This window comes from Paramisgurnus dabryanus, chromosome 22, assembly GCF_030506205.2.
Source record: "Paramisgurnus dabryanus chromosome 22, PD_genome_1.1, whole genome shotgun sequence".
Taxonomy (NCBI): domain Eukaryota; kingdom Metazoa; phylum Chordata; class Actinopteri; order Cypriniformes; family Cobitidae; genus Paramisgurnus; species Paramisgurnus dabryanus.
Window position 1 is genome coordinate 11979831 of NC_133358.1, and position 144179 is coordinate 12124009.

Here is a 144179-nt window from a genome sequence, read left to right on the forward strand (position 1 = left end):
AATAGCTATATGTTGCCATATGATTGTGTTATTATTATTATACCATTTGGTAACACTTTACTTGAAGGGGTGTTCATAAGACTGACATGACACCTTCATAATCATGAAATGACACGTGTCATGAACATGCAGGAGATTTTATGCACGTTTATGAAAACTGTCCTTAAGTATCATTTGTTGAATTATGTAATTTTTAATGCAAAGATGACATTGTTTGAGATGTTTTTGTTATGACAACTTGACATTAACCAATACATTATAACTTGTCATGAGAACTTGACAATACCAAGACAACATAACTGACCACTTTTGCCAGTGATAGAAATATAATTTGTCATTTAAATGTTATTAAGTGTTAATACTCTGTCAAATAGTTTTATAAAAGCATCATGAATATTTTTCTTGACCTCAGCTACAGTGGTACAAATATAATTTGTCATTAAAATGTCATTACGTGTTAAAACTCTGTCAAATAGTTTTATAACAACATGATGAATATACTTCAGTTTATAATGTTTTTAAGTTTCCGTCCTGTTGTAGAGAAATAAAATCAATCATCCAATAATAATAATACTAATTAAAATTTATAAAATGGTTTTAAAATTGATAGGGGTTAAGCCATGCAGCGTTGAGTCCATATCGCTGCAAAAACAGTTAGTTAAATTAATTAAACATTTTGTTAGTTTTTTCTTTTATGTCAGAAAATGTCAGAACCCTCTGTGTGAGTCTTATGCACACCCCTTCGAGTAAAGTGTTACCGATAATTTTCTTACCCCTTTGTCAAACATTTTTATTTGTTTGTTTTATGTATAAACTTCACAAAATGATTTTGGATTTTTTTTGGAAATCAAGTCAAATGAGTTTGCTTCTTAAGTAAATATATATATTATTTTAAAGATGGATATATATTGTTTTAAAAAAGATTTTGCAATGCTCCCTTTAATTTTAGGCCACTCATCACACTACACTGTCTGACTTACAGACACGCTTCCATGAAACCCATGATTCAATCAAGTTATCTTTTCAATCTTGTGCAAATTATGCCATACTGAAACCGTGGACTTGTCATATGAGTCCAACAGGAAGAGATCAAACATTAGCCTAATACTTTTGACCTTAACATCTCTACTATAACACACACACGCTTTCAAGTGTAACAGTTTGTAGCCAGCTCCCCTTTACTCACTTGCAATGGTAGGGTGCTGTGGTCTCATATTTCAGGGTCTAACCTTTCCCCATATCTCGTAATCTTTACTATCTTAGCTGTGCCTCTGTTGTAGGGGCTTTCCTGTTCTTGATGCCGGAGACTGCAGTCTTTGTGTTGGCTATAAGCTTGGTATCTGGCAACCCCCCTGCGCAGTCCCTCTACCTTCCTGTAAGATGTGGTTGGGGAGGGGAGAACGTAGCATTACCACCTGTTGGGATAATTATTGACCAAAAGACAAAAGATAAATTGAAACAATGGAAGCCATGTGTGCTTTCCCTTGTCACATCTGATCTTTGGTCTGGCTGTCTGAGGAAAGTCTTGAGACTTCTCAAGATAAACAAGGTAAATACGATCACGGTCTCATTACTCATTGTCTTGGTTTGGGTCTTAGCATGTTGGATGACCTACTGCGTTTCTCAGAACATAAGCTAAGAGTAATCTTTAACTCAACCACAATTTGCAGCAGTTTCTCTTTAAAACAGATAATTCCATGTTTTCAACAATAACATCGGCCAATTCTGCAATTACTCTTTTAATTTATTAAAATTAATCACCTGGTACCGAACCACCAAGCCTTGAGTCTTGGGGTTAAGTCTTCATCTGTATAAGGGACTTTAGGGGCGTAGTGTCGGTCTAGGCTTTCGGGAGTCTTGTTTTGTACTAGGTCTGGTCCTCCGGGAGTCTGGTATTGCTCTGGGTCTTGTCTCAGACTCTGATCTGAAGCCAAGCAGACTTCCTTTACTTCATTTTAGTTGGGGATGTCTGTCTCGGAACATCACCCTTCTCATAACTCATAATTTCATTTTCCGTAACACTTGAAAAAAGATCAAAAGGAGATCCGTCTCATTTGCAGCCTGGCTCTGTCTCCGCCATGAGGGAAACGTTCAAAGGCTGATGCTCAGAAAGCGATGCTTCATCCTCGGAGTCAGACGGATTCGCAACAAAATCCCAACCATCCCTTCAGTCTGAGCAGATAGCGCTTCATCTCAGTACAGATCCACCTACATAACGTTTCTCTCACAGTGCTCTGTCAGGTGCAGCTCTCATATTCTGATATGTATGAAGTTCTTTTGGGTTTTCGCTCTTGAATATTGATGGGTAACTGGAATATTTCATCCCGTCTGTCTGTTTTCATATGCAGAAGATGTCGAGGAGAATGCTGAAATGTGTTGCAATGAAAGCAGTCTCCGTTTCATGTAGGATTTTCGACTTGGTGGGCCTGAGATCCAATTAGGTGAAATCCAAAGCCGGTGCAATGTGATACTTGGATGGTTCCTTTGAGGCCTGATCATTCCATAGCAGAGTCATTTGATTAGCCAATAAAGATTCCATGATGATGACGATGACAAAATTTGGGCCAAGTGAGCTGGTATTGGGATAACATTACTGCTGAGAAACCCACAATTTGCATCATTAGTTTACGTGTACAGGGTATATCCAGGCTGCAAAACTCCAAAACAAAGCTTATTCTAGACATTACATATTAACTGCTTTTCTCTCAAGATGCCCTGATTTTGCAAGTACCGCTCTTTGTCTTGATCTGGTGGGGTCCCAATGGATCAATAGAGAGTAGAAGTTTTTTTCTCCTTTTTCTAATCAAATGAATCTCTGTAGATTTTGCATCTGCACTAAAAGCTAAAACCTAAAGGACGAAAGGAAACACCAGCCACTGTGGTAAAAATAGCTCTTGGAAGTTTATAAAATGAAATGACTGTATGCGTTTCACCATTCCATGTCTAATATTTACATCAAACAAATATTTATTTTCTTTATATCTAGAGAGTAAAAATTTTTTTTTTACATTTTCTCTATCTATGCAAAAGTTGCAGCCATGATGCCCCAGCAAGCAATGTTGCTTTAACCCTCTGGGATCCGACCATTTTGGGACACTGTTAGAGGTTTTGACATGTTCTTACATTTGGTCTTTTTTCAGTTGCTTTAAACATATTAATAGCTAATATCCCATTACACTGTATTCAGCACAAACTGTGCTAAAATAATATGTGAGTAACATGTATGTACATGTTTGTATTTTTTTGTAAATGATGTTTATGCCTGGTTGGTTAACATTTGTTCACAAACAAAAAAAGAAATTTAAAATTTAAAATCATTTTACCCACTCATTCACATGAAACAATATGAAGAGTTTCGTTGCAAAACGAGATAAGTCCGTTGTTTTAATTTGTCAGAAATCTCATTTTTTGGTTGTGCATTCCAATTAATATCAATTCAACTGCAGTTGGTTTGTTTTGATTTAAACCTTCATTACTTAAAAAATACAGCTAATAAGCACCATAAAACAAAATAATGACATGATAACATAATAATAAACATGTTTTGACAAAAATGTAAAAAAAAAACGGATTTATCTCGTTTTGCAACGAAACTCTTCATATATTGATTTAATTTTTTTAATGTCTAATGGCTGTACAAAAACAGCCCAGACGTTTAGGCTAAAACAAGACAAAATGTTGGGCTGTCATTAAAATTTAAGACTGTAAACCCGTTGAAAGTTGAATTTACTTTAAAAAATGTGGAAAGTTGTTGCCCTAAAAAATAAGTAATATAAACTAAAAAAGGAGTACATTTAACTTAAAATGTCTAGTAATTGCATCTTAATTCAGCAAGTTCCGTAAAATAAATATTAAGTTAAATTAACTTGAATTAATTAGTAAAATCAATTGCTCTGTCCAACTTCTCCATTTATTACTTTTAATGTCATAAATGGCATTATAACACAAAATTCATGACTGACATTAAGTCAGTCATTGAATAAATTTGATTCTCTGCGTAAGCACACACAAAACTGTATTTTTGACATGAATTGTCAGTACTGCGGACAAAACAACATTAAAAAATATAAGAGCTTAAACCTCTATGACATTTTTATCAACAAATATTAAAGTAGTTAAAGTTCTTATAAGTCCTTATTCTCTAAAAAAGCTTAAATAATCAAAATATTCAGGAACACAGGATTGTGGGTATTCCTTATAACATGTACTGTTAATTTTAAGTTCATTTCACTTGAATGTATTAGTTTAATGGATTTTATACGCTTAAAGGTTAAATGAACTAAGATTTTTTAAAGGCGGGGTGCATGATCCTTGAAAGCCAATGTTGACATTTGATATCACCTAAACAAACAATAGAACCCCAATAGAATCTGGACCTTCTTTTGATAGACCCGCCCCACACATAAGCAACACAGGCAATGATGTCGTTTAGTAGACAAAAGTGTGTTTTGGTAGTCGGCCCGACTCCATTTTCCAAAACGTTTTTCAGAAATCGTGCACTCCGCCTTTAAGTATGTGCAAAATACAAAATATTAAGTGATGTTTACTTCATTGTTTAAGTAAAGACAATATCTGGGTTAACAGTATAGCCCAAAAATGTATTAAATGAGAAATAAATTGACTTTGCTTATATGATAGCATCTTGCAAGTTATTTTGCGACATTTATTTAGGCTAGAAGTGAGTTATTCATAGCCAAACTTTATCGGGTCTATAGTTAACCTAGATGGTGAAATGACGATTAATTGTTTTCTGGGTCTAGAAGGTTAATGGTGTCTGCTAGAGTGCTGCTATAGGGTTGCTGAGGTTTGTTCATATCTCTAATTCTAAATATGAGCAATAATAACAGTGATGCACACTTAAGCTAACCCCATTAATAAAGTGTGACTTTTAAATAGAGATTTTATGTTGGTTTGTGTGAGGGTGGGAATGCTTGAGCATGTGTTTGTGAGCGTAAAGTGTTTCAGGCGAATAATTGCCTACAGCTGGCAAAGGTGTGAACTAATGTTGCTAAATTTTGACTGGTATTCTTGATGCATAATAACTTTAACACATTAATAAGAAACAACATGTGCAGACAGAAAAAAAAGCCTTTGGTACAAAAGTCATTAAGTCAAACATAATAGAGTTTAAACAAAGGTTCAGTAGGTGCATGTTTATTTAATCTAATCAATCACAATGCAGTAAAAATAGCCTACATGTAGTATTTGTTGCCAGAGCTATACACTGTTTTTAGGCATTTCATTATTTTCTTCCTTATATCTTCTACTCTTTTATAAAAAACACTGATATATTTTATGCATGATTAAAATAAGCTTGCTTAAAACTTTAAAATGTACGAATACAAAGGTCAGTCAGCAAGCATACCATATGCAGTTCATGCCAGTGTTCTCTTCCAGTCACTTATATGAGCTTTTATGGTGCTGTTTTATCCCAGATGTAACTTAACATTAGAGACTTAATGCGGTAAATGCTATTTTATTATCATCAGTGCTCCAAAACCTCAAAAATAAACAAACCAAATCTTTCATGTGGCTTTAACATTGGCAGAAGAGATATGAGGAATCAACACACCCTCTCATTTAATAGCAAGGCTAAAATTATTGTGACTATTAAGAGGTTGAAATCAGAAAAATGACAAAGTTTCAAAATGGGCGGTCGTTTTATTGCGATGCCAACTTTTCCCAAAACATATTATTGCACACTTGATTATACATAATGTCATTAGGTTCATACTTGTCAAATGAACATCAATTTTTGCCTTTTGAGTGGTTACTTTTCAAATGAAAGAAAAGGCGCATTGACAGAATCCAAATGCACTCAAGAGCGCAACGAAATGTGCACTTTTGTTCGTTGCTAATTATTCCTCAGGAATGTATAAGAAAGATAACTCAGGACAGAGAGGAACAAATTTGTTAAATGGACTCTCCATTGTTCCCACAGAACCAGCACCATTTTAGATATGGCAGCAGAAGACTCTCTGAAATTACTCAATCTCATTGTTACAGAGCCTTATTACCCCCTAGAGAATGGAGTCTAGTCAAATACAATTTGATAGAAAGGCTCCTGCTGTCTCCGTCCTTCTGTACTATCTGCAGAGTGATGGGAATTACTAATAGTGATTGGTAATAAACCGATGAGGTGAATAAGAAAAACATATAAGGCGTGAACATGCACTGCTTAAATTGAAGTGCTCTTCCAAATATCATAAATTGGGTATTTACTGGATTTTCAATAAATATAGTGTTTTTTACTATTTACATACAGCTTCACAAAACCGTCAATAAGACCCTGACGTAATCACAATGGAGGTTGATTTGTTTATAACATCTGAGTTTCCTTCAGTGGTACCTGATTAGCATATGCTGAGCAATGCATTTACACTTCCCTTCTTTAAAAGCAAAACAATAGGTCAGGGAACTGAACGAATGTGGCCACATGTGATCTTTGTAATGCGTAACCTGAGGTCAGCTCCTGCCAAACATCGACCAAGAATAAAATTGTTTAGGTAAGAAAAAAACAAGATAAGATAGGCACTTTTCTGTTCTGTTCATACAATAGCCTTCATTTACATCTGATCAATAAACCCGCTCATGGTACCTTAAGTGCACCTTGCGCTCCTTTTGTTCTATTTTAAAATTTAAAATATGTCCTGGTATTCATTTGTGATAGCCTCTATTATATCTGAACTATACATAATTAAGAAGGACAGTTTAGTATTTGATTAGCGTATTATCCTGGTACTCATGCAGTGCATATAGTGTCCTTCTGCACACATATGTATATGCACAGGAATATTTAGTGAATATTGTATCCCATCCAATATGATTAGCTTAACCCTTGTATTGTTTTCGTTTTTTGTGACGATTTTTATGGAGCGGGTCAAATTGACCCGCATTGGATTTAATGCAATTCCTTAAATATCACATTATGAAAAAACAGAAAGAATTATATGAACAGGACCATTTTAGTATCAGTCTTTGTCACACATTACAAACACTTAAAATTAAAAAGTATGATTAAAAAAAATGCATTTAACCACAATTTTTAACATGTTTGTTTTAACAAATGTTGCACAAAAACTGTTGCAACATTTAACATTTAAAATTTTAATTTAACACGTTTTTTTTTAACATAAACATCCTAAATGAACAATTTAATATTGCTGTGAAATGAATTGAACCTTTTCTTTTTCTAAACAGGCTCATCTTTTGTTCTTGATGCTCATTGTACAAATTCAAGAAATCACTGTTTACATGATGTGCACACATCAAGCATGTGTTTTCTGACGACTTGCATTTTACACAAATGGTGTTTATTTTGGTGTCATGTTTTGTAGGGCACAACTGGCATCACCTGTATTCACCTCTGGATTTTCTGTGTGTCTGAATTAATCTGCTATACATAATATTTCATATACATTTAAAAATAGAAATGATAGTTCACATTTACTATTCTGTGTCTGAGGAAGTCTTTATCAGTACAAAAAAAGTGGGAAAAGCTCACTTTTCCCTTTCCAGGGTAGTAAAACACCAACATATACGCAATAAATGTATTTAATTTGTGTCTATAGAGTTGCCTTGAAGCAAACAAATATGGGTCAAATTGACCCGCGAACATCAAAATCGTAACAAAAATCATTATTTGTGCTAAAAAAAACACTTCAAAACACATCAGTGTACCCTAACTTTGTATGCATGTTCATGGCCCTAAATGAGAAAAAGTGACAAAATGTATGGAAGAAAACGGTAACTTAAGTAGTATTTCATATACATTGTTAATAGAAATTATAGCGCACTTTTACCATCTGTGTCTTTAAAAGTCTTTTTCAGTACTCAAAAAAGTGAGGAGAAGCATTTTTACCCCCATTTCAGGATAGTAAAACACCAATATAGCAACAAAAACTAAAAAAATATATTTAATTTAGGTCTATACAGTTGCTTTGGAATAAAACAAAATGTCGGTCAAAATTGACCCGTGAACCTCAAAATCGTTACAAAATTATTTTGGTACACTTCAAAACATATCAACATGTCCAAACTTTGCATGCATGTTCATGGCCATAAATGAGAAAAAGTCACAAAATGTCAAGAATAAAATCACAGGTTAACTGGTTTATCTTGAAAATCAAAACGGGTCAAATTAACCATAATATGATTATGTCATTAGCCATAATACACAAAATCCAGCAATATACAATAAATTTTGATTTAAAACACATTCTTTCTTAAAGTTAAAATGTAAGTAAGGAGGTGCCTATATTGTTCCAATGCTTACACACTGTAAGAAAATGCAGCATTTTTATCAAATCAAAATATAATTTTATGTTACTTTAATTGTAACCGTCTGCCAAATGCATAAATATCATATAAATTTAAGAAATTAAACAGTTGTACCTTTTTAAAGGTTATGTCAAATTACCCCAGTCCAAACTTTAAATAGAGTAAGTTGAATTGACTTGCAAAACTTTTAAATGTATTTTTTGCACAATTTGTATGTTTTTTGGGTAGTATGCTGTATGTACAATACATAGGTACTGCTAGATCACAAACAAAATTTATTAAATTAAATTATACTTAAATTAAACTTAATTTAACTTTTTCGGACCACATGGCCAGATTTTTTTCTCCTTGTACTATATTAAGCATAAACTCACCTAATTTTGAGCATTTGTTTCAAAAGACAAGGGATGGTTTCCCAGACAGGATTTACACTAGTCACAGATTCAAATGCATGTTTGTGCTGCCTTCATTTAAAAACACCTTGCATTGACATAACAAATATTAACGCCAATGTTTCGTCTCATGCACCAGCATTGATTTATGAAAGTTTGTTTGTATAATAATATAAAGGCCTAGTCCTGGATTAATCTAAACCCTGTCTGGGAAACTACCTCAAGGTTTAATATCTTAGATAATTTTGCTTCATAGGTAAATTTATCTTGATTTAAGATTTTTGTATAGGTCTATACTGGAAAATAAGGCAAAATGCTAAGTAAAATGTCTGCTGTGTACTACCACAGTATTCAATTGCAAACATTCAGACCGTGTGGTAAAGGTCTTGCTTCATTAATATTAAGTAGGTTCCGTGATTGGATGCCTCGAGCGGTTACCAAGCAACGTCAGCGTAGCCTAATTAATATCCATAAGCTAAGCCCCTTCCTGTAGTAGCTAGTTCAGTTCATAATTTCGCCTCAGGACGGACGGACGGAGCGTCGCTTGTGTCGCGCCTATGGCTGATAGTCAGCGCGTCGCGGAGACGAGCACATAGTTGAGCCGCTGTCCAGCAACGTGGTTACCCTCGGCGAGTATTACATTCAGTGAAGCCCGCATAAATGTTATAGTGTGTCGGTTGGGCGCTGTTAAGCAAGCATATGTCTTAAAAACGTCTCCAATGTAACAACAGTGAACCCTGGAGCGCGAGGAAAAGAAAGCGCCACATATTTCGAGATTCAGTTCCATTAAACAACACTGGATATATTTTCAAAGTATGCAGTTTAATCGTCTCTGCAAACATACGTTTAAATTGACCTGTCTGTCACAGAAAGTTTTCAGCAAATATCAGGTCGACATTGGCAAAGACTGGAGCTGCCCAATCCCAAGTTGCTCTCTCTCTCTCTCTCTCTCTCTCTCTCTCTCTCTCTCTCTCTCTGATTTACAGTAATGCGTGAGAACACTGCTGAATAGAGTGAGCTGACATATTTCATTCTCTATTGTTGCCACTGTAGGAATAACTTACTGCACTTTCACTAAAATAAAAATAGGCCCATAGCAAAACAATTTGCTATGCAAGATACATGTATTAGTACATATTTAATAGATCAACTGGCAGCGTTAGCAGCAAAGGTTGTGGGAACACATATTCTAATAAAAAATGTATACAGTGCACTGTTGTGGATAAAAGCGCATGCCAAATCCAACAAAATATATCTAGATTTTTGGGGAATGAGTTTACTTATGAACACACTTAAATGACTCGCACCAAAATCAGCATTGTGTGGTTTATAAATATATACGCATTTACAAGAAACATTGATAAAGTATGCGTAGCCTATAGTGTACATTATATGAAAGTGTAGTGAGCTTTCCAGGGCAGTCTCGCGGAACAGGGGCGGGAGATATTCTGGACGGACTCCGCGTAGCCGCGCAGTGGAGCGCAAAACTTCTCTCCGATTCGCACAGAATTAAACGGCGACCGTTCATTCTTTCTGTTTCCGTATTATTGTTTCGACTTCTGCGAGTAATTTGCGAACCCGCGTTTAGTGGAAGCCTTCAGTAAGACCGGCTGTACAAGGACAGCACACTGGCTTTCCGCGCTCCAAGTCGGCGGTGGCTGGTTGGTGTTGCGCCGAGCAGAGCCAGAAATGCGGGATACAGGAGGAGTTGAGAAAGACTGAGTGTTCTTGGAGAGGGAGAGGTGATCAGCACTGAGCCTGATCTTACAAATTTGGAGGGGGGACTGTCTGTATCGCTTGGAGGGGCGGCAGAAAATAACGGGCTTGGCAACCGCGCGGTCACCGGATCGTACTGAACTGGATACTATAAGCAAACTGGTTAGATAGCTTGTAGGCAAGTGTTGATTGTTTCTCTCAACTAACAGACTGGGATTTTGGCAAAATGAGGACACCATTGCGTACGTAATAGCTACATCGATACGTTTTTAGATTCATTTATCAGTATTTTCCACATACTGCTGCGTAGTTTGGTATATAATATCATCTTTGTTAATAAATCTTATGGCCAAAACCTTTATTCATTACCATGATGAACAGGTTCAAACCATATTGGTTGCAGTTCTGCACTGAAATATAATATGTATATGTACTTTATATACATTGTTGTATGTCATTTTTGCGTAACGTCCTGACAATTCGAATTTGCTGAATATGATCTTGAAAGAAAGCACAAGTCAGTCAACGCAATAGTGAGTTCTAGCTATTGTTATCATTGTTAAGCTAGTAAAAGCTAATTATTTATTCTCGTAAGCAAATAACATTTAACTTCATATAAGGACGCGGAACAGTGCGACCAGTGCGACCTGTATGCAGAGCGCGCAGGTTGAAGTGAGGGTTGGACAGTGTCTCAAAGCGAGCTCAGGGTCCCTGGTCTCTTTTATAGAAGAGGTTGGGCTCCATATAGGTCGGGCTTTGCATATGTGTAATCAAACCAATGAGAATCCCCTGCGCGTCTGGCACACGCAGTGAGGCAGCGCAACAAACTCTGGGAGGAAGAGAAGCGATTGTAATTTAGGGGGTGTATCCCTTGTTTAAGACGCTGTTATGGCAAAGCCAATCGCCAGATGTTTGTGTTTCTTACTCAGATTTTGAGACTAAGCAGAACGCCGGTTACTACGCGGAGGCTCATTCGCTTATCCAAGCCACTTGTATAGTTTAAGTACACAAACGATCTGCGCTCCAGCTCTCTCACTCACATACGCACGGGATTACGCCAGTTTGGTCGTCTATTTTGAGGAGCAGCAACGTTTATTCTGTCATTCTTTAACAGGCTGAAGGAAATGGCAAAGGAGAGAGGACCACGTCTGGCAGAGAGCAGAGAAAACCAGAGCTGAATGGCAGGATGCAAGCGACCTGAAGACGCGCAAAACCTCACATTTCTACAGCAAGCCTTTTTACGCGTTCTGCTGGTTTCCTTCATTTCAAACGAAAGACCCGCGAGTGGATTTATCTCTATACCACCAATTAAGGATTTTCCTTTTTCTTAATTTTTCATTTTTTATTATTTTTCACACCCTGAACTCTAGGAGTCGAGGATGCATTGTGGATTAGTGTTGATCCTTTTTACGGGAATCTTTCTCATCGCCAATGCTATCAAAAATGGTAAGTGTCAACTGCACGATTATCTGTGTGGTACATTGAAAGTAATATTTATTGGTGTTATCTCTGAGGCTTTGGGACTTTTAGATTTTTCACCTGCTTTCACCTGCCGCTTGTTTCTGACGCTATAGCTTGTCAGTCAAACCTTACCAACGCTGATAATAATTCAATGCAGTACAGAGGTAATATAGTGTACATTCCACAGAAGGCTAAGTCTGATATTGTTCACACTTATAAAACAATATATATTATTATTATTATTTCTTAATACAACATTAAAACGCCTTACCATATAACAATAAATAATGTATCCGTATACTGTGCTTCAAATAGTTCCGAAAACGCAATTAACCAAGAAACTCATATCTTCCAACGTTTAAATCTGAACACAGTTTATTTATTAATCAGTAGCCTAATGCATTATATAGGCTAATAGTTGAATGAGTTACTTATTAAAGTTAATATAAAGTGTTACAAAAAAGTTTATGGTCGCCAACGTCGTGCGTTGTCTCTAATCTCGGCAAAAAATATTAATTGTAATACTTTAATCTGCAAGACGAAGACTTGCTATTTTAATTTAATGATGCAAAGTTCTGTTAAACTTAAATGTATCCTTATATCACCAAAAACAATTTAAAAAGTTAATAATCTAGTTTAAAATGCCTTTTATAAAAATAGTTTGTTTCATATGTTATGTGTCATATGTTAACAAACTGTAAGACTTTTGTGTTATTTATTATTTATACTGTTTTTATTATTTTTAATTTTTAATTGTTCGACCTACAGTATAAACTGCGCCTGTTCACAACTGTATACAAAATATGTCGTCTTTCAGTCAAAAGTAATATCGTAAATGAATACTGGATTCACATGGAGTCACTTGCATGAAGATTTGAATACCAAGTTGGTCTCCAAGTCACCTAAGAGCACATGGGCATAAATAATCTAACTGCTCCCTATGCATTCATAAATTATAATACTGATTCAAATAGCATGTCACCAAGTCTGAGATTTGGAAAATATAACATTAATGTTGTGATTCTTCTCACTGACCAGCTAAGCATTTCACTAATATTAACATCACCACAAAAGTCTTTAAAATATATTTAGTAATTGAAAGGTGACTTATACTTTCTTAAACATAAATATATTTTTATGGATTGAATTGCACTGATCCAAATTAATTTCTGTGGAGTTACTGTTAACTGTCAGTAGAAAAACACTAAAATATCTTGAGCTTTTGTATAAAATTATATAGATACCGTAGCCTATGCATCATTGCATGTAGGCTATTGTATTTGTCGCGCATTGATGGCTATTTGTATTTATGTCAGATTGTACAATCATTTACACAATAAAGCACTGATTCTGGTTCAGATGTAAACATCTACTGTTACTTCTCAAGCATGCGTGTTGTTGATAAATGTCATAGTAGGCTATTAAACCATCGGCTGTAGAGTATATATATAAATAACCGAGCATATAAATAAAACTATTAAGAAGAGAAAGGTCATGCTTTCCGCCAGGATGAAGTTAAATGTAGGTGAACTTATCAACCCTCTATTTAAAGCTAGCGTTTTTTCTGTTTTAGCAATTATTTAGATATACAGTATAATGCCAAATTACAGTCATTGTATCGAGTCTTATGTTTAAAATTAAACTTAAATACATTCATCTAATTTTAGTGAAAGGTAAAAAGTGTTTAAAAACATTTTTATATAATTCACTAATTTTATTAATTTGCTGTCCATTATGACTTGACATGGATCAGTCTATTAAGGTTTAATAGTCAACAGCTTATTTTGTTAATTTTCTCCTCTTTCTTTCAGACAAATGTGGGGATAATATAAGAATATCTAGCGCAAATTACCTCACCTCACCCGGTTACCCGGCGTCTTACTTCCCGTCTCAAAAATGCACGTGGGTGATTACAGCTCCCGGTCCGAACCAGAGGATTCTGATCAACTTCAACCCGCACTTTGACCTGGAAGACCGGGAATGCAAGTGAGTGTTCACTGTTGACTATTTGGTGTGGAGGTGCGACACCTGCTGGTCGTGCTTGAGTATGTTCAACTTATACACAGGCTTCAAATAGGCTGTATGTCATTTAGAATATAAATGATATCCATGCTATGTTGCTAAAGGTTATTTGAATAAAACATATCCATGTGCTGGGGTTTGTGATGTACTGTGTTGGCAATTCAGTCAGCTCCCCAAAAGCTGACTTACAGTATTACATCATAATTCAACAGTTGACCTGTGGTTTGGTCGGTGTAGGCTGTTTCCAGTATGTGCCCTCTTTCCGTCTGTTTCCTTTGTTTGTGCTGGAAGTCTGAGGAACGTTATTGTACTGTCAGAGTGCGACCGGCTCTGTTACTGTATCCCCTCCACCCAGATAGTCTTCCGCCTGGAGCTCTTTGTGTTTGCCGAACGTCTCGTATTAATGGCTCCGTTTATCAGGATCTTTACCTTTTTATGGCCCTGTAAACCAACAGAGATTTATGGCCCCAGATGACCCTGCACTGTCTGCTTGTAGGGGGTCCGTCTCTTTTGAGAGTTCAGGTTTCGCTGCCCAGAAGCGACCAGACCCCCGTCCTATTAGAAACACACACACAGACACACACACACAGACACACACATACACGCACTAGGGGATGCTGAGAGTGAATGGAGTGTAGATAGACACATGGTGAGGACGTAATGAGCCTCCTAATGAAATTATCCAGCAATGCTTTTCCTGCGTCCGAACAAGCCAAGTTAAAGAATTGCACGTTTAGCTCCCAAGGCAGTTAGTGGATGCAGATGACATTATCAGAGTTGAAAAATAAGTTGCGCTAGATATTTGTGTTTGTTGTATATGGCAAAAACTAGAAATGTCTTTGTGATCTTAATTTAAAAAAACGACTCCTCTTCGTCACCAACTCCTCCTATTTTTCAAACCTTCCCCTTCTTCATCTTCTTCATTCACCTGGCTCCATTTGGATATATAAAACTCACATTTATGCTCCAATCATTATGACCAGGCATGTGGTCACGGTTCATAAAAGAGCAGAACAAGTTATGCTAAGCGCTAACTTGGAGACACGCTCATTGCTGCGCTTTCTCCGGTATAGACGTCTGCTTTGGGACAATCGTAAAACGTGCTGCGGTTGTGTCTGCTCCTCGAGGCAACGAAGCATTTCACTGGGTTTCAGTTCCACTCTGTAATCTCTCCACTTTAAGCTATCATTTCGAGTCATTGTGGGGAAAAGTCATTCAAACAAATTCAAAGTTAATTTTCTTTTCTATCGTGATTGGCCAAAAGTTGTGAGCAACAGAGATGGACATTCTCCCTCCACGCGCAATCCCTAATTCAATTTGGAGACCAGATAGACATCTGTTTGGTGGATCTGGTTTCTGCAGATTAGGGGTGTTTTTTTGACTCCCAGATTCAGCTGGACTCACATTAAGGTCTTCTTTCATAATGGAAACTGTTGATGGTCGAAATGGCTTCTTTATCAGATGGACTGTCGAGGGAGGGAAGCTACAACACACGCTTCAGTGCACCGCTTGCAATCTAATTAGCAGCAAATGGAACGCACATGCTCGACATAACATGTCTGTTATCAACAAAGCAAACAAGAAATGCGTCCTGCCCAGTGATGACAAAAAACAAGAGTCAACCCTCTGTGTTGCGTGTGTGTAATGATTTCGCAAGTGTTTTGTCTGGATGAAGTGGAGAGTTCGGAAAATTATTTTTCAAGTGTGGGAACTTAAGATTACTTTAGATGTGCAAACTCAGATGTGTCATAACGCATTTTTAACTCATGCATGTTGTTCTCACGATCAGCTCCTTTGATGTGTTTTTCATTCAGATTGAAAAAAGTTTGGGATAAAACTTGCTTAACACATTATTAAACATAATGGAAATTGCAATATAATTAAAACAATTTAGCGAGCTACCTGGAATTTTAATTCATTATGCAAAAATGCATGAAGAAGATGTTGTTTTTGAGTCTTTATGGCCTGGTTTCAATGCAAATGTTTTTGCAGAATGGGACAACAGTTTTTCTGGTTGGTCATACTGTATTGCTTCGTGTCATTAAAGCTGATGGACTTGAGTGAGGTCATAGTGTGTGCCTGTGTGTATGTGTCCTGTGTTGTGTCAAAACCCCCTCGATAGCACTATGAATCATTGATGCATCATGGTTCGCTGACCAAACAAAAACTGCAAACATTTCCTCTCAATTGTTAGATTCCTGTCTTGAAGTCATAAACGGAGGCAGTGGAATTTCATAAACACAGCACTCAAAAAGATAAGATTTATTGTTTAAAGTCGTATTTTCTGTACCTTGCCCGATGCATAACAATGGCTGTTTGGTTCAGATTAGGTTAGCCAAGATTGCGAATATTCAGAGAATTCTTGCTTAAGAATAGTCCATTGTAGGTGCAAGAAAGGTCATCAAAAAGGCCCTGGGTCTCTTGCTTGCACCCTGTGACTCCACAGTAACCCTAAGCCTTAAACACACAGTCTTTCTCCCTATAGTGACCAACCTTCAGCGCCGCCCTGCTGGGTCAGCCCGCAAAGCAGCACATGTCCTGTGGAGTGAGCAAATACACTCTTGGCTCCGCGTACAAACCGCACATCCTGTGTCTGTGTTGCTCGGAGATGAGGACAAAGCTGATTAGTCATGGAGACACTTGTATTAAATGCTTCTGATTCACTTAAGGGTTGTTTTATAAAGATGTTTTAGGTGCATATCAGATTGATATGCAGTTTCTCAAATCCCCTGCTGTTAAGATGAATCAAAGGCAGATCCTGAGAGACGAAGAAAAAATTGGTCTTGGTTCTGGTTCTTTGTTTTTTGTGGGCTTTAGTAAAACAGGGGCCTCATGGGTCCCCTGTACCCCGCTGAGAGCTACAGTAGCCGGGCTGGGAATAGCAGTTACTTCCAGACACCCAACACTGGCCCTCTCTGCTCCTCTATTGCAGTAAACACTGAAAAGCAGGACGGTATGGACATTCATCAGCGGTTGTCACGGAAGGGAAAGCTAAAGAAGTTTGGAATGTGACGTTGTTCCTTTCATCCTCGACAAGGGTTTTTAAAAGCAGGGAATGCTTTGACCTCTGGGCGGTAGAGGAGGCTTGGGCTGACAGAAATTGTTTCAGATACTTATGGCCCCTGTTAACAAACATAAGCTTGGCGATCTATTCTCAGGGAGGGTCAGAGAAGCATCATGGATCAAAAGCAGAACAGAGATGACCGTGAGATGTAGATAAGAGGCCCTTCCTGACTCATTCTGTGGCCCTAAAACAGGTGTACCACTCCTGTTTCTTCTCACGAAGGTGTCATTTTTTTGTTAAGAGTACGGTTGATGTGTGTTGTGTAGCAGAGGGGATAGAAAGCAGACTGAGCAGCGTCAGCTACTGAGCAGTTTTGCTGGTTTGGAGGTTGCTTCATGTCCCTAGACTGCCTGTAAATCACATTTGTTCTGGTGGTGAACAAAATTCTGGGTACAGAGGAAAAAAGGCAGCTGTCATACGACGCAAGAGCGAGGTAGTGGTACTAAAGCCAACCCAGATGGGGAATGAGACATAAACACTGGAAAACCGACACATAGCTGCGCATATAGTCGAGCAACGGAGATCGTAAAACTTAGCTGAGCTGTAGTTAAAGGTGACGTTGGTAATTTTTGTTCAGTGTTGAAAGTATAAACAGTGTGGTTTTGTGGTGCTTTTAAAATATTGCTCTGTTTGCCTACCAATCCCGACCAGCAAAGCAGCAATGGCTATGCTGAAGCATTTATTGTTTGAAATCTCTTTACTCGGTTGCTTCTCATAGACAGCAGTGATGATAAAAGCACTGCAGTCTTAAGAGATTTCAAAAAGGTCACAACAATGCCACAAACTGTGCTCAGATGTGCAAAGCAAGTCCACGCCAAATAGTCATTAATGGATTCTTCCATTATCACAATAACTGTTATTCACATTAATTTTCTAACTTTATAACAATTGTTTAATTTTAAAGATATTTCAAGTTTGTTTCTTTCCTTTCTGACTCATTTTAACCCTTGGCCTTCTAAAGGCCAAAGTATGGCCCATTTTTTTACACGTACGCAAAGGGGTACAGTACCCTTAACACAATTTTCATCATCAGAAGAGTGCACGTGTACTGTACAGAAACCCTGCCCACCACCTGATTTTTGAAACCTGCATACATTGTACGCGTAGGTCATGCACGCGCCTACAGCAGAATGTAGTATTTAGCCAAGTAGATGAATTGCATTTTGGTGCATGCGTCAAATATTAGTCAAATAAAATATACTTTACAAGGCTGTGTTTGTTCGACCACACGAGTATGTTTGCGTACATGTAAAAAAACACACTGTAGTCTGGGCTTAACCCTCTCACATGACACCAAAGATCTTGGGGTCTTAAAAAGGTCTGCTTAATGATCAAGATAAAGTGGCACATATCACTCCGCTCATGTTTGTGTGTGTGTGTCAGGTCGAGGGGTTTTCCACCACTAAAGCGTTTCACCTTGGCCGCGTGTGTTGGAAGGACAGGCTGATTGAAAAGCTCTCTCTCTCCGTGACATCTGCTGTCCTCCCCGCTGTTCTGTCACTGGCTTGATTCATGTTCTCCTCGTTTTCTCGCTCTCAGTCTCTCTCTCAGAAAGACCGGCACTTCGCCACTCAGCGTGAGCTGATCTGTGAGGGAGGAGAAAGTGATGAAGTACGGACGTGGAGAAGAAAAATAAAAGAGTGTTAGAAAGTGAGTAGACAAAAGGAGGAGCTTTGAAAAAAAGGGAGACTCAGCAAAATCAATTCGGAATTAGCGGAGGAGTAAAAAACGCCTCCCACATTACCAATAAGTTCAGTGGAATTAGCCATTGCAAAATTCCCTTATGCTGACAATAGAATGATGAAGCTTTTTAAGAGAATTTGGCAAAAGCCTCGTAAACTTTCCACTCAGAACAAGTTTCCCAATATGGAAGTGTCTGGTCTCCGCTGTGAGCCGTCACAGTTGAGCAAATCCTGTTGCTTATTTTGCTTATGTTTCACCTTTGATGTGCTTACCCGGTCTCTACAAGTAGCTTATCTTAGATTAACATTTGGAGATAGTGGAGATTTAGATTTATCGCTAAAACATCTATATACAAGATGGAAATGTTGATGTTTGTTAGCTTTAAGGACATCTGTATGTTTTTGCTAATTTGTATGCATATAAAAAATACTCATTGTAACCAACAATATTGATGATGTGTCTTGCATGCATGCATTTGGGAGAAATTGTTGTCCAATAAAACGCTCCCTACAATGATAATAAATGTCCCCTTAAGCCGCCTGTGTTTAGCAATAGTAACAAATCACAGACTATTGGCTTTTTTAAAAGGAAATATGTCAATACAGAAAAAAAATTTGGTCATCAAGCTTTCTCAGTGGGGTCTTTAAAAACACAAAAGTTCTCAATGTCTGGTCTGTAACTTAATTATGCAGAAGTCTATGGAACATAACTCTCTTGATCTTGTTTAGATCACGCTCATTGGAAACAGCTCAAGACTGTTTCCATGTACAGGCTGAAGTGAACAATATACAGAAAGGGTGAATGAGAGTAAACAAATTGAAGAGGATCTCTGCAAGACCTGATTCAAGTCAACCTGGTTTTTTAAGGACATCATAGAGGTCTAAGCTTTAATTGATGTGGTCCTGTTGAAGATCTAATGCAGCATGTCTCCACATGCTGGCCTTGTTTAGTTTGCTGCCAGAGCCGCAAATGGCCCTTTATTTTTGATTGATGGGGTTCCTGGCTAGCTATGGTTCAGCCCACACCGCTCTGAGCTTAAGGGACCATTGGATGGGGATTTGGGTTAGACATGGTTCAGCTCCACTTGGGCCCCACGCTAAGATGGCAAAGTGAGTGTATTTTCAAAGATGTTGTTTTTGTGGTAAATTTAGGTTGTGGGATCTTGTTTTTTAGAACATAACTTTTCATTAACTCCCACTGGTGTAAGTGTAATCGAGGGGCTTCAATCTACATCCACAGCGCTGGTTGTGAGTTTGATTGCTAGAAAGAGACAGTGATGAATGGGAGGGCAAGGGCTGTCTGATTTGCACATCGCTAACCGGCCGCTTTGTTTGCTTTTCTTTTGGTCCTGTCTTTCAGCAGATTGCTGATCATTATATGGGGTTTGTTTGTGTGTCTGAAGGTGGTATTTTTCTCACACTATAATTTACCATTAAACAGCACATGTCACAAAGCTACAAACTGACCTGATTTAAAATCAACCCATGGGTGGGATGTTAGTGGTCTTGTAACGCAACCTTGATAAGTCTGGAGTCCCTCCTCTCCAATCCTGTTTTCCAGTTTCCACCAGATCTCCTTGCTCGTTGCATGCATGCTTTGGTAGAGTCTCCAAGTTGGCAAAGGCAATGTGGGTTTGTGAACGGAAAGCTCAGTTTTCTCTTCAAACTTTGGCATCATCTTTGGCTTAGACACTTTGATCAAAACGTTGCCTTGCATATGTACGCTCACTCAGTAAAACAAATACATGCATACACACACATTCCCAGCGCTATGGCAGAATTAATCGGAAGAACAACCTCCCACCAGGTTTTCTTAGCTTGTGCATGCGATTCCAAGAGCTTGAAGAGACTGGACACCCTGTTGCAAAATAGGAGATGAAGAAAGTAAACCACTGATAATAAATAGGACACACAAAGAAAGTGGCAATTCATCAAATGCCTAGACACTGAAACAAATGTGGGAGAATTCTTGTTGGTTTTCCTACTTCCTCAACCATAATGGTAAATCGGTTTCTGGAGGGTATGTGTGTGTGTGTGTGAGAGAGAGCGAGAGAAAGAGAGAGAGTTTTAAACCCAGTTCCTAACTTTTAACTCTTCCATGCTATTCCATCCCATGTTACCACTGATGATCTGTTACATTGTCACATTGAGCCTATATGACAAATCCAAGCTCAATAGTCACTATGTGGACATTTTTATCCCATTAGTCAATTAATGATTTCCAAAATTATTTTCTTTCTAAATTTGGTGTGTAGGAAAGATTTCTGGCCTAACGTTGACTTTGTGACATTCTCTCTGTGCTGGTTAAATTTGAGTACATATTTATTAGGTGTAAATGAGCCTCAGTAGCACAGAAAGGTTAATCATGATGCGATGCTGTTCTCATGACTTATGATGTTGACCTCATCAAAGACAACACTTACATAGGCGTTCCCTTCCCCCATCTGCCTAACATCAGATGAGGGACGAATGGAAGGAAGAGCGACAGGACCAGTAAGGAAGGAAGTTAATTGATTTACTCCTTGTGCACTTGTAAAGGCTGTTTTTCTCCGAAAAAAACAATGTGATAGACTTCATGAAGAGAAAGTGATGTAGACCTGAGGGACTATAGCACATTTTCTGTGTCTTTTTCTGTCTTTCTCATTCGTTCTCTCATGGACGCCACCCACAGGCTTACCTCTTGTTGACCTCCCTCAGCATTCAGTTCATTACTCATTAGCCTGCAGTATATATATATATATATATATATATATATATATATATATATATATATATATATATATATATATATATGCGCTACAGTATGTAGGTTAGTGATGATCTTGTTTTCCCCATACAAGCTGTTCGCTATGTCTCATATAGTGGAAATGAGCAGTCATCATTTGACTTTAACACTGCTTTGGAAGTCAGTAGGTCATATCCTCTTCTTCATGCCATATTGCATTTCTGAATTATTTAATAACACAACTACTATAGATATACATCTTTAATTATTGCCTGTCCTTTCCTATTTGCTGTCTGACTAATGACAACGGTCTGACACTCCTGCCTGTGGGATCTTGTAGTATATCTCTAAATAATTAGTATTGAAATTAGCATAGCTAAAGGTATTACCCCTAAGGCTGACCCTAATTTTCTCTGCACGTACTAGATTCATTATAAGAGCAATTTACAGACATGTGAGAGGTCTAACATGTCATTCCCCTGGTGTAGGATATGGGGGGGGGGGTTGTTTTAATGGAAGATGGTGTACGGCTGCCCTATGCCCCCACACGACAAACCTCTTTCCTTCCACAACCTTGACTTCTCGTTCTTCTTAAGCCTAGACCCATCTTTAGAGGGATGGGTCCATTCTGGCTTAGTAATAATATCCCCTATCAGATGTCAAGGGGGGACAAATAGGGGCTATTCTCTTAGTAATGGCCAGTGAAATAGGCTCCCGACATGAAGACCGAATTAAGACCCGTGTCCCTTGTGCACCTCAAGGTGCAATTTATTTTTCCATTGTCCTCTTCTTGGACTATAGTGAGGTTTTTGTTCTGTCTTTCTTTTCAGTAGTGCATTAGTGAATATATATTACTTTTTTATCCGTCATACATACCAGCTGAAGTCTATATTAACACCTATTAACATCATGGTACGAAAATCTCCACAAATGAAACATATTGTATTAATATTACTTTCTCTGCCAGTATACATTTTATAAGTATGTGTGTTCCCTGGTATTGAACCCATAACCTTTTTTTGTGTAATATAAGTTGAATTGTTGCATTTAGCATTTCAGAACAGACCTATTAATTATTTTTGGAAGTTGCATGGTTATAGTCCACCTAAACAACTAAACCTTAAACTGCTATAGGCATAACTCCTCTTGGCTTTGACCCAGCTCATAATTCACTCAGCTCTTCTTAAATTACGGCAAGTTTGCAGCAGTTTCCTTCAGCATGTCATTGCTGCACCGAGGCTAAATCTCTAAGGTGAAGTTAAGCCAATTTAGTGCAGTTCCTCATCATATCCTGTCAGTGGATGATACACAGATATCCATCCTGCACTGCCGCTTGAAGACAAAACTTCCTCAAGCTCCTTCGGCAGTGTTTATATTGGATCATTCGGGGATTCTTTGCATTAGCAAAGAAGCGTGGTGCTCTGATGTAACCGTAGCGCTGCGGATGGTTTAGTGTAGGGCATTTCACTTAATCAGTAAATGCATATTAGCCGATTTTGCCCTCTGGGCAGAGCTCTAATGAATTGCACTTGGTTGTTCCACCAACAACAGCAGGATGTTACATTCGAAATAAGGGGATTTTATGGAGTAATATGCCTCCACTGTTTCTTCGAAGACAAAACTGGTGAAATTGCTTTAATGGATAACATCATATGGTGGAGTAAGCAGAAACTGTATGATTTGTAGTGGAGAATTAACTATGTAGTTGTACTGTAGTGTGCTCTTTTGCATTGTGGCTCTGCCAAAATACGGAGGAACATTTAACAAGCTGAGCTTAGACAGTAATTGGACAAGTCTTTTTTATAAACACAGAATGGAAGGCTTGCTAACATGGTTAGCAAGCCTAACCCAACTAGCCTATACACAACAATGTGCCCACAATACAAGAATTCATTCATGTGATTCTTGGGAATCCGTGGCTCTTCGAACAGCCTAATAAGGAGCACTAATGAAAGCGGACACACTTAATCCATCAATGTTAATCATAATTGCCGTTTATGAAAGCGTGCTGCGTGCTCTCCTGTGCCGCGCCCATTCGGAATTGATTAGCATCTAAAAATAAGTCTCAGACATTAACAGGGATGCTCAGGAGCGGTTGTGGCTACTACTGGGTGGGTGTAATTGGCTCTCACAGAATTGAAAAGTATTGAACCGCTTGACATGTCCACACCCTTCGCCAGCCCTGCACCACATTTACTCTGTGCCGCCCATTTCTAAACAGTGCTGCTCTAATCATTTGGGGTTAAGAAGAAAGAGTCGAGTGGTTGCTTTGGTTTGGCTGGGCACATCAAATATCATCAAGTCTGTGGGGAGCAAGTTGCAAGATTTGAAGCCGTTAGTCTTTACGACTTTCTGTTTAATTTGATGTTGGCACAGGCGTAATGGATACAATAAATGCTCTTTCATAACTATTTCCTCATTTCACCTTTATCATCAAATCAATTTCACCTGAGAGACATAAAGTATATTTTTCTCAACAGTTGGTTGCTCACAGAACCAATTCTACGAAGCTATTTTAAAAGGTACAACAATAAAGATAAAAACGCACTACCAGGCTGTTTAACAGTTATCAGAAAACTCACAGCTAACTTCGGAATCATAGCCCGAGGTCATGGCCCCTCCCCTTCACGTTGCAACAGTCGCGTGTAAGTTAATAACTCCATCAGGGAGTGTTCTTGTTCTCTGGAGTGCTGTAGCATTGGACCCAAACTCCAACGTCTTCTTTACCCCTTTGTCTAACCAACATTTTGAGTGACAGCAGCGAGGTTATTATCGTTCCAAACGCAGCTTGCAGCTCCAGGAGCCCATTACAGTAGACTCGGTTAATGCCTGTCACATGCCATGGAGAGCTGTGGATAGTTTTGGTGAGCGAGCTGCAAACTTGTCCCCTAAAGGCTTTAGCTGTTAAAGCGGCAAAAAAGTCCAGCTTGCTATGTGGAAATGTTGACGTTGTTCTCCATGTGGCATCTAAGTGACAGTTTGTTGATGTTTTTCACAAACACTCAATGCTTGGGTCAGAGTACCAAGAGCGTTTACAGCTTCACTTGTTTACCCCTTCTTGTGAACAATGATTCTTGTATGTCCCTCAGCCATCTCCATCTCAAAGGAAGAGTTGAGAAAAGCGCAATTGTTTCGAAAAGGTCACGTCGAACCTAATCTTTCCCTTTGGTGGTAGATAAAGTGAACTGCTGTATTGTAGATCAGACCGGAGATTGGCGTCACACTGGGTATATTTTGTTTCCGTGACCGCTTATGGGGGTTTAACTGACAGGGTTTTCTGGTTAGAGATAGACTCTTTAATGCTCCGAGTATAAGATGAATTGTTAGCTTGTAGTTTATTGTCTTAACCTCAGGCGTATGAACAGGAGTAACAGTTCCCATTTGACCGATCTGGATTGTGCGGCCGGTATTCTCTCTGCAGACAGGCTTGTCTGCCAACACAACTGCAAGTCAGCGAAGCGAAGGTCTCTGAGAATTAGATTCATCCTTTTTGTTTTAATTTCCCCTATGGATTGGCAGGCTATTTTCACCATTATTATGGTGTGTGCGAGTGCGTGAAGAGGCTTCAAAGACTTTGTGTGGCTCACGATCTCAGACAACAGTCAAACAGTGGAGGGCAAGAGATTTTTCACAGGCGAAGTGGCCACAGGTAGAAAAGTGTGAAAGAGAGGGAGGTAAAGCATTAAAAACAATCTGTCTGTTGTCTCTTCTGGGGCTGTAAAATGAAGCGGGCGGAGGCCGGGTGGAGCGAGGAGGAGGTTTAAAACCCGGGGCAGGTGCAGAGGTGTCTGGTCTGAGAAATTAAAACTCTGTATTTGATGAGAGAGCTGTACACTTCTCCTAATGGCTTCAGGGGCCAAACTCCATTTTAAAATCACTCCCTGCTGTTTGCTCATGCTCTGTTAACGCCAAACTCCATCTCCTGGTCTTTCAGACCCCTGTGAGTTTCCAAAGAAATAGATTAGCAAATCCTGTTCCACACAGTCTTCTCCGTTTGCTGGAAGAAAAAGTCATTCTGAGAATGTAAAATTGCCTTTGCAGTCAATCCCATAATGCCCTGCAGATGATTAGCAAGGCCAAACCGTTGCTGCGTTTGTGGAACAGCAGGGCTGAAACTCAGGCTTTCTTTTTTCCAGTATTCAACAGGAATGTGTCTGTAAATATGTTATTTTTCTCTTTAAAACCAACACTAGCCTTAAGGAATCTACTGCATTTTCACCTGCATCTTATTCTAATACCTCCCACGAAAGCTTTACAAGGTCCATCTGTGTTAGGAAGCAAGTGCCATGCCTTACTAAATGATCCCATAAACACATTTTTCTTAAGGTGCAAAGTTTTTACATGCAGTCTGCTGAAATCTCCTCTCTTTTTCTCTGAGACCGAGCGAAAAGGATGTTTTGAGGAGAGATTGTAGTGTAGTATAACGTTACATCTGCTGTGACTACAGTTGTGCAACAGTGACTGTATTTCTGTGGCAGACTGCTGCAATCTGATAACAAACCTCTGATTCTTACGGCACCACTGAGATGGAAATGTCCTGCCTTCCCCCTCCCTCAAGGCTTCTGTGGGAGAATGCCTGCATCAATTTTTCAAAGGTTTGGATGTGCTCTGGTTTACCTGGGTGGGATTTAAAGTAGAGAGAATGTATGTGTGCGTGTTTGTTTTTATCGTATAGCAAGCCATATAAGCAGGGAGAAATAATCAGCTGAAAGATAGTGGAGAACAGAACAGACAGAGCTGAACAAAAAGCGATGCTCTCAATATTGAGCTGGGTTGCTGCTGTCAAAGATCTTCACACATTGCTGCACGAAAAAGGCTTTTAATGCTCCCTTCAGTCAATGCTGCTATCCCATTCTATTCAATTTTAGGAGAAACTGTATTAAGGATCAGTTATGAGCAATACGATTTTCCTCTGGGTATCCCCATCTATAAAAACAGATTGAATTTTTGTTTCCAGGACCAGCAAAGGGTCTGTACAAGAATCTTATCATCAATTTCTTTCTAATTTTACGAGTTCTTTATGGATAGGGCTGCATAGGGCTGTGCTTCCTCAATAAAAAATGTTATTCCTGAATCAACAAGGGATCTTAATAAAGAAGCATGTTTAAATGTTGACGATCATCCACATTAATGAAATCATTCATCTTCTCTTATCTTGACAAAACACTCTCTCAGAGCACTGTACCATTGACCCAACTTAAAATCAAGCCAGAATGATGACAGAAAACAAAAGACATCTTTAAAAAGGTAATGGGCGCTTTTTACGGCCACTGGGCTATAAAGCCAGTGAATAAACGACTAAGTGCATTGGCTGGATTCCTGTGTAAATGTAGCATGATGGGGCTGAAGGCAGACGCCATTCTCCTCTCAGACTGATAAAAGGAGAACACAGAGCTTGTTTGTATGGGTTCAGGAACGCTGTTTCCACAGCTGGCCTTGAGAGGAAAAGGGTAGGGAATGAAAAACAGAACGGTGAGCAAATAAAGATGCCACCAGGTACAAAACAGCAGACCCAAGCCAAAAAGAGTGACATCATAGCTATGCAAACAGTCCTGTGAGCTACAAAAACAAGTTAAAGTTGTCTAAAAATAGCGTTGCATTGCGTATTTATTTTTGCATTTCCATTACATTGAATATGATGGTGCTATCACAATTTTAAGATGCTTGCACACTGAAGTTCGCAATTTTCGTCTGTGTTGTTTTTTGAATTCGTCATACCGAAAATTTGGCATGCACAGAAACCTTGCAGACTGAGTCCGATGAGTATTATTGTATCCATTGTGAAAAGAAAAATCTGCAAAACAATACAAAATGGAGTCTCTCTAACGTTAGCACTATTCACTACGAATGGATGAATGACATTAGCAACAAGCTATTGTTTAGCTAACTTGAGCCCAATACTGTCTCTTTCATGTTTTAATAAAGTACCTACCATCGTGTTTTTTTAAGCTGTCATTTTAGTGCTGGGCAAAGATTAATCGCGATTAATCACAATACAAAATAAAATAGCATTTTTGCATAATATATGTATCTGTGCTGTGTATAATAATTATGTATATTTAAACACAGACACGTACATATATACATTTCAGAAGATTTGTATTTATATATCCATTTTTTGTTTATATATAATATAGAATATATAAAAATATAAATAAATATACATACACATGTAAATGTTTCTTAAATACATACATGAATGTATGTGTATTTATATATACATAATAATTACACAGCACAAACTTATATCTTATGTAAAAAAGCACTTTTATTTTGTATGCGATTAATCGCGATTAATCTTTGCCCAGCACTATAAAGTCTTTATATTGGGTTTCTTTGTATTCCACACTTTATTTGTTATACAGTGCTTTGTTCTGCACTGTAAAAAAAGATTTGTTGGTTCAACTTAAAAAAGTATGTTACCTGGTTCAAACTTTAAAGTATTAGTTCGCTCAAAAAATTGTGTAAAAATAGTTGTCAACTAAAATCTTTAAGTTGAATTAAGTGAAACAAGTAGGTAACTGTTATTTTTTTTACAGTGAGATGTCAGCGATCTCGAAAAGCAGTTCATTTTTGACTTTTATGACAAAAGTTCCTTAAGCAGTGAAGTATACATGAGGTCGTATTTATTTTATAACGTGCAATTTTTTCGAACTCAGTATTCAAACTGTTTTATTTTGATAAGAAAATTATAAATACGATTTTTTGGTTTGTGCATTGAGATAGATGGAGATTTAATAAAGACATTTTGCCTTGTATTCAGAAATTTCTCTCTAGACCCTTGACAATGTGATAAGGCTCAGACACCAAAGTCTCCAATTAAAATATTTTAATGTGAACTTAAAACTAGACTTTTTTCAAGCTGGGCTAATTTTATACCTCAATGTTTTATACCTGTATATCTAATTTGTATTTATTTTTCCCCCAAGGAATTTTGGGTAAAACATCTAAGACAAAGTTGGTACTTAGAAACATAACCAAGAACTTCATAGGCTATAAAAAGCACAACCCCGAGCAATAAAAATTTCTTCTAGGTTTATGTGTCAGTTCAAATGTGTTTTCAGTACGCATGTGGTATTAGAGCAGTGACACTCTTTTCTGCTGTGACTGATGGAGTTCTGTGGCTCCTCCATCAGGCCAGCCAAGCGAAGAGACACGGGTGAAGTCATCTCTACATTACCGAGCCCTCTGGGGACCCAGTTTCAGAGAACGGCACACTTCTCATATTCCGTCCCCTCCTTTCACACACATACGGTATCGTGCCACCCCCAACTTTGTGAAAGAAACCGACCATTATATCATAGAGTTGCAACAATCCTCCACTATAACACCTCCCCTAACCCCCTTGGATACTCACTAACACATTGACACACATTTCGCTGTCTGCGGTACCTTCGTTAAATTTTCACACATTGTCCCACCCGTAACGTGAGGCAGGTGGAACGTACCATTTTCTAAATGGGGGGGAGGTCTCTTTACTGCAAATACATATTTTTCTAAAATACATCAGTATTTACACCCTCCTCAACATATAAATGAAAACATTTATGCCTATGCATGATTTTGGTTAATAAGCTTTGAGAAACCACACCATGATTCCCAGAAAAGAAATAGATTGACTGTTCCAAAACCCTGCTATGCCTATTCATGCTGCTTTCGCGGTTATGGGTGTCAGGGGTGATTAAACGCCATGGAAACAAGACCCCGCTGTCAATCATATTCCACGCTGAGTCTACCTCCGATTCAACAGTATCATATCAGTATGCATAGTGTATTGTACAAACAGACGTAAAACACACATATCTGTGTGAGAAGTTTACAACGGCTCTGGATTTTCATTTTGCGTCTTATTCTCAAGCTGTGGCAGGACCACCCACCCGTTCTCGTCTAGTATTACAGACTCTAGATTAGCACTTGTGTGTGCGACTTGCACACGTGCCGCCGAACTGTCGCTGACTCAATTATGTGGCGGCACAAGCCAATAGCTTCAGGGTTGAAACTCTATTTTGAGGTGAAGTGAAGCGTGCATGGGAGTTTGTGTGCATGTGTGTGTTATCAAGCGATATCTGCTGTCCCCAAACACACAAAGACACACTACCTGACAAACCGTCATGTAAAGTCAACTAACAGTACCACCATCTGCTGTCGTTGCCGTGTGCCTGCCTGTGTGTCTCTCACTTTTCACCACACACACACACACCGACACACATCACGCTCCATTATGCAGGGAGAAGGGGTGGCAAATTGTTATTTTACTCGAACCGAGCTGCAAAGTGTTCGTAAATCATTTGACTATAAAACTGTGAGGTGGATGACATGGAACCGTAAACAACAGAAAGCCTAATGTAATGTAATTAAAAACATTGTAATATTCGGAAACATTGTAATATACAAAAGTGTTTAACTACAACTGACATTCTTCTGCAGATTATTTGTAAAAGTCTTACGGGGACTACTGGGAACTACAACTATTGGAGTGACTTTTTAAGTTAATTGATTTTTTATTCTGGTTTATTGAAACAAATCATTCGAGCTCTGCGGTAAACCATTTTGTTAGCACAAAAGGTCATGGGTTCCAGGGAATACACATACTGATTAAAATGTATGCCTTGTAAATGCACTGTCACATTGGATAAAAGTGTCTGACAAATGCGTAATTGTAAATATGAATGAAATAAATGCTGTTAATTAATAATGAATAGTTTAAATTAAGGTATCTCTGTCTCTCTCTCTCTCTCTCTGCAGATATGACTATGTGGAGGTGAGGGATGGGGTGGATGACAGCGGTCAGCTGGTGGGGAAGTACTGCGGGAAGATCGCCCCCTCTCCAGTAGTCTCCTCTGGGAATCAGCTTTTTATCAAGTTCGTGTCCGACTACGAGACCCATGGAGCAGGCTTCTCCATTCGATATGAGATCTTCAAAACAGGTGAGTCCCACAACATGCTAAAATCTTTGACATGACCTCACTAAAGAAATCAAGGTTATATTTTCACTAAATGTGCTTTATGTAGGATGAAAGCTCAGCTTTTTAACAAGAATGAAAAAGATACAGACATGGTGGGTTTTATGATGACCATATATGGGCTAAAGTGACTGAGACACTTCAACCACGTCCTGGTTGTTCTTATTCAGTCCCACTGGGAGAGTTGCCTGAGAAGATGAGATCAGATGATAACATAGACTCATAGACCTTCAGGGTCTCCTGTTCTGGCACTGTCTGGCCTACAGAGACACGCACAGATACACACTCAGGAATCGTCGCTCTTATCTGGAGATGTCACGGCAATAAGCAGAAATTTCCTGTTGTTAAAATCTGTTTCCTGTGTTTGAGGCAGGGATAGAGGCGAAGAGAAAGCTACAGAGTGAGTGCGTGTAACACGGACAGGTGCAGTAGACATCATGGATAAATATTGACCCTGGACTGCCACGAATGTGACCTCAGGATGAGATTGATGTTCCAGTGGAGTTTATTTTAATCTTTACTGTTTGTGTGTGTAGCCGTTTCTGAAGGATAAAAATATTGCTTTTTAGTTGTTTCTTCTAGACTGGAATGACATTAATTGGAGACCAAATGGAGACCTTGGCTAAGTCTGCAATTTAAAGTCAGATATTATATAAACACAAACATTTTTATATATTCCACATATAAATATTCCAAAACAAAATTATTACAGAATATGAAGAGATTGGTTCCAAAACCAATAAATCCATTTTGACTAATTTGGGTAAAAATGTGTTTTTTATACCAAGAAAGTGACAAGATGAAAACCACTATTTTCTGTTACAAACTTTCACATAGCATTTTTAGGTTATAAAAACATAAAAAATTCAAATCCATAATTTGATTTTCAAAGATTTATTATAAAAACTGATTACTTTTCCGCAAAATGCATTAAATTCCTGACAAGTTTATTTATCTATTAAATCAATATATAAATGTGCATTCATCTTTGCCATGTTAAATTCATTTAGTTTACTAGTGGTATACACTGACTAAAAAAATAAACAATAATGGCATTAATCAAAACACTTACTTTGTCATATTAAGAACACTGTCATTGCTGCTGTCATCCTTGGGACGTCGTCGCTGAACTTTTTTGACAGCGCTCAGCTGTAAAATGTTTTGGTCCTGCTCGATTTTCGTTGACCTTCGAGTAAAATAATGGAAAGTTTTTCATAAGATCCCCTGGGGTCAATGTGTTAGCATGAAAGAAGCTCGATGCTTTCGGTAGAACAAGCAACAGCCAACATTTTTCCTTCTCTCGAGTGCCTCTTGCGTAATTTATTAGATTTTGATGGCTTAAAAGGAGGAGTGGCGTTTATCGCGTTTTGGAAAAAAATGAAGAAAAGATGACAGAATAATACGGAGGATATTGGATTTTGCGTAAGTATTTACTTATTATTACTGACCAGATACAATACTGATTTTAAATGGCGTTTATCGCGTTTTGGAACCAAACTCTTTATATATAAATCATGTCTTGTTTGAACATTTGCAGAAACATTTGAGACAAAGTTGATACTTCACAGAATCAGTTTTACTGAGCAACATCTGAGCAACACATTCTCCTCTGGTTCCCATTCTCCAAATGCGTCCCCCCATTCACATACACACACAGCGACATACACAGATAGGCCTACGCAATTTGGCTCTCATCAATAACATCAATAAAACTCCCGCAGTTTTCCATTATCTCAGTGCTGGTTTTCTTGAACTCATCTTCTTGATGTGTCTTATTGGAAACAAGGCTCCTCGTGAGACAGCGAAGATGTCTGAAACATATCGATGCGCTTTGTAAAGTCTACTGGGCACTCTCGTTCAGGGTGGGTGCCGTGTGCTGGGTGTGTTTCTTCATAAAACCATTTTAGTTTATCTGCATGGGTGGGTAGCTACATCCTGCATGAACGACAAACAATGCCATGAGAATTTGTTGTAACTGCGAACTTCAGTACAGTAAGTGCAAAATGTAGAGCTATGTTATCAATAAAAAAACACAAGGAAGGAAAGTGCGAATGCAAAGGAAAATGTAGTAAGAGAACAATAGTGGGGTAGTGAATATGTAAAGGATGGAAAAATAATTAGAGAAACTTAACAGAGTATAGAAAGTCCTGACACCATCTGACCGGTGCGTGTATGGAAACACAATTATTATAGTGCAGGTGTGAAGGCAGGTGTTCGGGTATTCAAATGATGGATGATGTAACAATATAACACCATTTCAACTGAAATAATGCAAATTTTGAGCTGCTTTTGCACTTGTAGACGTAAGCTGAGGACTGGAGGATTAAAGATTTCACTTTTTTGCTTTCGTACTCACACAGCGTGTAGGCTGCATTGCTGGAGGCAGCAATACACTAGCATATCTAATCAAGGCTATGCAGTGTATTTTCTGTTTTTATGGAGCTCTAAAATCAGAAAGCTCAATTTAAAACAGCCATCATCATCATCATCATCATCATATTTAGTTGCTTATATATGTTACTAAAGCAATTACTGTAGCAGTAAAAGCCTTCAAACACCTTTCAAAGTCAACATAAAAATCAAAATTAGCCTTTTAATGTCCTAATACCCAAAAAGGGGGTTTGCATCTGTAATGATTTATCAGAATGTAATACAAGACTTTAAAGACCCTTGCCCTTTACAATCAAGTCCCGATGAGTTAAATCATGTGTTCGCCCCCAAAATCACATTCCCAAGTGAATTTATTGTCTTAAATGGAAAACTAAATATTATGAAAGTTGAAATAGGTTGTGAATGCCATTTCATATTGTCGTTAGCCTTGGTAAAATCGCTGAAACACAATGCATTGACTGACTTTGTGCTTTTATAAAACAGCAGCAACAAATTTCAGAGTCAGACCTATCCATTTTATAAGAAATAATGAAACACGGACCTTGGGGTGAGACAGAGAATGATTGTAGAGAAAAAAGTATGTGAAGCGAGAAGAGAGTTTGCAGAAGAAGCATGCACGGAGAACACAAAAGATGAGAAAAATGTGTTCAGAAAAAGTGTGAAGGTGTCAGAGAATCTGAAGAAAGAGAGAGAGAATGAGGCAAAGGGAGGGCGAGAAATCCTGTGCACTCACACATACACATACACATACACACACTCAGTAAAGATAAGAGATGAGAATCTGCTATCAACAAATGCAATCAAGCCTGACCCAAGCTGGACAGCATGGCTATCTAATGAATATCATTCCTTTGGGGGGTCTTCATACCTCTACGGTTTTGCAGTCACAAGGTTATTTCTATCAGTTTCTTCTGCAACATTCCTAACAAGGGGCTTTTAGACGATTTTTCGAAACTTGCACATTCTATTCTTACAAAGAGGAGTCTGTAGTTACCGTGTCATCCTGTCTTGCAGTGGCATTCCGTAAATGGCCTTTCATAGAGTCGGAGACATACGCGTTTAGTTAAAGGCTCTGCAATTTTCCAAGCCACATCAAGTGTGGAGGCATGGTGATGCTGGTGTTTCACAAGTGGGATTGAAGAATGTTTAACTCAGAATGTATATAAGAAAAAAAAAAAAATCTGTGGAAAAATGAATTGGTTAAATGAAAAGCTTGTTTTTAAGTTAGAAGAAATGACTAGTAAAATGCATATTTTTTACTCTAGAATGCCCATGCACATTGGCTGCCAAAGTATTGCAGTTCAAGTATTAAGTCGATACAAAGTTAAAAAAGTAACAATAATCTGTGTCTATAGTAGAGTGCAAACTTTATTATTAAATAATATTAGTCAAATAAACTTTATAAACCAAAAACGACTCTTAAAAACAATACAGTTTATTATGTAAGGTCTTTATGCACCACTGACAAAATAGTTAATAGATCTCTCTAAATGTCCCACATTGCACCTTTAAAAGACTTTTAAAAGTTATTTTCTGGTAAAGAAGCTAAATTTATGATATTGTTGAAGATATTTTGCTGATTTGACCTCATATTAAATAGACAATAAGTAGGATTTACCCCCATCTAGTGGTGAAGTTGTATTTTGCATTCAAACGAATAGTGCTCTCTAGCGCCTCGCTTTTCAAAATGCGTGTTGCAACTACGGTAGACGCTATGTACTCACTGATCTCCTTGTCCGTTTCAGCTGGTTCACGTGTATGAAAACGCGTTGCGGAAACGCGTTGGTAAGCTAGTGCTTTTTGTCCCTCTCTGCTATTATAGTTTAGCAATATGGCGGAACGATATGGAAGCCTCCTTGGACTTACCCGTCCAATGTATGTAAAGAGAAGAAATTCTAAGCTTACAAAGAAAAGTACGATCACTGGCAGAGGTCATTTGGCACCAACGAGGACAAATTTATGAATAAAGACATTGATTTTGATTAATAAAACACTTAAAACCCTACTTACTGTCCCTTTAAGCTTAAAATTAGCAAGCAATTTTGCATATTTTGGTACAAAAACATAGGAGTTTTATTTGTTCGACTATTACTACTACAAAACCGCTGGATTGGGACATTGCCAAGATGGCCGCAAGTGAACTGACCTGCCATTAGGAGACTTTGAGCTACTCATCATCAGTGGTATCTCATGTCAAGCTTGACCATTAATCACAGCGATGTTATCTGAACGTCTTTACGATGGCACCTGTGTCAACACCTAAGAAATGCGTGTTTTGCTGTGCCCATTTTAAGTGTTTTTAACAAGTTTAGTTGTTTTTTACAAGCCAGTGGCATAGGTCACATCTGGCAAAGCAAGCATATCACTCTACAAGCCTGTTTTCTATATACTCCCCAAACTTTACTTCCATAGTGTATTAACACACAGGCCTAATGAAATCAAGACACAAGCTGTTTCTCTACATACCCACTTTCATTCTCACAGGGAGCCATCAGCAGCGTTGGCTGGCTAAATGATGTTTCAGCAACTGTGGATTATGTGCGAGTGTGTGGTTAACCCCACAGCTGTGATTTTAGATTAATGTTTGGTGGAATGTGTGGCCAAATTTTGCTTCTCAAACTCTCATCGCGCCCATTAACCTGTCTCAGTGTAGCCATGGGGGTAAACTCTAAAGAAAAGTGTGCGTGTCTAGATTAATTATTTTCCCTGAAGATATATGGAATATAAACAACAGTGATTAGTTCACTAAACCCAGAACACCTTAAACCACCTTTTTTTACTGTTTCAGCATTATACCGACTTAGTCGCGTGCCATGGGATTCCCTCTCAGTAAATTCCCTCATCTTAGCATAGCAACGTTAGCATAGGTTTCAACACTGTGGGACCGTTTGGGTTTGGATTATTTTAGGACTAAGCCGTAGTTAAATATAGAAATTTAAGTAGTTTATGAACGTACCTTAGAAAAAACAATACTGGTTTGCAGACAAAACAATGGCACTGATATATGTTAAGATATGTCACTGCAAAATGTTTTTAAATTATAGCAGCTCAAACATGCATTTCTAGTCTGGGGATAAGTCCCGTTCCAGGAATCGGGCCCAATTTGCAGTAATATACCCTAATACAAACTAAACTTTACTATGTTAAGAAAACTTTATAGCTGACGAATTCCCAACTGTGTCCATGTTCTTTTGTATTCAAAGCTTAAATGTACATTACAACACTTCAGGTGGTTTGTTTTCATTAAGATTGGACCTGCAAGCAATCTTTTAACAACCATTGCCTCTGGCCTGTTAAATAAACTGAGAAAATTCAATAGAGGACAAAAGCTTTAGTCCCTAAAACGATAAGCCCTGTGAATATACATTTGTGCAAAAAGTCCATTAACATAAATCGTACAAAAGCTAATCGTTAACATCGAAATTAACACTTAGCCTCTATGAATCAACCGTGTGTTTCAATACTACTTCACTGTTCTTCCATAAATTCTGGTGTGTAAGTGTAAATTTAGTTCAGAATGACTTGAAAGTATTTGTGGTTAAGAGAGAGAGAGAGAGAGAGAGAGACAGAGAGACAGAGAGAGGGTTAATGGAAGGATCTGACAAGGCTTTATTTGTTTGGCTTGGGTTTACAAGCTTAAAAGTCCCTCCTGTTTTTCATCACAGTTTTGACTAGTCTTACTCTTATAAAGGTTTTCTTAACTACTCGTAAATAACTACAGAAAGCACCCAAGTGACAGGGGAATTTGGGGAGGTTTTGAGCAACAATAGTGGCATAACTCTGTACTCTTATGAGGCACACATAATCCCAAATACATACACACACACACAGTACAAATCTTACAGTCACATCACAATAAACAGCAGTCTTGGATTACAGTAAAGAGCAGTGAAGACTACAACTCTTTATTTTATTTCACATTTCATACTGTAATCCTTCGTATGTGACCCCATCTGTGAAATCACAGCTAAAGTAATTTTTTACTACATAAAGTCATCTTATAATGTAATGGACATTCTTTGAAATTTTTTCCTTGATATCGGTCATGTCGAAAAGCTTTATATGCTCAATATTAAATTAATAAGTGAAATCAAACTTTGATGCTCCAACTCTTATAATTAGATTATGAGACTTTAGCCTAGATTTCATGAAATCACATTATTGCTGAAGTATGTTTCAGGCCTCAGAAAGTTGTGTTACTGAAAAGATGGCAATAAACATAAGCGTAAAAGATGTTGCAGGAAAAAAAAACAGTTTTTCTGCAATTTCTTCTTCCCTGTGGAAAGATATTATCATTTCTCTCAAAAGATTATCTTTGCTATAAAACTCTGCGTGTCTGTCAGCTTGTGCTATGCCATGCACCGTTATCACAAACTGAATGTCTGAGATGAAAGTTTTAGGCTCAATCATCAAATATTCTCTAGAAATCTAAAAACTTTTTTGATAAGTTGGAAAGCTATTGGAGACTGCGATTGCTGATCATTCATCTAACAGCTTTCAACCCGATAAAGTGTTTCTGAAATTACCTTGTCCGGCTTCTCCCCATGTGAGCCCGCAGATCTCCCAAGTTTCAGTGCATTAGAGTGGAGGCATGTAGTGTTTGGAAATGCCTGATTCTTATTCATAAAGGGTATTAAAGGTATTAGAGCCTTTTTGGACATTTTAAAGCTGCATGTCCTGCTGTTTATAAAACAACCAAGAATTGCACTAAATGTCAACTCACTTTAAACTCAAATTCCCATGTTGGTCATATACTTTGGTGCAGAAGAGAAATAGAAAAGAAATGAAGAAAGAGGAACATGAACCAATATGAAGCCCTAATTTCTGCACCTAACATGATTCCCAAATAATTACAGTACGTTGGTGTCTTTTACAGATTTTTTTTTTTTTAATCTAATAATGATTTCAGCCATGTTGACATCATTATGTGTCATGTAATCTCTTGACTGGTTCATGATCTTTAAACTTTTGAACCCACTGTAATAACCATGATGTGATTCCGCCCATTAGGCACTGTAATGTAATGTAATGTAGACATTTTAGTGTTGATGATCCAGTGGTGATCCAATGCGCATTACTCTGTAACAAGAGCGTATTTACACTAAGATCTTTGAGTCTATTCATCACACAACAGATTTAGTGGGGCGGCCATCATGTAAGTGCAAAGTAGTGATGTATGTGTGAACTTTAACAACACACTACATCAACAGAAAGCCAGTCCACCTGGGACTTCTGGGTAAATGTTGTGACTTGCTGATGTAAAAGTGTGCACACTATTTGTTAAGAGAGTGTCACTAAAAACCTTATCTTGTTTCATTGTGTTATTCTAAGCACTTACCATACATCACAGAGAGTGCCTATGAAACATTTAATAAGTAGAAATGCATATGTGTTTTTACATTTCTTTTTCGTATATACTGTAGATATTCCATCTTGATCCCACACACACACACAAGAGTCAGCAGATCTCATCTCAGGCAGAGTTGGCCTCCTCCACGGCCCATAAACTTTACACTCATCAAGCACACAAACAAAGACCGTTTTTCCTTCATTGCTTGTTTATTCCCTTTGTCCCTCTCTCTCAGTGAACAATCCCAAAACAAAAACTCACTTTCTCCTTCCTCCCCATTTCAGGTCCGGAATGTTCTAGGAACTTTACCTCCAACAATGGAGTCATCAAGTCTCCTGGTTTTCCGGAGAAGTACCCCAACAACCTGGACTGCACCTTCATGATCTTCGCCCCCAAGATGTCCGAAATCGTTCTGGAGTTCGAGAGCTTTGAGCTGGAGCCTGACACGCAGCCGCCCGCCGGAGTGTTTTGCCGCTACGATCGCCTAGAGATTTGGGACGGATTCCCCGGAGGTGAGTCATCGGAGAACCAAACAGGAAAATCAATGTATGAAACAAAGGACCAGATGATGTTTGAGCACTCCGTTTTAAATAATTACAGTTCAAAGACACAGAAACAGTAAAGTTTGATGATTCACAACAGAAACGGGGATATACAAATAATAACATTTCTGAAGAATAACAGTTCCCAGGGCATTGCTATGTTGTAATGTTGCTATGTGATTGTTGGGTCATTGTTAGGTAGTTTCCTTCTGGCCCAAGTCAAAACATCTCACACCTAAGTCTTTATTATACACAACAGTAGCTAGATATAGCTTGTGTCCCGCTATTAATGTTTTATCATTTGACAAGTAATCTGACACACTTCTCAACAAGCAGCACGTTATATGGTATCTTTCATTTCATTAAAACTTAAAAAAACTCTTGCAAGCACCAATACTTACGAAAACCACCACTAACAAACCTAAGACACTGGTCAAAACAGAAGTCAATGGGTGGTTCTTGTTAAATTGGCCTTTAACATACTAGCCAGTCACTGTTTTTGATCTCTAGGGGAGAATAGGCGCCTTACCCCAAAACAGATCTTGGTTTCAAAAGCAAAACAAACATTCCTAAGGATGGACAAATGTCTTATTTAGACTCACACAAATACTCTCATCACACATGCACATGTGACTTTGCTGTATAAGAACGAGGAATCTTTTTATAAGTTTTGTTTTTTAAAGCATTTTGCCAGAAGCTTTCTATCCTCCAAATAGTTGTAGTTTAATAATATCCAGTTAATAGTTTTTCTTTTCCATGTTTGTTTTCTGGACACAACACTGCGGTTTTCCCTGTACGAGTGGGGAACTCTGGAATGAAGAATATTTTGGGTGTAGTTATGACAACAGTCTGCAAGATAATTACTTTTTTGTGCGTTCGTGTGTGTATTTGGCCTGCAGAAACACATTCAAAAGCCCAACAGGCAGATTCCAGCTCAAAACGGGAAGGAAGTCTGCGAGGAGCAGAGGTCTCATTCTGTTTCCACTTTATTATCGACTTTTCTGTTTCTTGCTAGAGTAGAGAAGACAAGAAAAAGGATAATTTACTTTCAGTGTTATGATGCTGCAAACTTTGTAGGTCACTTTATATGGAGATATGGAATGAAGTCTTCATAAAAAGTGTTTAAAAAGTTTTGATTGTGGGCAGGTCAAGATGAACTTCATAATTTTCTGTGCAGATTTTGAGGGTGTGGCATTCTTTGGTAAAACAGATTGAAACACGATGAACTATGTGAAACTGTGCTGAGAGTGCGGTGCTTTGTAAATGGCAGGAGTTCCTGCAAAGTTCTGCCAGGGCAGATTCTGTCTGGGCCTGAGGAAAAACACAGACACGGGGCCAGAGGTTGTTTGCTTTGTCAGAGACTCCGTAGCCATCTGTTAAGAAATCTGCAATAAAAACTCACTACCGCCAATGTTGCATGAATCCAGAGAAAGAGCTGAGAGGCTGGCAACAAAACGCGGCGTTGGTGCTCAAGGGCCTTGATGTTACTTGTCTCTACAGTTCAGACACAAGCTGCATTACCTGTGGAGCCACACCAATCAATAGTGCATTAGTGTGGAAAGGCTGCGAGGCATGAGACAGAGGCTTCTATGACTTCAATCCACTGCCAAATCCCCCCCAGCCCACCCTTCCATCACCCGCTGGCCGCCCACTTCTCCGACTTGCAGGATGGCTTCATGGAGAGGCTCTTTAAAATTTCATAGCCTTGTTGAGTCATGCAGATAATCCGAATGGTTAACCGCACCCAGAACCTTTTCGATACACAAGCACACATACATTTATGTACTCTTGAATGAACCTGGAGATTAATAACATGAATATAAGACAGCTGATCTTTTTATATATCCATTTATATACACAAACATGCAGGTCTGTTTCTTGTCTTTTGGACTGTAATGGACATCTTGTCAGTGACTCTTTATGAGGATTCAATCACATTGCTCATCTTCAGAGACCTTGAGAGCAAAATTCTCATTCTTCATAATTGTTTTATTTATGTTGCCCACTCTCACTCCCTTTCAATATCTTTCTTTACTCCCCCTCGTGACTCATTCTTATAGGACTACTTTCGAATAAAAGTCTTTTATCATTTACTTGCCCTTATGTTTTCCAAATTGAAAAGAAGATGCACAATGTTCATTACTCATCAGTCACCATTCAAGGCAACTTGTGATTGGTTGTCCGGTCTCACACTCTATTGGTTCACACTGTATACCTTTGACATTGCAATTTGCCATTAACCTTAGTGTTTCAAGGCAGTTTTGCTGTGTTAAAGTGGACACCATCCTTTTAGAAGCGCAAGTGTGAAAGGGTTAAACTTGGCCCTAACCTGGGGTTAAAAAAGACATTAACCCAAGGTTATGCGAAGTGTGAAAATAACCTTCTTCTTCTTATTTCTCAACACAGCTTCTATACATTTACTTTTCTCGGCTGAATGTATGGCATACATCTCCCTTTACTGCCTCGGTTATGTTCAGTTCCTCCTTTATTGTTCCTACTAACTCCTACACTTTTTTCTTTTAAAGTGGCTTTTAGGAAGTCACATCAGAGTGGCCCTGGAATGAACAATAAGTGCTGGAATTTATGACCGCCACAGAAAACAGTAGCCCAAGGTCACAGAGACAAACAGTCACTGCCTGTTTCATTTCCATTAATAACGAGTTGTAGAAAGTATGTTCTGGTCTTTTAGTAGAAGGTCGAGCGTCAATATCCTTTAAAAGCTGAATAAGTTCATATTCAATCAATTACAGAATTATTAGGGATGCACCGAAATGAAAATTCTTGTCCGAAACCGAAAATGAGGAAACCAAGGCCGAAAAAATGAAACACCGAAATAAATTATTATGCCAATTATTAGTACAAATGCATTTATGGATATCACTGTGTACTAAGTAGTACTTTACTTGGGGTGTGGGACAGATCACAAAACTCACGGTTCAGATCACATTACAGTTTTTGAGGCACGGACCGGATTATTTTTCAGATCAGCAAAAAGGGGGTGGGGGAAATCTAATAACAAATAAAGAAATTACAAACATTTATAAAAAAGAACAAAGTTGTACATTAATAAGGGCTAACATTAGCATTAGGTACAGAAATCGAATTAAATGAGTCATAACACTGTCTTTAATGTATAAATTAAATATATTATTATTTTTAGAGCTATTTGTCTCTTTGTTAGACTTTAGTAGGTTAATTGAGGTTACTGTCTCTTTAAATAAGCAGAGACTGGTTTATGACTGTAATCTATACATACACTTAAGACATAAACAAATGTTTTTATTAGAAAAAGAATACTTTGGAGATAATTTTGTTTATATGTGCCCTGTCAATAACAGAAAGATTTTACGTTCGCTTGTTTGCGTCTCATTCGTGTGTGCACTATTGAGGGCACTTAAACGCGCGCGCACACAGAGAACGAAGGCGAATCCCAAACAGCGCAACATAAAAACGTTACGTTGTTTTTCATTGCTTTATTCGCCACATGTATGTTAATGGACTATACAGTATGAGACACATTTGCACGACTCTCTCTAAAGTTCACTCATCAAGAGTTCTGATCTTTGAAGGGCGTACTCACTGTGATGATCACGTCTGGACCGGACACAACCGCATGTGCCTCTGTGGGTACTTTAGCGCCTTTTTGCGGTTACATACATCCACGCCGCATACATGTTGCTTCAGACAAGCACGTGCAGGTCGCGGTTTCTGTTTGCGTCATCACAACATTTCGGCCGTATTGTTTCGGTGATAAAAGTATTTTGGCCGAATATTTGGTGCATCCCTAAGAATTATGTAAAATCATTACAAAAGTGTATGTCTCATCACATCTCTCTTTGCTTTTTCTACAGTTGGTCCATATGTTGGCAGATATTGTGGGCAGAATACACCGGGTCGCATTATTTCCTACACTGGAATCTTGGCTTTGACAATCAACACAGATAGCGCTATTGCTAAAGAGGGATTCTCAGCTAACTTTACTGTATTGGAAAGGACCGTCCCAGATGGTAAGTCATTAATGCAATGGTTATTGTGTACTAAGCTTGAACTCTTGAAAAACTTTAGGTGACTTTTAGATGGTCTACTACTGTAGGTCAAGACCCAGTCCAGAATCCAGCTACGAAACTATCTGGTTGAATTTTTTATGAGGCTACACACCACCATCGTGCTCAATTTCAATCACATAGATTTTGTATTGGAAAAAGAGTGACATATTTCATTCAATTTGGATTATTATAATTTTGACCTTATTCTTCGAATGTATATTGCACATTAATGCTACAAGTTACGTTATATTTCATCTTACAGAACGAGGTGTGTACAACCTTCATGCCGGCTCACGCTCAAGAATATTTTTAGTGTGTTCTCAGCAGGGGCTTTGCCGAGCAGTCGCAGTCTATCAATTATTTATCGCCTCCATAAATTTACATTCAGTGGCCACTTCTCTCACAGCACAACATGTTTACCACTATATTGTTCTCTGCAGGAAAGGAAGGAGATCAGATATTGGCAATAAGTCTTTATGCTTAGGATTTTTTCAAGCATGACTCCGAGAACAGCCACAGATTTATGGTCTTGACCGAACATTGACAGATGCCAGATGTTAACAGACTCAAGATCTGGATGTTTTCAGTCATTGTTCTGAAGAACAAAAGGGTGGAGAGTGGACAGATGACTTAATAGAGAGATTGGGAGATAAAACACAGAGCAGAAGAGAATTAGTGATCAGGTGGACGGCGTGTTAAGATGTAGTGGAGCTACAAGATTAAAGGAGTAAAGAGAAAGATGCACATGAGAAATAATAGACACAATGCTATGTGTTGTAACTATATGGCATGCTGGTAGAAACGGTGGTTACCGTGTTACATTTGGTTATTAAAATTACAACATGATCTCACAAAGTTCCGTGGGATAGTCACGGAATTTTGTGCTCATTTTTCCGTGGCATTCTCACGGATCTCCGCATTTTTCCGTGGCCCTGCTACGGACTGTCTTTTTCCGTGGCATTCTCACGGATTGGTTACTCAACTGCTTTTTCCTATTTTCAAACCATTTTCGCTTCGGTTTAGGGTTAGATTTGGTGTTTGCGTTAGTATGTCTCTTTAACTATTGGTTTATACTATTTTTTCTGATTTATTCTTTTATATTTTCTAAACTTTAAACAATTGTCGCCTGGCGTTGGGGTTAGAGTTGGGTTTGGGTAGGGATGTCATTTCATGTAAATCTAACCCTAAACCGAAGCGAAAATGGTAAGAAAATAGGACAAAACAGTTGAGTAACCAATCCGTGAGAATGCCACGGAAAAAGACAGTTTGTAGCAGGGCCACGGAAAAATGCGGAGATCCGTGAGAATGCCACGGAAAAATGAGCACAAAATTCCGTGACTATGCCACGGAAATTCGTGAGATCAGGTTGCAACAGTGATTACCCAGCTAGTCATTTACTTTAAGTCACCTAAATAACATAAAAAGAATATTCTGTGAAAATAAGTTGATATTGACCTTCTTGGATAATTGTTTAATTGATGCAATGCATTCTGGGATACTGCATAATCTGCATAGGATACATGCATTGCTGCACCAAGTTTCCAAAGTAGGAATATAGGTAGGTATAAAACAGATCTAAAGTCCTAGTATAAATAAACAGTGACTAATGTCTCTTCAAAACAGATGCATTCTCCATCTGGTACATGTGTTTAAGCCTGCATATTTGGCCCATGCCGTTTGTGTATGCGTATCTGACCCACATGCTCTGCACCTTTCTCTGTAAATATTAGTGAACGTGGGCTCACCCTGTTTTCCATGCAAGTCTTTTCTTAACAAAGCTACAGTTGTGTTTGCGTGTCCGCGTTTGTTTGGTACCTGTGACCTCTCGTAAATAAATTACCACGTCTTCTACTTCAGTGTCAAAAAAGTCCCCATCCTGTGGTGTCCCGGAGCCCTAAATTTTGTGCCGAAGCGTCTGGATGAAGACCCTCAGGGGTCAGAGCGTGAACTCTGCTTGTCTCAGACACACGGCCAGCATGCCTCAGGACCACTGCCTCATAACATCACAAAACAATCAGGAGTAGGTCCATCCTGGGTGGCAAGGCAGGCGGGGTGACATACGGCCCTTGTTTCTCATCTCTAAAAACACAGACACGCTGTGGGCGTCTCTGACTTTCCATTTCTCAAATGCCGATCCTGGAAAAAATGCCATTTTGACTGCCCAAAGGAAATCTTCCAAAGGCATTTCTTTTATGTACCTCATGACTCTTGATGCTGGACTTAAGAGCTTAACCTGAATGTTTTATGAATAAAGCTTTACTGTTCGTCTTAATGTGGTACACTTCCCACAGTGCTTCCATTAAATTGTTCTTTTCCTGTAAGAAGTGAGAGGGAAAGAGGAGTGTGTATGTGTTATTCTGGTGCCAAGAGATGGAAACTCATGGCACTTTGTTGCTAAGTGGCCTATTTCCAAGAGGAAGGCCTTAGTTGGGGTTATGATCTGATGTATTCTATATTTAGATCATAAAATGACATTTTAATGGGGCATTTTTTTCTCTCTCTCTTTTTTTCTCTCTCTCTTTCTCAGACTTTGACTGCACTGAGCCCCTAGGCATGGAAACCGGTGAAATCCATTCGGACCAGATTGCGGCTTCGTCCCAGTACAACCCAAGCTGGTCTCCGGAACGTTCTAGACTCAACAACCCAGAGAATGGTTGGACCCCCGCTGAGGACACGAACAAGGAATGGATTCAGGTACTGCAAGATTGACGCGCTCTGGCACACATATAGATCTATCATTAATGAGTAAGAGGGATTCGTCCTTCACAGAGAAAAGGCACAGCTGCGGTATTTTTTGAAGAACAGAGAAGCAGCAAAGCCGCAGACGAAACGTTTGAAACTCTAAAACTCCCCACACTTTTGAGTTCTGAGTTTGAAACTTTCTCCAACTAGAATCCAAGTTAAACTCGATCCAGCAGCTACCGGCCTGTCTTCTTCTATAAAAGGCCAGCAGCAACAACATTTTTCGCCTTTGTGGCTAGCCATGAAATCAGCAAAACCGGTTCATTCCAGTCTAATGGATTGTTCTGTCATTATTTACTCCCCTTCATGTCGTTCCCAATTTGTATGATTTGGATCCCAAACAGAAATGGCAGAATATTCATGCTTCTCTTTTGCATACATAAAAGTAAACAGGCACGTATAAAAAAGCGACTTTTTATATTTGCGTGAACCATTCTGCACATTCTACTCCACACATATTTGTGCACGTCTATTTTAGTCCCCAGATCTGTGAGAAAGTCTGGCTAGCAGTCATTGTGTTGATTACACGAACATTGCAGCACCTCAACAGGCCGTTTATGCATGTCAGGGGTTTGTCTGTGACCCAAACCCCCTGGGCACCCTTAGAACCCAGACTTGTTTTATCATCTTTGCCTGACTGGAAAGTTTGGACCAAACCGTCCCCTCAGGAGGCTAATAACAGACATGACCCACATCCAAGTATTTGCTAGGGGAGGTCTGTTAAGCAGATTTTCTTTATTGCTATGAAAATATTGTCACAGTGTCTCTGTGTTCTGATTCAGGGCATAATTAAATTAGCGAAAGGCTCCTCCCACCACCAACAACCCAAAAAAACATGATGTTTAAAGGCGGAGTCCACGATGTTTGAAAAACGGTTTGGAAAAGGAGACGGGCCGACTACCAAAACACACTTATAGCCAATCAAATCAAATCAAATGCCGGGTTGCGTATGTGTGGGGCGGGTCTATCAACAGAAGGTCCAGATTTTATTGGGGTAGGGGCGTGTTTGTTTAGGTGATTTCAAATATCAACATTGGCTTTCAGACATCATGGACTCCGCCTTTAACAGTTTGTTTCACTGTGGAGATAGGCGTGCACTTTATAAACACTTTATGCCACATTTCTTTATTTGGAAGAAATTCGGTAGCCTTAAAGGAATATTCCATTTTCTTAAAAGAAAAATCCAGATAATTTACTCACCACCATGTCATCCAAAATGTTGATATCTGTCTTTGTTCAGTCGAGAAGAAATTATGTTTTTTGAGGAAAACATTGCAGGATTTTTCTCATTTTAATGGACTTTAATAGAGCCCAACATTTAATACTTAACTCAACACTTAACAGTTTTTTTCAACGGAGTTTCAAAGGACTCTAAATGATCCCAAACGAGGCATAAGGGTCTTATCTAGCAATACGATTGTCATTTTTTAGAATAAAAATAACAAACATACACTTTTAAAGCACAACTTCTTGTTTAAATCCGGTCGTGATGCGCCAACGTGACCCCACGCAATACGTCATGACGTCAAGAGGTCACAGAGGATGAACGCGAAACTCCGCCCCAATGTTTACAAGTGTTGAGAACGAGGACCGTTCCTACGTAGTTGTATGTCAACTGATACTAATTAATGTCTTTGTGGCAGTTTATTGTTTACAATGGTCCGCAAATGTGCGTTTTATATATGTAACGCGTGACCTCCCTATGTCACTACGCATTTACGTTAGGTGTACCGGATTTAGACGAGAAGTTGTGCTTTAAAAGTGTATATTTGTTATTTTTATCGTCAAAAATGACAATCGTTTTGCTAGATAAGACCCTTATGCCTCGTTTGGGATAATTTATAGTCCTTTGAAACTCCGTTGAAAAAAACTGTTAAGTGTTGAGTTAAGTATTAAATGTTGGGCTCTATTAAAGTCCATTAAAATTAGAAAAATCCTGCAATGTTTTCCCTTAAAAAACATAATTTCTTTTCGACTGAACAAAGAAAGACATCAACATTTTGGATGACATGGTGGTGAGTAAATTATCTGGATTTTTCTTTTAAGAAAATGGACTAATCCTTTAAGAAAATGTGATTTTAACTAGATAAGCATTTTGAGTCTAGTCTTTTAATCTGTTTATCTTAAAATAATAGTGTCTTAACAGATTTCTTTAGATGGGCTTAGTAAGATTATTACTAGTTTTTGTCAATGAGGTATCGATTAAGATTGTTTAGTACAATGAACCATACAATGATTGGTCTCCGCTCATTTTGCACATCATCACTTCAAATGAAAGACCATAGTCTAATGACAAATTTATTATATGCTAACCGTTTCAGCTCATATCAAACCCCAAAGGAATCATCAGTAGTGAAACATTCTGCATCTGTTTGCATCAGATGAGTTTTTTTACTGGAGGCCTGAAGAGAAACTGAGTAATATTTCACTTCTAGCACCCAAACCAATCGGTTCCACATCATTTCACACTTGCCACTTCATTTTTTATTCAGGATAATTAAGTAGACTTTGCAAATGTTCACCCTCTTGGCTTACTGAACTTGTTTAGTCATTTTATATTAATGAAACTCTAAATGACTTGCCTCCCACCGTGCAGTATTGAGGAGAAGAGAGCACAATTTCGCAACCGCTTTGAATTCTCTAAAGAGTATTGATTAGAGGAAGGGTACTTTTAGTTGGCAAAATTTCAGCAAATCAAACATATTCTGTTTCAGCCCTCCTGGGCCATGCCCCGTGAATCCCTTTCCGCCAATCAGATGTCAAAGTTGAACCTCGCACATCTGTTTCCAAGGGAACAAAGGCGGATCCCTACCGAGGATGAATGATTTATAATTTGGAGACGTCCTGCTTTCTTTTTTCTCCCTCTCTCTCGTGTGCCCAGCACTTGTGGAGGAGTTTAATTATAACAAGCGTTATTAAAAGAGTGGAATTCTTCATTTTGCTTTCATTAAGCAACACGAGCCTCCACAATGGTCTTTCTCCATCTAATGGCACAGTCCACTTGGCACGCACGTTTTGGCACTCGGTCCAGCGTCCTCCAACGCATATTATCAGTTCATTATTTATTACATTTACACTCTCGTGTCATTTACAGCAGACACTTATATTATTCATGGAAGGTTTTCCCGGTTAAATATCACTGTTTCTTGTAGGAGGCTGTAGTTTTTGTAGTGGCTGTAGCTCAGTTAGTGGAGCAAAGACTGGGTTCGATTTCCAGTAAACACATAGTATAGTATAAATGTAAAAAGTATAAAAGAAGTTTGCTTGCCCTGATTTTGCCAAGTGAGAGATGTCCTCAGGGCAACATATTATGCTAACCCAAGGGCAACATTTTTGTAAATAAAACCTAAACCCACCCGAAACCCCAACCCTAACCATAACTGAACCCTAAAACCAGAGGAAAAACAATGGTCTAGAAGCAGCTAATCCTAGTTGTAAGCTTATACTTGAAAACGTATTAAACTTGTAAAACTTGTAAACTTATTTCTGAAGTCAACATAGTGGCTGAGGACATTAACCACATGGGCAAAATGAGGAAAGCCTAGACATTCAGATGCAAAACCCTCTAAGTGTGTCCAACATGTTTGCTTGTAAATAAGCATTTTATGAGGCAGTTTAGTAGTCAAGGTTATTAGTCAATGATTGAAATGCGTATTTTCACAAATGCCACTTTAGTAATTTCATTGGTATTTAACAAATTTGACTATTTCACGGCAAAACCCTCTAAGTGCATGAAAGCATGTAAACTGAAGAATCTGAACCACATATCAGGGGGCGCTGCGATCCATGTGGCTGCCACCTTCAGGTTGTATTCAAGTCCAAGTACTTACAAATGTCACAAGTTTGAATGTGATCCACAGCCGTTTTGTGTAGCATCATTCATACAATGAATTTTTGTGCACTTAGAGGATTTTGCTGAACGTTTAGTGGATTCTGCCCATGAAGCGATATTTCTGAATGGCCTGAGGTCGGAATTAAGCAGATTTAAAGTGAAGGTATTTAATGAACATCTTATACATGCCGAGAGCGTTCAGTTAATATCTCATTTTTGACAGAGTTGGCGTTTAGCAACTTTTGCATCTGTTCTCCTCATATCTTGTAATGCACTGTAAGTCGCTCTGGATAAAAGCATCTGCAAAATTGTAAAAGTCAGTGTAGGTTTTTCACCCATAAGGTGTAAAAAAGATAGCATATGCCATGCATCCTAATCCTTCTTAAAATTAAAATCAGGCACTTATGCTCCCAGCTTGGCACTTTTTATAATTAATCTGGGGTCAGGAAATCTTGAGCTGAGCTAATAAGCTGCAATGTCTACTGTAATATGCCTGTCTTTGTCTATTTGTACCATGCTGGCTTCCTTCAGGGGCTATTTAAACATATGATGGAAGAAAGTGAGCTTCTGGCCATGAAGACTTCCAGTACACTGTGTTTATGGATATGGCCTGGTTTCAATCGGAAGACCATTGTTAAAGCGTGACGCTAGGGGATATTTCCATCTGTACAACAGATTTTGAATCTAACATATGCAGACTTCCGATTTATAGAAACCGTAACCAATGCTGTGAGGGATCTTATGGAAGACTCATTTTCTGTCTCATGGAGAGCCTGGCGTAACAAAGAAGGGATATTTCAATGTTAACGCAACATACTGCAAGTGATGCAATAAATGCGAGCTCATCCACTCGAACAGCAGCCGATGATCAGAGAGCTTTTATGAATTATGCATTATGATCTAAGAAATAGTCAACCGTCAATACTTAAAAAAGTCTCTCCCGTCTAGCAGGTTGAATAGGTTGAATAGGAGTCGCTCATTAGAGATCATGTTTTGTTTCATTAATCGCAGCCTAACAATCACTCTCATCCACTGGTCTACCAAAACACGTCGACCATTTGCATTTATGCATTGGTGCTTTGAATACACAGCAGTTCATTTAGGCACCTGCTGCATACGTCTATCCTGCTGTTCAGCTAAATGGTTTGATCAGGGGTTGATTCACATAGACGTGAGTGCCTGACTTCTTTAGCGTGGCAGGAGATGATGTTTGCCTTTATCTTGTTCATTAAAGAACCTCCGACAAGAGGGCAGAGCGTCCAGAACAATAAGGTCGATGTTTATAAATCCGCGACTATGGAGTGCCAGCCAGGTTCTGTGTCAGCCAGTTTAACATAAAAGCCATCAAGTTGATTGATGGAGGTGAAACGGGAATGTGCAAGGTCTGTAGATGAAAACAATGATTGAGCCACCACCCCACCCTCTTATTTTTACCCGCCGTGCCAATGCCTTCAGTCGCCGACCTATTTCACTACAAAAACAGGTCGGAATTCCATTGCCATCAAGCAGGCACTAATTACAGACTTCCTCTGAGAAAACATTTCTCTCAGGCACTTTAGACACATTTGGTTTTATCTATGAAGGTTGAAGGGAAAGGGGAAATAGCGAGAACGGGAGAACTTGGGAGTGAAATGTCGCTCTCTGTAACAGAGCGCTTTCCTGTTTTCTTTCGCATGTCATCTCCATGTGTTTTCTATTAGCGATGGTCATCTAGACGCTGCCACGTCCCCTCTCTATTGTTTTACTTCATTTTTCTTCAATTAAGAAATAAGGCGTTGCTATTTTGAGAATACGCTGTTCTCCTGCCAGCTGATGAGTAATTAGACAGTGGGAATGTAATTAACATGAGAGTCTCTACTGACAAAGCCTGCAGAGCTGGTGTCAAGCTAGGCCACCCTGCCAGCAGCGCACCTGCGCTAGGTACATTCTTACATTGATGTAAACCATCTTCACTGCCTACGTTACACACAATCTCATGACAGTTTTAACTATTTTACAAGGTAGTTAATTCGTAAGATTATATGTTTAAATACAATCTGCTTTTGCACTTGTAAAGTTATGATTTAGGGGTGGGGCTTCATTATTGCTTTCCAGTGGCGGCTCGTGACTGCTCTTCCGAGGGACGCAAATTCAAAATAAGTGTTCGGATAGTTGTGTGTTGCTCATGTTTTCAAAATATGTGTTTGTTGCGTCATTTGAACCATGTGCATCACGTGTTTTGTCAAAATAAGTGCCTGCTGCACACACGTCAAAACTGTTTATGATCAAAGAGACGCTCACATTCACAAATTACATGCAAGACACTCCCTTAACAGTAAACTCTGATTACGCATAAGATTATGGGAGTATCTGGCAAACGCGAGCATCTCTTTTATCATAAACCCTTTAGACACGTCTGTAGCAGGCACTTTTTTGACAACACACGTGATGCACACAGGTGCCCTTGACGCGCCGAAAAAAGAAGTCATCAGCTGCCACTGTTGCTTTCTTTCCAAATATTGTAGGATTTTGTACGCTTTTCCTTTATGAATTTACAACAGACACCTTGTAAAATAGAAATTTCTGTGAGATCAAGCTGATTATTAATACATTTTTATAAAGTTATGTTATTTGATATTAAGAAGTCCACTGACATACATTACATTTATACATTTGGTAGATTCCTTCATCTAAACGACTTGTGTCAATGTATGTTTGTCAAATTTTACTTGTAGATCAAACTAACAACGTTTGCACTGCTAATGCAATGCTCTACAGTACCAATTATGCTACATGAATGTAAATTTTGATTTAACGGCGAATGTTAAAATGATATTAAAGTCTTGCGAGGGCGGGGCCTGGGAAAAGATCGCAGCAAATAGCAACATGACCCAACTTCCAACAATCCAATCAATCCTCGATGAACAAATTCTACCTTTTTTTCATGTCAGAAGTCATTTTACTCGGATATACGTCACGTCTGGGAAAATAATACAATCGCTTTTTACGTTTCATTATGACTTTAAAGAATTTATTTTGTCCCACTTAACTCTTTCCCCGCCATTGATGAGTTTTTTCGTCAATTAAGAGAATACATTTGCATAAAAAAACGTGTCTCTGAAGAATTACCGCGATTACCGCAAAACAATACCGTGATTATCCACTAGATGACACTTACCCAGTTTATGAAAAAACTGAAGCCAAAACGTTAATTACTCATTTTAAACTCTGTGTATGTTTCGATAATCGTTCTGAATCTGATCTCTAAAAAAATTCCTTTACAAAAATGCAATTATTGTATCTTTTTGCTAAAAAGTTGTTTTTAAAGACAAATACCCATATAAGCAGAGAAAAAAAATACACGAATAGGATGAAATGTTTTTTTTGTTTTTTTCATTTTGTTTGTTTGTTTATTGTTTGTTTGAAAGAAGAAGGTCTGTTCTTTCAATTTATATATTTTTATGTTTATATATGTTTAGAAGAAATGTTTCCTGTAAAGCATTTTGCGAAACTTTTGTGAAAATCACAAAAAAATGCTGGCTGGCAACTTTTCAAAAAATGGCTGGCGGCGAATGAGTTAAAAAGCCTGAGTTAAAAAAAAATTGAAAATCTTCCTCAACACGTGAGTGGTTTGAGTTTCCATCTCTGACAAAAAAAGAAAAATGATCAACACTCATCCCCAATGTTTTTAAAATAATAATAATAATAATAATAATAATAATAATAAAAATCACTAGAAGTGCTAAAAATATCACAGGCTAAAATTCCGGCAGGTAAATTGGGTGATGAATGGGAAGTCTTGGAGGAGCCTATAGATCTCTCAGCTGGCAGTAATGCAATTTTCATGAAAATGTGAATTAATTATACCTGTAGTTAATGGAATTTTAGAGAAGCTTTCAGAGCAGCCAGGTGTCGTGAGATGGGCTGGTGGGAGGAAGCCGCGGTTTGATGGATGAAGTAGAACTTTGCCCCGTGAAACCTGCCGGCCCACATTTGTGTTTGCTTTGACTGGGCCGTCGCGCATCTGTCTGCTCAATGTCTTAGTTCCTCTCGACTAACCCGCAACAGATGGTGCCTGAGCATACAGTACAGTAGATACCCAAAAGTAGCCGTGCTTTTAATGATTGACCAATTTGTGGGTTTTTGTTGTCTGTCTTTAAAAAATAAAAGATGAAATAGAAAAGTCGACAGATTGCAAAGAAAAATCTAGTCACATGAGGGACACTCAGGAAATGTAGAAATGAAGAACCGCAACTTACAATGGCTTTTTGGGGAAAATGAACATTAGCATGAACACTTATTTTTGCCTCTCAATAAATTTTAAGACAAACTTAATCCAAACTTGATCCATGAAAGAGCTGAGCAATAAACCTTTTTTCAAACATGGTTATCTCCCAATTGTTAAAACAGCCATCAGTTTCTATTATTAGCCCATGCTAAGATGAACAGTACTGTAAGGTTTAGGAAATCACCGTATATGCTTGACGCTTATTTTTTTAACACAATTAGCATGAGAAGCGTCAGTGAGTGTTTGGCAGATTAGATTTCTTCTCTTCTATGCAGGCCCAAGGCAAACCATGAATTGTTTCTTCCAACACACACAAACACACACACGACTGTAATGTAATAACAACACACACTCTTTCTAAATTGAATTAGTTCTGAAATATCTAAGCTGAGGTCCATATTTCACAGATGGACTGTGAGGAAAACACGTGCAGTACCAGAACTTTCCCATGACAGAGTTATAAAACTTTAAAACCCTAAGGTTGGATTATTAACATAATTATCAATGTGTTTTATACGATTTCATTTATTAGATATGCGTGATGTCATTGGAGGGGGTGTTGATGTATTTGTCTTTCGAGTGGCATCAGTCCCGATTCCCCAGACATCAAAAATAGGTATAAATAAGGAACCGAGTAAAAAAGAAACGGGCACAGTTTGCAGAGTCAGCGTGCTCTAAGAACACTTTGTTTCATAGATTCCCATTTTGACTTTCTCATGGCTGCTTTCAAGGCCAGACTGATTGTTTTAAACCTGCAAAGTCACACCAGTGACTTATATTGTACAACTACTCAGTCTTAAGTCGGCCTGTTCTTTCTCAAATGCCTAATGTGGTTTCTAAAAATGATAGAATAGCTCATTGTTTTTGTTCGGGTGGTCATAATATTTCAGATGAAATACCCACAGTCTGGTTAAACTGACTCATTTCCTTATAAGGAAGTGTGATAGGCTTTTGGAAAGAGCAAGAATATGGAGTCTGTCAGTCAGGGAGTTCCCATGAGGAACGGGGGCTTTCCCTTAATCTCTTGTTTTCACTGTATTCATTTAGCCTAATACCTACTGGATTGATTTTAAAGTTAAAGAAGCAACATTTTGTATTTATTGTACACGTCTTGTTCATACAATACATCTCACAAGAGGTAAAATATGTAAATTTTCCTAGCTTACTTTCACTTGCCCTATTTTCCTCTTTCTCTGTTTGAAGCAGAAAGTCATTAATAACTCATGAGGCACTCATTTGTCCTGATCTGTGATCAGCTGATGTGAGTGAAACTGATCCAGTCTGTCTCTTCCAGGTTTTATGATCTCAGATGTTTGGCTGCTCCGCAGCTCTCATCTTTTGCCATGTATATTTTAGCATGTCCAGAGAATCAGTGCTAAGACTCGATCTGACGGCCTCATTTTAATATTGGTAATATTGGACGGTGAATTATCACGCAGATGGTCCACAGTTAGAAAACTAACTTCTCATCTTATATAATTGGTTTGTTCTGCTCTTCTTTATTAACCAATGCTAGTTAGTGATGATTTAATGTACGGCTGCAACAATTAAAAATGGCTCTGAAATCGATTCAGAATCAATTCTGTGTTTCATGCACAGCTTGTGCGTGTACAATGGCAATTGGTCAGTAAGAAGTCCTTATCAATCTAAAATCATTATAAGTCAGGGTCGGGTATAACATGCATTTAAAAAAGCAACACTCATTAAACAAACTCTTAAATATATTCTTTATTATCATGAAAATACCTGAAACAATTTGAAGAACAGCAATATAAATATTCCTGTAGACATTTCCTGGAATAGCGTTTGTAATGCTACTTCTGTCTGTGGCACAAAGGGAGTTTCTGCACAAGAGCACCCCCTTGCTTTGGGATCTGCCGGGATTTCACTGTAATTCAAATTCATTCATTGAGAAAACGCAAATTTGCACGATTAATCGTTGCAGCTCTAATTTAATGCATTATCTTATCTTTATCTTCATGCTATTTTACCTTTTAGTAACCCCACGCTGTGGGGCAACACTGTTGGCTTTCCTGCACTAACCCTGCAACTCAGTCTGGCCCTCTGCAATTGTTTATTTGCGTCTGTTCATCTGTTTCTAACTCCCTTTTATTACTCTTTTCTTTCTTGGAGTCATTTCTTCCCATGCTTCTAATATTCTGCTGTATTTAATTGTTGACTCTTGTCTGTGTTTAATATAAGAGTCTGGAAAGCAAATGTGCACATGCCAAATCAGCAACATTCAAGTCTTTAGTCTATGTCCAGGGAATGAATAATGTGAGATAGGCGAAGACAAAGAAGGTACTGTACAGCACGTCATGATGATAATATGGTTTCCAATAGGCCAACTATGAATTGCACATCTAGGAATTAAAAAGGCATGAGAAGTGTTTGAGATCTCAAGTGAAGTATTAAAAAAGGTTTATCATTGTTATTTCCTATAAACACTTTTAAACACTAACATGAATCACTGACAGTCTTGTATGTGGCCAGATCAAACTAGCCATTCTCATTGTATTCTCTTCCAGTAACCCTTAACCATTCTCTCACAAGCCTCACGGGAATGACATCACAACTCATGATTTTTTTATGAGGCATTCATTTTTCAATACAGCACACGTATGAAATTCTGTGTCCTTTCATATGACTTTTTTATCCCTAACACGGGGCCTGTGAAGTTGGATATTCTTCTTCATCTAATAATCTCTTGTCTCCCGTTCAGGAAATTAAATCGTCACATGGACTGTGCTTTATTAAATTGAGATTCATTAAAATTAATCTTTTATTCTAATACTCACCTGCGGTCTCTTTGGCTCAGTGTGTGATACCTGATAAGCCGCTTTTAAAGTGATACTCCCCTGGTTCTGAGTAATTTTTAAGTATGGTTTTCTTCCTTCGCAGGTTGATCTCGGGTTCCTGCGCTTCGTCTCCGCAATCGGCACGCAGGGAGCCATCTCACAAGAGACCAAGAAGAAGTACTATGTGAAGTCCTATAAGGTGGATGTGAGTTCAAACGGGGAGGACTGGATCACTATTAAGGATGGCCCGAAACAGAAGGTGATTTGGTTGCTTCTCTTTGGTCTTAAAAAAAATTATTGAAAATGATTATTAATGTTTTTATTCATTCATTTATGCATTTGTTAACTCTTTCCACACCAGCATTTTTTTTTTTAAAGGTGACATAGAATGATTGAACGGGGTATTTATCCTTGTTCTGTGATGTGACATGTAGACAAATTTTTTTTTGTTTGGGTCTGTAATGCCTTAGAAGCTTCATAAAAACCTCTCTCAGATAGCTCTATTAGGGTGGGGGATTTTAAACAAGCGGTTTGGCACCTATTTGGCTCCCCCTACTGAGTTAACTTGCAATCTCATTACTGATTGGCTGACTTTGCTGCCACTCAAAAAATTTAGCCAATTATTTTAAAGTGAAGGGGCAGTGAGATGCCTGTGATGTCATAAGCATCAGTTTTTCAAATTGGGACGTTTCTAAAAGAGGAATTTCTATGAGACTGAGATGTTTAGCATGTCTAGCACTTTTTGTATGTTCGTGAATGCGAGTAGACTACCATTATTCAACAAAGACGAGGTAAAAATGGTTTTTCATTCTCTGTCCCCTTTAAAAAGTTGCAGCCAGCGCTAGCATTTTTTATGATTTTCACAAAAGTTTAATGCCTTACAGAAAATGTTAAGTATATAAACATACAATATATCAGAGTTTTTATAACCTCTCAAATATGGGTAGGTTTCTTCAAAAATACAAAATTTTAAGCAAAAATCTGAGACAATTGCATTTTTTTTGAAGGACTTTTGATAGAGATCAGATTCAGAGCAATCCTCAAAACATACATGGAGTTTGAACTGTTTGCCCTAAGGGAATACTTCTGGGTTTTATTAGATGGGTCACATCGCCACATTGTGAATAATAGCGGAAATACGGATTGCCGGAAAAAGTCGTCATTGGCGGGGAGGCGTTTTCTCATAATTGACGAGTTATAACTCAAGTGGACGAGTTAACTCAACTTACGTGAACTCGTCAATGGCAGGGAAAGAGTTAATCACCAATAATGCACCATAGTGCTGTTTATTCTTTTACCTATATATTTTTGTATATAACAATAAAACTATGTTCCTGTAGCTCAGATGGTAAAGCATTGGAAAAGGTTGTGGGTACACACTGACATAGCGTGCATTCAACTACAGTATACATTTTTATCAGTAAATTGCTTTGGATTTAAGCATCTGCCAAATGCATAAATGTCTGTGTACATACTATTCGGAAGTCTTGGTAGGAGCTCAGGTAAAATAATCCTAAAATCCTTTTTTAAGCCTAACATGAAAGTAATCCGTAACTGGGTCTGTTTCCAGAGCTCCTTGGCAGGGAGTCCTGTAAACATCTCCTTGCATTGTAGCCATGTCACCGTATGCATCCATTACACCAATTCACGCTCCAGCTCCAGATGGGAATGCCACGCTCGTGTGTTCTGAAGGGCTTGTGATTCTCTGACTCCATTATGTGCCCAGTGTGGTATGCTAATCTTCCGTCTTAAAAGACTGAATTTGCGAGCTCTGTAAAAAGAGACCAAACAGCGCAACTCCAAAGCCACCACAGTAGTCTGACTGTTTTTCTTGATTCCTTAAAGGAATGATGTCAACATTTGTGGTAGAGATTTTCCTTAAGAAATGAAAAGAGGGAACAGAGGATTTAATAAACAGAGGGTGGCAAATGGAGATGGTGAGAGAATGAGGCATTCTGGGAAGGGCTTTGAGTGTTTGAACAGCTGGTTGATCGCACTTGGTCCTGTGATAGATTGAATTAGAGTTGAGAAGACTCTGATCGATTGGCCATCAGGTGAGCTATCGCTAATGTCTCCCTCAACACGCAACAGTTAAGTAGAGGAAGACTTGCCTGGTGCCGTGGACACAATTGCTGTGTCCCAAATCCATTTACATGTCTTTAAAGGGGAAAGCAATGCAATAAATTATGTCAAAAAAATCTTGGTGGGGACGTTTACCCAATTTTTGTGTGTGCTGTTTAAGTATTGCATTGTTAGCAATATGCTGGGTTGTTTTTTTGATAAAGCTACTGCCCATGTAGGTAGTAAACAGCAATGTAGTAGGTCGTAAAACAGAGCAATTGTGTCAAGTGTAAGTTTTATGATTTTACTCTTTAATACGTCTTTATGGGTATGTCTGCCGTGTGCACCAGTTCAAACTATTTTAAAATAGGCCTGTCAAACTAAGCAAGCCAATTAGACGCTTACAAGTATTTGTGTGACTACAGTATGCTCAGACACATCCTCATGCCCGAGAGAAAGAGCGAACTTAAATACACCCAAAGGTCCAATTTCTCAGCCGACCCTCAACTAAAGTACACCGTTCTCTTTTTAGAGCCTGCATTTTTAAGATGTGGTGCCTTGTTTCTGTCTGCCGGGCTCTAAAGTGCTTTTGTGAGGTGAGGGCCCATTTACAGATTGCTGAAACAGCAGTCCGACTGCATGGTTGTTGCACAAAGGAAATCCTTTTGACTACTTAGAACTTTACGGCTGCACACTGGTGTGACATTTAAAGATAGTGGATGGCTCATCATGTGTCTCCCGTCTAGGCCTGTCGCGATAAACGATAAATCGATTAATCGCACGGTAAATAAAATGAGTTCGATCATTTTTTTAGGCCGCGATAATTCACATTTGCATGCTTGTTTGTTTTCCTTGTCTCTCTCTCTCTCTCTACCAAAGAGACTGGATGACCGCTCCGTGCAACGAGTGACAAGGAGTGAACCCTCGTCAGTCATTTGTCAGTCGCATGATCTGTGTGGGGAGGGGGGACTCCTGGCGTAGCCTATCACAGTAGGAGTACTGAGGAGGATGAGAGCCGCGTGAGAAGTGTAGCAGGAGAAAACACTAGTTAAGACGAGAGTTGGAGAAAAAGATGGATTTACTAGAGGCTGTTTACACTTGTCATTAACATGCGTTTTTATCGATCGGATCACAATGTTTTACGTCTTTTCTGACTTTTCTGACACAAGGTGAACAGTGCTATTTTAGCCTTTCATTGATAAACTAAAGCGGGTGATCTCCGCAGTTTCATTTTGCAAGCGTGTGAAAGTTGCGCGATCTTATTTCATCAATTGCGCTGAAAATTCAGAGAAAGCTCTAACATATAAACGTACAAAACACTGTGCAGCATGTATACTTGCTAAACAAGCAGCGGACTCCGACATAATATTAGTTTGCGTCCATATAAACTCATAATTACTCCCGCTGGCGTTCAAATGACAGCGGAGAGACTCGCCCACCGTCTCACGGACCGTCCCCTCACAGTATTCAGGACAGAAGCGGTCGAAAGTGGACAAAAGAGACGGATTTAAATACCAGGTGTAAATGTGATATGTCTCTCTCGTCCACTTGTGATCTGATCAAAAACACATCTTGATACCAAGTGTAAACAGCCAAGTTTCAAAACCAAACGCTACAGCTGCAGTGTGGGAGTACTTTGGATTTAAACCTAATGACCGAGGTGAACCACTAAACCTGAACGAGCCGTTATGTCGCATTTGTGGTAATAACGTAGCACTTAAAAGTGGCAACACGACAAACATGCATATGCACCTAAAACGAAATCATCCTGTTATTTTGTTCATTTCTTGTGGATATTTAAAATGTCTTCCAGTTCCAGTATTACTTATTGTTTAGAAATAAAAGTTTATAGATCTTTGAAAAGGTGTATCTGCATTATTATAATGGTCCCGGAGCATCAATGTTACCGCCTATCGCGATAAATTCCGAGGCAATTTATCGCCTAGCAAAATTTGTTATCGTGACAGGCCTACTCCCGTCCAGACATACATGTTTGAAAAGTAGTGTCCAGGGACAACATTACCAGCGTGGATTCTGGGATCGAACGGATGCTGACTGGTGCTTAGCAACGTGCTGGACGCCCTTCTTGTACAGCTTATAGTTTGACCTCTTAGTTTAGAAACGTGAAAGGTCAAGCATTAAAGTTATTTTTCTACTGGCAACAGTGCTCTTAAGGATTGAAGGGTGTTAAACTCATCTTAAAGGGCACATATGATGTAATATAAGTCGCAGGTGTGCCTAGAATGTGAAGTTTCAATGTCCAAAATTCCACTATTTGGGTGTGAGCAGAAAGCGCTGTTTTGCCAGCAGTTACAGTATATCACCCTGTAGCCCAAGACTGGTTGCCCACTAAAGCTAAGTAGGGTTAAGCCTGGTCAGTACTTGGATGGAAGACCTCCTGGGAAAACCAGGTTGCTGCTGGTAGAGATGTTAGTGAGATCATCAAGGGATGCTCACCCTGTTGTCTGTGTGTGTCCTAATACATAGTGATGGGGGACACTAAAAAGCACCCTCCTTCAGATGAGTCCTGACTTTCAGTGGTCATTAAAAATCCCAGGATGTTCATCGAAAAAGAGTAGGAGTGTGCCCGGGCATTATGGCCAAAGCATTGAAGGAAGGCTCTTTCTAGTTTTCTATGGTATCATTGTGAAGAATCCTTTCTAGCACTTTTATTGTTACAGTGTAAATGTATGAACCCACTAATGCAGAAAATGCCATCAAATATGTGCCTCTGTCAATATTCAATATACAAATAAACAAGATTTTTAGCAGATGCAGGTCATTAAAAATAATCCACTCTCATTGCATCTCACTTAGAAAGTGAAAGGCAGATCAAGGAAGAGAAAGAGAGAACCTTCAAGGTCCTTAAACTTCAAAGCCACAGTTGACCTTTATATGTTGACCTGTGAAACAAGATGAGCTTTGAGGATGTTTGGGGGTCACTTTTGGTTTCATTTGTCTTACTCTGTACCAATTCATTCATTGAATCCTTCCTTTACAGAGAACATGTGCTAGCTGTCAGCAAGAATCAGCGCTGTGGACTTAACACTGTCTAATTCATAGCTGGTTCATAGGTCTGCCACATTTGTTTTCAGCAACAACAGAGCCCATTGTAGAAATGAATCTTCCAGAAGATTCAGTGCAAGTTGTAAGCCAGACTCTGACATCATAAAGTGGCTTTTGTTTTGCTACACAGTTGGCTCCAGAGTTAATTCAGTTCAGTCTCTATATGAACGTTTACGTTTGAAGATGCTGATCTAAACGCATTCCTGTCATGTCTTACGGTTTCTGAGGCAGAGTGTTGGCTTGGAGGCTCTTTATGGTGGTTCCTTTAAAGAAAAACAGTGCGAATAAGTATGTTTCTTCTTCATTTGCTAGGTTTTCCAAGGGAACACCAACCCTACAGATGTGGCTGTAGCCAAGCTACCCAAGCCCACGTTGACAAGGTACCTCCGTATTCGACCCTACTCCTGGGAGACCGGCATCGCCTTGCGCTTTGAAGTGTTTGGATGCAAAATCTCAGGTTGGTTTGTATTAAATCTGGTTAATTTCTGCCTTCCAACTTTGATCTTTGCTTTCATTTTTAACAAATTTTGTATAGAAGTGGAGTGTTAGTTTGCATTCATGTGAATGCTCCAAACGGAAGCCTTGTTTTGTCAACACTCCACTCCAGCATGATCTCTAAATTAAACGGTTTACGTTCTGCACGCTTTAGGGGCAGGCGTGCACAGAAGTGTTTATTCATGCGACTGAAAGACGTGCGCTCAGAGTAGCTGTTGCGTTATATGCGACTGTTCACGCCAACAAAAAGGAACGTGTGTTCATATAACCTCATATTTGGCTGTACTTCACTCAAAATGAATGCAGTGCACAGCGTGCGCTACTGTTGCTCGTCCGACCTCTCCGTTTCAATCCAAATTCTGCTTCTATCCTCCTCCCCTGAGCCCTAACCTCTCCAACTCTCTTACACTCTCACAGATGCACATATCACATATGCCGAAATCCACTCACACCAGCTGTCCCTGGTCTAATTTGCATACTCATCTACATGTTTTGACTTGGCTCCACCCCACAGAGCTGTGATTGCAAAGGCATTCGTATCATCAGCGCCTCCCCGCTGAGTACATTTCTTGATGTGTAGGAGTAGAGCGTGTGTTCGCCATCGTCTATCAGCTTAATGCACAACATGCATACGGACTTATTTTTAGAGACTGTGCACATACACAGATTTAGCCCTGGTTGTATATTTGCGCATGTGTGTGCGCGGTTCACCGCGGCTCTGGTGCGCAGCTGTTGCAGTCATGTTTTGGACGGGGAAACAGACCGCATTTTAAACACATCACAAGAGCAGAGGCCTGCTCATGACATCATCAGCGTACATCGGGCTCCCTTATGATGATGCGGCAAAGCCTGGCGTCTGATTAAAGAATCCACTATAGTTTCACTCGCAAACAAATACCATTCTAATACCCTGGTACTTCAGTCATGTACCGTAGTAGTTTCATGGGATTCAGACATTCATGCACTATGCATGGTATGCTTTGTAGTATCTTGAAGAATATGATAGTATATCAATATGGTAACCAACTGAATTAACGTGGTATGTGTTAGGGCTGGACGGTATTTAAGAAAAATGCAATATGCGACAACTTGCTAAATAATGCGATATATACTACCGGTATATGCAATACTATAATGCTTTAAAATTGTAAAATCAATATGAACTTTAAAATATCATCACATTCATAAGCGGTTATAAATTGTCATATTTTTATTTCTCACTCAGACAAAATCATAATTGCCGCTGGTTGGGGGGGGCAGTGCCCTCTAACCTCCCCAAACTCTGCATATGCTCTCATTGTTTCTGATTGCTGACCAGTTTCCAAATGTCAAAGCACACACAAGCACTAACATTTGTGTGCTGGTGTCTTTGCTAAAACTTAGACTATACTTAAACTATTAAATTATTAAAATCATTTTGTCATATTACAATAAGCACATTGTGATAATTCAATAAGTTTTATTATTGATTTAAGGTACATGTACAAGGGTATTACCATCTGAACCAATCGCTGTACTTTCACTGTTCACAGACATTATTACCGGACACTAATAGTTGTTTATTACCATTGGCCAGTGACACTAGCCACAGTCGAGGATGCATGTTGGCAGTTAGGAGTTGTTTCTTGCGTAAGTTCACTTCTGATATTCGTCCACATCCACACAGCCATTAATAAACTTCCTCCCGCTGTTTGTAAATAAAACCATCTGGGTGCGTGTGGCCGCCCATGCCGAATGCGCTGCACCCACAACAACCCATCAGATAAAACACGCAATGCACGTGACCCTGTCCACCCTCAGGGTGTGTCTGTTAGGGTCTACCACACCAGGAGCTTTCACCAAACATCCCCAAATCACATCTGAAATCCATAAACAGGACCTGATGAGGGTGCCTGCCAGAGGATTGAAAATAAACTTGGTTTGCTTCCAGGCCACTGTGGTCCAACCACCTCAGTGCAGATCTTTTTTAAAGAGGTCCTGAAAAAATGTAAGTACCCTATATCAGAAAGACATTTTCCAAATGTGTGGCAGGGTAAAAGAAAAACAACCATGTACTCACAAACAAACAGTGGAAATAAATAAAGACCCGAATATTTTTATGAGCCTAGTAACTCACATTTGGACTCATGAAGGGGTCACAGACAAGTGGACTTTCTTTTCCCAAACTGCAGAGGAAGTTCCCTTCAGTACAAAGGCATCGTTGTGAATGAAAACTCTGTTCTTGTGGTATTTCACGGGACATTAGGTCCATCTGCGACGAGCATGAGACTGTCTCTGACGCTTTCCTGCTTCACGGATGCCGATTGTAGATTAAAGTATTGCTGACAGGTCACAAATTCCCAAGCATCGGAGAAGGTACAAAAGTCGTGACAGGCAACATACAGGCAGTGAATCAGTTGGCGCTACGCATCCGATAATTTTGCCCAAACTCAACCTGCCTTTGCTGAAAAGAAGCAAAGCGTGAAAATCGTATTACAACACTGGAACAAAGGAAGTGGGCTTGGAGAGATAAAGATGGATGAAAATGTGTGAAGGGTAGGCTTTAAGAAGGTGAATATGAAAACGGGCGAAAAAATAAAGAGAAAGTTGAGTGGTTTTGAGGATTAAAAATGAGAAACCGTTTAGAAATGAATGTAAAGCACCAGAGAATGGTTTTAATTGCAGCAGATAGCTTGAGAAAAACAGGCAGGCGAGTTAATGTACAAGGTCAGTTCTGAAAAGAAGAGCGCAAGAGGTTTTTAATCTTTACTGTGCCCTTGATCCATCTTTCCTGTGCAGTGAATGTCTTTGCCCCACTTTTGTTAAGCCCATTTTTGGCCTGCACCCTTTTTAGTATTGGGAATTACAGATTATTCCCAAATAATTGTTTGAAACTATTTGCAAATCCATTTTAAGATGGTGTCTATGTGTGAAGCATGCTAGCTGGCTTATATCTGGTCAATAGCTGGTTGATCTTCTGTGATCTTTAACCAGATTAAGCTGGTTATCTTGTTTCTTATTTAGTTTATTGCTGGTCTACGTTGGCCAGCTTAGTAAACCAGCTACCATCTCATTATACAATCACAGCTACCAAATATATCTGAATTTTTAGGATATGTTCTCAACTTTCTCTCTCTCTCACTCCTTTTCTGAGTTCTTCTATATTTTTCATTGTAAACAATCTTACATTTGTGTGGCCAAAGCACAGACAAGGTTTGACAACAGTCTTCCATTCTTTCTCCATCCCTCAACAGAGTATCCATGTTCAGGCATGTTGGGAATGGTCTCAGGCCTCATTACAGATGCCCAGATCACAGTATCATCTCACACCGAGCGCACCTGGGTGCCGGAGAACGCCCGTCTGCTGACTAGCCGCTCAGGGTGGACGTTGTTACCACAGCCTCAAGCCTATGTGGACGAGTGGTTGCAGGTGGATCTGGGTGAGGAGAAGCTGGTGCGAGGTTTGATCATCCAAGGAGGCAAACATCGAGAAAACAAGGTCTTCATGAAGAAGTTTCGACTGGGCTACACTAACAATGTCTCTGACTGGAAAATGGTGATGGATGCCACTGGCAACAAACCCAAGGTAGGATAAAATGTTTTTCAATTTGGGAAATATGACTTTTTAACCACAATAAAATGCAAGATGAGCCTTTGTTTGTTTATTCAGATGTTTGTGATTGTTTGAAAATGGTTGTATAATATATTCCGCCCCATCCCTATTAGAGGAACAGAGCGATGAAAGATTATCATTAGACTAACATTAGGAGACCTTCAAATACATTCAACAATATTACTAATAATTACACAGCTAATGGCAGTCTTAATTCAAAAAGCATTTTATAAATTATGCACCGGATAATGTACATCATTATAATAAAAAGAAACCCCAACAGGGTGATCAAGGTTGCTACCGTATGCAAAGCGGATGAGATGACTATAGACTATACTATTTATTTCTCAACTACTTACCAAATAAATAAATAAATATATAAATGGATGTAAAATATTGATCGGAGATGTAATAATTTTATTATGTAAGGAAAAAGTGCATAAAAGTATTTACTATAATAAATAAAATACTAGTTAAGTTAATACTAATAATAATAATAATAATAATAATAATAATAATAATGATAATGATAATGATAATGATAATGCTAATAATAATAATGATAATGATAATAATAATATTAATATTAATGATAATAATAATAATGATATCGATAATAATAATAATAATTATGATGATGATAATAATAATGATAATGATGATAATAATAATAATAATAATAATAATAATAATAATAATAATGATAATAATAATAATAATAATAATAATGATAATGATAATGATAATAATAAATTATCATTGGTATTATAAATATTATTAATAAGTACTTTTTACTGACATTTGTTCATTGGTTGTGAAATCAAGCACATCTCCCACAAATCATCAGGTATCAAATCATTTGATTTTCAAAACCTCTAAATTTATACCCATATATTCTGAGGACAAAAGGAGACACACGTGTGCGCTGATGGCCATTATTTCATAATTCTCTATCCTGTACCTTTGTTACCTCTGGCAGGTTATCTTTCCATCTAAATGTCTTTTATCTGTCCGTCCCCTGTGGTACCTTGTGTCTGGTTTGGAAGTCTTCAGAAGTGCAAGTCAAAGGCGGATGCTTTGAAGGCCTGAGTATCTTGCTGCTGCAGACGACAGTGTTAGCCCACAGCCTTTTTCTTTTTGGCTTGGCTGTACAATGTCAGAAGTTGAAGGCTTTCTTCATGTCCTCGCACTTGTTCTTTCATTACAGCTCTTTTCTCTGTCCGACTGGCGTTGAGCTTCCCCCAATAAAGCTTCCAATTTTTCACTCCGTTCTCACTGCTCGACCGATAACTAATGTTTCTCTCTTGTTGTTGATCTTGGCAGATCTTTGAGGGAAATTTGAACTATGACACACCAGCGCTGAGGACCGTGGAGCCGGTATTGACGCGCTATCTGAGAGTGTATCCAGACAGAGCCACTCCTGTTGGTATGGGACTTCGATTGGAAATCTTGGGCTGTGAAATGGAAGGTAAGTTAAAAAGTCATTGACATACGGTACTTAAATACATAACCACACACTCATGCTGTGCATAATAAAGAAGTGGTTACTAACTTGCCTATTTTATTTTAGTGCCAATTCAACTCAAAATAGCTAGCTCTACATTGTTAGAAAAAATGATGCTGGAATGGCAATAAGAATGCATAATTAAATCAAATATGTACCCTAGCTCTCACTTGGGCAAAATCCTTTAAAAATGTCCTAATGTGTACCATTAGATACAGATATGTATACAATTGGTACTAATATGCACTCTTGAGGTGCAAATGTTTACTCTTTGACAGGGTGCAGCCCCAGTGACAGCTGGGGTACATATTTTGACTTTTTTCTGACAGTGTACCCCAGTAAGTTACTTTTTCGATAAAATTTTTAGTTTTGCTTTTTATTGCTTTTTTGTTGTTTTGTATTACGCACAAACTCTGTTTTTGATTCGGTCTCTTATCATCGTCAAACCTGATTCACTTAGTTAACTGGTTCGTTCAAATGATTCATGTAAATGATTCACGTTCAAATGTAGCGTAATTTGAGAGCGTCTCGCTGAAAGCTGATTCATACACATAATGGACACTCGCAGCAATCCAAAAACATATTGTCCAAAGCCAAGTATTATAAGCGAAAGACAAACCAAATTATAGCTCTTTGATCTAAAAAGGCACTTGTGGATCCTCAAGCGTGTGGTATACAGAACAGATGCTATTTGATTGAATTTGGACTTTATCTACTGAAGAGAACCGGACAGGGCACGGCTTAGCTTTCTTCGTAATTAGTTGCCCCGCAGATGGAGCATCAAAGGATGTCTCCTACCAGAAAGGCAGGGCCCTGTGACACTCCTAAATAACAGGGCCCTTCACAGCTGGAGATCATCTTTGCTCCACCTGCCTTTAAGGATTAGGAAGAGGTCCTCGATGTCCTCTCCCTGTTTCTCTCTGAATTAGTTTAACTCAGATGGGGTGCGTGTGTTCTGTCGAGGCAGCGTTAAGTGGATTTACATATTGGATTTCTGGGACTTGCTTGTATAAGCCCCAGTATCCCACCGGGAGCTTTGGTTAGATGATAATGCTTGTTTTCGCTTTAAATGCCAGCACATGCACCCGCGTCCTTTTCCGTCTCTCTCAATCAAACAAGTGACCCCACACGCACACATGTGCGCACTCCTAACAGCGGGATGTTAAGTCCTAGCAGGAGTGTGGAATCAACAGTGCCGTCTAAAGACCTTTCTTCGACCCCTCGGCTTTAGGGACTGCCCCCGCGTAACCTCCGCAACAGCTCCCGTTTCCCCCATTCCCACCCCTTCGCATTTTTCCGTCCTTTTTATCCCGGGAAAGCCCTCTAGGCCTAAAGGGGGCTCATTACAAGCTGAGAGTAAACACAAAGCTTCAGGCAGATGCAGGCAAAGGCCACATCCAAAGGGGCATAATGATAGGACACCGCGCTGTGCCGGCCCAGGGTGGAGCGCAACATACAGAACTATAGCCAAACCCAGGCACAGAGTCACGCACAGGCCCATATCAAGGAGTTGAACTATTAAGATGATTTGTGGCAGCACCAGTATCTAGATTTTTAGACATGTACATGAAGTATCACCATGCTTTTTGTTAATTTTTATGTGCAATGATTATATTAATTTAGATATCGGTTATTATTATGATATATACCAGACTTTTGTAGCCAGTAGCCAGATGTAAATGATCTGATAAGAGAGCTTTTAACTTGAATAATTCATAAATTCACAATAAATGATAATAATAATAATAACAATAATAATGGTGATTATATCAATATTATTAATATTAATATTAATATCAATATTAATATTAATATTAATATTAATGTTAATGTTAATGTTAATATCAATATTAATATCAATATTATTTTCAATATCAATGTTAATATCAATATTAATATCAATATTATTTTCAATATTAATATTAATATTATTAATAATAATAATAACACTAATACTAATAATAGTGATGATAATAATAATAATAATAGTGATGATAATAATAATAGTGATAATAATAATAATTGTGATAATAATAGTGATAATAATAATAATAATAATAATAATAATAATACTTAATCATTGGTATTATAAATATTATTAATGATTAATGATCAATAATTAATTAATTTTTCAATGTACAATCCCTCTCTCTCTTTCTCTCTCTCTCTCTCCCTCTCTTTCCCTCATCTTTCTCACAGTGCCCACAGTGCCCCCCAGTACCCCCGCTCCCTCCACCTCTCCTTCAGATGAGTGTGATGATGACCAGGCCAACTGCCACAGTGGAACAGGTGATGACTACGACCAGACAGGTGCTAACACTCGCCTGCAGAGACTGCACCCTTCCTTTCTGCACCTTGCACCTTCTGCTATGCTAATTACACTATCCTGATCCCCACTAGACCATTTTTTCTCCCTTGCTTCTGCGAATAACAGCTCTTCTAGTCTTTCTTGGTATGCCTACGCAATGCCAGTCATGCTAATCTTATCTGCCCCCACAACGGCACTTACCTCTGGGCATGTTCAGGGTAGCATACTGTCTACAGTAGCCTACTCGTACTAAAAATGTAGTATGTATACTGTGCACAGTATGAAGATCTTCTGCATGCAACTTATATCCACATTAACCTGCTACATTTGCCAAATACGCTACACTTGAACTCCAATGAGAGTTAAAGACAAACAATATCAAGCACAATCCTAACTATGGTTAGCCATATATAGAAATGGACTTGATGCAAACATGCAATGTAGCAAGGTGAAGTAACAACAATGTAAAATGATGATTGTTGCAAATATACTGCTGCATATTCTGCATACTGTAAATATGCAGTATATATTGTTTAGTAGGTACTAGGTAGCATGCAGTATGCACGTATGCAAACATTGCATATGACCATACTACTCTTAATATTTTTCTAGGCCAGTTGTGTTAAATTTGCATGCAATGATTCTTGTGACAATATAGCATGGTACTGTTAATAATCTTTATATAATTCATACTATAATATCACATATTGTATATTTCTGAAAACAAGTTTAGAGAACAGCATATAGTCCAGAGGATGTACTAGTATTCTGTTCAAACACAGCCATGAGTACTTAACCATTACACCAAGCCTTGATCTCCACCTTGCAGCTATTTGACTACAAAAGCTGTGCTCTCCAGCTCCTAATACTAACACTAATATCTCAATCCTGCCTTTAATCTCTTCAGCGTTCACTTCAGTGCAGTCTCACAGAGTGCGTGTTGCACAAAATTACAATCCCCTCTGCTAAATTTTAAAGTAAACTTTTTTACATAGACTGTACTTTTTATGTCTCATCTCACAAAGCTAATTTAAAAAATGCCAAGGCGGAGAATTTGCACAGTCAGATCTGTGCCTCTTAATAATTTCCAGAATAAACCAGTCCCTAGTATCCGATTTTAACTTTCATCTAATAAGCTTCAATATATCCACACTACAGGTGGGATCACTGTGCCAAAGACGACTACAGAGTTGAGCACCGTTCCAGGTGAGAAAGGTATTTACTAATATTATTTACCTTCTCTGTGCACTCACTAAGTGTAATGTTTTTAATTATTATGGATTTCCTAATGCAAACTCTCTCTTAAAAGTAGTTTGTTGTTTGTTTTAACATGACGTTAACTTTCTGGGTGGCACAGTGGCTCAGTGGGTAGCACTATAGCTTAAGAGCAAGTACTGTAGGTTCCTGGTTTAAGCCTTGGCTGGTTCAAGAAGTCTTTCTGTGTGGGGTTTGAATGTTCTCCCTGTGTCAGTGTGTGGTTACTCCAGGTTACCTCCCACAGGCCAAAAACATTGATCTTTTACAACTTGTATATCGATTAACCGGTTTTCACCATGAATATAGCCATATATGCTTTTTTTATAAATAAACATATAAATAAAATACTTTCTGCAGTTTGGAGTGCAGATATACACTGCCGGTCAAAAGTTTTGAAACAATTGACCGAAATGTTGACTATGATCTTAAAAAAAATTTAGTCTGAAGGTGTATGCATGTGCTAAATGCTTGAAATTACTTTTGTAGACAAAATATAACTGTGCCAAACAGATTAATTTCTGTTAAAACAAAAATTTTATTTAAAAAAAATATTTATAAAATAAATGACTTATATATTGAAGAAAAAGCAACCAATAAGAGGCCAGATTAAATGTGAAATGTGAATATTCTTAAAAATGTATCCTAAGGTGAAACTTCAAGAAGCTTTATTCATGAAATGACACACAAGTATGGTTTTGTAGGGTAAAACACTCAAAACTTTATTTATATATTTTTTTCACATTAGAATAATAATACAATCATACAAACTATGACATAACCCAAAAGAAACTGTGGGAATTATGTTGTGACTAAAATCATGCAAAATAAATAAAAATTCTGTTATATTTTATCATCTGAAGTGCAGTGATCATTTGCCTAGAAATTGCAAAACAGTATTTGTGTCATTTTATCAAAAAGCTTCTTAAAGTCATCTATTTAAATTATAATATATATATTCTAATAACAGAAATTAATCTGTTTGGCACAGCTATATTTTTGTCTATGATAGTCATTTTAAGCATTAAACCATACACCTGAAGATTAAATGATTTTAAAGATTATTGTTAAAGGGTTAGTCTATTTTCTTAAAAATATCCAGATAATTTACTCACCACCATATCCAAAATGTTGATGTCTTTCTTTGTTCAGTCGAGAAGAAATTATGTTTTTTTAGAAAAACATTCTAGAATTTTTCTTATTTTAATGAACTTTAATGGACCCCAACACTTAACAGTTTTAATGCAGTTTAAAATTGCAGTTTCAAAGGACTCTAAACGATCCCAAATGAGGCATAAGGGTCTTATCTAGAGAAACAATTTCTTTTTTGGCAAGAAAAAGAAAAATATGCACTTTTAAACCACAACTTCTCGTCTTCCTCTGGTCCTGTGACGCGCCAGCGCGACCTCATGCAATACATCATCACGTCAAGAGGTCACGGATGACGTATCGAAATTACGGCCAGTGTTTACAAGTGTGGAGAAAGAGGACAGTTCTGACGTTGTTATAAGTGGAATGACACTAATTAATGTATTTGTGTCAGTTTTTTGTTTAAAATGGTCCGCAAATGTGCGTTTCATATATGTAACACGTGACCTTTCCACGGCATTACACATATACGTGAGGTCGCGCTGGCACGTCACAGGACCGGAGATAGACGAGAAGTTGTGGTTTAAAAGTGCTTTTTTTCTTGCCAAAAATGACAATCGTTTCGCTAGATAAGACCCTTATGGCCCGTTTGGGATTATTTAGAGTCCTTTGAAACTCTGTTGAAACTGCATTAAAACTGTTAAGTGTTGGGGTCCATTAAAGTCCATTAAAATGAGCAAAAATCCTGGAATTTTCCTCAAAAAACATAAATTCTTCTCGACTGAACAAAGAAAGACATCAACATTTTGGATGACATGGTGGTGAGTAAATTATCTGGATTTTTTTTTTTGGACTAATCCTTTAACATTTCAGTCATGTATTTCAGGAGTGTACCTATAAGTACGCCATTCATGAGTTCACTTTTAAAACATCAGTTGTTTAGTGCGTCATCTTTACAGTGTTTAACGTCAGCAGCGTCAGTTGGGTGAGACTTGATGTGTCCAAACAGTGAAAAATTAGGGGTGGGGTGCAATGGCTGGTGGGATTGTTTAGGAAACCTGTTTTACAAACAATCATTAACAGTTTTTGCAGGAAATTTGTTCAATTAAACAAATTTCTGTATATTACACTTTAAGCAATGTTTGATTTTCTAAGCGACTGAATTTACAATCTGGCAACAATCTGTCATCATTTCACTCAATTTCTATAATGGAAAGAATTATGCACTTCATCTTATAGAAACAACACCGCTTATTTATTTTCCTTTATTTGTCTGATGTTGAGGAAATTTGATTGAAATTGGGGTAAACTAAAAAATGAGCATGTAATCTGTTTTTGAAGTGTTCTCATTAAGGGCCATTTTAATTTGCACACTCAGCATAATGAATGCTTAGCCATTCAAGACTGCTCACTAATGAGCAAATGAGAAATGCCCCTTAACTGACCTTCCCTAATTAGTCAGCATGCGTGTGTGTTCCTGACTCCGTCTCATCACACCATCAAAATAACTGAATAGAATGGAGGTCCTAATATGCATGTGACCTTGTGTGTGGTCATATCTGGTTAGCATTGAGTCTCTATTAATGAAAGTGGTTTCATTGCTATGGTAAGCATTTTGAGCTGGTAAAACGTCCTGGATTGCGGGTAAACGTATCCATGTGATGTCTTTCGATGCAATATACCCAAAACATTAAAAGATGGAAAAGAAAAAAGTAGGTTTTAATTGGAAACCGGCATTTTTTGGTGCAGCAGTGGCCGAGTGCCTGAGCTGCGGCTTTTAATGGGAAATTCTTTCCTCCGTGTGTTCACCCTCGGAAACTCTCGGAGAATTCTGGAATTATTAAAGGAGCGGAGCCCTCGGCTTTATTAAACTGTCTGGAGAAGCAGCGGCGAGGCTGAGCAGGCGCGGGTGTAGCTGACATCCTAGATGTGCTTCTGCCTCTCTGTCCGTCTCAATATACTCTGCTTCTCGTCTTCTCTCTCTCTCTCGCTGTCTCTCACTCAGTATAACGTGGTTAAATCTTACCTCATTTCTTTTACATCAGTCTCAATTTAAAAACTTTACTGTTTCTACTTGCGTTTTTTTTCTTAAGACCTCAAATTTGCATATATATATATATATATATATATATATATATATATATATACAGTATGATAAATACTTCTCTGTGCGTTTGGCACAAGTCCATATAGATTTTACTTTTGTAAAGTAACTCTCTATTGCCACCCAGTGGGCATTGCAATGCTTATAATATAGGGGTTTGCAAAGAAGCATTTGAAATTTGCTTATTTAGAAAAAGGTACAAAAACTGTCACCTGGGTTTAACCCTTTTTTACATAAAAACTGCATAGTAGTACCTCAAAGGTACATATTGGTTTAAATAGTACCTAATAGGACCTATTTTAAGGGTACCATACCAGTTGAGGGCTTTTGTACCATTTTTCTCTGATATTATCACTTTTACTATCATGTTTTAAAAACTGATCATCTCTTTTTACTGGCTTTTTTAGTACAAGTAAAGTTTTGTTCTTGAACTGTTATTGTGTTTTATTGTACAGCACTTAGGTCAGATGATGCTGTTTTTAAATGTGCACTGTGTAACTTTCTCTTAAAGGATCTCTTGACAGAAATGCAATATAATATACAGAACTATATTATCAGTGGTGTATAAAGACAATACATACTGTATTGTTTTTATTACCTTAGAATGAGCCGTTTTTATCTACATACACCGCAGGTCCCCTTACATTGAAGTCGTCACCAAGTTTCTACAGTAGCCCTAAATGGACAAACTGTGCTCAGAGTGCATTTGTCCCTATACGTTGTCTCAGATGATGATGTGTTTGTCATGTGGGAACTACCGTAGCTTCTCTATGCATTTCAAAAGGGAGGGGTGACCTGTGGTCTGAGCCGGTGGTTGCAATTCAAAATTTCACCACTAGATGTCGCTAAACATCTACACAGCTCATTTCATGGTTTAAAGGACAACACCACCGTTTTTCAATATTTTACTATGTTCTTACCTCAACTTGGACAAATGAATACATACCTATCTTTATTCAATGCGTGCACTTAATCTTTTTACAGCGCGTCGTGAATGTGTTAGCATATAGCCTAGTCCCATTCATTCCTTAGGATCCAAACAGGAATGCATTTGAAAACACTTCCAAGTTTTCCCTATTTAAAGACTGTTACGAGTAGTTACACGAGTAAGTATGGTTGCACAAAACAAGTAGTCTAGGAGTAGTCAGGAGTGATGATGTTACTGTGCGCCGAGGTTGAAGTGCTGCAAACTAAGTGTTCTTCCGCCATACAATATAGTTCTCATTTTTTATCCACTTAAAAATCGCCACGTTTAATTTTGTGCCACCATACTTACTAATGTAACTACTCATGTAACGGTCTTTAAATAGGGAAAAAATTGAAGTGTTTGGTGGCTTGTAAATTAATCCCTGTTTGGATCCTAAGGAATGAATGGGGCTAGGCTAAATGCTAACACATTTACAACGCGCTGTACAAAGATTAAATGCACGCATTGAAAAAAAATTTAATTTGTCTAAGTTGAGGTAAGAACTTCATAAAATATTGAAAAACGGTGGTGTTTTCCTTTAAAGGCCACCGGAAAATATTGCGTAACATATACTATTCATTTTAAAAGCCTTTCTATTGAGAAATATGCATTTAGCATTCAGAATACTATAGTTACAGACATAAAGTATATAGACATTCACCAGCGGAGACCATATTAGACCATGTTTGTGGTCAAATCTATCACAGACTGGTGGCAACAGTTTCAAAATACTCCATTTATGTAATGTAAAAGTGAGACACTATTCTTAACTGCACTGTATGTCATCTCTCTACAGACTTCTTGTTGTTTGCCTGTGATTTCGGCTGGGCCAGTGATCCTTCATTCTGCGGCTGGATATCAGATGACACTGGGTTCAGGTGGCAGATTCAATCCAGTGGAACCCCAACTCTAAACACCGGGCCCAACATGGACCACACAAGTGAGAAAAACATCCTGCATCATTAGCTTTGCTGATATCAAGCGTAACATTTCCACACTTCAACGCCTCACATTTACTCTCTCCTCTAAGGCGGATCGGGAAACTTCATCTACACGCTGGCCACAGGTGCACAAGAGACAGAAGTGGCTCGGTTAGTGAGTCCGTCTGTGTCCGGCCAGCACTCGGATCTGTGCTTGTCCTTCTGGTACCACATGTTTGGCTCACGCATCGGCACGCTGCACATTAAGCAGCGTAGAGAGAGAGCTCAGGGCACGGCTGATGTCCTGCTATGGACCGTCAGTGGTCACCAAGGCAACCGTTGGAGGGAGGGGCGAGTGATGATACCGCATTCTAATAAACCCTATCAGGTATGTCTGTTTTGGACACCCTGCCTTTTATTGGTCCCAATAAACATGAAATATGTTCTTGAATATTAGATAAAATAGTTTTTGTCAATGTTTAAGGTGGTCATTGAAAGTGTTGTGGAGAGGAAAAGCTGGGGAGACATCGCAGTGGACGACATCAAAATCTTAGACAATCTTAACATGGATGACTGTAAGGGTAAGTCAACCAGATGCACATAATATGTAAATTATTACAGCATCACTAGGTTATACCTGAGGCATAATAATAATGACTGTGCATGTTCACTGACTGTTTTAGACCCAGATGTCCCAGCAGAGCCAATACTACCTGAAGACAACTTTAATGAAATCAGTAAGTCCCATCTTAAACTCTCTGCATCTAATTAAATGTAGGGTCACACAATTAACACGCAACTCATGGTTTATTTCCCATCTTCTCTGTTTAGTTGTGGACACGGATTTCCCTGAGATTGTGGAAAACCCTGAGATCGACGGAGCAGAAAACCATGAGATTGGCGGAGCGGGGAACATGCTGAAGACGCTGGACCCCATACTCATCACCATCATCGCTATGAGCGCGCTGGGTGTCTTTCTCGGCGCCATATGCGGCGTGGTTCTCTACTGCGCCTGCTCCCACAGCAGCATGTCCGACAGGAACTTATCCGCCCTGGAAAACTATAACTTTGAGCTGGTGGACGGTGTCAAGTTAAAGAAGGACAAGCTCAACCCACACAACTCGTACTCAGAAGCGTAAAGCGCTAACCAATGAGAGGGAACCTCTCCTCAGGGAGGGCGGGGCTAAACGGACTGCCGATGCCACCCGTTTGGGAGGAGGACAAGGCTCTGTGGTTCAGGGAACCAATGGGTTGGGGTCTGGGACTGAGCCATGCTTTTCTCAGGAGCTGCAGTGAACGGAACCTACCAGTAGGGGACACTGTGTACAAAACATTGAATACGAGGATTTCAAAGAAAAAGTCAAAAATGAAACATATGTACAGATGATTGAAATTTATTGATTTAATTTTTTATTTTATTGTTTTGTATTATTTTCAGTTGATCATTTTTACAATCGGATGCTGGTTTTGAGACCAATATATAATAATGTTATAAAGTATTTATCGTTTTTTCTAAGAGGAAAAATCAATTATTTTTATTTTATTTTTTGCGCTTTAAGGAGATGTGTAAAAACCCCAAAATGAACCATATATGGCTAACCCCACGATAGGGAAGGGATCACAAGGGGGTGGAATGTCATCCAGCCCTGTTGCATTCTGGGTATGGTTCAGTCAGTGCCTTTGGTACATCTTTTTTGGCCTTTTCTGTTGATTTTATTTTTTGATGTTTTTAACCCTTCGGTTCTCAAAACAGGTTGTCGGTCAAATCTGCAAAACAAACACAGTAATTCATAGCGCTTTAAATGTTCAAATCCTGCATATTGTACATAAGTTTTAATATATTTTATTGCCCTTTTCAAAGAAACGAGTAAAAGGACAAAAAAAGAAGCTGCAGTATCCCTTTTTCTTGGGTTGTATGTTGTAAATACAATCGTCTGACTGTTTTGTGAAAGTGAAAATCGTGCGCTTTATTTCGTCCTGTTATTTTTGCTACGTTCCCAAAAGATGCAGCTCTTGTTGAATACAGGTGTCAATACAAATCTAGTGCACATTCACGTCCTGTTTTAGGATGGGAACGGCATCTTATGCTCTCATACACACTCCGCCATGCGATTTTTGGACACGGGAATATGAGAAAACATTGCATTCACATTTATGGGTGGACATCCGTCATGCACAACTATAAGATAATCACACTCAGAATGTCTGTATGTCCCGCATACCAAAAAAAGGAAAATGAGACCCATCGACATTGCTTTGATTTGATATGAATGACCCCCAAATATTTCATCTGCCTCAAAGTGCATATTTTATCATCCGTCGAGCTTGAATGCATGTCGTCCGTCAACCAACTTGAATAAAACTCTCTTATCAGGGGGAAACTGACATTTTAAGAGTGGTGCTATTTAAGTCATATCCGCTGAAAATGTTTTTAGCACATCATGAACTATTCACGAGCACATCCCATCATGAATGCTGGTTGAGTGATGTCATTTTTGTCATTGTGGCCTTGTGTCTGTACCAAAGGACTGTTGCTTCAAACCGCAGGGTCCAATCACAAACTATACTCTCACGAAGGCGATTTGGATTTTGGAAAGGGGTCAAGCTAATTTATTGCAATGTTTATAATACTGGTTTCATCATTCACAACCATCATACACAACAGCTTTGATTCAGAAGAGAACGGACTGTCGAATCTGTACTTTAGCAATGGCTTACACATGTAGTTTAACCAATAACAGGGCTTCACTGCTGACAATACTAATGTTTTCTACAGGTTTCTTGGTATGTTCATGTACTGTGTTGTATACTGTGCCGAACACATTTTTCATTTCTTTCCGGTAGATTCTGAATCCAAGTGTCGATGCTACATGTGTGTCAGTTGAAAGGATAAAGGGGGCCGGCGTCAGTCGGGATTCTGTGAGAAAGCATACTGTAGCATAAACTAAAAAGAAACAATGTTGCACTGATCGATATATTTGATGAAGTTTGTGTTTATAGCATTCATTTGTAAAAAAGAAAATGGAAATAAAAAAGACAGTGTTCATTTTTTAAATAGTTTCAGGATATGTAATATGATTCTGAAATGATCGATTATCGAGATGTTTTCATTATTGAAAAAGGTATACAGATTTCCTATAGTAAAGTTCCCATTTACCTGACTGATTATCTTTTCGTTTTTGTACTGTCGTTCAAATTTTGTGCTGATTTTTTTTACCAGAAGATGAGGAAGAAAAGATAAAACTTTTATTTTCAATACTGCCTCTGTAATTTGCTGTTGTAGGAAGGAAAACATGAATAAAAACAGCAAGGCCTTAAAATGGATATCATTGTTTCGTGTTTGATCTGCATCACAAGACACAAAAATTATCATTTGCTGTTTAAATCAGATTCAGCTCAAATAAATGTTTCTGGAAAAATAGAATTTCTTTATCATTTTAAACTTTATATAGAAAAGCAATATAAGAGTGCATTGACCATCTATGAGTAGCAATAAGCTCTGGACACTCAGCATTAAAGAAGATAATTTATAGTTTTACACTGAAGTGTTTGAAGGTGTGAATATTGAATAAAAATATAGTTATACCCGTTTAAATTTATTTGAAATAGTAAAAATAATGCAACAAAGTATATACTCTCTAATCAAATGTATATAAAAATTAAAATATTTTACTCTCAAAACACCACAACAATAAAGACACAAGTCTCAACTAGTTCTGAACCAAATTTCAAGTTAAAATAACAAAAAATGATGTTTCTGTCACACTTTTAGTGGTTTTACCAACCAAGGCCACTAGGTGTCAGCCGTTTGTTGCATTATCTTGTCACAAATTACTGTCTATGCATTGTTTTTAATGCAAAAAGGTTTTGAAACTACATTCTTAGAGCTTTCCAACGATATATAGGTTGTCAAGATTTTTGAAAATTCATAGATTCATTTTGAAGAATATTAGAATTATGAATATATATATATATATATATATATATATATATATATACGAATTCATATGTACTCCTACGAGGTCAGTGACAATTAACAAAATGACTGTCGCTACAAAATTTCCATCATCAAATGGCCTATAAATATGAAAACTACATTCCCTGAGCTTTCCAACAATTTATAGTTTGTCAAGGTTATTTCAGGTTAATAGGATATTTACAAATAAATATGTAATAACACCTTGGGCCCACCTGTTGGCCTGCGACATTTTAGAAAATAACTCCAACTACATCATTTTTTTTTCAAAATGCCATTGAAATATAAAAACTACATTCTTAGAGCTTTCCAATGGTATATAGTTTGTCAAGATTGGTGTAGGTTTAGGCTATGAAATAATTTTAAATATGTAATGCCAAATGTATGGAAGCCCGTTTCCGCCATGTTGTAAAAAAATAAATTAAATTCTGACTTTGTATCTCAAAATTCTGAGATACAAAGTCACAATTCTGAGATACAAAGTCACAATTCTGAGATGTAAAGTCAGAATTTTGAGATACAAAGTCAGAATTCTGAGATGCAAAGTCAGAATTTAATTTATTTTTTACAACATGGCGGAAACGGGCTTCCATACATTTGGCATTACACTATATGTTTCATTTATTTTAATAAATAGTTTTATTTTATAAAGTCAGTTAAAAAAACAAGGTAAGAGGGTGAGTGAAATAAGAGGTTAAGGTGACAAACAGACAATAATGTGTCAGACACTGAATATTTTTGAATTACTTTTATAAAACTATTTTCTAGATAGCAAAATCCAGTTGAAAACACACAAACATTTTGTTGCATGTAGGTTAATCCAGATAGTTTTGTTTTGCAGGTAAATGTTTGGTCACATGCTGGGTCCAACATTATACGGCCCAGAAAGTGAAACACACTCAGCATCAGAAATTGCGTATCGTGACTAAATTAAATGAAGTACCCACTTCTTAACTGTTAAAGCAGTACATTTAGCAGTAGGCCTATGCGTGGGTCCAGTATGAAAACATTTTCATTATTTCGTGACACGTATGTTCACTATATATAAAGCACTAACTAGCAGTGTTAAATTTGAGTTTTTGGGAGTTGACTCCAACTCTGGACTCTCACTATGGAGTGGTTGAATCGATTCTTCGATTCCATTACCTGTCAATCCAAACTGCATTCCAAACTATGACAACATCTTTAGCACACAACCTTTGACAGAGTTGACAAATATCGAGTTATTTCCTCACTGTTTCGCGTGTGTAGGTCCAGAAAGCTGTTTTTGACCATGATAAGTAAATTCCTAAAGCAGTCATTTTTTCTTATAGTTTCAGAGTTTTTTAGAATAAAAGTTATTTGGGTGTAAATGTCAGGAGTTCCTGTTGGGATGAAAGTAAAACGTGTTACTTTGTCCCGCTGCTAATACTGTTGGCTTATAATGAATGCTTATATTATTTTCAGGGGCGTGTTTTCAGTTTGTGTTGAAAAGTGGTACAAAAGATCAGATTAAAAAAACATTACAGCAGGACGGGAAAAATATTGAATAATGGTGCATCAAAAATGGTCATAGCGTAGGCCAGTCAACAACACGAAAATACTCAGCGTAAAACTCTCAACAATGTTGACTGCCAAAGCACCATACTGTAGAAAACAGCAGCGCCTATAAAACCTGCTCAGAAGTGACAGAAATCATGAGGAACATGGTTCCGGAGGTCTGTGGTCTCTTCAGTCAAGTTGAGGCACTTCTGCTTTTGTTGCTCGTTGTCCCTGCCTCATCTGCCGAAGCAGAGAGAAGCTTCAGGGCCTTGAGACGCCTGAAGACCTGGCTGCGCTCTTCAATGTCACAAACCCGACTCAACATTGTGGCTGTTTGTCATGTTCAAAGAGAGGGAATGTAAAACTGTGAAGAAACTGTGTCAAGAATTTGTTCAAGTTACTAATCGGCGCATGCATGTTTTTGGGTCATTTTAGAATCAGTAGTAGTTTATTTTGTTTAAGTTACTCTATTTGGACAATATACATTGTTTCTTTCTGTAGCTAAACTGCATTAAATGTTTTATTTTATGCAAATAAACCTTAAACATTTCTCGGTTTGCTCAATATTTCAAAACATTTTAACCAAAATGAAGTTCTAAACGTAGGTTCGGGAGGAGCCTAAAACATTCAGTCCTGTCAATCATCTCGAGAGCCTATTTAAGCGAGTTAATCTCCACGCCTCACATTGACGATTCATCCGGCATAGGCCCCGCCCATTTCCGGAATAATGTCCTCCAAAGACCAACTCCTGCTCTTCGCCTCCGACGAAGAATTTTCCTCCGACGCTGATTTATCATCAACGGTCGTTGAGCCATCACCAGGACCTTCAAACCCTAACCCTGCTCCCTCGCAGAGCCTCGATAAAAGAGGACGCCCTCCTCAGCGTCCTGCTGCCGTTTCACCTAAGCGCCGCCGCTTAAATCTTCCCTCTCCGCCTCCAGCAAGACACCCTCGTACCTCTCCTTCTGTGACTCCGCCCAGACCATCTCCAATCCCTGCAATAGAGAAATGGACTGTGAACGGGCTGCGGCACGCTCTCGCGTCCGCCGACATCGAGTTCTCTAGAAGGATGTCAAAAGCCCAACTCTATGAGCTTTATCTCTGTGCCCAAACCGGTCAGACGCCTGTAGCTGTTACCCAGACAACATCCAAAAAAGGTCCCGGCCGCCCTCGTAAGAATCCGCAGCGTGTTTTCGCAAACCCAAGGCCTTCTCCAGCGTCAAGCGCTTCGAGGGCTTCCCCTCCAGCTACCGCGCATGCGCCGTCTCCAGCCGCCGCGCATGCGCCGCCTCCCACCGCAGTAGCCCTCTGCCCCTCCCCCTCTAGCCCAGCCGGTGCGATTTCCGCCCCAAACACCTCACCAGCCGCAATCTACCCCTCTCTCGCACCCACTTCTGCCACTCTCTTCGCTAATGCTTTCCCTATCCAACCTCATCTTCCTCCCTCTTCAGCTTTGCTAAATCAGGCTCAAAACCCACCAATTCTCACTCCCTCTCATTTCCCACCTGGCTTTTCCTCTAACGTCACGGGAGCGCCCCCTAGTGTGAGGCTGCCCCCGCTGATGGGTAACTCTCTAGCTCCTCCCCCTTTTTCTCTCTCCACAAATCTCTCTCTTCCGAGCGCAGCGCTTGGCGTGAGGCTGCCTCCGCAAACAGCGCCTGCCCCTGTTTTACCTCTCTTAAGCCGTCCTTTTTCCTACACTCTTCTCACAGCAGTGCCTTTAGCAATGCCCGCCCACGCCGTTGCCATGGACCCGCCACCCGTCTCCAACTCACTTCGCTCTCAAATCCTTTCAGGTATGGACGTGGACCTGGCGTCCCTCCTCTCTCCCTTTCCAAAGAAAGACAGCCATCGCTCTCTGGACTGTGGCGCTTTCTCCGTCGTCCTTAAAGACTCGTCTTCCAACTCCAATCGCATCCTCTCTTTCACAGAATTCGTCATAGCCTTTAATAAATATACAGAAATAATTTGCTCCGTGTTTCCAAACAGGCGTAAAGAACTTAACGACTACCTTTCCATAATTTCTGAGTTCTCATTGTCATTCGGCAGCAGTCATTTTTACACTTACCACAAATTATTTTCCGCCAAATGCGCCACGAGAGTCACCCACTGGAACCAGTGCCCTTACTGGGGAGCACTGGACTTCGAATTATATAATAGAGTTTTTCTCGGCTGCCGCAACATCACTTGTGCCATTTGTAGATCCCTCGACCACCAGTCTCACTCTTGTCCGTCAGTACAAAATACCACCAGCCCCCGGGTAGCCCCTGACTCCGCTAAATCCACTTCATACGTGCCACAGTCCAGATTCGATCGCCCAGGTCCTGCAAATAATCCAAGCCGTTTCTCTGCATCCAACAGCCGCCAGGTCTGCAATAACTTTAATGATTTCCGATGTAATGATGCCCTGTTTGCCCAGTGTTCAAATCATCTGCAAAAAACAATAAAGATCTTAAAAAGTATCTGTCTTCTCCAATCAATATCTCTGTTCTTGCACATGAACTACAATCTCACCCCAATAAACAATTCACTAATTTCCTTCTTTCAGGTTTACAGCAAGGTTTTGACCCCGGTCTTGAAACCATGCCCGACTCAACCTTCACCTGTAATAATTTGCAGTCTGCCCGTTTAGATCCTGACTCTGTAGACTCCCTCCTACAAAAAGAAGTAGAATCTAAATTTATGATCGGCCCATTCGATTCCCCCCCATTCCTCACCTATCGCATTAACCCCATCGGTATAGCAACTAGGAAATTCTACGGGAAAAAGCGCATTATCATCGATCTTTCAGCCCCCCACGAATGCTTCGTTCCTAGCATAAATAGCTTAATTCCCCTATCCGAATTTTCACTGCATTATCACGACGTAGATCAAGCCATCAGTCTAATTAAATCTGCCGGTCCCGGCGCTTGGTTAGCAAAAATCGACATCACTTCAGCCTTCAAGGTCATGCCAATAAACCCTGATTTTTGGCATCTCTTTGGCGTGCTCTGGCGGGATAAATATTATTTCGCCGTTCGTTTGACTTTCGGTTGCAAAAGTAGCCCCAAAATATTTGACACCCTATCGGAAGCGTTGTGCTGGATCCTAGCGAACAATTACGACATACCCTATCTCATTCACCTTCTTGACGACTTCCTCTTAGTCTCTCCAAAATCCGTTCCCCCAGCCGCTCATCTTTCAATCGCTCTTAATCTTTTCTCAAAGTTAGGGGTTCCCGTCGCCTCCGAAAAAACCGAGGGACCCGCTACCTCACTGGATTTTCTCGGAATTACCCTCGACTCCGTCAAATGTCAAGCCTCACTGCCTCAAGACAAAATAGTCAGAATAACTAATGTAATCCAAAACCTCACCTCAGCGCAGCGTATTACCAAACGTGACCTTCTTTCCTTACTCGGGTACCTCAACTTTGCTATGAGAATCGTGCCTCAGGGCCGCCCCTTTATCTCTCATCTCCTCTCTCTAGCATCGTCCGTCCCAGGCTTAAACGACATTGTCTTTTTAAACGCAGCATGTAAAGCAGACTTAAACCTCTGGCTCGCATTCCTTAAACAATGGAACGGGCTTACCTTTTTCTACGACGATATCACGCTATCAGCCTCCGAAATCCATCTTTTCACAGATGCAGCCCCTTCAGTTGGTTTCGGGGGTTATTACCAAGGTCGTTGGTTTGCTTCAACCTGGCCCCCCGAACTCACTAAACTGGAGGATTCTGCCTTTTCCTCCGCCCTGTTTGAATTATATCCGATCGTCGTTGCAGCCATCCTGTGGGGTAGAGAATGGACCTCAAAAAGCATAATTTTTCATTGCGATAATTCCCCCGCAGTCTTTTCCATTAACAAAGGCAGGTCTAACTCCCCACAACTCATGCCTTTTCTCAGACGCCTAATTTGGTCTTCCATCTGCAATCAGTTTATTATTAAGCAGAACACGTGCCAGGTTTCAAAAATCAAATCGCTGACTCTCTTTCCCGTTTTGCCTTTCAGAAATTCAAGACATTGGCTCCTCAAGCAGACCTATCTCCCACCCCAGTACCTCCCTTTTCAGACACGATCTTCCAGTAAACCACCCCCTGCAGCATCTTCATAGCCTCTCCATCCAACATATTCTTCAAGCCGTTTCCCCCAGAACACTTCAGTCGTATTTTACCGCCTGGAAATGTTTCAAAACTTTTCATTTTCATCACCAGCTATTTTTTCCCGATTTTTCTATTCTCGCCGTTTCCTCCTTCGCCACCTTTTTACACCATATTAAACGGTCTCAACCCGGCACCATTAAAGTCTACCTTAGTGGAATACATTTTTTCTATAAATTAATTTTTGGCCAGCAGTGCCCAGCTATCAACAACCCACAAATCGGTCTCCTCGTTAAAGGCTTTAAAAAATCCCAACCCACCCGCCCCGACTCCCGCTTACCTCTTACTCGCGAAGTCCTAAGCAAATGCCTGTACACTATCCGTTCAGGATACCACTCTGAAAGCACTGCCAGAACCCTCGACGCTCTTTTTATTCTCGCCTTTTTCGGTTTTCTCAGATGCTCAGAGTATACTTGTAATTCAAATTTCGATCCCCAGATCCATCCGACTTTCTCCGACCTCCAAATTTTAGACAACGACACCATATGCTTTAACATCAAGTGCAGCAAAACCGATCAATTAATGCGAGGCCATCCAATTTTCATCTTTAATCTACCCTCCCCTCTTCAACCTTACCAGGCAGTTTCCTTATTTCTAGCTCACCGCAGTACCCAAATCCGCTCTCCCTCAGACCCCCTCTTCGTCGATGATAAAAATAACCCAGTTTCCAGACACTGGTTCCAAAAACACCTTAAAGCAGTGCTAACTAGATCCGGCATCCCGGCGTTTCACTATTCCAGCCACTCTTTTCGCATAGGAGCCGCAACTTCAGCAGCAAAAAACGGCCTCCCAGAACTCCAAATTAAATCTTTAGGTCGCTGGTCCTCAAACGCCTTCCAAACTTACTTAAGATCAAACCTACCCCACATTAGACACGCTCATCAGCTGCTTATCCAATAATCACACTATCCGTCGCACACCTGAATCTCATTAGTCACCGAACTAACCCCGCGCTCCGCCTTAACCATTGGCATCGTGCTTAACTTCCTCCTCACCGCAGCATAGTAAGCTCAGCTCGCACATCCCTATTTATCATCATTTATTAGCTTCAACTTGGCCAATACTCCAGTAACGATTTTCTTTTCCACCCTGCCCACGCTCTCTAGCCAATATTCACCCTCGCTCCCCCTGGACCTTCAGGGCGCGCGCTCTATATTTAACCCCCGCAGGAGCTAATATTAAATTTCCCACAATATTACTCTTTAAACCGCTCACTGCCGCAGCAGTAATTCTAATATGCTCACACTACCGCAGTAGTTATACCCTCGCTCCTGTTGGAGCCCCGGGTCGCGCGCTTCTCATTAACTCCCGCAGGAGTTAAAAATATATATAATTTTTTTTTTTTCCCAACCCTATACTATATAATTCGCCCACTTTCGAAACAGTGTTTTAAATACGCTCTCACTACCGCAGTAGTTATACCCTCGCTCCCGTTGGAGCCTCGGGCCGCGCGCTTCTCATTAACTCCCGCAGGAGTTAAAATTTATATATAATAAAAAATTATATTTTTTTTTCCCAACCTTACACTGTTAAAAAATCGCTCTCTGCCGCAGCAGTAATTTTTAATACGCTCTCACTACCGCAGTAGTAATTCATCCTCGCTCCCGCCGGAGCTCCAAGCCACGCGCTTCTTACTAAAAAAGAAAAACTCCCGCAGGAGTTAAAATAGGAAATTTCTCACAGCCTTATTCCGCAGCAGTGAATCTAACATGTTCACACTACCTCAGTAGTGTTTTCTCCTTTGCTCCCGCAGGAGCCCAAGGTCGCGCACTTTTCATTTTCTCTTTTAGGAGTTACAAGCAGCATCACTTAAAGGAGGAGATAGTTAAAAATTTCACACTTTTTGGGGGGAATATAAGTTTTAACCCCGTTAAAGACTAAGACTACTCGCAGACATCCACCTGGCTTGCCGTCCTCATATTATATTTATATACGTTCTTTTTGGGGGGTTCTGAACTCGGGGCTCGAGCCGAGTCTCGGGTTCGAGCTCCCTCTGAGGACAGCAAGCCAAAGTTCATTTTACCATCATTCAATAGACTGAATGCGCAGGCGAACTAGTGAAATGAAGTTCTAAACGTATGTTCGGGAGGAGCCTAAAACATTCAGTCCTGTCAATCATCTCGAGAGCCTATTTAAGCGAGTTAATCTCCACGCCTCACATTGACGATTCATCCGGCATCCCTCCTCCTCCCCAATTCTCCTCCTTTATCTTGCCCCTTTTCTCTATCTGCTCAGTGTTACAATGGGGGGTTCTGAACTCGGGGCTCGAGCCGAGTCTCGGGTTCGAGCTCCCTCTGAGGACAGCAAGCCAAAGTTCATTTTACCATCATTCAATAGACTGAATGCGCAGGCGAACTAGTGAATAATGCTTTCAAAAAGTGGTGGGGACATGTCCCCAGTATCCCCAGTGTAAATGACACCTATGGTTATTTTAATTTAATTTTCATAGTGTTGAAAACAATTCAAGTTTGAACCGAAAATAAAACCGAAATTTAAAATAATAATGTAATTTTATTATTTTTTTGCAAAGATAAATGACAAAATATGTTTGCAGTTACATAAAACGAGGTCATACTCATGTATATTAAATAAAAACAGGTAGTGTAACACAAAAATCTATCTTGTTCTGTTGTGTTACTTTTGACCCACCTGTGTGTTACTTTCGTCCCTCCTGACACGGTCAAAAAGAACAATGTGCTGCTTATGTTCAAAGTAAAATTATTAAGTTTTTTTTACATGTTTACAATTATACCTGGTATTGATACAGTAGAACACACTTGTGAGTTACTGACCACAGCAAAAATACCCATATCTAAAAAAATCTTTTACAATTAAGTTTTTTGTAAAGAAATTGTACTTTCGCCCCTGCTTTCCTCTACATGGACTTCTACACAAATAAAAAAAAGGTGTGATCAATGTTACCAATTCAAAGACAAAAAGATGTTTTGTTATAACTCTGGTAGCAAGGGTGCCGCCGTCTTGCAGCACTAAAGCTTGTGACATCAGGGGGTTAAATTAGATGTCCTGCCTGAGTTCAACTGATCAATGATAGATACTGATAAATCTGAAAAGGGAGAAAAACTGTAAAGCATCAGGCCTTCAAAAGACATCCAGAGGGAGGCTATAAGTGCAGTGCTCCTGAACGTAAAAATGAGTTTACAGTGTTAAGCACAAGTGTTCATATCAGCTTGCCAAAATTCCTCTCTCTCCAATTCATATACTACAGTATCAAAATCATGGTAAATTGCAACAGTTTCAAAAATTTAATTTCGTTTTCGGCTTCACTAAAGCTGATCAACCTGTTCACGCACACCTACTTTCTTAACCAATATCGAATTGCCTTAAATTACAGTTGCTAAACAATGAAGTAAAAGTACACTTGGGGTCTCTTGTTACCAAACATGCACAGTTTATAGTTTATTTTAATGCATTTCTTCACTCTAAGAAAGGATGTGTTTTTTTATTGTTGTGTTATGCTATTGTCACACCCCGAGGGCGGACCCAACTGTGCTAAGGGTCACACCCCTCTCAACTCTTCCACCTCGAGGAGTTTCCCAAGACCACCCCAATGACCAGACAGACGAGTATACTATAATTAAAATAAACTTTATTAAATATTTAAAAGGAAAGGGGGGAAAGGGGGAAGGGCAATTTAAAACTAATGTGTCTCTTCCTCGCCTCCAGGGCCACTTAAGGGAAAGACTGGGGACAGGGGCTCCGTAGGGGCTCTGGCCCAACAATCCGTGGCGCGCTCCGCTTCTCCTGGAGGCAGAATCAAACAAAAGTCAGACAAGATAAAGTACTTTGATGCCAAACGCTGTTCGTCCACCCGAGACCTTCGGCAGAACAGGTAAGTAAGGGTTTGCACACAGGTCAAGTTTACTCCACAGGTTACGCTATCCCCGGGGCTGAAGGCCCTTCCTCCACGCAGGGGTTCACTTAGACATGTAGGTATCTGCTGGGAGCACAGAACAGTTTTACTTCACAGGTTATGTTACTCACAGCGCTGGGGGATCTCCGTGTACACAGGACATCACAGGTACAGGTAGGTAATTGCTCTAAGCACAGAACAGGTTAACTTCACAGGTCACGTTACTCACAGCACTGGGGATTTTCGTTCACACACAGAGCTTCACTGGTACAGGTAGATATCTGCTATAAGCACAGAACAGGTTTACTTCACAGGTCACGTTACTCACAGCACTGGGGATCTTCGTACACACACAGAGCTTCACTTGTACAGGTAGGTATTTGCTATAAGCACAGAACAGGTTTACTTCACAGGTCACGTTACTCACAGCACTGGGGATCTTCGTACACACACAGAGCTTCACTTGTACAGGTAGGTATCTGCTATAAGCACAGAACAGGTTTACTTCACAGGTCACGTTACTCACAGCACTGGGGATCTTCGTACACACACAGACCTTCACTTGTACAGGTAGGTATTTGCTATAAGCACAGAACAGGTTTACTTCACAGGTCACGTTACTCACAGCGCTGGGGATCTTCGTACACACACAGAGCTTCACTTGTACAGGTAGGTATTTGCTATAAGCACAGAACAGGTTTACTTCACAGGTCACGTTACTCACAGCGCTGGGGATCTTCGTACACACACAGAGCTTCACTTGTACAGGTAGGTATTTGCTATAAGCACAGAACAGGTTTACTTTACAGGTCACGTTACTCACAGTACTGGGGATCTTCGTACACACACAGAGCTTCACTTGTACAGGTAGGTATTTGCTATAAGCACAGAACAGGTTTACTTTACAGGTCACGTTACTCACAGTACTGGGGATCTTCGTACACACACAGAGCTTCACTTGTACAGGTAGGTATTTGCTATAAGCACAGAACAGGTTTACTTTACAAGTCACGTTACTCACAGTACTGGGGATCTTCGTACACAGAGCTTTCCTTACAAACAGTGGGCTTTCGCTACAGTGCTGGTACACCGTATTCCTTCGCCCATCCACTCAAACTGTCCGGGCGTCGTAGGGACTAGTGGGGCTGATGACACGGAGCCGAACGCTTCCCGAACTCCCCCTCCTTCTTCACCAACCGGGGTCACGAGTTGGGGCGAACTTTCGTCGGGGCTCCGCTCACCACGAGCTTCTGGTGGAAAGGTCAGTACACCCACTGCTACAACCCACAGTCCGCACAGTACACTCTTGGTAATACTCACTGGGCTTCACCACTGTCTGCTCTATGGATAAACGAAGCTCTCGTGGACACACCCCGGGCACAGGGCTAAATATTCTCGCTCTCCTTAGGACCCAGGCCACAACGGATGTCGTCGTCTCGCGACTCGTCTGAGGCTAGGCAGTTTGAACGCTACAAGCACAGCATACACACAGCAAGTAAAGCGTAAACACCATCAATCAGTGAAACTCACCCACAGCACTCTTATAAACTTCACGTGGTTTTTAAATCGCCCTTGCCACCTGGCTACGACGACCTCGAGAGGATGGTTGGGCAGTAACTGGACCGCCAATGAGAGTAAGATGTGTGTCACAGGCCCGGCGTGTTGATTCCTCTCCCCTGGCTCACCTGTGTTTCCGTTTCCCCACAGGGCCACTGTTCTACTAGCGAACGGTGCTTCCTATCAGGTCCTTCGTCCGTACTTCCGGCCAACCCACGGCTCACCCACGCTGTCCTCTCCAGTGGGGCCAGGGACCTCAAAACACAAAGGAACACACCAAAACAACTCTTCGTACAAGTATGGCTCAGATAAGTACCGCATCGGTTACTCACGCTTAGTTGTCCACAACTGTTATTCGCTACACTCTTGATGGCTCTGTGTTCACTCCTTCTCTGATGAAACTCCTCAATATTCCTTCGTCAACTGACTGTCCCTTTCTTCTCTCTTCCCCAATAGCACGATCCAACCAGCCTGGTTCATCTGCAAAGCAGCAACACAGCGTAGACAAAGTACACCACAAGCACCCCGTTTGATGTCTACAAAGGTCTTTTTATACGCTGACTCTTCTCCTCGTCAGCCTACCAGCGACCGCTGTGCAAATTATCCCCACCTGCGCGCAATCAGGCGTAATTTGACTTCGGGGAAACCCCGGAAATGAAATGTGGAAGCCGGGTTCCGCCCGTCGTTCATTCAAAATGTGGAAGCCGGGTTCCGCCCGTCGTTCATTCAAAACGTCACCTGTGACATCCTCCCCCGCCGAAATGGTTCTAGTCCCCAGAACCGCTTCCTGTGACCCACTCTCCATATCGGATGGGCGGCCGCCCCCGGGTTTCCCGCTGGGGGCGCTGTGGTAGGGGCTCTGGGGCTTCTTCCGCAGGTAAATAATCCGGCTCTCCTGGAGCCTCTGGGGCTCCTTCGGCAGGTAAGTTGTCCGGCTCTCCTGGAGCCTCTGGGGCTACGTCGTTCGCTGGATCCACTACGACAGGTAAGTGCTCAGGCTCCCTTGGGGCCACTCGGGCCGGCCCCTCCGCCGGGCCTCTTGGAAAGATGACCCACCCTCCGTACCAGGGGGCAGCAGTCTCTGGCTCCTTAGGAGCCACCTCTGTGACTAGCGGGGGATAGTTTGGACAGGGGCGAATCATGTTCCGATGGACCACCCGATCTGGTCCGGGCTTCCCTTCTGGTCGGATCGTATATACCGGCTGCCCCGGTCTCTGCTGCTGTTGCACAATATATGGTCTCGCCTCCCACCGATCACTCAGCTTGCCTCCGCCTAGCCGCCGATTATCTCGGACCAGTACCCTTTCCCCAGGAAGCAAGGGGGCGTCCCGTGCCGTCCTGTCGTATAACCTCTTGTTCTTGTCCCCCGCCGCCTGGATCTTCTTATTGACCTGTTCATATGCGAAGTGGAGACGGTGGTGGTGTCGTCCTACCCACTCGGTCACGTTCCCTTCTTGCTCTTCTCCCGGTGTACCCAATAGGAGATCTGTGGGCAGGCGTGGGGGCATACCCCGTTGTGCTGTGGATGCTATTGTTGTAAGCTTGTAATAAGTTCGGTAAGGCACTCACCCAATCGTCCTGGCGTCTCTGATCCAGCGTTCCCAACAGGTTCAACAACGTCTGGTTAAACCGCTCACATCCCCCATTCCCTTGGGGATGGTACGAGGTCGTGTGGGTCTTAACACACCCATATAACTGGCACAGTTCTCGTATAATACGGGACTCGAAGTTTGGGCCCTGGTCTGAGTGCAGGAACTCAGGGCACCCAAACGGCTGAAAGACCGCCCTCCACAGTGCGGTGGCCGTAGTACTTGCGGTCTGGTCGAGGGTAGGGATGGCCCAGGCGTACTTGGTGAACAAGTCCGTCACGACCAAGATGTTCTGATATCGGTCCTTCGGACGATTCAGGGTCAGATAATCCATCGCTACAATATGGAGGGGGGCCTTTGCGTGGATGGGTACCATCGGTGCTCGTGGTTCCTGCCGAGATTTAAACAGAGTACATCGGGGACATGCTTTAATGAACGTACTCACCGAATCCTCCATCCCTGGCCAATAAAAGTGTCGGCGTAGTAGTGACGTGGTACGCTCCTGCCCCTGATGCCCCATCTGGTCATGGTAGGCCTCCAGGAGTGTCCGGACTAGACTGGTCGGCACCACAATCTGTCTGACCTCTTCATCCGTCCCCGGGTCCCGGATAGTCCTGCACAACACACCTTCTCGCAATGTCAATCTCTCCCACTGTCCCAGTATTTTACGACCCACCTCTGTCTGTGCTTGTCTCTCGGCGGGGGTCGGTCGCCGGGCCTGCTGAAGCCACTCGCCCAGATTCTGCAGCTCCTGGTCCTCCTGCTGCCTAGCCTTCCAACGCTGGGGGTCCCATCCCCAGCTCGCGGGCGCTGCCTCCTGTCGGCTCCCAGGCGCCTCCACTATTCCAATCATCAGTCCTTCCTCTTCGTGTCCTTCTTTGAGTGGGGCCGGGCTCTTCGAGTCTGCCCTTGCTGGCAGACGGGAAAGGGCATCTGCGTTGGTGTGCTCCTGCCCCGGACGGTACTGCAGCTGATAGTCGTAATTGGCAAGCTGGGCCACCCATCGCTGCTCCACTGCTCCCAACCGGGCCGTCTGCAAGTGTACCAGAGGGTTATTATCAGTGATCACAGTTACCTTGGCTCCCCAGAGATAATCCTTAAATTTCTCGCTCAGGGCCCACTTTAACGCCAGTAGTTCGAGCTTGAAAGAACTGTAGTTCGCGTCGTTTCTTTCAGCGGGGTGGAGGCTCCGGATGGCATAGGCGATCACCCGTTCCACTCCATCTTGTTTCTGTGCGAGCACCGCTCCTAGGCCCAGGTTGCTGGCATCGGTATAGAGTAAGAAAGGTTGGGAAAAGTCAGCATACGCTAGAATCGGGGCTTGTAAAAGTTCCTGTTTCAAGACCCTAAAGGCTGTCTCACACTCTGGGGTCCACTCCACCATGGGGGATCCCCGTCCCCGTGGTCGCCCAGTCCCGACCAGCAGCTGGTTCAAGGGTCTGGCGATCTTAGAGAACCCTTTGATGAATCGTCGGTAGTAACCCACAAAGCCTAGAAAGGACCTCACTTGCCTTACAGTCCTGGGGGCCTCCCAGTCCCGAACTGCCGATACTTTCCCGGGATCAACGGCCACGCCAGCTGCACTCACCACGTGTCCCAGGAACTGCACCTTACGGCGCAGCAGGTGGCACTTCTCTGGCTGTAATTTCAGCCCGTACCTTTCCATCTCTTGGAACACCTTTTCCAGGTGTTGCAGGTGAGTCTCGAAGTCTGGAGAATACACAATCACATCGTCAAGGTACACTAGTACGGATTCCATTAACTGACCTCCTAGACATCGTTGCATCAGTCTCTGGAAGGTGGCGGGAGCATTGCAGAGACCGAAGGGCATCCGGTCCCATTCAAAAAGACCAAAGGGCGTGGTAAAGGCGGTCTTTTCCCGATCTCGTTCCTCCACCGGTACCTGCCAGTACCCGCTGGCCAAATCTAAGGTGGAATACCATGCAGACTTGGTCAGACTTGTCAGCGAGTCCTCGATACGAGGCAGGGGAAACACATCCTTCTTAGTCAGGTTGTTCAGCTTTCTATAGTCCACACAGAATCTCCAAGCCCCCGTCTTCTTCTGGACAAGCACAATAGGTGCCGCCCATGGACTGCTACTCTCCCGCACAATCCCCTGCTTCAGCATCCCTTGTAATAGGGTTCTCACTTCGGTGTATAAGGTGGGGGGTATTGGTCGATACCGCTCCCGACTCGGTGCAGCTTCTCCCGTAGGGATACTATGCCGTATTACCGTCGTACAACCGTAGTCTTCATCATGGGTGGAAAACACGTGTTGCCATCTCTCCAGCAGCTTCTGCAGCTCCTCTACTTGTTCCTGCTCTAGGTCCTCTCCTCGTAAGGAGTCCCCTGTCAAATGGGCCGGTACCTTTCTCTCCCTCGTCCTAGACGCTCCTCCTGCTTGCGTTAGCGCTACCTCAACTACTGCGGGGTGCACCCGCCGGAAACTCACATCTTCCTTATCCCGCACCTGATGGCCCTCGACCGATGTCACTGTCACCAGCCGCTGGTGCTTGTGTAAGTGTACTGGGTAGGGATTTTCGTTACAGACCTTTACCGGCACTCGGCCTCGTCGCACCACCGTCAGTCCTCGGGCCACTCTCACCTGTGTGCAGGCTTCATGAGGTTCGACCAACACCCAGCTCTTGGGGCCTTGACGCTGTTGCGGCACCCTGGCCCACACTATGGCTTCACTTTCTGCTGGCACTGACAATGCAAATCGACAGGCTACTCGACCCACTTCTTCGCGGCCATCTCGGCTCTAAGCCAGCTGTACTCGCCTGCAGTCGGCCACTACTCGCTCCCAGCCTGGCCGTTCGGCCCTCGGTATGGTCTGAACGGGCCTAGCCCGAAATAGCTCCTCCCAGCACTCCGAAAGAACATTCATACCTAAAAGGGCTCGGTGACGGCCAAGGCAGTGGTCCTGGACGATGATGAACCCCTTCTGCGGGACTCGTACCCCATACAATTCGAAATTTGTGAGTCGGTAGCCGATATAGGGGATCTCCAAACCATTGGCTCCCTTCAAGGTCAGCCAGGGCGCTTCGGCCTTGTGCGCGGGGTAGGCTCCAAATAGCTCCTGGGACAGGCTTTCTGAAAATAAGGTGACCTGGGAACCAGTGTCGACGAGACAGCGTACCATGGTGCCACAAACCTGGGCCTCCACTGTTGGGCTAAGCCCGATCATCTCGTCCCTGGGCTCCATTCTTCTATAGGGGTCACTTTGGGGGGCGCCGACCACATGACCCACTGTGGCTGGTCGCCTTAAAAACCCCCCTCGGAGGCTCTTCGTGGTCCGCACTGCCTACTCACATGCCCCGCGGTCCCACACCGATTGCAAATAGGTCTCCCTTGCTCGTCCCACTCGAACCTAGGCCGACTAGTCTGCCAGGGTTGCCCCATCCTACCTCGGCCTCGATCGGAGTACATCCGTTCCCGGGGGGCGGGCCCTTCTTCTTTCCTACCCGGCCCTAGGCGTAGCTCCCCTACCAGGGTCTTCGTTAGTTCGGCCATCTGGTCTCGCACATCCTTTAGGAGTTCCATCTTCAATGCTTGTTTCCAGTCGGTTACTTCCGAGGCTGCCGCCGGACCACTCACCGCTGCGCACACGGGGGCCTCCTTCACTTCCGCCTGGTCACCTTCCAAGGCCATGGCCTCCTTTTTCAGGTCATCGAACGTGAGCTCCGGATCTCGTCTAAACTGCACTCGGAGGTTTTGACGTAGGGGCCCCTCTCGTAGCCCTAGCAGGAACTGGTCCCTTAACAGGGTCTCCTCGTCTCCTAACCCATGGTCTCGTCGTCGCTGTAGACGTGTATACTGTTCACGCAGCTTCAGGGCGAAGGCTCGAATAGTCTGGTGGGGACCCTGCTTGCAATTGAAGAACTGCGCCCTCAGGACGGCCACAGGGGTGGTGTCCCCATACTGCTCGGTGAGGAAGTGGAATATGGTCTGAGCGGTGGCTCGAACGGCTTCGGGGGCGGCTTGTACTTCTCGCCGGGCTTCCCCTCCTAGTGAGTTTAATACAAACTGCTGTTGTTGACTGGCACTCAGCCCCTGAAGGCCGGCCAGATACTCAAGCTGGGCCCTCCACTCAGTTAAACGAACCTCGGACTCGACCCCATTATACTTCTGTACCCAGGGGTTTCCCAGGAACACGGGCATAGTACGGGGTGGGGTTTCCAGCCTTTCAGGCACAACACGGGGCGGGGCTTCGGGCAACTCGTCGTCGGCCATTGGAGGGCCTTGGTCGCTCAACTCGAGGTGGAGCCCTGCCGACTACGCCAAATCTGTCACACCCCGAGGGCGGACCCAACTGTGCTAAGGGTCACACCCCTCTCAACTCTTCCGCCTCGAGGAGTTTCCCAAGACCACCCCAATGACCAGACAGACGAGTATACTATAATTAAAATAAACTTTATTAAATATTTAAAAGGAAAGGGGGGAAAGGGGGAAGGGCAATTTAAAACTAATGTGTCTCTTCCTCGCCTCCAGGGCCACTTAAGGGAAAGACTGGGGACAGGGGCTCCGTAGGGGCTCTGGCCCAACAATCCGTGGCGCGCTCCGCTTCTCCTGGAGGCAGAATCAAACAAAAGTCAGACAAGATAAAGTACTTTGATGCCAAACGCTGTTCGTCCACCCGAGACCTTCGGCAGAACAGGTAAGTAAGGGTTTGCACACAGGTCAAGTTTACTCCACAGGTTACGCTATCCCCGGGGCTGAAGGCCCTTCCTCCACGCAGGGGTTCACTTGGACAGGTAGGTATCTGCTGGGAGCACAGAACAGTTTTACTTCACAGGTTATGTTACTCACAGCGCTGGGGGATCTCCGTGTACACAGGACATCACAGGTACAGGTAGGTAATTGCTCTAAGCACAGAACAGGTTAACTTCACAGGTCACGTTACTCACAGCACTGGGGATTTTCGTTCACACACAGAGCTTCACTGGTACAGGTAGATATCTGCTATAAGCACAGAACAGGTTTACTTCACAGGTCACGTTACTCACAGCACTGGGGATCTTCGTACACACACAGAGCTTCACTTGTACAGGTAGGTATTTGCTATAAGCACAGAACAGGTTTACTTCACAGGTCACGTTACTCACAGCGCTGGGGATCTTCGTACACACACAGAGCTTCACTTGTACAGGTAGGTATTTGCTATAAGCACAGAACAGGTTTACTTCACAGGTCACGTTACTCACAGCGCTGGGGATCTTCGTACACACACAGAGCTTCACTTGTACAGGTAGGTATTTGCTATAAGCACAGAACAGGTTTACTTTACAGGTCACGTTACTCACAGTACTGGGGATCTTCGTACACACACAGAGCTTCACTTGTACAGGTAGGTATTTGCTATAAGCACAGAACAGGTTTACTTTACAGGTCACGTTACTCACAGTACTGGGGATCTTCGTACACACACAGAGCTTCACTTGTACAGGTAGGTATTTGCTATAAGCACAGAACAGGTTTACTTTACAAGTCACGTTACTCACAGTACTGGGGATCTTCGTACACAGAGCTTTCCTTACAAACAGTGGGCTTTCGCTACAGTGCTGGTACACCGTATTCCTTCGCCCATCCACTCAAACTGTCCGGGCGTCGTAGGGACTAGTGGGGCTGATGACACGGAGCCGAACGCTTCCCGAACTCCCCCTCCTTCTTCACCAACCGGGGTCACGAGTTGGGGCGAACTTTCGTCGGGGCTCCGCTCACCACGAGCTTCTGGTGGAAAGGTCAGTACACCCACTGCTACAACCCACAGTCCGCACAGTACACTCTTGGTAATACTCACTGGGCTTCACCACTGTCTGCTCTATGGATAAACGAAGCTCTCGTGGACACACCCCGGGCACAGGGCTAAATATTCTCGCTCTCCTTAGGACCCAGGCCACAACGGATGTCGTCGTCTCGCGACTCGTCTGAGGCTAGGCAGTTTGAACGCTACAAGCACAGCATACACACAGCAAGTAAAGCGTAAACACCATCAATCAGTGAAACTCACCCACAGCACTCTTATAAACTTCACGTGGTTTTTAAATCGCCCTTGCCACCTGGCTACGACGACCTCGAGAGGATGGTTGGGCAGTAACTGGACCGCCAATGAGAGTAAGATGTGTGTAATCACAGGCCCGGCGTGTTGATTCCTCTCCCCTGGCTCACCTGTGTTTCCGTTTCCCCACAGGGCCACTGTTCTACTAGCGAACGGTGCTTCCTATCAGGTCCTTCGTCCGTACTTCCGGCCAACCCACGGCTCACCCACGCTGTCCTCTCCAGTGGGGCCAGGGACCTCAAAAACACAAAGGAACACACCAAAACAACTCTTCGTACAAGTATGGCTCAGATAAGTACCGCATCGGTTACTCACGCTTAGTTGTCCACAACTGTTATTCGCTACACTCTTGATGGCTCTGTGTTCACTCCTTCTCTGATGAAACTCCTCAATATTCCTTCGTCAACTGACTGTCCCTTTCTTCTCTCTTCCCCAATAGCACGATCCAACCAGCCTGGTTCATCTGCAAAGCAGCAACACAGCGTAGACAAAGTACACCACAAGCACCCCGTTTGATGTCTACAAAGGTCTTTTTATACGCTGACTCTTCTCCTCGTCAGCCTACCAGCGACCGCTGTGCAAATTATCCCCACCTGCGCGCAATCAGGCGTAATTTGACTTCGGGGAAACCCCGGAAATGAAATGTGGAAGCCGGGTTCCGCCCGTCGTTCATTCAAAATGTGGAAGCCGGGTTCCGCCCGTCGTTCATTCAAAACGTCACCTGTGACACTATTTAACACATTATGTGTTATTTTGATACGTTGTGTATCATTTTGAGTTGATTTTGTATTCAAAAAAATAAAAGGGACAACAAAAGATGTGTTAAAACAACACAAAATGTGTTGTTCCAATAATAACACAGAGATGTGTCAAAGATTTTAAGAGTGTTTTCAATGTTCGTCTCAATCTTTATCCCCATCAATATAAAATAGCTTTCAATATATGAAGCATCTATGTTTTTTTATTTTGTTTTATTAATTCATTATTCTACATTCATGGAAAGAAATAAAAAAGTTTGAACGTGTTAACTTTCAGACCAGATACTACAGTACATGAAAATACATGGCAAAAACTAAACGCAAAAACTTTGTGCTTAGAGCAGTTTTTTTGACAATACAACATTTGACCAGCAGGGTGCGGTGTCGGATGAGAAATTATTTAAGTTCACTCACCTCCCTAAAGCTTACCATCTATCAGATATTAAGCAAATGCTTTCTTGTAGATTATGTTTACACATTAGATTTATGAAAATGTTTGTGGCGACTTTTTTTGTGTGTATTATATACAAATGGAAAGATTAAAAGTTCAAAGTCTCCATTAAATTCATTTTAAGAATTATACACTGGGAATTACCATACAGAAAAGCAATAAACACATTATTCGTGCATAAACAAAAATATTTATTTTTAAACAAATGCAAAACTACAATTGTAGACTCAAATAATTGGAAAACAATATGTTTTTTAGTATTTTTTTATAGCTCAACAACAATACTAATTGTAGATGAAATGATTTATGTCACACCTGTAAAATGCATTAACAGGGTTCATGTCTCTATAGCTCTGTAGTTAAATGTTTCATGCAAACATTCAAAGACAATCTGTAAGACTACATGACTGAACATGACACTTCTGAACCCAAAACAGAAACACTTGTTTTTGGACCAATTGAGAATCCAGTTCCAAGGAATTTTGCCTCGACACCACCCAGACCTATAGATGCACCTGTATCAACTCCAAGTCCCACCTTAACACCAACTGGACCGGCTTTGGCTGATGCACTGGCAATTTCGGCCCGAGCCATTGCTCCGACTCCAACAACACTTGCTTCAGCTCCGGCCGAGGCTTTGGGCCCATTGACTTCTTCCTTTACCACACTGACTTCAATACAAACACGGCCAACTCCTGCTTCTGCATAAACTCCGGCTTTGGGAATTCTCTCCATTGGTTTGTTTGTCAAACCTACCGCATATTTTCTACATCGAGCATAATTGAATTCTGCAGTGGCACATCCTGGTCTGTCAATAGTGTCAATGGTGTTTATGATGTCTATGATGTCAACTTTAGCTGAAACAAGCTGAACATTTGTTTTTTTTGTAGTTTCCTTTTTGATTTTCCATGTGTCTTTCTTGAGCAATTTTTTATTGACTTCACTATAAACATGATAATCTATTGGGTGCTGTCCTCCTCGTAGCCGTTTTTTGTAAATTATGTCAGATTTTTCATCTGCGAAGAATAGAAATAAGCTTTAATGCAATGCACACAAAGACATAAAAAATAACATGCCTGTAACATGTCATAGCTTCCTTTTAACAATGCATGTTGATAAAGTCTTAATGATCAGTCTGTCACTCAAAGACTGCCAAATATGTTGTGAATTAACACTTTTGCTACTGAAACATAAGGCGAGATGCAGGACAGCAGGTAGGTGACAAAGTATTGTAAAATAAATAACCAGATTTTATTGATTAATCTTAGTTGTATTTCAATGCTCGGTCTGTTTTGTCTGACTAGTAACAGATTCAACAGGTGTTATTACACAAAACAAAGACTTTTTAGCTTCACAAAATTCCCCTGTAAAAACCTTAAAATTGAGACATTCCCTTATATATACTACTTAAAGATAATATAAACAAATAAAACATGAAACTGTAATGGAAAAATAAGATATCGAAAAGCTACAATATCGGGTCGTTTGGTAGAAATTTGTGTATTTGATGTGTTTTTTTTATTTTGAAAGAGATCATTTGGAAAGTAATGAACATATATGACACAGTTCTTTCTTGTATTAGGAAAGTACAATATACACAAAACAAATTGGGCCTTTTGTAAACAAAATCTGTTATATTTTATGAATTATTTAAATTCATACAATCCCTCTTGGAAAAGGTTAAAAAAGCTCTGAAAACGTATTTTAAAAGTACAACATTTTCTGTAAATCTTTTTTTTCTCTGGAAACACATTTGATTAATACCTCTTGTTGATGTGGCATTAAGCACAATGAGATTTTTATATGCAAAATAAACATTAATTACGCATTCAGTTAGTTCTGTTTAATCTACTTTTGCTTTTACTTGGTACCAAAATCTTATTACATAATTAGATCAAGTATAAATCACCTTAAATAAAAAACAACACTAAAATGTAGAGTTCTGCCAAGTGACCAACTTTTAAATAGCACTTACCATTTTCATTATGTCTATGGTTGTGGAAATGTCGGTTTGAAGACATTATTGGGCGTCAAAAGGTGAAGGTCGTAGCAGGTATTTGGTGATGCAGTGTCTCGGACTCGGTCCTATAAAACAGAGGTCCCAACCACCGGATCTATGAAACAGAGGTCCCAACCACCGGATCGCGTACAGTATAAAAGCTACGTAATAGCCCAATTGTGTGTTTTTGTCCTGTAAGTGCCGTCTGCCGACTTCAGATAACAGGGCCGCGCTCTCTATTTCACTTTCTCTTTCTCTCTCTCTACCAGCGCATCGTCGATCACATTGCTGTCATGAGTTCTAAAACAGGGATGTGCACAGGGGGGCGGCCCGGTGGCTAGAGCCACTGCCCCTTTGCCCTAATCGGCTGAGGTGCCCCTCTCACCCGCCAACCCTGAACCCTGGTCAAAGTGTTCTGTTACCGCTCGTCAAAAGATAGGGTACACTCTAAAAAAAATAATCTGAAAAAAAAGGGATAATGTCCTGGCATAAAATTACCGGTACTTTTTCCATTGTTTACAGGCATTTCCATTTATTAAAAAACTGAACATTCTGTAGATTTATAGAACACTGTACGTAGATTTACAGAACATTGTCCGTAGCCTTTAGGGACACTTCAATCCGCCTATGAAACGCAACAATGGTGACAATCAACAACAAAGCTTCATGCTGCAATGCATGCTGGGTACCAGGATTGTAGAAAACTCTTTCTTACCATTTACTGTCACCATTGTTGTGATTTGTATCCAAAGTGTTGATGTCTCTCTGAAGCAAAAACTGACACATTTGCAGCAATCTTATTCAATACACTGTGTTTATAATCGGCATAGAGTGTCACATAGAGTGTAGATTTTAGTTCTTTATTCTTATTTTATCATTTTATATTTAAATGTTAGGCAGCATAACATACAAACAATCAAGCTTAGAAGACATGACAGATTTTTTCCTCCTTCGAACAAGTTGGAATTGCTAAAAGCAAAAACCACTGTTGTAAAGATTTAATGTGATAAATGTTGTGGTAAATATCCATTTGACTTACACGCCACGTCAGAAAGAAGATTTGTCTACTAAATCACATGTGTGGATGCTGGAATAGTTGAACACTTGTATCTTGTTTTGACAGCATTTGTTTAGAAGTTAAACACCATGTTAGAAAATAACTCTGCAAGTTGTAATTTTAGGTTTCAAACAGAGATGGTGATAGAGAGGCAAAAGTGAAAGATTGCAGCAGGGGTTATTGCACCCATGATGCAACATGTTATTAAAAAAAAAAAAAACAGCTAAACGCCTGTAAAACATAAATATGGAAAATTCCTTCATATTTACATAGTACTTTGTCCGTTTTTTAACGGATTTTTTTTAGAGTGTACGCTGTTTCTGGTAATCCACTTCGTGATTTCCCGCTCCGCAGAATCTCTCACAATCTGTCCACTCTTTGAAGGGCGGAGAGGACAGTTTGTTGTATTAACAGGTAGATTCATTACATTACCTCAGTGTTGAGGTGCTGATCTAGTTTGAAGCCGAGAGAGGTCGTGTACTATATTATTTTTGATCAGTGGCGGCTGGTGACTTCTTTTTCTGAGGGCGCACGATGCGAAGTTCGTCACAACATGTATGTAGCCCATCATGTGTGTGGTACGTAATTTCAAAATATGTGTTCTGCACTTTGAGAGATCGTATGTGCATCACGTGTCCTGCCAAAATAAGTGTCTGCTGCAGACGCGTCAAAGGGTTTATGATAAAAGAGACGCTCGCGTTTGCCAGATACTCGCATAATCTCATGCGTAATCAGAGTTTAATGTTAAGGGAGTGTCTTTTGGAACATGAGCGTCTCTTTTATCATAAACGGTTTTGATGCGTGTGCAGCAGGCACTTATTTTGACAAAACACGTGATGCACACATGATCTCTCAACACGCAGGACACATATTTTGGAAAAGGGAACCACACACATGATACTCCGAACACTTATTTTGAATTTGCGCCCCTCGGATGAGGAGTCACGAGCCGCCACTGTTTTTGATTGCTTGTTATCTCGCGATCACATTCTTTTTCCCGAGAAAAAGAGAGACCGCAGCTCTGTAGTAATGATCGAAGTTATCTGAAGACGTTCAACTCTTTGACATCGCAAATGACAAAAAAGTAATTGCAGGCTTCTGGAAAACAATAGAATTATCCAGCAATCATGGCACCATGATCAAAACTCTTTTACTGCAGTAACCATATTTTAACGTGTACACTTTTAGACTTATCAACACCATATTAAAGAAATTGTATGAAGGTAGGCTATATTTGGTGATAAACAAACTGCACACCTGTGACAGTGGAATTTGTATTTGTAGAGATTATCCACACAGGTGTATCAGTATATTTGAATTCACAAATACAACACAACAGTTACACCTTCACAAATTCTTCAGTGCAGATGCACAAATCCCATTTTAAAAATCACAGATTAAGAAACTCATAGGCCTACATTCACGTTTTTTGCTACAATTGCTGCAGTAAATATGGTGCAAAACCTATTTAGTCACACACAAATTTTGTACATTCGCAAATCATTATGTGCATCTGTGCGATGAGAGTTGCATGTGTGTACATTTTTTTATATTTATTTATTTATATTTTTCTAGCACAAACACAAGTATATAACTACAACTGCTCGAATCTGCTGCTACAATTTTCAAACACTCTTTTTCGCGTGCTCTCTCTTTTGCACCAAATATCTCTCTCTGAATTAACTACCATTGTTTCGGCAAGGTAAATCGCCTTTATCAAGGTATTATTTTCACCAAGTGGAGATACAATATGTTTGAATGATACACTCTGAATACTGTTATCTGATTGGTCCCTTTCTGTAAACCCCGCCCCAACACCTAATCCTACTGTAGAGAAACAGGTGATTTAGGCCTTTTACAAAATCCTGGCTAAAGTACAACGAAATAAGTTAAAAAAGTCCTCTTTTCCATTTAAAATTAACTAAATTCCTATTTGATATACTGGGGCAATTTTGAAGTTTATTGTTTAAGACAGGAGTGGGGAACCCTGGGTCCTGGAGGGCCACTGTCCTGCAGAGTTTAGTTTCAACCCTAAGCAAACACACCTGAATTTAATTTCCAAGTAATCCTGAAGACGTTAATTAGATTTTTCAGGTGTGTTTAATTAGGGTTGGAACTAAACTCTGCAGGACCGTGGCCCTAGGGTTCCCCACCCCTGGTTTAAGACATCAAATGTTGATGTCCCAAACTAAATTTAGGGGCCAAAAGCCTGTTGAGAAATCAGACATTTATAAACAGGTATTTTATCCAAACAGTTCCAACATTGTGTTGTTATAATCAAAATCAGAGATGTATAGTAACGAAGTAGAACTACTTCACTACTGTATAAGTACTAAAAGGCAGTATCTGTACTCTACTGAAGTATTCTTTTTTTCTCCTACTTCCACTTTTACTTCAGTAGATATTTTCGATGAGTTTAATACTTTTACTCTGATACATTTTTTATGTGCTGCATTGTTACTCGTTACACTCGTTATAAAAATGTTACGAATCATTCCAAACCCACATTATCACTGCCAGAGCGATGATACACATTAGACACACACACACACACACACACACACACGCACGCACGCACGCACGCACGCACGCACGCACGCACGCACACACACACGCACGCACGCACACACACACACACACACACACACACACACACACACACGCACACACACACACACACACACACACACACACACACACACATCGTGGTCTAAACCAATCGGAGATAGTGAAGGGCGAGAAAGGGTGAATGTGCGCGAAAGAACGAAACCTAAATCCATTGAAACACCTTGTACCTTTATCATTATATAGACTTATATTTCATAATACTGAATTCTCTATCGCCATATCAGTAAAATTAATCTGAATTAATCTGAACATTCCTGTTCTTGTACTGCTGCTACAGCCAAAGGAATTGTGAGTGTCCTTTAGCTTAAACATTTGAAATAATATAAACAATATTATATTCAAACTTTTGACTGTTTTCTTTAATAACTACATTACACAATACTTGTACTTTTACTTTCAGTACTTGAGTAGTATATTTTAAAATAAACTACTTGCAATACTTAAGTACAAAACATGTTTAATACTTTAGTACTTCCACATAAGTGCTGTGCTGAAAGAGCACCTCAACTTCTACTCAAGTCACTTTTTTGATAGAGCACTTGTACTTTTACTCAAGTCTGGGCCCCTAGTACTTTATACATCTCTGATCAAAATAAATAAAACATGAGAAATTATGACTTCAGGTCACTGGGATTAAAATATACTTTGAAATATGTTTGTGGTTTTGTTCAGCTATTAGGATACTAAACAATTATTAACTAATTAAAATATTGGTATTTTCACTATGCTGTTAGATCTTTCCTATCAAAATGTTTCTACACAACACTTTTTTACTACATCACTTATCTGGCATCTGTCTGTACGTGTTAATCACATGAAAAAACACAAGAGGGCAGTGTTGTCAAAAAGGAAAAAAATTACCATATACTCATACTGCATGAACTCTCTGAAACCATATTTAAAAAGGCATCGTCATGGTGCTCTGTTAATTGTTATAAAGACATTATATTTTATGGTTGTTAGACTGAATAATTCGTGTATCTACTGGCAAAAAATAATAAAAGATATTTTAAAACATCATGGTATACTTTCACTCGTGGGTCCAACACACTTTGTAGGCTACTCTATTATAGGAATGAAAAATCACAATTGCCCAAAATTTAAAACAATAGTTTATCAGTCAAAATAACAAAAACATAGCAACAATAAAGTTTCACTAAAACCTATTTCTGTTTCATGCAGACATTTATTGTGAAAGCTACTTTGCCTCTTTTGGGAGTCTTTTGCTTCTGCTTATGTAATCATAACAAATGAGTTTTTCTGTTTCTGTTTTTCTTATCATTTTTTGTCATCATAAGACCCAGCTTCACTGTTTAAAGATGTTCTTTCAGAATTAGATGGTGTTCATTTTATTTTAGCATTTCCTTATCTCACTTCTGGTTCTTGCTCATTTCTATAGCTAGTATTGTATATTTTGCACGTCTATTGTTCCAAGAAAGCTCTCTAGCCATTACAGTATATGTTTGAAAATGCCACAAGGATTAACATTTTATCATCTAATATTTTGACATTGTTTTTGGTTTTCGAATACTTTTTGGTGCCACTTTATATTTGTATCATGTTGTTCTTGCTAGTTGTTTAGATAAAGTCATTTATAGTAGCCTATATAGTTTGTAAAAACATCACTCAAGTCTCTCTGTCATTGCAAGTGTTAATGATCTGATTCCGGACCATGTCTTATTCCATGGACTAAGAATAAATGTGTGTGTAATGTTAAAGCCAATTCACTAGTTTGCCTGCGCATTCAGGTCTTAATGATTAATGGTAAACGAACTTGGCTTGCTGTCCTCGAAGGGAGCTCTGTACCTGAGCTCTGAACCTTCAGAGAGAGCGAACCTGAGGCTGGGGCTCGAGCCACAAGTTCAACCCCCTGCAACGGAACTGCAAAGAGGAAGAAAGAGAGAGTGAAGGAGGAGATAGGGAGGAGGAGGGATGCTGGAAAAGAAAGCAGCTGGACGCGGAGGTTTGAAGGCTGCCTTACATACGCCCATGATGATGATGATTGACAGGCCTGAATGTTTAGGCTCCTCCCCAACCTACGTTTAAAACTTCATTAAATGTTAAAGGAAATTTAAATATTGCTAATTTATCTAAATAGTCTTTTTGTTTGGTAATGAAATTAAAAAGGTTAGGGCATGAGCAGCAACAAAAAGTTATGAATATAGGTTATTTTACTACTGTGCTAATTAATCAGATGAATTAAGCAAAAGTTAAATAAGTATTGGTAAAAATAACCATTTGTTCTGGTTTATAGCCAATAAATAACAAAGCAAATGAAAACAAACAAATGAATGACAGCACTTTAAAGTCTTAACTATTTATTATTTATTGTCAGTCACATTACAAAAAGGCAATATTCACAACATGTTATAACAATTTGTTGAACAAATAACAGAAAAAATCAAGTGCTTGAAAAAAGCTGATATGAGATCACCATAATAACTTAAAAGCTTCTTATAAAGATGTCCTAACTTTTAATAGCTTTTTTTATTGAAACAATTAGATGAAATATACAATCACCTTCAGGAGAACATTATCAAATAAAAGAAGATAGAAGTCAGAGAAAAAAAAGGAAAAGGAGAAATAAACAAAACACAATAAAGGGGTATGTAGCTTACAATAAAGGAAAACATAATAAAAATAAAAATATAAAAGCAATGAAGGAAATTAGTTAAGTTGGAGTCAATAGAAATATATTTTTTAAAATATATATATCCAAAAACTTAACACATTCTTTATTGTTAGTCAAACAAAAAGATGTGAGCAGTGAGTCAACCTCAATCAGGAAATGTGAAAAAGTAGGAATTGAGCCCATAAATTTTGCCAATCAAAATAAAAAAGTTACTCTTTAGATTTGTTGAGTCAGAGTAATAGCAGATATCTTTCAAGCGATTGTGCAAGGATAGGTGTTTTATTTAAATGGGAGTACAAGTCTAGCCAAAATTTCTGAATAAACGTACAAGAATAGAACAAATAATGTTTAACTTTTAATAGCTACTTAATGGATAAGTTGGCCCCTGACGTCATAAAGCAGAGCTGATGACGTATAGTGTTTTCCTGTAGAGGCGGGGACTGCAAGAGGGGCTTCTCTCTCTCCCCCTCTCGTCTGCTGACCTCATACTTTTTCACATCGTCTATCAAGCCTTCTTTTCCAATGCAGAGGCGCAGACGATCAAAAGCGAACAGTTGACTTTCTGGGATATTTATATTATATAGCGGACGGGACGCGTCCATAATGGATTATTCGTTGTGATTTGTTTCGACTGTAGGATTTATAAGAAACGGTCTTATTGTTTAGGAGTTAAAGAAGGATACACGTTGACAAAAGACGCCTATGAGGCTCCGAAAGTGAAGAGAAAAAAATAAAAGCCATAAGGTAAAGTTGTAATATGTCTATAAAATTAAATGACGCGATCTCTTCTATGTGTTTTATGGTAAAATGTTCAAAGCAAACGCTAAAGTGTTTCTTGAAATAGATATTTGTGTGATGTATGTATGTAAAGAGAGAAATATGTGTTGAAGTTGTCGCTCGTGTCGCTGCGCAGGCGTGAATAACGGTCCGCGTTACAGATATTTTTGGGTGGGTTTATAAAAAGACCTTCAGCTTCTTGTACTGTAGGTCGACGAGTAGTCTCATATATTGGCTATAGTTGTACTTTTATGTTGCCTTTTCGCAAGCTTTCTGTTGTTTTGAGTTTTTATGCCCCGACTGTTTTTCCCATCAATATTAATGTAGCACATCCACACTTGTTGCTAAGGAGAATTTTTATTTTTTGAATTGCGTTGGTCAATCTAATTTTCACAAAACTGTCCTAGAGTTCTTTTTTATGGGATTATCTATTGATTTATATTTGTAAATTTTAACATTGTTCTGACGTTTAAAGGAAAAAGCAGCTATGAATTATAGAAAGTGTATGACGTCATTCGATGTATCAGTAAGCTAATGCTTACATCAGGCTGCAGGATTTTAGTCATCTTGTTTAGCCTGTTTATTTGCATATAAATAAATAAAGGAGCAAATGTAATTTGAAGTCTGAGGCTGCCATTGCTAGCTAATGGATTTTCCAATGTTTAGCTACACAAGAACATTTAGGTGCCATTCCAGTAGGCTATATAAAACACTTACCATTGGCTTCGTTTTGGACTTCAAATTGTCTTTCCTTTCCTGACCAGATTTACAAATGACTGTAAATTAATTCACCATATAATGGAAAAGCATTAGACAGATTAAATGTAAAGGGCTTGCTTCGGATAAAGGCAAATGTATTGTTTCCTGACAAATACTCATTTGTGGTTCCTGTTTACAATCAGTCAGTTTCTAAAAAAAGACTACAGGAGGTTTGAGATTGATCATTTTGTCTGCTTCCTAAAGCTGTCTGGATCTATTTTACACGGTCATTTAAAATGTCAATAGGCCGGGAAACAAACTACATTGAATAATTGGATTCGGTTTTACCCTTGTACCCATTTTAATCTGTAAAGGACGTCTGGTGTTTTTGTCCTAGAGAGCAACCTTGCATATGACAGGAGAGGAGATATATTTTAATCATGTAAGTGGATGGTTGCACTCTAGTAGATAAAACAAATCAGGTGTTTGTGTGTGTGTGTGGTCAGTAGCATCGGTCAGCGTGACCTTTAACCTTAACAGATGCCGGACAGAATAAAACTTTATATTTAGACTTTTAACAGAGTAGGTGTGTCACCTCTGAGGTTATTTAGAGGGTCTTGTTTTGTATTTCTGATTTGTTGGTTATTCAAAAATGTTTAAATGTTGATGAAAACATGATAGTGTCACTCATGTCGTGGTTTGTTTTCTCATGAGAGGTTTGTTTTTGTTAGGGTGAAAAGGAATTTTTAAACAAACTGAGATCCAGGGTTTATTTTCAGACTTGTTTTAAAGTTTAGAGGGCACTTTGGGTTATTTTCATGCACACTCATAGTTAAGAAAAGTTAAAGATTAGTTTAAGTGTTTTTCACAGCAGCAGTTTAGACATGCCAGGTTGAGCTTAGTATTACTATTTTACACATCTTTTTTAGGAATAATATTTAAATGATCTCTAAAACATAAAATATACATGAATGGGTATGTGATGTACATGGTGATCAAAAGTTGCTTGAGGCTATATTTTAGCTTCTTCAAATTACACATCATTTGACAGTATTCAAGGTTCCCATAGGTCCTTGAAATCCTTGAAAGTTTGTAAATCTGGGAAAAAAAATTCAAGGCCCAGGGAAGTTTTTGAACTACATTGATAGATACAGGTCATTGAAAGTGCTTAAATCTATTTTATGCAAGACATTTTCTGAAAAAAAAAATCCATATAATTCCCTGTGTGGTGTTGGATAATATCATATTATTCTAGACCAGTGGTTCTCAAACTGGGGGCCGCGAGATGGTGCCAGGGGGGCCCCAGTTTTATGACATTTTATAAAATACATTCATTTATCATGAATTCTGTGTAATTAAACCCTGAAAAATAATAAGCCAACTAACCAACAGCACGACTATGTATAATTGTATATGTTTTGTTTAATAAAAATATTACATTTTAGAACTGTTTTTGTCATAAATTTACTTTCGGGGACCTTGAAGGAATGCACTGTACACAAGGCGGGCCGCACGCTGAAAAAGTTTGAGAATCACTGTTCAAGACTTTTTAAGCACATGTGCTAAACTGTTCGCTTTAAATGCTTATATCTTCTGTATGCAAATGCTGATTCATACCAAAATGCTTTTTTGCATAGTTGTGTTTGATACATGAAAATGTCTCGGGTTACGTATGTAACTGTTGTCCCATGAGAAAGGAACGAGACGCTGCGTCTCCCTTGCCATACTTACTGCGTCCCTGTTATGCCATCTTTGGCAATATTTCAGATAGCGATATACTTCCTGTTTGCCGCTTTTTGTTTCACATCATCATCACATATTATTATATTTGTCTACTAAAGGGATTTTAGCATGCATTTAGATCGAAAGGTTTTAACATAATGAGAAACCGAATTATCATAATTGTCTTTTATTGTACATTTTGTATTACATAGGTAAACATAATTTACTCCACACCTGTGTTTAAAGCTTGACTTATACATCTATTGAACTCTGAATCTGATCCAAGCATTGTTTTCCTGGCAGGTTCAATTACACTGCAGTAGGACTATAGATAGACCTTAGGCAGCCATTATTTTTAGCTGAGCTTTGATCCAGCATCCAGCAATCGAGAGATATTGTCTTTATAGATGTAGGCAAGTTCAAAAGCAAAAGTAATTGTGCAAGTTTTCGAAGCAAAATGGAGCTTTAAATCCTTCTTAAAAGACACAAATTAAACATATTCTTCCAATATGTATGATTTCTTTTATTAGGTATACTATCCACTTGCAAAAATAGAAATTGCTTTATTGCAACGTTTCGATCTCTCGATCTTCTTCAGGCATCTAACATATATATTTTTGATGCCTGAAGAAGATCGAGAGATCGAAACGTTGCAATAAAGCAATTTTCTATTTTCATATATAGATGTTTGATGCCTGAAGAAGATTGAGGGATCGAACGTTGCAATAAAGCAATTTCTATTTTTGCAAGTGGATAGTGTGCGGGACCTCTCTTTTTTCATTTGTCAATATTTGGACTTTCGTGCCCTGCTCTCCTACGCACCTATCGTACACAGGTGTGCGACGTTTATGTGATTGTTTTATTAGGTATAGGAATGAGTCTTTTTGAATGTGATGAATGTGGCCGTGGCTTTTATGTAGTTTAAATATTTGACCCTGTACCACAAAACAAATCATGAGGGTCATTTTTATTGAGATTTATACATCATCTAAATGCAAAATAAATAAGTTTTTTGTTTATAGAATAGGACAGAGTTTGGTTGAGATACAAGGATTAAAAAATCTGAACGTTTAGAGTGCAAAAAAAAAAACGAAATATTTGAGAAAATTGTCCAAATGAAGTCCTTAGCAAATGCATATTACTAATAAAAAGGTTTGTTTAAGTGCTCTTTACTGGCTCTTTAAGTTTTGTAGGCGAGTTTTTGATTAAATTTATTGGGTTTTTTGCTGCATCCACTCACAAAAATAAAGTTTTGATATATTTACGGTAACTTTTCAAAATATCTTTATGGAATATGATCTTTATATGGTTTTTGTCATAAAAGAAAGATCAATAATTTTGCCCTATGCAATGTATTGTTTTGTTTTTTTCTACAAATATGCATGTATGTTGGTCACATATAGGTTCTAAAGAACATTTTATGTCTTCCTTACTTTATTTATTAGGATCACCTGTCAAGAACCTGTTTAAACATGTCATGTTTAACCCCATGCTTTATTAATGTTGCAATTCATATTAATAGATGTAATTTTATCACGTAAAACAGGCTTTTATTTTTTTCCTTAGCATAAATGTGATCTTGTCTTCACTTTGCAATATTTCTCAGTTGTACTTCTGTTAAGTCCTGTTGCATGCATGAAAAACGGTCCCCTTCTAATCTGATCATCTTGTTTGTTCCCACCCTGTTTCCTATAAGCAGTGCGCTCCTCCCTGATTTCTGTTCTTACTGATCTCTGTACCCATCAGCCAATGACAAAAGAGCCTTTTTTGGCAGTGTACAATGTGAGCCTTTCTCATGCAAGCCAACACAGTAAATTTGCTTGAAATTGACTTGCAATGGCATGTGATAAATGTAGTGTTGTGTAGCTTGCAGTTATCATTATCACCATGCCAATCTCATACAGAAACCTACAAGAAAACAATTAATATTTATTCACATGCTTGGCTGAGTTGTGCAATATACTATATATATAATGCACAAAGTTTCCACACCACAACTATATTACAATAACAAACAGTGGTAATGTTTGGATCTCTTTTATTTCATTTTTTTCCACTGACGAATAATAAAACAACAACAACCTATTCAAATGAAAAGGGATTGTGCATTTAAAATGAGTAACTGCAGTGTATGAGCTTTAAGGAAAAATAACATTATCATTCATAGGTATATACACTAATATACAGAATTATAAAGTTTGGAAACACTTATTCATCATTTATTAGATGTTTTTACATTATATAACAGTAAACTCATCAAAATTATAGAATAACACAAATATAACTATAGGAATTATGCAATGACTAAAAGTATCCAAAATAAATCAATACTATGTTAAATTTTATCATCTGAAGTGTAGTCACATTTATTTAGAATTTGCAAAATCGTATTTGTGGCATTTTATCCAGAAGATTCTTGAGGTCTTAACCTAAAATGCTGTAAACAATAACATAAGGAGTTCACAGCTATTCAAGGCTCTTGTTGGTCGCTTTTTCTTCAGTTTTCAGTCTAGAAATATAGTTCAGTTTTTATGCATACGCAAGGCTCTGCGTGATACAAATCATCAAAATAGTATGCGCACACTGTACACACACCACCAGATATTTGTAACATAGGTCTTGCATATGCATACAGAAGAAGGAAGTAATGTAGCCAAGGAGATGCATTGCATTTTGTCGCAATGCACATGCGTAGAATGTCTGTTCCAAGGCTGTGCGTTTGACCACATCTGTATGTTCACGTACGCAAAAAAACAAACTATATTCCGTTTATTTTATCCATTTCAAAAATATTAATAAATAATAATAAAATTTTAGTTTTTTTTTATTGTTCAGCTAAACTATATCATTTAAACATACACATTTACATGAAAATATTTTTAAGATCATGGGAAACATTTCAGTCACAAACTTTTTACATGTAGGGGAGAACCGGGGCAAAAGTAACGCTGGATGAAAGTAAAAAAAACTAATTTCTACGAGCCCTGATAACATTTGCATTCCAAACTATGACAGCATCTTAGGCACACAACCATTGACAGAGCTGACAAATATTGCGTTATTTACTCACCATTTTCCAGAAGTAGATCTAGAAAGGTGTAAATTAAGTAAAGTCATCAAGCGATAATTTTTTTCTTATAACGCATTGTGTTTTTTTTTTTTTTCGTTTCATGTGTTAAAGTACTGACCAATCTACAGGTTATTTAGTGCTCTAACACAACCTAAAGTTTGACTTTTTTTCAAAATAAAAGTAAATCGAGTTTAAATTTGAGGAGATCCTGTCGGGTCGAAAGTAACACTTGTTACTTTTGTCCCGCTGCTAATTGTGTTGTATTACATTTTTACTAAATTCCACCTGTTATTGATAGACCACACTTGTGAGTTATTGACTACAGCAAAAATATATCTTTGTGTAAAACATTATCTTTTAAAATTAAGTTTTTATAAAAAATGGTACTTTTGCCCCGGCTCTCCCCTACTGTAGTTTTCGTTCATACTGTGAATAAGAAATGCAGAACTTATTTAACATTCAAGCTAATCTGTCAAATAAAAAGACTACTGGAAATACAAACTACTGGGTTAGATCTTACTATCCATGTGGGTTAAACTGTCACCAGGAGACAATTGCTGCTATGTAAACTGCATTTGGTTCAATGTGTTATAGCTGTAGTAGGGCCATTGCCAGTTGAAACAGATCTGGAAAGAAATCACTCTCATAGAGATTTTTGTGCTTGGAAAAAAACAACGCCATATTTTTTCACAGTACTTCTCCATAAATTTCCCGAAATCCAGCCTCTAACATAGACATTGCTTTTCAGAAGTGGCGTAAACTATTCTTTTCACAAAGCCAGGAGTTAATGGGTTAATTAAATAGCTTTACATTTAATATTAATATTAACTTAAAAATAGCACATAAAGTTAAGTCATGGCTCTAAACAATAGTTAAATGAAGCGTTTTACAGTTCAATATTTTGTACATTACTTTGAACAAAAAGTTCATTGAATATGATATGGACCTATTAGCCTTAGTGTTTATATTCTATAATGGATGTTAAACAAACTCATGTATGTTCAATGCCAACTATCATCTAATCCGTATATCACCAAAATATTACAATGTCCTTTTGCATTAAGGTTGGAAGTCACTTGAAAATACCAGTGGTGTCTTGTTGTTTTATGGCTTTGTAAGAGAGGCTTTTGGCCAGACTGCATGGTGTTTTTTTGTGATAGGGGAAGATTCCTGCAAAGCAAGAGAGAAAAAGCCAACGCAACGCTTAAATGGGACTACTCAGGCAGAAGCAGTTGTTTTTAAGATAATACTAAAGCCTCCAATGTCTGCATCAAGTCTACAGAGGCTGGCATAATATATCATGCCCAGTCAGTGTATTCTGTACATTATATGTTGTAGCTTTAAAGGAGGGGGTTGATTTAAACCATGTCTTCAATTTGATTCATTTAAGTTGAATCTGGTTTACTGGTGTTAGTGGAGATGCTGGGAATGGGGTTTACATTTCTTTGTTCTGGTAAAAGGGTAAACACATCTCAGAGATTTCAGAGTATTTTAAAGAAGATGGTTAAGTTTGTGGTAAACTACAGATGGAGGAGAAGATGAAATGAAAGGGTGGTGCTCAGGGTGGGACCAAGATAGTTTATTGCAAACAGGGGCGTTTCGTTGTACTTGTGAGAGTTGTACTTACAAGCATTATGACATGTTTTTAACATGTGATAGCAACATCTACACATTTGTGACATTTGTGAAGTATTGCATATTACTAGGGCAAAGTTATAAAATGCGTTAATAGTTCATAGACCTCAAATAGAGAAAGCACCTATGTAAACTATTTCTAGGGACCAATATATAATTGGGATTTAGGGATTGGCTTTTTTATTTGAGCCAGTAAGCCAACACCTAAAAACCACCCAAGACACCATCATTTATGCATTGGCGGATGCAACTATCCAAAGTGAATAGCAGTAAACTTGAAGTATGAGTTTCCTGGAAATCGAACATTTGTCTGGTAAATGCTGTACATTATCACTTGAGCTGAATATGAAATTCTAGTTGCTTGTGTACATACAGCTTTGTGGTTGGACATTTCTTGCTCCATTTATGTCGATTTTGAATTGTGTCAGGCTATTTATTGTCCGATGGGGCAGAAAGTGGTATTGACCCAGTCTGACTGTGATAGATGGGCTGATCTTGAGCATTAGCATGGTCAATACTCCCTTAAAGGCTGCTTTTATAGAAAGAGTAAGTGTTATGTCTATGCTTATTTAGCCATATAGTTTGATGTTGAACTTTGGATGTGATAAAACAGGTATTTGTTCTTTTTAAAATCATTTTGATACAGAGCATACTGCAAATTGTTTTGTTTTTGTGGCTTAGCAGCTTGTAGAGCAATAGCAATACTGGGTACATTCATCTGAATGTACATACTGATAAAATGTATACATTCAAAACATAAGTTGCTTTGCATCACACATCTGCCAGATTAAAAAATTGCAGCATAAAATGCTGGTCAGATATTGGCCAGTACTAATATGTATAGTAAAAAGCAAAGTATCTGATAGATAATGTAATGTTTGGTAATATTTAAATGAATCTATTTGCACTTATTTTAAATATAGTATATGTATTGTATATTTTTGTGTGTTAAGTTGGTTCAGGCAAAAGTGAAAATTCTGTCATAATTTACTCAACCTCATGATGTTATAGACCTGTAAGAGTTTCTTTATTCTTTATTCTCTTAAAGGTGCTCTAAGCGAATTGAAGCATTTTAGACCATAAAACATTTTTTGTTACATACCGGAAACATCTCCTCACTATCTGCTTGCTGCCTGTCCGCTGATCAAACTGTAAAAAAACGCGATCTCTGTAGACAGCCCAGGCTTCACAAACGGCAATATCAACAAATGGCCAAACCTAGCTTCAGAAAACAAAACAAAGTATTCCAGCCAATAAACGACAAGAAGGATTTGGGGGTGGGGGTTGGGCACGTTCATGAAAGCACGGAAGGGAGGGGGAGGGGGAGGAGTTAGCTACGCTCTGTCTGTTTGAAAACAGTTCAAACATCAACAGGAAGTGACGTCGCGCATTATTCGCTTAGAGCGCCTTTAGTAAAGAAATGGTACCCATTGACTTCTAATCTATAATATTACTTATTTTGTGTTTGACAGAATAAAGAAACTCATACAGGTTTACAACAACATGAGGGTCAGTAAATAATGACAAAACATTCATTTTGGGATGAACAATAAAGGCCATTTCACCGAATTGGTGCAATTTGCATGTTTTAACTCATCAAAATTGAAGTTCAATTTTTTTTTTTTTAACACTAAATCTAATAACACATATTTTATTTAAAAAAAATGAGTATTGGTCAATGTCAGGTAACTAGTTTATATTGAACATTGTTTCTTAATGGAGGATGGAGCCATTTTGGTAACAGGACTGAGTTTTTAGCAAATACATGAAATATAGATGCATTAAATATGTGCTAATAGCATGAAGACGCTAAGCAAATGCAAATTCTAGTGAGTTACCTTTTTTTTTTATTTTAAATAAACCGATATAATTTGACATAGCATAGCTATGTCATAGCATCAATATGAAAATGAGAAAAGTAAATTTGATCTTCACATGTCCTTTAGAAGATCCAGATGATGTTACTTCCTGTTGAAAATGTGGAATATTCCTAGATTTCCGGCCGATATATCGGGCCGATTTTTGCAAGTTTTATGTGTATCGGCATTAATCGATACGTGGCTGCTGTGTTCGCCAATATTTTTTGCCATTATTTACAGACAGAGTGCTGGAAGCCGCAAGCGATTGCAGTGACTTAAAAAAACCAACCTTTCCATGACAACATCGAAAGCTCGGCTTAACAGCTGATCATAGCTGGACAAAGCGAGTTTTTATTTCTCATCTCTATGAGGCGGTTTCCCGCACAGGGATTAGACTAGTCCTAGATTAAAATAAATGTAAGAACTGTCCAAACTAATAACATCTCTTTTTAACATATCTTAAAATACATCAGTGCCCTGTGTTTTGCCTCAAAATGGACACAAGTAATATTTTTAGTAAGGCATGTTTGTTAAAACTAGTTATATTTCCTAATTAAACTAAGCTCTAGTCCTATAAGATAATTCCTGTCCGGGAAACCACCACTATATATATTTGTAGTAGTAAAGTGCTAGAAATCAATATCCTTTGCTGATAGTTCCTCATCATTGTGGAGAGTGCAGTTCATGGTTCCATAGCACCCTCACCTGTTTTTACTATTTGTTAAATATAGTTTTTTTTTTAGTTCAATTAATGTTACTTTTTCAAATTGAGACTTGTTACATTTGGCATCATCGTATCATTTTTATTATGTAAAATGAATGAGCAAAAGCAGTATCGGCTCAAGATTATCGGCAGCCTGCAGTGTTTCCCATACGTTGATTTATTCGTGGCGCACCGCCACAGAATCAGCGCTGGCCGCCACAAATAGATTTTTCATGATCCCCATTTACATTTATATTTTACTGTTTAAAAACGTCTTATTTCATTGTTGCAAGCACCCAGCGCGCCCCCTCCCTTTCTATGTTGCATGCAGCGCGCCCCTCTCTCTCTCTCTCTCTCTCTCACACACTCTCACATGAGCGTGAAAAGGTGGCGGTGTTTCAATGTCCGTTCCTCCGTATACTTTCTTTTTCGCGTAAACGTCAAGAGTCACAGATTTTACTGACAGAGAAGACGGCGATGACTTGACGAAAGGTTAGCATTAGTGTTTCCCACACACACCCGTTCTCTCCCTCTCTATAATGCGATATGCCTGCGCACGTGTTTTGTAGTAACTTTGTGTAACAGTTACTGTGTATTCTCTCATATTTCTAAATTTTCACCCAATTGTCTGCGCTATACGCGACAATAAAACTCGCATTTAAATAAAAAGGGGCTCATAACAAGACATTGATGAGAAGAGCAACAGCAGTAAGACTTCAATGTAAATGTATGGTGATTTATATACCAGCTGTAAACATACACGTACGTTTCGTAATTTCCTGTTATTTTGCGGGTTTCTTTCAAATATAAAAGCGCTTAAGCATTTACTTTTAAACAAGTCAGTGGCAAGTCAGTTCCTGAATAACACGACACAAACTTTAAAAAGTCAAATTCACTTCTCAGAGGCACAGAACTGTTCCTGAAACTGACATTCTCCCCAAACTGAAATTAAACACAGTGTTTCGAGTTTTTCTCGTCTGTGTCATGTTGATATCAAGAACCAACGTGCACATGACGACGAGAGAGGTGACCTGCTGCGCAATCGAGTTACCCCTCCCACTTCTGAATGTTTAACTGAGATTTCTAATCCCGTCCGACCATCAATATTACAGACTGCTCATTTTATGTCTGACAACAGAACTGATAATATGTAAATAATAGCAATCAGTTGCTTTAAAATGCAATATAACGTGACAGATCAAAGAGTAGAAGTGAAACATATTTCAGGTGCCAACACTCGATCAAACCGGATCAAACGCAAACACGTGATGACGTCACATATATGCTAATTAGAGTGTGACGTCATCAACGCCACAAGTCTCTCAAAATCCTGTGGGAAACACTGGCCTGTATCGGTCATCGGCTAAGGCTGATGAAACAAAAATCGCCATCGGCACAAAAAAAATCCATATTATTCGATCCCTAATATGGACCCACACAAAAATGCAAAAAAAATAATAAAACCGAAAGAAAGATGTGAAGATTTCTATGCTTTATATGTGAAGGTAATGTATAGAGATAGAAAGCAGTTACAGATAAAATGCTGTTTTTCAGTGTTCTGTGTAGTTTTTATTAATGTTTTTAATTCTATAGTTTAAATTTGGTGTTAGATTAACATCCATGACACTTTGCTTAATAATAAAATGTATTTTAGAGTTAGTTTTACTGCATTTTTATACATATAATGTCATGGGGACAGAAATGGCACCGATTCAGTGGAATGGCCCATAAATAGATCTTAGAATGAGCAAGAGAGGGAGGAGAGAGAGATTTCGCCCGGGCAGATTGTTAAATCTGGGCTCCATTATAGCCCCCATCTATTCTCTTAAATGTATATTATGTCCTGGTCATGTTTGTTTATCTTCTCAAGAAAGAGGATGAACTAAGTGTATGAATTTTGGAGTATTTGCTCTAATTCCTCTTTTATAGTCCACTGGAACAGAGAAGAAAAAAGGATTAAAGTGTAAGAGAGTTGTTTCCACAGATCAGTTCATGGGTTTTGAAGTCTGCCTGAACTGGAGGTTAAATTTCAGTGTCCCAGATGGAAGGGCCGTCCCCTTCCTGTTTGTTTTATTTTCTTCTTTGTGTGTTTTTTTTTTTTTTTTTTTGCAAAATAAAGTCTTGGTGTTTATGAGTGTGCCAAAGAAAACTACAGTAGGATAAGAATCGAGTTTGCTCAGTAGTAATTTCAAGAGGACTGATAGTGATTTCATTCCCATGATGTTTTTTGTAGCCTCCCCCCTCTGCCTCTGCATTCCTGTGTCCAGCTGTAAAACCTCATTGAACAGAAACAGCCATGTTGTGTTTCTTTCTGTTCAACACCTCACTGGTGTTTAATAGACATGCCTTACATACAAAGCGTTTACATAGGGGGTAAAGAATGGACCTTTATTGGCTGAAAAAATTAAGAAAAACTCGTATTGACTAGGGTCAATAAAAATGATAAATAAATAAGGAAACTAGTAAATTAATTGAAAGAACAAAGAAACAAAGACTATGGATAAATAGGTAAAGTTTATGCAACTTTTACAGTATACTAGGACTGAATAGCTTCTGAGTTTAACTCCAGTGTGATTTCACAGAGCTGCTGTAAACTCTCGGTGACACACAGGCTAATCTGGTCTCTGTCCGACATGCTGTCTGCACGCTGTGTGTAATAAAAGCACACAAGCTCATACACACTCACTTACTAACAGTGACTGTATTACACAGGACTTTACTTATAGAGTCAGTGTAACAACTGCAGAGGTGTTATAAAGATACTCATGATGATTTAATCTCATCTGCCACAGTTCCCACAGTGGCCCACTTTAGCGTTTAAAAGGGTGGGATTCCACTAAAACCACCTCATCTTTGCCCATTCAGCTTAATGGAAACCACATGCACTACTTTCAGTGGGGGAGTATAATGGGCATTTTCAGCCTCACAGTAGACGCCCCTCGTGTGCTAAAAGTGTTTTTTTGTTTCCAGTCAATTCATAAAACAACTAATTCTGTTTATGATTTTGACTTTTCTTTTGATTCCAAGATTCAAGACTTTTAGGGCCATATATACTTAACACGGCAAATTAGCGTAGGAGGGCAATAAAAAATAAAATGCAGGAAATATCTTCCAGTTTTCTTCATGTGGAATAATTTCATTTCCATAATGACCTACATGAGCAGTGTAAATTTGCATAGGATTTAAGACATGCTTTTTATTTGTTAAATAATGCTGTGAATACCAGTACAGTACTTTAGTAAATTGCATTGCATGATTCATTTAAATACTCTCCTACCATAAACTCATGCATATGCAACAAGGTCAGTCGCACACCTTTCCAGTGCAAATTTGTCACTGCATATCTTTGGTTAATCCTGACAGTAGTTGTTTAATGGCACAAGAGGCGTTTGCGTAAGCTTTTAGTAAATCTGTTCTTAAGGGCACCTATATAGTCACATAATTTTTTTATTCTTTTTTTGTGATATTATAACGAATTTCCTTGTTTTTTTGTGATTGTATAACGAATTCCTGTTTTCGTGTGATTATCACGTATTGGTTACTCAACTGTTTTGTCCTATTTTCTTACCATTGTCACTTCGGTTTAGGGTTAGATTTACATAAAATGACATCCTTACCCAAACCCAAGTCTAACCCTAACGCCAGGCGACATATAAAAAAAATCAGAAAATATAGTATAAACCAATGCATAAAGTGACATTCTAATGCAAGCACCAAATCTAACCCTAAACTGAAGCGACGATGGTTTGAGAATAGGAAAAAGCAGTTGAGTAAACGTGATAATCGCAAGAAAACAGGAATTCGTTATACAATCACAAAAAAACACGGAAATTTGTGATAATATCATGAAAAAAGAATAAAAAAATTAGATGACTATATCACAAAACCTCTTGAGACTGGGTCCTGTACACCTAAAAGTTGACTTTTTATTACATTTTAATGCACAATAAAGTAAAAAAGTATAAAGGTGACAAAATAAGATATATATTTATTCAAAAGTTTTCCTTCATTCACTCCCGTCAAAACAGACCAAAATATTAAAATAAACTCATCTGGTCTGTACACATACACTCACCTAAAGGATTATTAGGAACACCTGTTCAGTTTCTCATTAATGCAATTATCTAATCAACCAATCACATGGCAGTTGCTTTAATGCATTTAGGGGTATCAATATCCTATCAATATGGGCCAACATTTCTAAAGAATGCTTTCAGCACCTTGTTGAATCAATGCCACGTAGAATTAAAGCAGTTCTGAAGGCAAAAGGGGTCAAACACAGTATTAGTATGGTGTTCCTAATAATCCTTTAGGTGAGTGTATGTGTACACTGTCAAAAATAAAAGTACAAAAGCTGTCACTGGGGCAGTACCTTTTAAAAAAAGGTCCTAATATGTACCATTATTTATCTTTAAACTATCAATATGTACCTTTGAAGTACCAATATGCACTCTTTGGGTAGGTGTACCTTTTTGAAAGGGTACTGTCCCAGTGAAAACCCAGCTTAAGTCATTTTTTGTTTTCTACATAAAATCATCCTACATAATGTAAAGAGCATGCAGTGAATGATATCTGTATTATTAATATCTTTATATATTGGCTGAGTAATATTGAAATAAATGTAAAATCAAACACAGACAGGGTCACAGTTATATCCAATCAAATGCTTTCTACAATGAGAATGTACCCTTCCTCTAAAAACAGTAAAAATACCACCACAAGACCATTTCATGTCGGTGTTATTGTGGCTTTCGTCCATATTACAAGCTATCAAGGAAGGTTGAGAGTGACAACCTAAAGGTTATTTAAAAAGAGATCCTGTTTTATTTGGAAATACGTCAACGCAGGAAAGAAAACTGCTTGTTGTACTATTTTTAGCTTTTTTATAGCTCAGCTAATCTGTCCTGAGTGGTTTTGATCCCCTCTGACATGTAGAGCCAAACAGGATTATTTATTTACTAGATTACTACAAAATTACTACAACACAAAGTCTTGTGGGACACACTGATCAATAACTCTTTACCTAGCAACCATTTGTGCTTTCAGCACGCAGGCCATTTTTACAGAAACCCCAGAAGCCCCACATGGCCATGAATGTTTTATAGCTATAAAAGACGTCATGAAATAGCATTATGATTCATTGTAATGGCTGTTGTTGTGTCATGGATAAAATTGCACATGGTTAAAAATACATTGTGTTACTATATCTCCTCTATACCTTGAATCATATCCTGTAGATTAAAACATTACATAGTTTGTACATAGTTTGACCTTTGAGTATTGTATTTCTGACAGAGAAATAGTAGGAAATGATCTGACTGATGAATGACGGTCACTTTTACCCCAGAATAGCTTCCGATGGGTGGTATTTAAATTAGCCTAATAGTTCCTCTTTCAGGGGCTGAGAAAAGACATGACATGCTAGGTGCTTTTTTATGACCTGTAGCTAGCTGGGGTTGCCAACTGTACTGTTAGTAAAATGGTACAGTGATGGTATCTATCACATGCTAAATAATACCATGGTATTAAAACATACTACAGTATATTATGTAAATGGTACTTTACAAGGTAACTTAAAGAATAGCAATGGTACCCATTAAAAATGACCCTAATGCACAATGTTTATGATTGTGTTTTGTCTTCTTGTTTTAGATGGACCTGAGGTTACTCTTCATATCAATATTATTAGGCGTTATTTGTTACAGCAGCGCACAGCAAGGTAATGTAATCATTTTTGTTTTAGTCGATTCAGAAGCTTATATGTTACTGTGCCATTTCATTAAATTTAATAAGGGGTGCATTTCTATTAAGGATGAATAAGTGGCTTGTCTCCAGTGAGCAAGGCTCTGGTTAAATACTGCTGTCATTACTCAAACGTCACTCCATTCGGCTTGGCTGGAGCTTTTTTCCATAATGGAAAACGTAAATTACTCATCTCTGACAATAATTACAGTGTGACAGACTCATGTAAATGAATCGACCGCTTAGAGAGAGCAGCCCCTATCATTATTTCTTTGCAGTGCATGATGGGATGTGAATCTGGATCTTTTTGTTTCTGCAGAGGGCAACGAGTGCATTAAAGCCAACGTGTTATCTTGCGGAGACTGCATACAAGTGGGGGCTAAATGTGGTTGGTGCACTGATACGGTAAGTGGGGTTACAATTCTGTGAGCTTTTCTCTTGAACCATACATTAAGGAGAGCCTTTATTGCCCAGATGAATTGATTGATGTATTGCTGCGCAGTCTCTCTCTCTCTCTCTCTCTCTCTCTCTCTCTCTCTCTCTCGCCCTTAAAGGGAGACTCCACTTGAAAATATTCTTATTTTCCAGCTCCCCTAGAGTTAAACATTCGATTCTTACCGTTTTATAATCCAATCAGCTGATCTCCGGGTCTGGCGCTACCACTTTTACCTTAGCTTAGCACAATCTATTGAATCTGATTAGTCCATTAGTATCATGCTAGAGTTTTGATATTTTTCCTATTTAAAACTTTACTCTTTTGTAGTTACATTGTGTACTAAGACCGACAGAAAAGTTGTGATTTTCTAGGCAGATATGGCTGAACTATACTCTCATTCTGGCGTAATAAGGACTTTGCTGCTGTAACATGGCTGCTGCAGGCGTAGTGATATTACGCAGTGCTCGAAAATAGTCCCCTTTGTATCTTTCCATGGCATGGGACTATTTTCCGGCACTGCATAGTATCATTGCAGGTTATTACGCTTTTTTGAAAATATGCTAATTTTCCAGTTCCCCTAGAGTTAACCATTCGATTCTTACCGTTTTATAATCCATTCAGCTGATCTCCGGGTCTGGTGCTACCACTTTTAGCATAGCTTAGCAAAATCCATTGAATCTGATTAGACCATTAGCATCGCACTAAAAAATTACGATGATATTACGCAGTGCCTGAAAATAGTCCCCTTAGTATCTTGTAATGGCAGGGGACTATTTTCAGGCACTGCATAATATCATTGCACCTCCTGCAGCCATGTTACGACAGCAAAGTCTTTGATTATTATGCCAGAATGAGAGTATAGTTCCTAGACATATCTGCCTTGAAATTCACAACTTAAAATTTTCTGTTGGTCTTAGTACACGATGTAACTACAGAAGAGTCAAGTTTAAAATAGGAAAAATATCAAAACTGTTTTTTTTTGCACGATGCTAATGGTCTAATCAGATTGAATGGATTATGCTAAGCTATGCTAAAAGTGGTACCGCCAGACCCAGAGATCAGCTGAATGGATTTCAAAACGGTAAAAATCAAAATGTTTAACTCTAGGGGAGCTGGAAAATGGGTATATTTAAAAAAAAAGTGAAGTGTCCCTTTAATTTCAATGTAAGTGTGCTTTATTGGCATGGCATATACTGTACATTTGCAGAATATTGCTACCCAGGCTCTCTCTCTCTCTCTCTCTCTCTCTCTCTCTCTCTCTCTCTCTCTCTCTCTCTCTCTCTCTCTCACACACACACACACACATACACACAAATTAATAAAATTATATGCATCAAACACCTTGTAAAATACAAGGTGCACTTTAGATTCATATCCATTCTTGCAGTAACCAATCCATAAAAATTTAAAATTACTGCAACAGAAGATGCAATTGAATTCTGCAATATTGATTGATACTCTGTTATACAATGCATTGCCCAGCAAACAACAGAGAGTGTCACTGTTTTTAGATCATGCATTCCTGTTCACGCTCCACTTCCATGATACTTCAAATGAAGCCACTGAGCTAAGATGGTAAATAAAACGACTCTGACAGGGGATATGCATAATGTCAATAACAGTAATGACATATGACCATTCACATTCCAGTCTGCTTCCAGTTTAGAACACAAGGTGGAGTTGTGGGAGGAATGCTTGTTGTGGAAAAACTCCATATAAGGACTCCAAAACATGATGGCAAATACATACTGTCGTTTTTGCATCATTTTCAGACAATCAGATATTTGGGATTTGGAATACTATTAAAAGGTTAATTTCTTAGTATTTGTATAAATGTTTTGCACTGTTTATATGCCACACAAGAAACAAAATTCAAGATTAAGCAAGCACTTCTCCTAATAGCAAATTCCCAAGTAAAATAATAAAATAAACAGTGAGGCAATTTAACAGACAGGGCTTATAGTCTCAGACTAAAATGCATGTTTGAGCTGCTTTTATTTAAAAACAATTTGCACTGACATATTTTAACATATATCAGTGCCATTTTTTTCTCTCAAGATGCACATCAGTATTGTTTTTTTTTTTTGTAAGGTGTGTTGGTAAAATTACTTACATGTCCTAATATAACTAAGGCTTAGTCCTGGATTAATCTAATCCCGGTGAGAAAGTGAGAAAGTAAGAGCAAGCAGAACAAAGATGTACTAAAATGTACTAAAGTAAACAGTAGTCTTTACGTATTTAACATCATTATTTAGTTAAATCAGATTCAGTGCTATACCAAGAGGTCTTTGCTTTCTTTACCCAACAGAAATTTCTAAAACAGGGAGAGCCCACATCGGCTCGCTGTGATGAGCTGGAGTCGCTTAAGAAAAGAGGCTGCGCTGTCTCCAAGGTCGAGAACCCACGCGGAAGCCAAAGGACCCTAAAAAACAAACCGGTGACCAACCGTAAGAAAGGAGCAGAAAAACTTCGACCCGAAGACATCACACAGATCCAGCCACAGAAACTCAGCCTGCAACTCAGATCTGGTACATACAACATTTTAGTATGATCTATGGATCTATTCATTGAATATTTACTGATCTGTGGAGGTAATTCGGTGCCTTATTGGGAATTAAAATAGATTATTATTCCTGTAGGTGAGCCTCAGAATATTAAACTGAAGTTCAAGAGGGCTGAGGACTATCCCATTGACCTGTACTACCTTATGGACCTGTCCTACTCAATGAAGGATGATTTGGAAAATGTAAAAAACCTGGGAACAAGTTTGATGCTGGAGATGTCCAAGATTACCTCAGATTTCAGGATTGGTGAGTCTTTTGAAATCAAGGGGTGGTCACACTACAGTTTTCGTTGCATTGACTTCCATTCATATTCATGCAAATGCATCAGACTGAAAACTGCGTACCAAAGTTCAAGTCCTATCACGTGGAGACGTGATGTCTTATTGTAAGTACGTCATACCGAGACCTTTCTCTCTACTGAAAAGCAAAGAAGCGCTCCCCGTCCACATTCGCACCAACAGTTGCTTTGATGATATAGTAAAAAATCATAGCAATTGGTATGTATTTTAAAATGTGACTAATAGACATGAGTTTTAATCCAAAATGCCTGGCTTTCTGACAGGTTTTGGCTCTTTTGTGGAGAAGACGGTTATGCCATATATCAGCACCACGCCAGCCAAGCTTCTAAACCCTTGTACCGGGGACCAAAACTGTACCAGCCCCTTCAGCTACAAAAACGTGTTGAAACTCACTAGCGATGGGGAGCAGTTTAATACTCTGGTGGGGAATCAACAGATATCGGGCAACCTTGACTCACCTGAGGGAGGATTTGATGCTATCATGCAGGTGGCTGTATGTGGGGTGAGTGAAAAAAAACTTTACTACTTCATCCATGATCTTGTTTCTACTTTACCCTCTGCGACCTCATTTTTTAACCTTAACTCTTTCACCGCCAGCGTTTAAAAAAAAAAGTTGCCAGCTAGCGCCAGCATTTTTCATGATTTTCACAAAAGTTTAATGTCTTATAGAAAATGTTCTTCTTCAAATATATAAACATACAATATACCAAATGAAAGAACAGACCCTCTGTTTCTGCAAAAACACCACATTTTGAGCAAAAAGCAGAGATAATTCAATTTTTGTGACGGACTTTTCATAGAGTTCCCATTCAGAGCGATCTTTAAAACAGACACGGACATGCAGCAGCTTGCCATAGGGCAATACTTTTGGGTTTAAAAAGTTGTGGAAGGGCGCCACCTAGTGGATAATAGCGGTATTGTGGAAAGACGGAAAAACTGGTCATTGGTTGGGAAGCGTTTTCTCTTGATTGACGAGATATCTCGTCAATGGCGGTGAAAGAGTTAATACTCATTGTTGGGGGTAATGCATTACAAGTAACATGCATTAGGTAATAATATTACTTTTCTAAAGTAACGAGTAAATTAACGCATTACTTTTTAAATGTACACATTAACATTTTAGTTACTTTTTCAAAAAAGTAATGCAAGTTACTTTTTTAGTTTAATTAATTTGATCAAAAAATAAAAATGATGTACTGAATTAAACTATACATAGTCAAATCATGCACTCTATGCGTACACGCCTGTGTGGGAACAGTTTGAGTCAGAAACTGAGATGGAAGGCCAGAGCTCGACATTTTTCTGATGAAATATGCAATTTCTGAAATTTTCAGTCATAAAAAACACCTGCAAGGCCTGAAAGAGATCAAGCCTTAGCCAAGAAATAGTATTGCAAAAGTAACTAAAAAGAAATGTAAGCATTACTTTCCATGAAAAGTAATTAAGTAACGAAATTAGTTACTTTTTTGGGAGTAACTTAAAGGGATAGTTCACTTAAAAATAAAAATTCTGTCATCATTTACTCACTCTCAAGTTGTTTACAAGCCTGCATACATTTCTTTGTTCTGATGAACACAAAGAAAGATATTTTGAGAAATATTTCAAACCAAACTGTTTGTAGACCCCATTTACTTCCACAGTATTTTTTTCCTACTATGAAAGTGAATAGGGTCCACGAATGGTTTGGTTATGGCAGAATGATGACAGAATTTTCATTTTTAGGTGAACTATCCCTTAAATATTGTAATGCATTACTTTTAAAAGTAACTTTCCCCAACACTCTTAATACTCTTTCTACCCTTTCAGAACCACATAGGTTGGAGAAATGTCACTCGTTTGTTGGTGTTCTCCACGGATGCAGGTTTCCACTTTGCTGGAGACGGAAAACTCGGCGGAATCGTTCTTCCCAATGATGGGAAATGCCACCTGGAAAACAACATGTACACAATGAGCCATTATTATGTATGTAATGTTTGGTACTTTCTTGGGTTTGTGAATGTTAAATGTTTGACTGTCTAATAGAGGTTTCGTCTGTGTCTTTTGCTAGGATTATCCCTCCATCGCCCACCTTGTTCAGAAACTGAGTGAAAACAACATTCAGACCATATTTGCTGTCACAGAAGAATTTCAGCCTGTTTATAAAGTACGTTCACATTGATTTTTATCTTACTGATGGGTTTGATTTCTAAACATTTCCATCTGGCTTGTTGTTTATTTTTTCACATTATTCAAAACGTATACAACTTTAATTTATATTAGTGGTGTTATGTAAAAGCATTAAAAAGTGTTTTTTAATAAATGGTACACCTTAGTTTTTGTGTTTGTGGCTTTTGCCCTTCTCACATTTTCTTTAAAAAATTTAAAAGCATTGGTGATTTTTTTATTACTACTGATCTTACTTTGAAAGACATTTCAAATAGTTAACTTTATTCCAGTAATAAAAAAATATTTGATCATTTTTTTCATCTGCACAGTTTGAATCCAGCTTCTCTGTATTTGGAAAGCCACAACCCCAAAATAGTTTCTGACTCCCAACTTGGAAAAGCCAAAGTCATAATTTAAAGTTCCTGTCTCAAGTGTAATGGAATGTTGTAAAACAAACACCCAGTCTCTGTGCTTGAGATCCATGAATGTTTTTGTACCTTTTTCTTTTTTTCCCGTTCCACAGGAACTTAAAAACTTAATTCCGAAGTCTGCAGTGGGCACGCTGTCAGCAAACTCCAGCAACGTGATCAATCTTATTATTGATGCCTACAATGTGAGTAAATCAGAAACATTCACAGTGTTTTGATTGAATTTGACCATATAAAGCTCCTCTCATTTAAACTGATGCCCTCTCGCTCTCTTTCAGTCTCTCTCTTCAGAGGTCATTCTGGAAAACAGTAAACTTCCTGAGGGAGTGACCATCACCTATCAATCACACTGTAAAAACGGTATAGTGAATGATGGAGAAAATGGAAGGAGGTGCTCCAACATCTCCATCGGAGATGAGGTGAGACCAAATCAGCCATTTTATCCACCTCTCAAGCAATTCTTACATGAAATAAGATAATAAAGTTTTTTTTTGTATTTGAAATGAATTCTTAGGTATCCTTCAGCATTAATATCACAGCTCAGGGTTGCCCCAGACAAGGCAAAGAAGAAAAAATTAAGATTAAACCTTTGAGTTTTACCGAGGAGGTCGAGATCACCCTCAACTTCATCTGCGAGTGTGACTGTCACAAGCAGGGCATCAAAAACAGCGACTTGTGTCATAACGGCAACGGCACATTTGAGTGTGGAGCCTGCAGGTGAGTCTAAGCTCATACAGCAATCTAGCACTTGTTTAGACCTTGTATGTATAAATTAGATTTTATGCAGATCAACTGGTAGAGCATTGGGATAAAAGCATCTAATCTCTGATTACGCATGAGATTATGCAAGTATCTGGCAAACGCGAGCGTCTCTTTTATCATAAACCCTTCAGACGCGTCTGCAGCAGGCACTTATTTTGACGAGACAAGTGATGCACACAGGATCTCTCGAGACGCAGAACACACTTTGAAAATACGAACCACACACATCATGGGATACCTACTTGTTGTGATGAACTTTGCATCGAGCGCCCTCCAAAAGAAGTCACTGACCGCCACTGGTCTAAACACAGCCTAGACGCCTAGGATAAAGTTTAATAGACGTCTAACCATAGCCCAACAATAAATGAAATTAAATTAAATAATAAACCAAACACCTTGTAATCTATGTTGACTCTGCTTACAAAATTGAATATCATATATATCTCACAAGTTATTTTGGCAGAAAATGACCAAATTCAGGTTTATTTTTATTTTGTCTAGAAGTGGGTTACTCATAGTCGTACTATATTGGGTCTATAGTTAACCTATACGGTGAAATGACGGCTGTTGCTTGCTGGGTAATAAACTTACTAATTTTGCAAATATCGTGTACATGTGTGCTACTTTGAGCAATTTTGGCAATTATGTCATTACTTTGTCATTTCCTTTGTATGTCTTCTTTGTATTTATTGCAAATCGAAATGACATCAGCCACCCTGCTCTTGTAATGTAAATTAAAATAGTCCTAGTATATTAATAGAGAACATACTGTCTGGTAGAGATGCACAGATCATCCGAATCCTTTTTTAAAAATAAATCACCCCTCCCAATATATCCTAATATAATTTTTTTCTAATTTTGATGTTCGCACCCTCCACCCGATCATCACATTACATTAAAAGAGCTCAGATGCAAAACCCTCTAAGTGCGCCTGACTCTTAATGGATTTGGCCAACAAATCTGTATTTCTGAATGGATTAACCCTTTCCCCGCCAGCGTTTTTTATTTTTTAAATAAAAAGTTGCCAGCCAGCGACAGCATTTTTTATGATTTTCACAAAAGTGTTATGCCTTCCAGAAAATGTTCTTCTATAAATATAATCATATAATATATCAAATAAAAGAATAGACCCTCTGCTTTCAAACAAACAAACAAAAAAATTTATTTGTTTACTTTTATCACTAATTTTGAGCAAAAAGCTAAGATAATTGCATTTCTGTAAAGGACTTTTGTTAGCGATTAGTTTCAGAATGATGATCAAATAATGCACAGAGTTTTTACTGTTTTTGAATCAGTAGCTGCTTTAGTGTTTTATAAGTTGTGTAAGAGAGCCACCTAGTGGATAATATCAGAAAAACAGATAAAAGCCGTAAAAACTCATCATGGAAGTGTCATTGGCAGGAAAGCGTTTTCTCTTAATTGATGAAATAACCCGCCAATGGTGGGAAAAGTGTTAAGCAAATTTAAAGCAAAAGTATTTGATGAACTTTTAATATGTGCCGAGAGCATTCAGTTAATATCATTATCTCATTTTTTGACTGAGTTGGCTTTGAGGGGCATTTGCATCTGAGCTCCTCATTTACTCTCAAGCACGATGATATGATAACATATTATACATTTTAGAGAACATAGATGATTACATATACCCGTTACCCACTCACAACTAATAAAAAATTATAACTTGGCCTGCCTGACCCACAGATTATCTGCAGTGTCCATGGATATAACTGCAATTTGCACATCACTATTCTCTAAGCTCTCTATTATTATTTTGTCAATTTATAACCACTTATATTTCTGGTAAAGTTGTAACGTAATTTATATTTTTACACCTCACTCTGCTCTTATCAGGTGCAATAAGGGACGTGTTGGCAGACAGTGTGAATGTCGTAAAGACGAGGTGTCCACTGAGGACCTGGATAAGAATTGCCGTAAGGACAACGGCACGGACATCTGCAGTAACAATGGCGAGTGTGTGTGCGGCACCTGCGAGTGCAAGAAGAGAGACAATCCTGAGGAACGCTACAGCGGCAAGTTCTGCGAGTGCGACAACTTCAACTGCGACCGTTCCAACAATAAACTCTGCGGAGGTACAGGAAGCTTTTTATCACTAAAAGACACTTTGTTACTCAACAGACCATTAACACAGGAAAAAAACATCAGATTACAGCCCATGGCTCGATTCTGTTTACGTTTCATATCACCAGATAAAGACTGTTAGTTACTGTAATCTTATTCTCTTTCCTGTAGGACACGGCCGTTGTGAGTGCCGGGTTTGTGTCTGTGATGCTAACTACACTGGAAGTGCGTGTGACTGCTCTCTGGACACCTCCACCTGCCTCGCCTCCAACAAGCAGATCTGTAATGGCAGAGGGATTTGTGAGTGTGGGACCTGCAGGTGCACAGACCCCAAGTTTCAGGGTCCCACCTGTGAGATTTGCCCCACCTGCCCTGGAGTCTGCACTGAACACAAGTATGTGACAAAAAAAGAGCAAACAAGCCAGAGAAAGACGTATAATATGTGCCGAGAGCATTCAGTCAATATCATCAACTGTTATAATTATAAGGGGGTCCTTGTAAATGTTCCTCCCCTGTAAGCGGTCCCTGGCCCCAAAAAGTTTGAGAACCCCTGCCATAGAAGAACCATTCAGTCAAAGGTTCTTGAAAAGTTCTTTATAGAACCATACAGACAAAAATAGTTCTTCTATGGTATATTTATTTGAAAAGTGTAAGATGTTATCTTTCCACAAAGATATTCCAGTGAAATGATGTGAGTTTCATGCTGGCTGAATGAGTTAATGTCAGATTTCCTTTCACAGGGAGTGCGTGCAGTGTCGGGCGTTCGGCACCGGAGAGAAGAAAGACACTTGTGAGAGAGACTGTAGTTACTTTAATCTCATCAAGGTGAAGGACAGAGACAAACTCCCCCAGCCCGTCCAGGCCTTCCCCCTCATGCACTGCAAAGAGAGAGACGCCAATGACTGCTGGTTTTACTACACATACGCTGTCAATAACACTGAGAAGGAGGTCCATGTTGTGGAAGAATTAGGTGAGGACCAAATGTGTGTTGCATGGCATGCATTGCTACTTTACAGAAGTCTTTCAACAGATCTGAAATCAGATTTTAATGTGGATGCATTAATGCGTTGATGACGGTTTTGTTTGGCAGAGTGTCCGCCGGGTCCTGACATCATCCCCATTGTGGCGGGTGTGGTCGCGGGCATCGTTCTGATTGGTCTAGCCCTGCTACTGATCTGGAAGCTGCTCATGATCATTCATGACAGACGCGAGTTCGCCAAGTTTGAGAAAGAGAAGATGAACGCCAAGTGGGACACGGTATGAAAAGCTTCTGACTATTTTAATATCAAATAGTATTTAACAGAATCAACATTTATTTTGTTGTCTGGTTAAAGTTTAAACTTCAAATTCATAATTTCAAGTTGTGCATTAAGGAGGTCACTTAATGTTTTTGAGCTGGATGGATTTTAAGACAGCTGAGAGGAAAGGCTTTTGGGTTTTCAAGGCCTCATTTTTCTGGGTGTGGCCTGGGCTGTTGTGGTCATTGTGGATGGTTCAGTGCTGCCCCCTGCTGTTTAAAACTTAACATTTTACAACACATGTGCACATTGGCATCCATCTGTAATGCCAAACAGAATTCAAAATCACACAAAAACAAAAGAGGAAAAATAGGATAAGGCAATAGTTAAGATGATAATGACATACTTAGTTATAGTAAGAATCATTGTAATAAAGTGAATAAGTGTAAATAATTCCTTTTGATAATGTTTATTTTTTATAAAGTGAAAAGTGAATAAGTGTAAATAATTATTTTAATAATGTTTAATTTTTATAAAGTGAATAGTGAATAAGTGTAAATAATTATTTTAATAATGTGTAATTTTTATGAAGTGAATAAGTGTAAATAATTCCTTTAATAATGTTTAAAAATAATTTATTTGCAAATGCTAAAATTAAAACAATAGATCTCTATGAAGTCTTTTACACTGCGTACGATTATTCGTGCTGGGTGAAAGTGAGGATTTTTTTCGACCAGTGTGACGTTTTTTTCCCCGTCGGCCTGCGATGAAACGAGCTGGTTGCTTAAAGTAAATGTCCTAAACTGTTTGAACCTCACAGTTTGAGCACAGATAATGTGTGTGGAGAAACATTTTGGGTGAATTAACCCTTTAAGGGGATAGTACACAAATAAATTAACATTACGATTTACTCACCCTCCATTTTTAGGTGAACTGTCTCCATAAGTATGATATGAAGGTTATACTTTCATTGTCTTGCATGCTTTCTCTTTTTTCATCCATGATTTTTATACTTTTAATCTTTTCTCCTACATACTGTATCATGACCATTGTCCTTTTTGTCCTTTATTTGTTTTCTATCATTTCATCTCCTGTATTTCTTTACTTTATATGTTCTTGATTTTTTTATCTGGACCTTTTCCACCTTCAGACAGACAATCCAATTTACAAGAGCCCTATTAATAAATTCCAGAATCCAAGCTATGGACGTAAAGCTGTTGCTCTCTAAGTTTGTATATCTCTCCTCTTTCTGCATGATCTTTCTTCGGTGTGTGCGTTTGTGTGTGTGAATATTTATCTGTACACATGACTCTTATTTCCTTTTAATTCTAACAATTTTCAGATGTTTTAAATTTTCCTTTTTGACATCCATGACATCTTCCAATCTAAATCTGCTATCTTGCAATTTCACGAAGAATTTAAACAATCACTAATAAATCCCAGCATGAGTATTTGACAGTACTTCACAATACTTTACTCAGTGTTTGACATAATCATTTTGTTCCCTCCAATATATAACAGGATGTCACACATATACCTGCATGTGGTGATGTTTTGCAGTTCTTTATTTTTATGTAAGAACTGCTTTATAATAGATAGAGATGCATTTCGATTTTGGATTTAGAGATTTAAGTGCATTGTTTTGCTCTGCGTGCATTAAGTGCATTTGTTGCTTATTGTTTCCAAGGCTAATTTTTGTTTATTTCACAGGGAGAAAATCCTATTTATAAGAGCGCTGTAACAACTGTCATCAACCCCAAATATGAAGGCAAATAATGGACAACGATATCACAACTCAAGAGGGTTTTTGAAGGAACGGGCCATGTGGATATCCTATATTTTCCTTTCATTTGTTTCACATTTTATTTTTATTCTTTTTGAAACTATATTGTAGTGTTAGATAGCAGTATTTTATCAAAGACTGGTTGCCCCCCTCCCTGTACAGTTTGTATAGACTTTATATTTACATCTATTTCTTCATGTAAACATTATCTCTTTTCACACAGAAGCATTTTGCTTTAAATATGGTGCAAAGGGATCCATAAATCCCTCTTAAAAAAAACAGGATCATATTTACTTTTTCATGATGCTGATACTGTGTTGTCATAGGACCACTTGACGAATGTGTATTTGATTTCGGATTGTCAAGTGAAGTGAAACCATCTTCTCATGATCACCATTGTAAACTGGGAAGGTTTGATTTGTTATGCTAATAATCTATGCATATTTGTTCACTGTTATAGGTTTTATTTTATGCCAAAAACATGTTTAATGCAATGCAAAACACTTAACTGTTAGAATGGCACGTGTCCTGTGATCATAACTTTATGCTGAAAATGTTGTCTGTGCATTTTATATGTCATGAAAGGATTATGTGGTGAAGTTTTATTATGTGGCTCTTAATGAGTATCAGTGTATTCAGGTGATATCCTGATGTTAATCATTATAGGAAGACAAATGCCATAAATCTGCTCATTAGAAATGGGCACAATTGTTATTACTCACAAATGAAGGATTTTAATGTTATGTAAAAGCTTAAACAAGTTTTAAATGAGTATACATGATCATCTTTGTAATTTGAATGTGAAGACATGTAAAATTAAAGTTGTAATAATTCACAAATATAAAGTCAGATATAAAAGCTAAACGCTTCAAAAACTCTAAGCATTATGTGTTGCTTAAAAACAAAATGAAGAAAATGAAACTGAAGAATTTGAGAGTTGTTTTGTGTGCAGAGGTTCATATCTAATGCTCAGCGGTACAAATAAACATGTTTTACATATTTTATTGGAATGTAACCAAACGTTCGGTCATTTTAAATGTACAATAATACTTGGGGAAATTTTATTTTAAAGAAAGACAAAAAGAGAAATGCTGTAAAAACACCCCTCTGCTATAGCTTGAGGTATTGGTTTGGTTTAAAGTGCCTTTTTCTAGTATTCTCAATATTGGCATTTAGAATTTATTTATTAAAAGAAATAAAGAAAAAAGATTGTTGTAATGTATTTCTTTCTAAGCTATGTAAAACATATGGATGCATCTGTGTGTACAACAGCATGCCAAAAGACCTGTTTCATAGGCACACCTGCCCTCAGAAACGCGGGGTCTGACCACGGGGTGAATGTTAGACGACACGCAGGTGTAATGGTTACACGATGTATACCGGCGCGCCACGCTCTCCTCGGAACTCGATCGTGAAACCAACGCTGAAGCGATCTCATATGGAGCAGCCCGAGCGGTGTCACAGCCGCGGCTGCTGCCATATGCCCCAAGAGCTTCTGAAATTGTTTCAGAGGGACCGCGTTCTTCCCTCGAAATGAATCGAGGCAAGTCAGGATTGACTGGACACGCACTTCTGTTAAACGTGCGATAAATCGATCGAGTCCAATTCCATACCGAGAAAAGAGATCCTCTGCACGGGGCAGAGTTTGCTCTTTTCCCAGTTGACCAGAAGACCCAAACGGGTGAGATGCCGAAGCGTTAAGTCTCTGTGTTCCCAAAGCGTCCATTGAGAATGCGCTATTATAAGCCAATCGTTGAGGTAAGCCAAAATGCGAACACCGCTCTCTCTCAGGGGTTTTAACACCGCTTCCACCACTTTCGTGAATACACGGGGAGAGAGAGACAGCCCGAATGATGAGTAGCATCTGCCTGCACAAGCGGAGGCTGCAGTTTCGGGACCGCAGTCATAGGACCGCAGTTATAGGACCCTAGGTTTTTAGTGACAACGCCACCTAGCGAACTAGAGGACCAACAAAGATGGATGACAAGCAGAGTGTGAGTATCAAGTTTGAATCAATTTTTATTTGAACATTAAATACAATCGTGATGCATTTCATTGGAAAGTTAACATAGCCGATTAACATAGTGATTGTGATTTGCTAAATAGTCTTGCATATCCATCATACGTAATATGGCAAAGCACGTTTATTTGTGTAGCACATTTCATACACAGAGGTCATTCAACGTGCTTTTTTATATAATAATGCTGTAAATAACTTGTTAGCACATTCGTTTAATTAAACTGTTGCATAAAAGCTTGTGTTGACTTAGTGACAGTACAAGAAAACTGTATTACGCTGGTTGTAAAAACTTGTTAGTTAGTTACTCGTTTTTTTTTTTTTTTAGTTAAAATAATATAAATATGTTTTAACTGTCACATGATCACAGTCAGCCTTTTTGACGTTACCACACAATACATGTTATGAATATGTCTCTTCATTTAGATGTGGTTTTAATGTTGATTGAGACATGTGACATTTTTATAGTCAGACATAACAGTAGGCCATCATAATAATTGACTGTTAAAATACCATGTGTTAAGCACTATTCGGACGGGATTAGTTTTCCAAACAACGTTTGAGTTTCAACGTGTCCCCCAGGACGTCTGTGATTTTATGTACCGATTCGGACGGGATTAAAATGATGCAGGCTATTCCAGAGATGGGAGTGTCTGTTTCATGCATTTGGGCGTTGCAGAAGAGCACGTGTCTGCTTATAATAAACCCAAAGAAATGAAGAAATAATGATAAATAACAATTTATTATATTAATGTATCTTAATTAACATTAACATTCCGGAGTTGAACAACATTGAACGGAGTTTCTTATAACGTTAATGATATTACAGTGGCCAGTCTTAACAGTGTTTGATATTCAGCTCGTCTTGATTTAATTATTTTATTTTGCCGAATACGAAAAAACATCCATATCTGAATGAATGCAACTCAGGAAATAAAATACGCGCATTAGTAAGACCTTACGGCAAATCACGTTGGCCAAAACACGAAATGAACCGCGTTTTCAAAAGATATTGGGGGCAAACACAGACATTTGCATCCGGACGGGATTACATTTCTCAGAGGACCTCTGAGTTCGGCGAAAAACAGGAGGTAAATTGCTCTGGAATTCTTACGGAGGTCGTCAGAGAAAAACACAGACATGGCCGATTCGGACGGGATTAAAGACACAGAGGATCTCTGAGAAGCACGATTTTCTCAGAGGTCCCCCTGTAAAACTAATCCCGTCCGAATAGGGCTTTAGATTGTGTCATGTACTGTTTACTGTACTGTACTGTACTGTACTGTACTGTACTGTACTGTACTGTGTACCACTTTTTAACAGCATTTTTGTTAATCAGTGATTATGTTCTTTATGTACTATTTCAGTGAAGTGGAGGAATTTAATCGAATCATAGACAAACAATTGAAAAAAAGAGGGGAGAGCATCCAGTTGCTGCTGCATACATCACAATGTGTGCTTTAAATATTTAATATTTATATGTATCTATCTCTCTCTATTATTATTTTTTATCTGCTCAGATGTGCTTTATTGACATGAATGTTTCAAGAACCTTTGATCCTGTAATGAACACTATGCAATACTAATATGAACATTACTTGGTATGAAGATTGATATAAAGTTTGAAATCAAAAATTAAAGAGTTGTTGAACATGTTCAACTAAATGTTCCTGGTTTCATTCATTTCTTTATCTTTCTCTCACTTAGGAGTCAGTGAAGACGTTGTCCATGCAGTTCTTATGTTGTTCACATCATTAACAAATTTGGGTAACACTTTACAATAAGGTTAATTAGTTAACATTAGTTAACTACATTAATTGCATGGACTAATAATAAACTGCACTTATACAGCATTTATTAATATTTGTTAATGTTAATTTCAACAATTAGTAATACTTGATAGTTGGTTAATTAATTGTGAACTAACATGAAAAAACAATTAAACGCTTTATTTAGCTTAATTAAAGATTATGGTTAATAAATACTGTAACAAATGTTTTGCTTATGGTTTGTTCATGTTAGTTAATACATTAACTAATGTTAACTAATGAACCTTATTGTAGTGTTACACTATTTTTTGTGTGTGTTAAAATTCAACTGTTGCAGTATATAATTTTATAAATACAAAAATTTTAAATCTACCCCAGAGTCATCCTTGTGTATTCCCTCTGTTCTTGAATATGTGATTGACTAAAAAGGCTAAAGTACACGGCCGACACACCTTGTTTATTTTACTTGATGAGTTATTAAATAATGCAACGTAGAGCCAATAATTACTTAACATTCCTAAAAATCTGGGGCCGGATTCACGAAAACATTCTTAAGACAAAAAATAAGAAAGTTCTTAAGATAAATTATAAGAAGTGCGTAAGAATGTTCCTAAGTGCAATTCTCAAACATTTCTTAAGAAGTTCTCAATTTTTTTCTTAAGAATATCTTAAATTTGTGTCTTAAGAATAAAATGACAAGCTTTAAATGAATTATACCCTGCTAATGAGGTAACAATAAATGTATCCATTAATCTTTTGACTACCTTGCGATCATTAACGCGATACAAACGAGTGATGCATTAAGACTACCACAGGATGTTATTCGCTGTTGTAACAGAGGTCAGCTAGTATTAAGGCGGTGCGGTGCGTAAATATAAATCCATAATGTCCCAATCGGTCCGTCATGCGGGCCGAGCGCTCTGAGTGTGCGTGCTTCACTCTCCGTGCCCAAGGCTTTCGTCTCCCGCGACCCGCGCTCACGCGTCAAGAGACGGACGCGGAGGGTCAAGCGTGCCCGCAGTTTCGGAGCCCTCGACTCACATGACGGAGCGATTACCGGTCCGCCTCCCGCTAAGAGCGACTTTAAGCTGTTAAGTAATTTCATAATGAATAGGCTATTACGGAGGAAGTTACATGTTTGCTAATATTATCACTAATACTTATTTGTGTTGTATGACATATTACTGAGTAAGCTATTAAACTTCATTATATGAGTGTTGAATTCCTCTTTAAACTAATCTATGTGAAGTAAACTGATAAAATTGCCATTTCAGACTACAAAATACAACATGTCACATTTAAAACAATCACATTAACTTATAAAACATCTTACATTTTGAGATTTAAGACTACTGTAAGGTTATCCTAACTTTAAGATGTTATTTAAGACAGTTTATTTTTCGAGAATTGGAATTCTTCTTAAGTTTTTTCTTAAGAACATACTTAAGGAAAAAAATAAGAACTTTCTTAAGAAGCTTTTTTGAGAATACAAAATATTCTTAACTTTTTTCTTAAGCTTGAATTTAAGATAAAAATGGCAGTTAAGAAGATTTTTCTTCTTAAGAATGTTTTGTGAATCCGGCCCCAGATTTAATTTAAATAAAGAAAGCAGTATTTGGGTGTAATAAACCTTTAAAAACATCTAAAACTTTAAAAGTAGTTTAAATTGGGTGAAAATATGCATTTGTGGCACTTTTTTCGAGTAGCATCTGCCTGCACCACCAGAGGCTACAGTTTCGCTAGATGGCGCTGTTAAAAAAAAAAACGAGGGTCCTAAAACTGCGGTCCTGAAACTGCGGTCCTGAAACTGCAGCCTCCACTTGTGCAGACAGATAATGTTGGGAATGATAGTACTTTGTATTGGTATGCCCACCCCTCAAACGCAAAGCGGAGAAACGGTGTGTGGCGAGGAAAAATGGAATCATGAAAGTACGCGTCTTTCAGGTCTATGGCTGCAAACCAGTGGCGTGCACAGACCCCCTCAGGGGCAGGGGCTGACGGACTTAAAGGGCATAATTTTTTTTACGTCAAATAACAATCAAATGTATTCATTACTTTGGTGTTTTTATTCTTTCTTTCCTTGGCATTATTTAAATAATGTTGTAACAAATGAATAACACATCAAACTAAAATATGCAAGTTAGGAAAATATTATTTACTTTCGCAAACAAAACAAAAAAAGTTTTGAGGACTTATGTGTATATGTATAAAAGTGTTAGCTATCATTAAATCAGCAAGTTAACCGGTCTATCACAGTGTTTTAATTGCTTATTTCTTTGATAAAATGTCTCACTTACAAAAAAAAGAAACAATAAGCTTAACCATTTGAAATTATTCCTCAAACCTATTTTTCATAGCTAAAATAGACCACTTTGTTAGTTTAGCACACCATCAAAACACGACAAATAGTGGTATTAATATTTTTGCTCCAAACTAACTTTATAGCAGATCAAGTGTTTTGAGCTGATGTGGCTTCAGATCGCAAAATGAAACAGATAATACACGCTTTCTTTTTGGTATTCTGCACAGTGCTAAAGTGTTGCATTATAATAAATAAATAAACTGCATTATGAAAATACCCAACATGACCGGAACAACACAGATATACCATATATAATCCTAATTAAGTTTATTGTCTTCTTGTTTTATCCATCAGAACATCTTTATTTGCATGTTATTGGCAGCAGGGTAGATAAATGCCTTCAAAAGTGTAAATTCTGAATCGGACCGCAGCGTTCTTCGTGTGTCAATTCTAAAGTGTCTCTGCGCGATGGTGCACGAGGGCGCCCTCAGGCGTCACGTATGAATGAACAGACTCGTGTTAAGGTCAGTTCAACAGTGGCTCATATCACCGCGTTTGGAATAAAAATTGAATAAATATTACTCTTTTCTTTAGAAATTAGAAGTAAACATATAAAATCAATCAATATGTTTCTAAACATGCATGCCTTTGAACCAGAAGCCCAGAGAAATGTTGTTTTGTGAAGTGCTTTCATGACGACCGCGGGTCATATTTCATTTTACAGGTATGGAGTCCGATTTTCATTTTCATAACTTGTGACACAAATTAAATATTTTTTAAATAATATAAAGGTCAAATACAAACTCTTGAGCCTTAGACCTTTCTAATGATGTATTGTTTGTTGTGTTAAGTACAATCTTTTACATTAAATATGTAAACAACAAGAATCAGTCTGCGCTCGCGATGATATTTGAGGAGTAAGAGCTTTTAACTACATGTAAACATGAACCTAATAACTGCACTTATACAGCATTCATGTAAAGCATTACCATGAAATCAATGATAAGTTCCATCCTTACAATTTAGAGATGGACATGGTCTTAGATTTCATTGCACTAGATGAATTTCTCCAAACTAATAACACGAGGATGTAACGTAACATTGGCCTTCGATGAAAACATTACAGAAAGTATGAGAACATTTTCAGAAAGCCGCTGAAATCTAGTTTTACGAATTAGTTAAGCATAACTCACATGCTGTCGCAAACCTTACAGTAGCAGCATGTAGGATAAATGTCTATTTTCCCTATTAGTTTACCTGCTGCCCTGCTGCTCGTGACGCTCGTGTAGCTATTTTTGAAGACTCGCGGCGACTGCTACGTAGTGCGTGCTGCAAAGGAAACTCTGCCTACCGCCCCACCTCCGCCAAAGGATAAAACATTATATAATTTTTTTGTATTATTAATGTTAGTGGCAGTTGTATATAGACGCGTATTGTTATTCATAATAATATTTATAATAATAATCATTATTATTTACTATTAGTGGAGCGGGGCACATTACATTTTGAGACAAAAGGGGCAGGGGCTTGAGCCCCTGCGGCCCCTCCCCTGTGCACGCCACTGCTGCAAACCAATCTTGGGGGCGTATTGATTGAAATATTAGTTTCGGCGTTAACATTCTAAAGGATCGTTGGAGAGTCGTAACTTGCCGGCTTTTTTGGGAACTATGAAATACGGGCGGTAAAAGCCTCAGCTCATCGTGGCTGGAGGGACCGGCTTGATCGTGTCCTTCGCCAGCAGGACATCGACTTCTGCATGCAGTACATGTGCATCGGACGCTTTCACTGTAGTGAAACAAAAGCCAGAGAATTTGGGGGTGTGCCGGTTGAATTGTATTTCGTAGCCGAGGCGGATCGTGCGTAATAACCAACGGGACGGGCTGGGAAGCTGAAGCCAAACATCCAAAGACCGTGTGAGTGGAATTAGAGGCACTACCAGTACCCGCAGTGGGGCAGCCGAGTGGAACAGGTGTGACTGCCAGTGCATGCGCCGTGGGAGCACACGCAGCTACAGTGTGTGGTGTGACACTGACCTGAGCCCGCTGAGGGTGATGGTCGTCCAGTCTCCTGCTCTGAGAGCGCAGACTCCGGGAAGCACCCACTGGCGATAGAGGAGAAGGAGGATGAGATTGTGTGTGCCCGCTATCAGCTCTCTCGATCCTCTGGAGACCTGGAAAAGAGATAGGAATGCACTCTTTTGTGGTTTTGTGGGTGCCGGCTGAGAAGCCGGCGAAACAGAAACAAAACAAAACCAAATATTCTCCGCCCGGCCCCCCTCCGGGGGA

The 144179-nt window shown here is 39.1% G+C and overlaps 3 protein-coding genes across 7 annotated transcripts; 2 read left to right on the forward strand and 1 right to left on the reverse strand.

Moving 5' to 3' along the window:
* Positions 1-10686: 10686 nt before the first annotated feature.
* On the forward strand, positions 10687-78957 carry nrp1a (neuropilin 1a). 4 transcript variants are annotated; one of them, XM_073813209.1, is made up of 17 exons: positions 10687-11834; positions 13661-13835; positions 30088-30269; positions 38331-38558; positions 42440-42595; positions 45162-45328; positions 56377-56532; positions 61713-61857; positions 65129-65460; positions 66811-66955; positions 69191-69301; positions 70458-70514; positions 75510-75653; positions 75744-76021; positions 76118-76214; positions 76317-76370; positions 76465-78957. In XM_073813209.1, the coding sequence occupies exons 1-17, from the start codon at positions 11768-11770 to the stop codon at positions 76770-76772; spliced, it is 2802 nt and encodes a 933-aa protein (XP_073669310.1). In that variant the 5' UTR covers positions 10687-11767; the 3' UTR covers positions 76773-78957. The 4 variants fall into 4 exon arrangements, with proteins under 4 accessions (XP_073669310.1, XP_065150844.2, XP_065150846.2 ...); XM_065294772.2 differs by having other exon boundaries at positions 70458-70505; XM_065294774.2 differs by having other exon boundaries at positions 10689-11834; positions 69191-69280.
* A 16589-nt stretch (positions 78958-95546) lies between these two features.
* On the reverse strand, positions 95547-97217 carry LOC141281450 (uncharacterized). Its single transcript, XM_073813222.1, has 2 exons — positions 97190-97217; positions 95547-97047 (listed from the first exon to the last, which is right to left on the reverse strand). The coding sequence occupies exon 2, from the start codon at positions 96513-96515 to the stop codon at positions 95547-95549; it is 969 nt and encodes a 322-aa protein (XP_073669323.1). The 5' UTR covers positions 96516-97047; positions 97190-97217.
* An 11126-nt stretch (positions 97218-108343) lies between these two features.
* Positions 108344-135806, forward strand: LOC135785383 (integrin beta-1). 2 transcript variants are annotated; one of them, XM_065294776.2, is made up of 17 exons: positions 108344-108609; positions 123983-124049; positions 124392-124477; positions 126817-127036; positions 127148-127318; positions 127635-127873; positions 129178-129333; positions 129419-129514; positions 130040-130129; positions 130223-130363; positions 130459-130661; positions 132558-132796; positions 132957-133179; positions 133526-133755; positions 133876-134042; positions 135174-135251; positions 135734-135806. In XM_065294776.2, exons 2-16 carry the CDS (start codon positions 123983-123985, stop codon positions 135249-135251), a joined length of 2406 nt encoding a protein of 801 aa, XP_065150848.1. In that variant the 5' UTR covers positions 108344-108609; the 3' UTR covers positions 135734-135806. The 2 variants fall into 2 exon arrangements, with proteins under 2 accessions (XP_065150848.1, XP_065150850.1); XM_065294778.2 differs by lacking the exon at positions 135174-135251 and having other exon boundaries at positions 108345-108609.
* The last annotated feature ends 8373 nt before the right edge of the window (positions 135807-144179 follow it).

Coding starts and splice junctions, on each gene's coding strand:
- nrp1a (XM_073813209.1), top strand. CDS start 11,768: ATGCATTGTGGATTAGTGTTGATCCTTTTTACGGGAATCTTTCTCATC. Junction 13,836..30,087: donor CTGGAAGACCGGGAATGCAA/GTGAGTGTTCAC, acceptor CTCTCTCTGCAG/ATATGACTATGTGGAGGTGA. Junction 30,270..38,330: donor ATATGAGATCTTCAAAACAG/GTGAGTCCCACA, acceptor TCCCCATTTCAG/GTCCGGAATGTTCTAGGAAC.
- LOC141281450 (XM_073813222.1), bottom strand. CDS start 96,515: ATGGCCGACGACGAGTTGCCCGAAGCCCCGCCCCGTGTTGTGCCTGAA.
- LOC135785383 (XM_065294776.2), top strand. CDS start 123,983: ATGGACCTGAGGTTACTCTTCATATCAATATTATTAGGCGTTATTTGT. Junction 124,050..124,391: donor TTACAGCAGCGCACAGCAAG/GTAATGTAATCA, acceptor TTGTTTCTGCAG/AGGGCAACGAGTGCATTAAA. Junction 129,334..129,418: donor ACACAATGAGCCATTATTAT/GTATGTAATGTT, acceptor GTCTTTTGCTAG/GATTATCCCTCCATCGCCCA.